We start from the raw sequence: 144,179 nt of genomic DNA on the forward strand, positions 1-144,179 counted from the left end.
GGACGAGAACACCCTCTTGATGGAGGACTGAGTCTTATTGAGCGGCGTGAACGTGTTCATGAATTTGCCGAGCTCCTTAATGAAATGCTCTCCAAACAAATCTCCTTGGGCCACCGCCCCCGCCTCGGAGTCAGCCAGATCCCCCAGCTTTGCGTCTACCTTGATGAGGGCAATTAGTGTTTCCCATTGCACCCACCCTGAAAGGGCCTCTGGGGATATCAGGGCTCCTGAAACTTTGGCATCTTCGCCATATCCAGGATCATGGTGAGCGGGCTGAGGGCATCCAGAAGCTTGTCCTGGCATGCCCTCCAGGATCTGTCTATGCCCTTCTTGGGGGTCCTTGATGAATTTGGCCAAAAAGGTAGCCATTCTAGGGTCTAATGCTAGGGTCTGCTCAACTTTTCCATCATGGGAGGGCCACGGGCACTCCATCGGAGTCCGAATACGACTAACCATGTAGCCTGCCACCTTCAAGGAGGGAGTCCATTCTGAGGACCGGGGGTGAATAATCAATTCGGGGTCCAACATATCTGAATTACCCCCTGCCCCCTGGGGCTCAGTAGGTTCAGGGGTCGTTGACAGGACCCATGGTCTGGATGGCCCAGGCTCTTCATCTGTGTCCCCTTGGGTATCTTCCCCAACCCCTTGCGGCGGACTGATAAGGGGAGGCAGAATGGGGGGGAGGGATTGTCTGAGGGACCTGCCAAGGACTGGATCTGCACCAGGAACGACTCCCGCAAACACTCAAAAACATCTAGGTCCACTCCGTTCACTTTGGGACATTTGGCTGGAACCGGTTCTCCCTTTTGTCCTCCTTGTGTGTTGCCAGGGGTGGGTGAATCAGGTGGGGCCCACCTAATACACACACGCTTGATTTTCTTCGCTAAGCACTCTTCCATGGGCGCCATTACTTATTCCACAGCCCTGCAAATCGACGCTCGCCTGCGTCATAAAAATCATCATCCCAAGGGAGCTGGTTTAAGGGATCCTCCTCCCACTGCATGTCCGCCTGTTCTGACATGCTCCCATAAAGCACGAAAAAGTGTACCCTGCCAACTGTACCTATTTACAGGTGTACCAGATGGCTACCTCCGCAGGCTTGATGACTGCCTCATAAAATGCTGGGGACCAGCTGAAAGTTTGGAAGGCCTCTGGGAGCGTGTCCCGCAGGCCAGCCTTAGAGCCTGTCACTAGTTTTAGTGAAACTTGACCAATGTTACACCCCATGGGCATCAGTAAACTCACACACACCTACCCAGAGGTAAAAACTCTGAGCGTCATAAAGAATGCAGGCTTTCACCTGTACAGACCCTCCTACACGAGGGCGTAACTCTCCAGGGGTGACGGAGGCTCAGGCAATGGCAGATGGAATTGATTGATTGAAACTGACAGGAATTTCAATTCCGCGGGCCGTTATCAGCGAGATATGCGCTCACAACAGCACCACCTAGCCGCCGGACTTACAGACCACACTCCGTCGCAGGGAAGACAAGGCAACCGTCACGTAGGGCCGAGAAGCAGACCAGCGACTCCTCAAGGGAAACACACAGCAAACCTCACACACCAAGGCAAAATCGCGTCGGACTGAAACAAGGTCCTGCGGTAAACAGCAACAAGATAACTGGCCTTAATTTCCAACTTTAGCAATATGAGAAATATGAGAAAGGCTTGTCATATTAACGTGCAATATTAACGCGCAGTCGCGGTACCGCAAAATGGTTCCGCGACTGCGAACACTGAAAACACTCTACAGTGAACCATAAAACTAATATAAGCAGGGAGAAAAAACACTCATCTGAAAGCTGCAAGCAGCAAAGAAAGAGGATGGGCAAGAGCCCGATGAGGAACTATAAGGTGGATCCAGGACTGTGATTGGACATTGGACATTGATCTTGGGGATATGTTGTCCCTTGTTTGTTTTTCTCACCAATTTCCCGGACTTCTGGGAAATGTGGTCTTGTTAAGATTGTTTAAAATGGCTGCTGTCACATGAAGTAACGATAGAATAAGCATAATCCGAAGCCTCCGGTCCTGACATAGAATTACAATTAGTATATGTTGCCGCAGTTCCCAGGGGTTGGATTATCCCAAGATGTCAAGATGTGTCTGTGTGGGCTCCCGCACAGTACATGCCGGAGATACCCATTAACTTTATCAGTTCCTTCAGGGAAGTGGTTGAGAGGGAGGGTCTAGAGGCCTGGGAGACAGCAGGGGAGGACACCCTTGGTGCATTGTTTCAAAACACTGCGCTTATTCACTTTGCACAACTCCAGTCCAACCACAATTTACCTATGGTCCACTTCCTGGCATGAATTGCAGTGTCTCTGGCAGATTACAGATATTGAGCCAGGAACACATCCCTTGGTACATTTACTCCACACCATCTTGCCCCTGCTGTGGTGCCCAAGATCCATATATGTTCTGGAATTGCCCGATGGTGGCGGTGGTGTGGTGGGAAGTCACAGAAGCACTGACAGCTCTTTTGGGGCAGGCGGAGTTATGCAATATGGAGTGTAGCACGCAGGGACTCTTTAAACGCAAAAAGTCGGCAGCGCCACCAACTTCTTTTTAGACTTAACATTGCTACTAGTGCGTGGGTCAATTTTGGTGAATTGGAAGGCCAACAACATAGCGGGGTTGCTGTATTGCCACACAGCCACTCTAAAACTGTGAAGAGCTGAATTGGTGGCCCTCCAGTGGGAGGAAGCCTATGGCCTTAGCAGAACCCCCATAGCATTGGAATGGGACACTACAATGCATTGGCTCCAAGTACTCACAGAAGAGTCTCAGTTTGACTAACCCCTTCATCGCGCCACTAGCTTGCTGTCTTCAAATGATATACCATATCTATCCACATGCAGTAGCCCTCATGCTTTAATCCCCACCACTTTAATACCATGTCTTTGTGTGTACCTGTTATTTATTTTTGCCATGCTTGGTATGTCTCTAGATAGCTAGTCGCACTAGGGGCTAGGCGACCGTTTTTCATATTAGCCAAAGTATACTAACTGCGCCTGTTATGACCTATCATTTCAGATTGTCCTGCCGTTGTATAGCTTGCAATGCTTGAACTAATGTCCCCTGTGATGTACATCCTGTTGTCATACTATGCATAGGACCTTGCTGGGAACAGCATCAATTTCCCATTGTCATTATGTTATGGCTGTAAATGTTGCATCTATGTACAGCTGTGATGTAATGACATACCCCACAGACTCTATATGGAAAGTGTCCCTTGACAGGAGGTAGGGTCCACAGTGTCTCCTGGACCTGGGGCCATTAAGACAAAGTCCTAGTGTGTACTAATTTATCCTTAAATTCTGGCCTTGTTTAAATTCTAACAGTGGTTGCTGTAGTGACAGTTTTCCTATATTCAAGATATGCTACTTTTTTGCACCACCTGTATGATAGCAGTAGACAGGCTGCAGAAAGTACTGACACAAACAAGTCTGTTCGGAGTGGACCTGGGTCTTGTTTCTAGAAGAACAGTACAAATATTATTTCTTGCTCGTTTGGCTTCCTTTCTCACCAGATCCCTGGAGTAATCTCTCCGGACCCACTGTGTATTTAAGTGATGTGCATGTTCCTTGATTCCAGATACTTTGGAACAGTTAAGGCTAATCCGAGAAATTGGCCTATGTGGAGGTTATCTCTTAAAGCTTTTGGATGATAACTCCTATAAGACAGTAGTGAGTTTCGATCCATGGGCTTTTTGTAAAGTTCTGTTCCTAGTGCTCCATCCAAAGGATATCTAAGAAGGACAAGGAAGGGCAATCTCTCTTTACTATCTTCACAGCTGAATCTCGAAAATGGATTCCTTAGAGTTGAGCCAAGTACTAAACTCAAGGATAGTATCAACGCATCCCTCCAGATCACCAATATATCATTGATACATCATTTCCTTAATTTCAGATGGAACCTTAATGGATTTGCATCTAAATACACGTGGGTAATTTCAAAGCTGTGCATGTAGAGACTCACGAAACTTGGTGCAAGGTACTGTCCATGGATGTCCCGGATGCTTGTAGGTATTGTCTTTCCTCAAACTGGAAAATGTTCTCTTTCATGGTCAGCTTTGCACACTCCATGATGAAAGAGATTGGAGTGATGTAATCATGGGGGCTGTTGAGCAGTAAGGTACATACAGTTTCTAAAGTTGCATCTTGCGGAATACAGGTATAAAGAGACTCTACATCAAACAATACCAAAACGTATGTAGTGATGTCAAAACATACCTCTTCCAAGTTATTCAGGGTGTCTTTAGTATGTTGGAGGTAAGGGGGCATATCACTTACTAGGGGTCTCTCTCAAGAAGACATCCACAAATTGTTATAGTGGTTCCAACAGAGATCCCAGGCTAGAAATAATAGGTCTGCCCTGGGGGTGGGTTTTGCGGCTTGTGGGTTCTTGGTAGTATGTAAAAATATGGAGTGATGGGTTTATCTGTTATTAAAAATCAGCCTCTCCCCGAGTATTCCACCCAGCTTCATTAGTTCTTCCACAAGTTGTGTTATCACTGCCCGGAGCCAGATTGTGGGATCTCATTTTAAGAGACAATAATGGGGTGGGTCACTCTCTCACATGGCCTATAGGGACATTGTCATCTTCACTACGTTAGCATGAGCACAACGTAGCCTGCCTACTGATTTGCGCACGTTACTACATGTCTTATTTTTGCAATACTTTTTATGGTTGCTTTCACATGAGAACTCATTGTTATGTTTTCTCTCTGCATGTTCCTGGGATTTTGACTGAACATTATGTGCAAGGTCGAACAACAATGCCCCTTGTCATTTTAGTCTGGTCAGACCTTAGACCTTAAACAAAACATACTGCTGCAGCTGTTGTTTGGACAACGTACTTTGGTTTTTAGTGGGGTACACAAATTAGGTGAGACACACTTGGGGAGGGACCTTTTCAGAGAGAAGAGTGAGACAGCACTTGTGATGTAGATTTACCATCAATAGGCTAAGGTATGGGGTCTGCTGACAAACCCCAGAGATCTTCAAATATATAGGTTAGGCTCCATTGTCTTTTTATAATGACATCTCTCTTCATGATTTATGGACTAGCTGCTATGCTGACTGTATTTATACTATGCATTTTCCTGCTTGTTGTGGCACTTATACTGCATGTTAGAGCACGTTAGTTAAAATAAATATTTTAAACTATTTTGTGTCTTTGTCAGACCTTATTGTGGACAAGTACAAGAGTGCGAGTGCAAGAGTGTGTCTTGTTACCGCGATTCCTGAGAGATCTGGGAGTGTTGTGTTCTGGGGTGTCAAATCATCTGTGAGTGAATAGGAGAGCAAGTGAGACACTATAGATAATCGGTCCTAGGCTCGAGGGTACTAAGGCGGTAGGAAGACACAAACCCAGTCCCTATACACCAAGGTCCCATAATACTGTGTTTGTGCAGAATCCCTGCAACAACTCAACTTTCTGAGACATTCTTGTTTGTATGTTGCCATAACCAAAATGATTGTTGCTCTACTTTTGACTGCAGGCATGATGATGATTGAGGGGTCAGTACCCAGGTGTCTCACAATATCCATCTCTGTTGAGGACTTGTGAAAGAAAGGTTCTGGAGCACAGAATTTCCATATGTTGAAATCCCTCAGTACTGCTTTCTCAAAGGTCAGAACCTCTGGGGATAAAATATGTGCCAGTGGATTAAAAGAAGACTTCTTCTTCAGACCTGTGTTCTCCTCTTCACATTCTCCCATAAATGTTCCAGGCTCACTGATGAAATATTAAGGGCAAATTTTGTAAAAAACATAGGCCAGGGCAGAGTTCATGGAGTATTACTCCACTGAATTTTGCAAAGTGCCACAAAAACTCCACCACGCTCCGTGGAGCTCCACCAGCGGCTAAGTTAAATTGCACTGCTCGCACTGAATTTTAGTGCTGGGAGTTCCTCCCGTGCTGTAAAATCAGAGCAAATGTCACCACCCTTCGCTCCAGTTGGTGCCGCTGCTTTCAGTCACTTGCATCAACATTCTACTTGAGCAGCAGCTTCGTCAACGAGAGCAGCAAATTTCTCAATGCCAGCAGTCGTGATCTGCTGCGACAGCCCATGTTGAGAAATCTCACCGGGAGGACGTCTAGTACACGATTTTTACCTGCGAGCGCTCGCCAACATTAATTAATGTTGGCGAGCCGCTTGAGATAAAAGACTTATCTCAGCATCAGTTCATGATGTTTTTAGGAACACCACGCTCAGCACAGAGCCTGGAGTGGGCAAAACTCTGAGAACTCCACAGGCGAAGTGGAATTCTTTGCCCACCCCTAAAAAGAAACACACCATTTCTTTATGGATTTCAAAATCATCTCCCTTAAATGTAGGGACAAACCCTTAACCCTTATTTAGCAGTTGTTCGGCTTCTTGGGTGAGATTCTGACTGCTCAGATTCAGTAATAGCTCACCTAGTTGCTGGTACTCGGGGATTGGTCTGGTCTCGTCATGCTTCTTTTTTGATGCAACAAGGTGGGAGGACTCCACTGGACATGTGTAGTGTTTTTTCTTCAACCTCTGACCTGCTTCTGCCTTGCCCTAAAATAGGCTGGCTATGGGTTGGAAAATTCAGAGGTGGTTGAAATTAGGATATTTGGTAACCCCATGGATGTGAATGCCACCAAGACTTTGGTGGACCTTAAAAGTGTACTGGTGTTCTAAATGATCTGGACTTTTATGTATAAAGGTGGTTGGTGCTACTGGCTCCCGAATCATCACTAATGGTACTCTAATGTTCAGGATCAGATGTCCAGTCTTGAGTATCTTTCTTTCAACCCTTTCAGCCTTTTTTGGACTGAGTCTGGGGTTGAGTCTGGTTTTTAGCACTTGTATATGGATACAACTTATCATGTGAGAAACGAGCCAGATCCTTCTCGAATTTAGTTATCTTGTTATGTGTCAAAAAATCTTTGTAGTCCTTAACTGTTTGGGTGGTGTCATCTACTCTTTTCTTGTGTATGGTAGCCAAGATAATAGTCTTTAACTGTGTCTCTCAACCAAGATAAAGTGTCTAGCGAGTTAGCAATGCCAGAACCCTCTTGGCTCCTAATGGACTCCCTAGAGCTGTGATGTACGTGTTACAGCGGAATGCAATGAAGGCTGGTTTAGAATTTTGAGTTCGCAGTTACACACCGAAGAATGAATATGTGTAATTTTAAGCTCAGTGTGTGGTGTAGTCATTGGTGGGTACCCAGGTTGGGCAAGACGCTACAGCTGGCGATGAGATAGGGGATTAGTAACCCAAGGATAGATAGTGCTCTCCACGAGAGTTTGCCATGGTCGAAGCAAACTGCTTGTGCATGCCACTTATGCCGTCGTTGAAGTACGGAATCAACGATTGATGCATATGGAGTCAAAGAGCAGCTCCAGCCACTGTGAAGCACTTAAAGATAATGAAAACATTACAGACAATCTACATGTCGGCTGAGAACCAGCTAGTCAGGCCATTCATAAATATACTGAGTTGCCACAGAAGATAAAGCTATACGGAGTGTTAATGATGGAGGCGGATACAACCAGGGTTTTATAGAGCAGCCAGGTAATCAAAAGTTCTCTGAAGATGCGTGCCACTGAAGCTGTTGTGTGTGGTTCAGAAACAACGCTGTAAGCCATAGAAGAGTGAGAGTCCTACAAGATGTTCAAAATAGTGAAAGGTTATTTTTCCAGAATGGGCAAGAAGAAAGTCACTTTTCCAGTTATCAATAAAGATGAGCCAGAGGCCAGCACATCGCAAGGTAACACAGATGGTTTGCATAAACCAATTCACAGCGATCCACAAGCAGTGCCATTAAGTTCCACACTGGTCTACAAGGCTGCTGTATTGCTGAAACCACCACGCCTTTTCAATACCACCAAAAAGCAAAATATTGACGAAAGGTGGATTGTTTGGACAGAGACATTTGAAGATTTCATTGATGCAATTGAAGAGAATAATAACAAAAAGATCATCAAATACCCAAAGATTCTTGCATGTGATAGTGTAAAGGAAGTCATAAAGAACATGCTGAGAACTGACCAAGAAGTCACATACCGTCAGATTAAAGATGTTTTGACTATCAAGTTTAATCTGATACCCACTGCTGATTAATAAAGATACATTTTCAGTCAAGAACAACAGAAAGTTGGTGAAACCATTGATGAATTTTTGGAGAGTCTCAATACATCAAACACTGTAAGTTCAATGAATTTAATGATGAAGAAACTATACATCTTAGAGTTATTGATGGATGCTTGTCAGATTCAATAAGACAACGAATGCTGAGAGAAGCTCTTAGTATGGAGCGAGTATTAATGTCCCGCGATTGGACAAATATGTAAAGGGTGTGGGAAGGAGAACCATTTTGTGACGTTTGTAAAGTGAAGGAAAAATTAAGAGCGTCATAGAGAAAATGGCTGCCAGAACATTTCAGAAGCAACATTTGACGTGCACCCACCAGGCCAAGCGTCAACATCAGTTAAGACAAATCGGCACTGAACGAAGTCGATTGTCATCGAAATCATCGCCAAACAGCTCATCGGTATCAGTATCAAGTGAAATTGAAGAAGATGGTTGTGCCATGTCGATGTTTGGCTTAGAAAAGCATAAACATGTTGGATCGGCCGCATATGAAGAAAAATGTCAGTCAAAGAAAAGTCGACATGCCAAAGCACTAAAGTCATTCAAACATTGTCCAAAGATTACACTGAAAATAAATGGTTTTTCAAATATCTTTCATTATTGACAGTGGTGCATCAACAAACATTATGCCTGAGAAGTAATATAATTAATTGTCTCCATTACCGCCTCTTACACCATCAAAAACCAAAGCGTATACATGGGCTGCATCAATGCCTTTAAAAAGTCATGGTTTATTTGGAGCAACCATGAAACACAAAAAAACAAAGGTGCAAGCACCCATCCATGTGCTTCAAGGAACAGTGGCAAGTGCCTGTCCACTCAGTTTCAGTACAGATGCAGATATGAGACTGATTTCCGTAAACTACAACATAAATGCTTACCACGAAATAGTAAGTCAATCCCTTCATTGTTTCATGGTTTAAGAAAGCTTAAGACTAAGAAAGTAAAGTTGCATATTAATGAGGATGTCCTTCCTGTTGCTCAAAGACAAAGATGAATTGCTATTCATTTACAAGAAGCTGTTGAAAAAGAACTTGTATTGTTACTTAAGCATAATATCATTGAGTGGTCTACTGGTCCAATGTCATGGGTTTCTCCCATAGTTGCAGTGCCCAAAAAGGACAGTGAAGGAGCTGCACGCATATGTTTTGACATGCATCAGGCAAACAAGGCAATTGAACAAGAACAACATCCAAGTCCTCACATTGCTGACATGATAATGCAATTAAATGTTGCAAAAATCTTCTCTCGCCTTGATTTGAATAAAGGTTATCATCAGTTAGAGCTCAAAGCAAAGTGCAGATGGATTACAACCATTTCTACACATGCTGGCCTATTACAATACAAAAGACTAAGGGCCTGATTTAGATATAGGCAGACAGGTTACTCCGTCACAACGGTGATGGATATCCCGCCCGCCGAAATATAAAACCCATAGGATAGAATGGAATTTATATTTCGGGGCTAGGATATCTGTCATAGTTGTGACTGAGTAACCTGTCTGCCAACATCTAAATCAGTCACTAAGTGTTGGTGTGTCATCGGCTGCAGAACTTTTTCAAAACATCATTCGACGTATCATATGGCCTGTCATGAATGCGTTCAATTATAGCAATGACATATTGGTTTACGGAGATACACAAAAAGAGCAGGATAAAGCTCTCACACCAGTATGTCATTACTTGCTGATGAAGGTTTAACTTTGAATGTAGACAAGTGGGAGTTCCATAAGACAAAGCAAAACTTATTTGGCCATATCTTTTCCGATGGGGGGGAATGACCCCCAATCCTTCTAAAGCACAAGTGCAGTCAAATGCTGATCTCCCACAAGAGTTTCTACGGTGATATCATTTCTTGGCATGGTCAGTTACTGTTTCAGATATATACAAGAATTTGCCATTGTAAGTGCTCCATTGCGAGACTTGACAAGAAGAACCTATCCTTTCAGTGGTTACATGAATGTGACAAAAGTTGTAAGAAAACCAAACACCTCATTGAGAATACTACTTAAATGACATACTTTAATCTGAAGCGACATACAGAGGTTGTTGTTGATGCTGGTCCAGTCGTGTTAGACGCTATCCTTGCGCAGCACAATGGACACCCGAATGCTTGAAGGCATATTGTGGCATATATATGCAAGTAGACGTTTGTCACAAACAGAATGTGCTTATTCACAACCTGAAAAAGAAAGATTAGCCGTGGTATGGGCTTGTGAATATTTCCATATATTCCTGTACGGAAAGCCTTTTACGCTGGTAACTGATCATCAAGCTTTACTAACTATATTTGGCAATCCAAAGGCCAAGATGCCTTCTCGCATTGAATGATGAGGATTACGATTACAAGAGTACAATTATACCATTGTACATTGTCCAGGGAAGGATCAGAACCCTTCTGACTACTTTTCCAGAGCACCTATCCAAGGCCAAAATAAAATCCTGGAGCCTATATCAATTTCATTATAAAATCAAACACACCAGCTGCCATTTTGTTAGCCCACATTATCACTGCCATGAGCTATGATAGTGACATTCCAAAGTTGAAAGATATAAGTACACATCAGTCATGAAATCAACACACTCAACCTCTCACCAGTGATAGTGAATATCAAAAATATAAAAATGTCAAAGATGAACTGGCCATTACTCAGGAAGGAATCATACTGTGAGGATCGAGAATCCTGATTCCATAGAGTCTGTGGCAGAAAATAATTGAAGTTGTCCACGAAGGGCATTGTGGAATCGTTGTCACAAAAGGAGCTCTCCGAGGACAGGTCTGGTTTCCTTATCTTGATGAGAGGGCTGAAAATGAATTAAATGCCTGCCATCTATGCAACTGCCCTTCTACAAAATTTACTCAACACACCTTAAAAATGTCAGAACTCCTAAAGCATGCATGGGCAAGAGTAGTTATTGACTTGTTCGGTCCCCTTGACAATGGACAACACCTGATGGTAATTGTGGACGAATAGTAATGATTTCCATTATTTGAAAATCTGTCATCTACAACTCAAGACCGAGTCATTGAGAGACTAGCTGGCATATTTGCGGCATGGAGTGTTCCAGCCAGAGTATAATTGGACAATGGCCCGCCTTTCAACAGTCAAGAGTTCCGAGATTTCTTAGAGCATCCAAATATAAACCATCCAAAGAGCACTCCTCTGTGGCCGTAGACCAGTGGACTTGTTGAGCGCTTTATGATCACACTAAAGAAAGCAGTGGAGCGTGCTACTCTTGAGAAGCTCAATTTAAAAATCCTGTTAAACTCTACTCTAAGAGCGTATCATACAACACCTCACTCAACCACAGGTGAAAACAGTGCTTGATTTGAGTCTTTGGTTTCTGGTGCTCGACACTGACACTTAATTATCAACAAAGGCACTTCATTATCAACACTGGCTCTTATGAGAGCAGCCACATGGTGGCCCTTTTTGTGTAATTCAGAGATAGCCACAAAAACAGTTGTTTATTAATTAAATATACATTGAAAACAAGTAATACCTGCTCCTAAGTCATTCTTACAGCTTTGGGGGCCTCCAACAGTCTGAACTGTTGCACCAGTAGCACTGTGATTGTTAGTAGTTGCATTGGTACAGTGATTTGCATTGCTACCAGGGGCAATGGGTGGTGCAAGCTGGGGTGGGCTCTTGTTGAAAACCCTCACACTTATTTTATGACAAATTAAGCACTGTTGAAAGTCCTGCAACATTGATGTCAGGAGAGCAATGACAACTAAGTTGCCTCAATGGACCAATCAGAGAGAGAAAAATGAGAATGGAACTCTTGAGATGGACTTGGTTCATAAACAAAAGATGAAAGCGTATGCTGACAAAAGAAGTCGTGAAAAACATTGTCTTTAAGAAAGGAGATCGAGTGCTCGCACGTCAAGTGTGGAAAAGAAAATCTGATACTCCATTTGATGTAGAACCTTTTCAAGTGGTTAATACCAAGGTACACATGGTAACTACCTAATGCCCTGGGAAGTCTATTACCAGAGACTTTTCTCATTTTTGCCATTAACTCATCATTCATCAGATCTACATCTTGAAAGAGAGACTGGTTCTGAAGCATCAGGGATTGCTGTTGCCTCTACACCATCACCGCAGGTTGATGTACCTTGATGTTGACAGCGCCAAAGCGGCAAAAAGATTGATGGAAGAGATTTTATTGTGTGTATATGTATATACTACCTACTGGCAGTTGTCAGTAGGTAGTTATAGTTAGGACCTTGTTTCTATAGGAATTTTTTTTTCTTTTGCCAATATCTATGGCTTTGTTTGACAAATGTTTGGGAAATGTTCAAAACTAATGGGGCGGTCAGCAGTAGCGGCCGTAGAGGGAGTGCCGTGGGGCGGGACCGGAGTAATGTAAAGAAATAAATAAATAAAACAAATTTCATTGGTCGCGCTGAAACGCATTTGGAGGTTCAGCGCGTGCAATGAAATTTGTTTTATTTATTTACATTACTCCGGTCGGCCGTGAGCCAGAGTTTACTACCCACCACCCTGCCCCTCCCCCACACCACCGCACGCGGCAATCCCTCTAGGGGCCGCTACTGGCGGTCTGGTCAGTTGCTGTGTTGAACGTTTTGTGGTGATTAGCCAAGCGGGGTCCGAGAAAAAGGGGGTCCCAAAACAAGTTTTCTCCATGTTCATTTCCATAGGAAACTGTTGACGCAGCTACAGCACAAACTGCTGAACGAAATGACACTAAATTTGGCAAAAGGATAGCCCTTGGTCCAGAGTGCACTCTTTTTGTTAAATCGTGTAATTCCATTCAGTAGTTCCTGAGAAATGTAAAGATTTCTCATATATAAAACTGTGGCCAGGGTGGATCCACAAACCCTCCCGATCTCGCGCCTGAGATCTGATTGGCTGTCAACACTTCAAACCAAGAAGTGTTGGCATTGGCATTGACATTGGTTGTTTACTCTGATCTATAGTGGGCACCCGCCATATGTGCGAGATACTTGGGACTGTGAGGAAGATTTTGACCATGTTTGAAAAAAGTACCTGTGAGGTATTTATGAAAATGATCAGTGCTGTTTGTGGATTACAATCATGATTCTACTAAAAATGTTATTTAGATTTCTAGCGCAGGTAGGTTCTAATTTCACTGAAAATAGTGTATTTGTCCAAACTGGAAAGCTTGTGCTGTGGAACACCTGTATATGTTTCAGGAAATATCAGGCTGGATAAAATCATTGCATTTCAATAATACTTTGAAAACTGTGGCTTGATAATTCATGCAAAACTGCAGAGACTTTTGCTGTTTATTTCATAAATCATGTGGAGGTGATGCAGCGCGGAAACCTGGGTAACGGGAATCAGGACAAAACCCCGTACCTAATATCTTCCCTTCGTCACAGACCAAATATCACATTAACTCATTCACTCCTACAATCATTTGGTGGGGCCCATAACACCAACATTCACACTTCACTTCTCACTGGTCTGCACTTACACGAGAGATGAGTGTTCCAAGCGCTGACATGAAAGGAATACCTTGAACCTATAGAGAGAAAACTTATTTACACGTCTATACACTAATACCTTTATTACTACACATCATAAACCTAAACATCAAGATACTCCTCCCACGTAATCAACGGATCAAATTAGTAGTTTTGAGTTTGATGATCTAGTCCAGCTAAAGCATACTCAAAAACTCCTAATCTACTCCCTTTCAATAAACGACCAAACACATTTTCTTGTTAATCAATATTTTTGTTTATCTAAATAATGCAAGAATTTTAGTTCCATCTAGTAGATTTATTAATCATTACGCAAATCACAGAACACCATATTTACCTATTCTGGCTATCGGTCGTCCTCTAAGTCATCAAATTTAGTCGTCAGCACGCTACAGTCCCAAGATCAGGTCAAGGACCAGAGACGTGCAAATATCGATCAGTGCCCATAGATTTTCAGAAGTCCGTAGTTCATCAAGAAATTGGGCAGCAATTCAGTCTGTCAAAGATTCAGGAACGCAGCCGTCACGTAGCGTCACCGTCGTCTCCGTCAGCAAAAGGAAGTACGAAAAAATAGAACCAGAACAGCAACCCTCTCTATTCTAACATCATTTATATAATGAATATAAGAACTAAAAGTTACAAATGAGAGAATTTGGGCTTATCCCATTGGTCGGTTGGAATCGTCCGGTGAAGTTTCACACAGTTTATGATGTCATATTGTCAGGCATGATCCATCCAGTTCCTTGCATAAGTCCTTTGTTTGAACATTTGGCAATCGTCCCATCGTGACCTTGCTACGGCACATCGTGTCTGGGGTCATGTTGAGGCTACTGGTACGGGTGTTTGGCGCAAGCGCACATGGTCTGAAACCTCGTGGAATGATGGCCATCGCGTTGAGTGTGTCAGTCGGCCATCTTGTTTTTAGGCCCAAAGGATAACTTAAGAGAAACAAACACAAAAAGTAATTAAAACATAGAAATAACGAATAAAATGTTAAACCCTCACTAATTCCCCTATGTGCTTGTAATTATCTAGCATATGACGACATTTAAAGCGTTCATATTCACCCAGTGATGTCATCTGGTGCAACTTACGATAACGTCACAAAAGCAACATATATCATGCGATATTCTATTTTTCTAGTATTAGTATACGTACATAGGTTAATTAAAAATTATTTTAGCCATGCAAAATGCAAATCCCACGTATATTTTCGTACATTAGTAATGTTGGTTAAATTTCACACAAACACATTAATAGTATTATAATTAATAGATTATTCTAACTAGTATGAACGTGAAGAAATGGGGGGGTATACAAAATGTTGTACTACCCGCTCCATCAATCCCCCCTTTGGTGATTATATCACCACACCATTAAAATCTTGTATTTCTTTTTATGGAATCGAAGTGAGTTCTTGCTTTTATTTATAACTCAGTTTCCCCAGTCTCTTCTCTTTTTGCTGCCTTATACATATTCTCCTTGACTTCTTCTAATTCTATTTCTTCAAATTCCCTCTCTTGTTTCTTATCTTTTCTCCTTAAATTTTCTCTTTTTAACTCTTTCTGAATTTTATTCTTTTTACGACAAATACACCCTAATGTTATTATTAATACTATGAAAATCACACATGTTAATGGAAATAAGATTTTACCTCAAAAGGTAATACCTAGGTTGACTAAGAAATTCTTCATAGCAGATATTTTCTTTCCAATCTTTTCCCAAACACCTTCAACCTTCAGTGGTGCAATTTCGTCATGCAGTTCAGTTATATTTTTTATATAAATTTTCAAATCTTTACTTTCGTCTGGAATGTAAGTACAACGATGATGAACTTTCAGCATTCCACAGACTCCACCCTCTTTTGCCAATAATATATCAAGGGCAACTCGATTTTGCATTACCATGGCACGCATGGCAATCATTTCAGTGTTTACCAACAAAAATCCTCCAGCGATCCACTACTGTTGAAAGCCTTCTAATTTTGTTTGCATTCAGAGATATTCCCACTGCTGGTATCAATGCTCCAAAGATATCACCCACAATTTCTGACCATGATTCTCTCTTCCTACATGCTAAATAACTACCTAAGTTATGTACACCATCTTCACCTCTTCCCATATGAAAAATCTTCGGAAAAACTAGGCCTACATAACATGTGCCATACCAATGGTGTGGCAAACGATAATACACCCTGTTCCTGCAAATAAAGTATAACCCACGAAAAACTGGATCGTTTCCACCTTTAAATCCCCATCCACCCATGATTCGGTATGTATCATGGCACTCACTATTACCTACAAAGTAATTATCATATGCAGTCTGATTCCTTCTAATACACAATTTCCTTTTCTGAGGCCAATCTAAAGCCATAGTCGGACTAGCTTCTCCTTTCAAGTGTTTTTCCATTTCTACATCACAGACTGTCTTCTCCACTTTTCCTTCAGATGCCTTCCTTTGCATTTTCAAACTCCTTTCTTCAACCATATCCAAAAATGTCTTTTCTTCTTTCTTCAGACTACAAGTCAAATTGTTTTTAAATATATATTCTAATGTTAGTTCGTTAGTCTCTAAGAAAAATTCACCTAATACCTTTGCAGGTTTTACCTTGTTTAGCTTGTTAGTTGATGGTACTTGTGAAAATGTGTTATCTACGTCTGAAAAATAATACTCTAACTTCCCTGTTTGGTAAAATAAACTAGCTATTACACTACATGTTATTCCATAAGTTACTGGAAGGTGGTGATAAGTCACTCCCTCCGTTATAGATGCAGATAACTGCATACAAACGTAGCAGTCCCTTACGTCCATTGTCTTTACATATTCATACAATAATTTCGAAAACACATTATTAGAAAAATCAGTTATAGACCTGTCTTTATGTAAATAGCTTTTATCTATTCTAGTCGGAACTACCTTTTGAATCTTTTCTATATTAGTTTTGTTTTCACTATGTCCTTCTATTGTATCTATAGTAACCTTAAATGAGATCATGAGAGCAAGTATACTCCACAGAAGCATTAGTAATCCTGTACAACAACAACACGTTTTACACCATCTTTTCAAAAATACACATCTACCTTTTCTACTATCTGTGTCTGCCATTTTTGTTAAAATGGACAGTGTATTTTGACTTAGCCTCTTCTACTTCACAACTAGTTTTTCTAACCCAAGGTTCTAAGCACCTACTTGGTTCTACCAGTTTTTGTCTTTTTCCCATATTTTATTGTCTTTCCATTAGCAGCTTCCTTGTCTCATTCAGTTTGGCATCTTTCTCTTTTCCTTTGTGATCTGAATACAGAATTTTCTGAACATCCGCTTCTTCTCCAATATCGGACAAGATAACTCTCAGGATTTCCGATTCTTCATCCTCCTCAACCACTTCTGGTACAGTCACCTCTGGATTTCCTTGGCTATCCGCTTCTTCTTTTACTTCAGGCAGGGCCAGATATGTCCATTCTAGCGACTTATACTTCTGGTTAGGTTTCCTCATTCTTTTGCTTTCTTTAATTACAATTATTTCTTCGTCTTTTGATTTCTCCTGACTCGTCACTTCATTCACTTGTTCAGCTCCTGGTGAATTTACTCGTGTCAGTCGATATCTCAATCTTTTTATTTTATTCGGCCAAACGTCGTCTTTTGCTGCTCTTTTCAATTTACTTCCTTTATCATTCTTTTCAGTTCTCCAAGCTCTCTTTCTTAGAACTCGACCTTCAGGTACCTCATCTTCGCTTTCCTCTGACTCTGTTTCAACTTGCTTTTTACTTTCAACAGCTTCTGTTTCCACCACTTCTTTTGTTTTCCCTTCTTCTGTCCCTCCTCGAATCTCCGGCACACAACCTTCCTGCTGACTACTTGTCCCTACTTCTAACTGGATGTTGGAGTTCCCTACACCTCCTCGGGGGTCTTCCGCAGAAATCTTTCCCTCTCTCTCTGTATCTGGCACCTGTCCATCTAAATGAGTTATTTCAGGTGGAATTTCTCTCAATTTTTTATCCGGAACTTTTCTTTCAGTAATTTCTTTAATTCTCTCTTCACTGTCTTTTTCTTTGTCTTTTCCTTGTCTTTTTCTAGAACATTGAGTTCCTTGTTCAGTCTCTGAGTCTGAGCTGGTATCAGAAATCTGTAACCTTCTTCTCAGGGAAATACTTCTGGGGACGAAAGTTAGATTTGGCTCTGATTCCCCCCTTTCAGGGGTTTCTTTTGTTTTTGTCTCTTCGTCATCTGATTCAGTACTAGATTCTGATTCGTCAAAATACTCCTTCTCTGTGCTAGAAACTGGATTTGGAATTCTCAATGTGTGACTTGCATGAATCCAGTTTTTCAGTCCAACACACTTCACAGCTGTTGTTGTGGTCAAGATAACTTGTTGTGGTTTTCCCCACCTTGGAACCAAACAGTTTCTTCTTCTGTGTACTTTAATTCTCACCCAGTCCCCTGAGCTCAGATCATGGGCTTGCTTCTTTTCAAGGGTGGTGGCATCCGCTCCAACCTGATGAAACACAGAATGAACTGTGTCAGCCAGGCTGTTACAGTAATCCAACACCATGTCATCAGTTATAGGCAACAGCTTGTTGACTGGTATGAACACATGCCGCATCGCTCTACCCATGATGATTTCATGGGGGCTCAACCCTGTGGTTCTGTCTGGAATTGATCTAATAGTCATGAGTACCAGAGGCAAGACATCAGGCCATTTCATACCAGTGGCTAAACACATTTTACCTATTCTGTTTTTGATAGTACCATTCATCTGTTCCACCACACCAGAAGCCTCTGGGAATAGGCACAATGTAGTTTTTGCTGTACATTCAATGCTTCAAAAATCAATTTTATGATCTCATTATGGAAATGTCTTCCTCGGTCTGATTCAATTGTTACTGGGAATCCGAATCTAGGGATAAATTCCCTCAAAAGTAATTTTGCCACTGTTATTCCATCATTTCTTCTTGTTGGGAATGCTTCCACCCATCTAGAAAACAAACAGACCATAACTAGAACATACCTCAACCTGTTACAGGGAGGCATCTCAATGAAATCCACTTGCATTCTGGTAAAAGGCCCTCCTTCTCGACCTATTGTTCCTAGGCTCACTACTGTCTTTCTTCCAGGGTTGTATTGCTGACATATAAGGCAACTTTGACAAAGACTTTCTGCTACTAGTGTAAATTTTGCATTGTACCAGGTCTGCTTGAACGACCTGATCATAGCATCTCTCCCTATGTGTCCCTGGCCATGATACATCTGTGCCATGGCAGAAATCATGCTATCAGGCATAGCTGGTCTTCCATCCCGGTAGACCAACACATGATCCTTCTCTCTTGGTGCACATCCTGCTTTTACCCACTGCTTCATTTCCTCATCTCCTGCTTCTTCGTTTAACTGTCTCACTTCCTCCCAGGTACCTACAGTGTTAGTAAACATCAAGGTGCAAGAAATCACCTCTTTCTCCTTTGCCCTGTTTATCGAATTCTGATTACGTGCACAATATTGAGCCATATCATTGGCGTCCTTGTTTCCAATGGCGATGTAATCCCCAGTCTGACTGTGAGCAGCACACTTCACAACAGCCAATTGCCTAGGCAGCTGTATCGCCTCAAGCAATTTTCCAACCACCTCAGCATTCTTAATGGGAGTTCCACTCGACGTAAAAAATCCTCTCTGCAGCCATATTTGGCCAAAATCATGTACCACACGAAGCCGTACTGGCTGTCAGTTATCACATTCACTCTCACACTCTTCCCACTCTTGCATGCTCTAGTCAAAGCGACAAGTTCAGCTACTTTGGCTGATTTTATTCCTTTCAGGTAGGATGCTTCCATTACTGCTGCAACTGTGCATACTGCATATGCTGCACTCAACATTCCATCATCTGTTCTCAAACAAGACCCATCTACAAACATCACAAAATCACTTTCTGGTAATGGCACATCTTTTATGTCAGGTCGTGGTTTGGTACAGAAATCAAGTACATCCAGACAATCGTGATCTGCTTCATCTCTGATTTCCACATTCACAGCATCAGGCAGCAATGTTGAAGGATTCACATTCAAGTATCTTACAAGACTAACATTCGTTGCACCTAATATGACTTTCTCATATTAAGTCAGCCGACTATGTGTCATGTACTGAGTGCGACTCCTTGTTAAAAGGATTGCCACATCATGAGGTACAAACACTTTCACAGGATATCCCATCACAATTCCTTCACTCTGCTCCAAACTCCGACCGGTAGCAGCCACTGCTTTCAAGCACCCAGGTAAGGCTACAGCTACTGGGTCCAGCATTGATGAGAAGTATGTAATTGGTCTCCTCAGTTTTCCATGCTTCTGTATTAGCACCGAGAGTGCACATCCATTTCTCTCACTGCAGTGCAACTCAAATTTTTTTTCATAATCAGGCATACCTAATGCAGGTGCTTCACACAACCCATCTCTCAATCGCTTAAAAGCTGCCAATTCCTCTTTGTTCAAATCAATGGGATCTATTACATCACTTCTTGTCAAACGCACCAAAGGCTTTGCAATCAAAGAGAAGTTGCTAATCCACTGACGACAATATCCAACCATTCCAAGAAACATTCTCACCTCTCTTTGGGTCACGGGGGCTCTCATTCCTTTTATGATCCTGATTCTGTCTATTGTTATCTTTCTCAGTCCTTTTTCAATATTATGAGGGGCTTTCTGTATACCCCTGTGGAATTCGGCACCAAGCCAAAATACATTCGCCGAAACAAAATGCAAAAATCTGCTGACTGTCATGGTGCAATGGAATGGAAAAGAAAGCATGGCATAGATTAATCACTGTATACCATTCTGCATCATGGGGAATCTGATACAAAATCACAGATGGATTTAGCACAATGTCACAGCAAGATACAACAATTTTGTTTATCTTTCTCAAATCTTGCACTATCCTGAACTTTCCATTAGGCTTTTTCAGTCCCATAATCGGGGAATTACATGGACTACTCATTATTTCTCTTAGAATGCCTTGTTTTATCATCTTTTCAATCACAGGAGTAACTCCTTCAATTACTTCAGGTGTCAATTTATATTGAGGGACTTTTAGATAGCTTACTCCTTCCTTTATTGTTATTTTTACTGGATCTACATTTCTCATTAGTCCCACATCTTCTCCTGTAAAATCCCAAACTTCTGCTTTTACGGACTGTTTCAATTCTTTGGGTAATTCATCAGGGTTAAATACAGCATAAGCTTCAGTAACCTCATTCTCTCTGTTTGCCATGGACATTTTATACAACACGTCTTCATCAGGAGTTTCAAATGCTATCCCATCAGGGGTACAGAATATAGTGCAATTCATTTTACACAGCAAATCCCTACCTAACAAATTCACAGGACTTGTATTGCGCACGACAAAGCGGTGCATTTCTGAAAATTTCCCTATGCTACCTTTCACTGGTTCTGTAAGTTAAGTTTCAATCTGTCTGTTGGATACACCAACTACTTGGATCGTTTCATCCGAGATAGGAGGGTTCTTAACATCAGCTGACCTGACAGTTGATCGAGCAGCACCAGTATCGACTAGGAAAGTAATACTTTCATTATTTGTCTTCCCATCCACAAATGGGTCTGTCTGGTCTACTTCTAGAATTGCGCCAACTACGCACTCTTCTTCCTCCCTTCGGCACCGCCAATAACCCTCTTCTGAATCGCTCTCATCGCGTTGTAGCCAATACTGCGAAACAGCGCTAGCGCGCGGCAGCTTAGTTACTTGTTCTTCGTTGTAGAATCCTGTCTCATTACTGTATTTCTGTGAGTTTTTGCTTTGTGGAAAAGGCGGTTTTGGCACCTGATTCTGTTGGGTAACAACCTGCTGCTGTCGCTGCGGTTGACCACTCACCTCATTCTGCACCTGTGGATTCAATGATGCATTTTCATTGTTAGTACTTGGGGGAAATTTACACTCGGATTTCCAATGCTCTACACTACCGCAGTTATGACACAGAAATTTCTTTTTAGCTTCTTCTATATTAAAATTTCCCTTACCTTTCCCAGGAATTAATTTTTGTCTAGGGCCTGTATTATTTGCTTGTTCCGCTAACTGAGCTCCCTGCCTCTCTGCTACTTTTACTTGTGCCCACATAGCCTTCTCTTTTAATTTTCGCTGTTTTGCTTCAATCTCACCACTGAAATATTTTGCATGTCTCAATACTTCATCTATTTTCTTATTTTGCCGATCTACAGTATGTTGTTTGATCATCTCACTAATCTCTGGATGTAGACCATATACAAATCTGTATACAAAATGACTTAAAATCTTTTCACTCAAATTTTCATCACCGCTGAACTGTTTAAAGGTCAAAATCAGCCTTTTCTAATATGCATGTACCGACTCCTTGCTTTCCTGATGAGTTCTGCCAATTTTCACCCAATCTGTTTCTTTAGGTGGTACTTTATTTTTCAGAAAGGCAATAACCTGTTCATATTTCTTCATAACCTCTGGATCAGGAGCCCCTGTCTTTGGATCCCTAGGGTATTCCAGTGTTGGCCAATTTATCATGAGGGTGCACTCTGTCCATGAATCTGCTGGAACTATTATATCAAATAGGCTATTCAGATCAATCCACAATACTTTAGATAACTTCACAAATCTGTCCACTTGTCTATATCATTTGACAGGCTTTTCGCGTAGTCAAGGGAAATCATTCGTAAATGACAACATATCTTGTCTAGTCCATGGAACATGTACATATCCTCCTCCTGGATTTTCTCTCATGGGGCATTCTGTTACTACCTTTTCCTTTTCTCTCACCAGGAATGCTGCAAATGTTTTATCTGAGGCATCATCTCGTTTTCGGTACCACCTGCTTCTCCATTTATCTACATCTCCCCATTTTCTCAACAAAATAATTATTTCCTTAATCTGACTTATCCGTCCTGTTGTGTTCAAATTTTCAATATCTTTTTCAGTAAAATCTATTCGATATGGTTTTGTAAAGCCTTCACCTTTTCAATATCCATACCCATTTCATTTGCTACTTCTTCTAATCTTTCATGTAAATTTTTCGCTCTCCATGGCACACTTTTACATAAAAATAGTAACTCCTCATCCTGATAAGTTTTTTATTTCTCTGTGGGGATAGTTCCTACTATTAACTCTTCCAGAACCATTCGTAATTTGGCCACATCTATTGATTGGGATTCTTTGTCTTTTCTCTGAAAGCTTCTCAAAGTTTACTTAATTCTTCTGAAGATGGACCTACTGGTTTCTCTACATTACTTTGTTCTAAATCCTTTTGTGTCTTTAATATTGACTCCATTGTCATTGTATGTCTTTCTGCTATATTTGGGCCTATAAATGGTTTACTCGTAACATTTGGTTCGATCATTCTCATTGTCTGCCTCCATGGATTTTCATTTAGGTTCTGTTTTGGCTTCTCAATCTGTTTATTGCTATTATAAGGAGCTGTTAAACAATGTTCACTATCTTTCTGTTTATCAAAAATAGGCATCACAGGGCATATACTCACTGGAACAGTTACAGCTTCTAAATTTTTAGTTAATTCTCTTATCTTTTCAGTTAATTCTAAAGTTGTTTTTGCTAATTCTGCCGAATTTTCACCACTTACCTTATTATCTGACTTTCTCTCTACCTCTCTAATGGAATCATTTTTCTCTAATTCTTGGGACACTGGTTCTGACTTAATGATTCGTAAAGTTTCTCTCATTGGTGCACTTGGTGTCAACATTTCAGATTCTGGTTGATAAGGAGGTGAATTTTTATAAAAACATGTCATCAAGAACATCATCCTCCGATTCATTCACTCCATACCCTCTTGACTCTACATTATGTCTCTTTTCCGTACATTTTCTACCTCCAACTTCTTCAGCAGTTCTCACAGGAAACAGACCTTCAGTCATACTTGCATTCCGCCACCTTCTCATTCTCTCATCATGAGTGTCATGCCCATATCTACCAAACATGTACTTATATCTTCCGCCACTCCTCTGTCTCTCTCTGTCATGCATTTCATCTTCCCATTCGGTCAATGCTTCAAACTGTGTCGGCCTAGGTCTTGGTTCTAGATTCATCATTTTCTCTCTCAAATTTCTCAAAACCGCTAAATTAAACGAACCATGCTCTGGAAATGCTAAGACTCCATCGTCTCTAGTGTATTTTACCCAATTGTCTAACCAAATACAAGTATGATATCCGTATTTCGCAACCATAAAGGATGCAGGGGTTTTCGGTGGAGGAAGTAACTGTCCTTCTCTAGTCACAATCAGTTTGTCCTTTTTAAACCACTTCTTAATTTTCCCAAACCAAGACTTTTTCTCCTTTTCTGGTGGATCGTAATACATCTTTTCTGTTTTCCGTGTATCGCTAGCCTTTCCCTACGACTGTACTGTCGTTCTTGACCAATCGTAGCGCGACTCACACTAACGCACCAATCTGGAGCGTCTACGACACTTCTGCAATTCTCAAATCTCAGCGCGACTCACACTAACGCACCAATCCGGAGCGTCTACGTCACCCTGTAATTCTACACTCCTAGCGCAGCACACACTAACGCACCAATCAGGAGCGTCTACATCTCTAGCTGACTGGCCATTCCCAGCGCGGTCTTTCTGACGTCAGCAGCCGCTGCTGCAGCACCTGCTCCTGTTGACCCCTCGTTTACAAAATTCTCTCTGTAAGCTTTTTAAGTTTTTCCAATTCACAAATCTGTTAGTAACGACATAAAAAAGCCACCATTGTCCGCGTCGCTAACCAAAGAACAGTCAATGACCTTTCTCACAAGAATTCCGTCTTTCCCGAGAGCAGCGCTTACCTCTGCTCTACTACAGAATCGTTACTTCTGTTGATAAAGTAGCACATTCCTCTACTTCACCCTTCTAACAAGCATCAGCTAACCGTTTCTCCAAATTAAGACACCTAATTGGAGACCCAATGCTCCTGAGAAATAAAACCAGAGTTTCACAATTAGCCTGAATGCCTTTTCATTCACGCACTTTCACACGGAAAAATGTAGTACATTCACACAGAATTCTGTCTTTCCCGAGAACAGCGAACAGTCTGTCCTACTACAGAATTATAACATTTGTAAACAAAGTAGCACTTCCCTCTACTTTACCCTTCTATCAAGCTAAGGGAAACACCTATTACCTTTCGAGTGATAAGCGTTATCAGAGTACCTTCTGGACTCCTGGTACCTAAGACCAAAATTTCACAGGTGACCTTCGCTACCACACACTTCTTTCATACAGGAGATATTTCTAATGGCAACACACGGCGATGTCACCAAGTTGAACCCAGACAATGCGTCGTGCAACTTCACTCGTTACACGTTTCCCCTGTGTACCTACAGGGCAACAACAATTCCGTCTTTCCCGAGAGCAGCGCTTACCTCTGCTCTACTACGGAACCGTTACAAACTTCCGACTTCCTACATCCCAGAAGCCGTGCAAACAACATAGAACCTGACGCGACTTAACATAGTAACATAGAGTGTTAATACATAAACCAATACCAATCAATAATCAATAAGCTATTTACAAGCAATAATCACCAAACCAAAACAATAAAAACCATAACTCTGCTACCAGAAAAACTGATGCAGCGCGGAAACCTGGGTAACGGGAATCAGAACAAAACCCCGTACCTAATATCCTCCCTTGGTCACAGACCAAATATTACATTAACTCATTCACTCCTACAATCATTTGGCGGGGCCCATAACACCAACATTCACACTTCACTTCTCACTGGTCTGCACTTACAGGAGAGATGAGTGTTCCAAGCGCTGACATGAAAGGAATACCTTAAACCTATAGAGAGAAAACGTATTTACACTTCTATACACTAATACCTTTATTACTGCACATCATAAACCTAAACATCAAGATACTCCTCCCACGTAATCGACGGATCAAATGAGTTGTTTTGAGTTTGATCATCTAGTCCAGCTAAAGCATACTCAAAAACTCCTAATCTACTCCCTTTCAATAAACAACCAAACACATTTTCTTGTTAATCAATATTTTTGTTTATCTAAATAATGGAAGAATTTTAGTTCCATCTAGTAGATTTATTAATCATTACGCAAATCACAGAACACCATATTTACCTATTCTGGCTATCGGTCGTCCTCTAAGTCATCAAATTTAGTCGTCAGCACGCTACAGTCCCAAGATCAGGTCAAGGACCAGAGACGTGGAAATATCGATCAGTGCCCATAGATTTTCAGAAGTCCGTAGTTCATCAAGAAATTGGCCAGCAATTCAGTCTGTCAAAGATTCAGGAATGCAGCCGTCACGTAGCGTCGCCGTCTTCTCCGTCAGCAAAAGGAAGTACGAAAAAGTAGAACCAGAACAGCAAGCCTCTCTATTCTAACATCATTTATATAATGAAAATAAGGACTAAAAGTTACAAATTAGAGAATTTGGGCTTATCCCATTGGTCGGTTGGAATCGTCCGGTGAAGTTTCACACAGATTATGATGTCATATTGTCAGGCATGATCCATCCGGTTCTTTGCATAAGTCCTTTGTTTGAACATTTGGCAAGCATCCCATCGTGACCTTGCTACGGCACATCGTGTCTGGGGTCATGTTGAGGCTACTGGTACGGGTGTTTGGCGCAAGCGCACTTGGTCTGAAACTTCGTGGAATGGTGGCCATCGCATCGAGTGTGTCAGTCGGCCATCTTGTTTTTAGGCCCAAAGGATAACTTAAGCGAAACAAACTCAAAAAGTAATTAAAACATAGAAATAACTAATAAAATGTTAAACCCTCACTAATTCCCCTATGTGCTTGTAATTATCTAGCATATGACGACATTTAAAGCGTTCATATTCACCCAGTGATGTCATCTGGTGCAACTTACGATAACGTCACAAAAGCAACATATATCATGCGATATTCTATTTTACTAGTATTAGTATGCGTACATAGGTTAATTACAAATTATTTTAACCATGCAAAATGCAAATCCTACGTATGTTTTCGTACATTAGTAATGTTGGTTAAATTTCATACAAACACATTAATAGTATTATAATTAATAGATTATTCTAATTGGAATGAACGTGCAGAAATGGGGGGTATACAAAATTTTGTACTACCCACTCCATCAGAGGCATTTCCTCATCTGTTTAGATAAAGCCAGGCATTATGAAGCGTACTGCTGTCTGAGGTCAGACTCTGCTCAGCTGGTGTAACCTTACAACAATCCCTGCTATCTGAACCTGGGAAGAAGTGTCAGGCTGAAGCCAGATGCTATATGCAAAGGCGGTACAGTAGGCGTTTTCAAACTGCACACAGAGATTACTTGGATTACCTGTAAAAGATTCTGCAGCTTTTAACTAAATATTATGGAAAATAAAATTAAAAATGATCTGTTGTATAGGGAAATAGGAAATAAAGTCTAAATATCCCAGGAGAGGACCTGACGTGTCTGGCAGATTTTCAGAGCATTAGAATATCTCATGATTTCATGAGCGTCTTTTCTGAGCTTTCTGTAAAACATATGGAGTTTTAAAAAAATGTATTAAAAAATAGAGTGGTCAAATGTACAATTGGCCCCATTTTAACATTTAGGGGTTGGGCTATGTCAAAGATCAGCCACATTGGGCAGACTCTTGGGTGGTAGCGATTAATCACTTGAACCCTCCGGTAGCACTATCAGTTAGATCCTCTTACCATGCAGCCGAAATCTGTACAGCAGGGTCAAGTCTGGCTCGCTGCAAATTCTTAATTCCCTCAATTCTCTCCCAGTAAATACAACCTCAATTGTACTACTGAATATCAAGCATATGACTATTGTGATACAAGAAGATCATGGAGAAAAAATAGAAGACGGAAATATCGAAAGCTAAGTGCATATAGCTTTACTATTCCTTACTCCAAATCTACATGCCCACCAGGGAGGAGTTCTGTAGAGCTCAGAAACAGTGCCAACTCTGCAGGGCTTGAGACGACAAGCAAAAGCCAAAGATTCTGGAGATCACCTGATCTATTAGAAGAATGACCTCCTCTATTCTGTGCCTAAGGTTCCTCAGCCTGGAGAAGCGCAGGTGTTGGTGGTTACCCAATGTTACAGAACCTTCTTACTGGGTCTGGCTCATGATGTACTCCTGGAAGGACATCTGGGGCAGGCTTGATAGCCACTTTTATTGTCCCCTGATAAAGACAGCCTCAAATGCATTCTGTAGGTCATGTTCCACCTGACAGGCCAGTGAGAAGTCTGGGAAACAATGGTTAAAGGCTCCCCTGGTTCCCTTGCCTGTAGTTGGTACCCCTTTGAAAGGGTGGGCATCCACATTGTTGGGCTACTGGACCCCAAAAAAGCCTTAAGCAACAGGTTTATTCTGGTTTTGAAAGACCATGCCACTAGATACCCAGAGGATATACCTCTGAGATCTGTGACCACACCTGTAGTGGCTAGAGCCTTGATAGGAATTTGTACCTAGGTGAGATTCCCAAAAAAGTGGTTCCTAACAGGTACACCAACTTCATGTCTGCATATATGAAGTCTGTTTGGGATGAGTGATGGGTAACCGATAAGTTCTCCACACCCTATAACCCTCAATCAACTGGGTTTATTGAAATGTTCTACTATACTCTGAAAGGCATGATTATGGCCTGCCTGAGGCCATGGGGTGAAAGTGGGATGTCCTCTTACCATGCCTGCATTTTGCCTGCAGGGAGGTGCCACAGAAGGGAGTTGGGTTTAGCCCAATTGAACTTCTCTGGCAACCCTGTTAGGCAAGCTTTCAGTTTGGTAAAGATGTGGGAGGGAGAAGCCCACCAGGATGTAGTCAGCTATATGTTGGCCCTGAGAAATTCAGAAGCAGCACTTCTGGAAGAAGGCCTCTGTAAATTTGGAAGCCAGTCAGTTGGTAATGAAACTCCGGCATGACCAGAAGGCAGACCTGACTATCAAAGCTAGCAAGTGCCAGACAGGGCAGGGTTCTGTGGTGTACCTGGGACACTTAGTGGGCGGGGTTAAGGAGAAGCTCCTCAAGCCAAGATAGAGACTATCCTGACATGGGAACCCCCCCAAAACTCAGATAGAGTTGAGGGCGTTCCTAGCCCTTACTGGATATTTTAGGTTTGTCGATGGGTATGACACCATTGTACACCCCTAACTGAGCAGACTTTGAAGAAGCTGCCCATGAAGGTGATCTGGACAGATTCCTGCCAGAGCGCATTTGATACGCTCAGGGAGGCCATATGTACAGCACCTGTACTGAAGGCCCCTGACTTCTCTAAGCAGTACATAGTTCAAACTGATGCCTCAGAGCATGGCATAGGGGCTGTTCTCTCACAGTTGAATGAGGTGGGCTTAGACCAACCTGTAGCCCCCATCAGTAGGAGATTACGTCCCAGGGAACAGAGTCCTGCTGAGAGAGAAGCCTTTGCTGCGGTCTGGGCACTGAAGAAGCTAAACTAAAACTATATCTGTTTGGGACTCACTTCCGAGTTCAGACAGACGACAGGTCCCTTAGATGGCTCATGCAAATGAGGGAGAGAATCCCAAACTGTTGAGGTGGTCCATCTCCCTATATGGAATAGACTTTATAGAATACCACCACCCTGGGTCAGATCACTCTAATGCTGATGATCTATCTAAGTTCTTCCTCCTTTGTGATGAGAATTCCCATAAGGGTGGCTAGTTCTCCCACTTTCAGCTTGGGGGGACACATCTTTGATCTGTCAGCCATAGGGTAGTCTTCCCTCAAACATTTTGCTTTCTTTTCTCCTGTTTACTGAAGTTAGGCTTTATTGGTCTTAAGACTCTGTGCACTTTACCACTGCTAACCAGTGCTAAAGTGCATCCACACGCTCCTTACAAAAGGGTCAAATTGGCTACACCTGATTGGCACATTTAATTGACCTATAGGTTCCTAGTAAAGTGGTACATCATGTACCTTGGGCCTTTGAATTAAATGCTACTAGGGGGCCTGCAGCACTTGTTGTGCCACCAACTTTAGTAGCCTTTTTTAAACATGTCCTAAGACTTCCATTGCAGCCTGTGAGCAGTTTCAAACTAACTGCTTTGCCAGGCCTGAGCCTTTACAGAGCATAAATTGAACCCGTTGTGGCAGGTGGGGCCCACCTGCATTCATTTTTGGGGACCAGCGATTCCTTTTCTTCATCATACTTTTGCCCCAGAACAAGAGAAAATAAGAACATAAAGGGAAGAAAGAAGGAAAATACAGAAAAGGAGTGACAAAAGACGTAAACAGATAAGAAACAGAACCTACAAGAATGATATAAGGAGACAGGAAGTGTAGGGAGGTGGAATAAAGACTATGCAGCCTCTGCATTCAGCTGTCCTGGCATTCAGTGGATCTAGCTGCAGGCTTTTGAGAAAAAGTTTGGGCACCTGCACTTATTGTTTTACAATTTAAGCACTGCTTTTGAATACATATAACTCAGCAACTTAGGTAGGCCTAGACAGTCTTTAGGGCATGGTGTAATATATTTAAAAAGTTGGACATGTACTTTTAGGCTTTACACACAACTGCAAGGCCACCTCTCCTGTTGGATAACATTGGGTTACCTTATTACATTTAACAAGTGATAACCTTTGGTTGGGACCAGGTCAGAATGTCATGTTTGGGCTCAAAAGAATTGCATTTTAAAACCCTCTTTATTGGTAAAGTTGGTTTTTAAGTCACAATTCTGAAAATGGCACTTTTAGAAATTTGGCATTTTCTTGTCATAACCATTTGGTGCCTGCAGTCCTTGTCCAGAGTCACAGAATTGTGATTAGCTTGGCAGGTGAAATGTGTTTATTCCTCTCAGACAGTGAGACAAAGGATGGGCCATCCTACCAGAGTAAGTGGGGATCATGTTCCCTGGCCCACCGACATTTCAAAGGAACTGGCTAAGGTATTTCACAATCCCGGCTTATCCTTGCAACAGGACAACTTAGATGATGAGTCTCTTCCAACCCACACCCATTCCATCCTAGGGAATCTTGTGAACACAATAGTAAGCAAAGCAAAAAGATGTCTCTCAACCCACACTCAACCCAGCCTAGGTCATCTTGTGACCAAACAAAAGCAAAGAAAAGGGTATCTCAGGCTCAACCCAAACCACACATCACAACACTAGGCAAACAACGATCATGCATACAAAATTGCTCACTACAGCAGTAGGCAATCTCTCATCCTCACTCATCCTAACAGAATACTATATAAACTTGAACTCTGCAGGCAGAGGGAATCTCTCACCCTGCTCATCCTAACAGGATACTACATGAACTTGACCTAAGTAAGGAACTCTACCTCTCCCACAAACTTTGCAGGACCAAGGACATTATAAACTCAATGCTACTCTTACAAACAGCATTTTCGCCACAACACAATTTCTGGAATTCCAAACATGGCTTCAATATAACATTGCTCCCTTTGCATAACTTTGCACCATACTCCACACACATATATAACATATAATTACCATATAACTACTATCCTGCATTATATCTCATGCAGACCCTATAAACATTACTGACAACTTTACCCAAACCAAACATAATAAACAAAACATTGCAGGTAACACAATGCTCAGTACGCCGGTGAGCGATCTCTCACCCGAAACACTCTAAGTGCACCAAGAACGCACTTCTCATAAGAAATTGACCCCAAAGTCCATCTGAAAACACAATAAATCAAAATAAATAAAGTGGTCACTGTGGTCTGGTTTACTAATTTCCTGCTCCTAACACGACAAAGCTTAATACAGAACACTTCCAGGCTGTTCTCCGATTCATAGCCAAGCATGAATCCAGAAAGGCGCTGCAGTGTTGCCTGTGGACAGCATGGCTATCTCCTGAAATCTATTAATGTTGCTGCAGTTATCGCCGCAGTTATTTGGTGCAATGTTACACAATGAAAGGCCCGCTGTGCTCGGTGTCCGATACTTGCACGGTGCATCATGACCTAAGACCCACTGAAATGAGCGTTTCAGCTTTCATCCGCCCATCCCAAAATGGCCTCCAGCACCACCAATGGCAGCACGTCAGTCCGCTACCTGGTGACCTCAAGTCACCCATCCGCAGCGTGCCACAAAGAATTCCACAGAAGCTGACGCAAGCATGGGGACAGGCTGACGGGTGCTCGGGATGTTGATGATCGCATGTGGAATAGGTGTGTGGCAAATTCAAATGCTGCAACACATGGCAGTCTCACATTACAATGGTAAACAGTAAAATATGAACACTCACATTAAAATGACAGCGCGTCACAAGGGCTCTTAACCAAAATAATGCTGCGGTTCACCAGACATTATGAAATTAAAAGAGACTCACTGCTCGATGCACCTGTTCTCCGCAGTTCACGTAGCACAGAAAAACCTCCTAGTTCACTTAAATGCAGCCAGTTGCTCACCACCTGTTTAATTTATAAGTAATTCCAATAAAACTGCATATCAGCCCACAAAACAGCTGAACACACTCACAGCCACTATGCTTACTTCCCTTGCTGTGTACTTCATTACTTTCATTACCAGCGCTGCCAGCTAGTAGTATTCCTTTTCTTTTATCTGATCATCAACGCCTCATCATGTTTTCCATCAATTTATTTTTTCTATTAATTTGTTAGGTGCACGAATCATCCCTGGGGGATCTCTAAGTGCCTTTGCAGCAGGGGGGTCACACTGTAGAACGAAAGCTTACCAAGGGAATAACCATGTTTTCAAATGTTTTTTAAAAGTGGCAAAGACAGAGCGTGCTCGCATAGATAGGGGTAGCTGATTCCACTGGTGGGGGACTAGGAATGAGAAGGAGCAGCTCCCGAACCTGGTTGTTCAAATGCATTTAGGGCGTAGAAGTAGTAGGCCATTGGATCTAAGCTGACGGGCCGGGATATATGGTTGCAGCTTGTGCGTAAGGTAGAGTGGACCACTTCCATGAAGGGTCTTACACACCAGACAGAGAGGTTTAAAAAGGGCACGCTTTTTGATCGGGAGTCAGTGAAGGGAGCGGAGAGAGGGCTCAGACGGGGAGATGGGAGGGAGATTCAGGACCAGGCGAGCAGCATAGTTCTGCAGCATCTAAATCCTGGCTAGGAGGCTTTCATTGATTCCCACCAGAAGGGCATTGCCATCATCCATGGGACTCATTATCAAGGCCTGAACCAGAGTTTTCCAGGCCTGTTGAGGGGTCCACTGAAAGGCCTTTTTGAGCATTCACATGAGGCCGAAACAGGTTCCAGAGACGTTTTTGACATGCTCACTCATAGTGAGAGTGTCATCAAAAGGCACTCCTAGGTTCTTTGCATATTCATCAGGGGTAGGTGGAGGGCCCAGCTCCGATGGCCACTAGTCGGCTGACCAGGGCTGTGTGTGCTTTCCTGAACAGGAGGATCTTTGTGTTGGACATGTTCAGCTGTAGACAGTTGTTGGTCATCCATGTAGAAACTGTCAATAAGCATTTCTTGAATTTCGCTTTGGTCAGTGTCGGGTCATGGTCCATGGTAATGATCAGTTGTGTGTCTTCGACATAGGAGATGGTTTCAAATCCATATGACCTCTTAAGTCTTGCCACGGTGGCCACATACACATTAAAAAGAGTGGACTCTTTATCAAGGACTGTGGATGCCGATGTTAGTTCGCCCAACTGGATCGAGTTTGTACTTTCCGACTTGAAATCCTTCAGCCATTTGAGACCTTTACCCCTGATACAAACCTCCCCGAGTCTTTGTTCTAAGATATGATGGGAGATGGTATCAAAAGCAGCTGAAAGATCCAAACGTACCAACATGGTTAGTGCCAGTTTGATGGTGTCCGTTACTTATACTAGAGCAGCTTCAGTACTATGAGACACCCAAAACCCTGACTGTGAGGGGTCCAGCAAGTGATTAGATTCGAGGTATGATTGTTGGGCATTTACTGAGGATTTTGGAATCAAAAGGAAGCAGAGAGATGTGTCTATAGTTAGCCAGATTCTGTGGATCTGCTGTGGCTTTTTTAAGAACAGGTTTGATACAGGCTGTCTTCCATTTGTGAGAAATAGTGGCCGATTGTAGGGAAAGATTGCACAAATCTGTGATGGGGTGAGCAGAATGGGCAACAAAGTGGTGATCACATGGGGGGGAAGGGTCTGGCGGGGACCCAGATTTTATGCTGTTTATTCCGGCTTAGGTTTGATCTTCTGTCACTAGAGTGAAGGATTCCAGGGTGCAAGACTGCGGGACCTTTGTGATTCCTGAATCATAGAGGCCATATTGTTTATAAACAAGCTGTAAATGTTGTTAATTTTTTGTTCAAAGTAAGCCGCAAGGTTATCGCAATGGGATTGCGACACCGGTATAGTATGATTGACGCTACTAGGCTTCATAAATTCAATAAACAGTTTGAAGGGCTCCCTGGATGAGTTTTTTGCAGAGTAAATTCTCTTCGTTGTATGAGTTCATCTGGCCGAGTTGCAGTACTTTAAGTATGTTCTCAGGGCAGCTTTATAGGCGAGTTTACCCTCAATAGTTTTAGATTTCCTCCATTTCCATTCTAATCTACTTACTGTGGCTCTCTATCTTCTTCAGAGATTTGGAATACCAGGGAGCGGGGGTTTTCTCCTCTTGGTTTGGGTCTTTTAGTGAAGCAATGGGTCTAAAGCCTTTATGAACGAATCTTCGAGGCAATTAGGGCCAGATAAATATCTTTGTGGTCGATGATGGTGGGAGGGATAAAGACAGGGAGAAAGGCAAAGGGCACTACCTTCCTCCAATGTCTTGTGAGTTTGGCTCTCTGACTGTGAGTTTCCTTATTGGCCTGAATCTCTAAGTGGAGGTTGATGGAGAAATGGTAGGTCCATGTCTGCTCGGCAGGAGTGTCTACTACTAGGTTACTGGCATCGGTAAAAATTAAATCTAAAATATGCCAATCTGTGTGGGTGGGATATGATACCAATTGATGGAGATCGAGTGGCTCCATATCAGCTATTAGGGGCATGGTACCAACGTCAGTTTGATTATCTATGTGATAATTAAAATTTCCTAAGAGCAATGCGTTGTCTGATGTTAAAATATGAGGTGCTAATCGTTCCATCAGCTTTAAGCTAAAGTCTTTTTTCCCTTCTGGAGGGTGATAAAGAAGGGCTCCCTTCCAGGTTAAATTGGTTAAGGCTTTCAGTTGAAAGATTATCATTTCCACTGTAGTTGTGGAACATGAGTCAAAGAAGTCTAGTCTTAGAGGGTTTTTTGTCGCGATGGCAACTCCCCTACCTTTTTTGTGCTGTCTATTGCACTTGAATATGCTCTAGCCTTGTGGAAATGCTATAGCTATGGAAGGGGAGGAGGACTGATTTAGCCATGTTTCTGTGATGAAGCAGATATCTGGCTTTGTGGAGTTTAGGAGGTTCCATAATTCTGAGGCGTGCTTAGGAATCGAGCACGCGTTAAGATAGGTGCAATATATCTGAGATGGGGTACAAGAGACCGGTTCCCAAATAATGTTGTTGCTGATAGCAGGTAGGTTACTTTTAAGAGGGGCATCTGTTGGGGCCCAAGGTCATTATGCCTGCATGGAGGAGACCTATTGGTCCACACAAATTTACAAGTGTCTCATTGCTACCCAGCAAGATTATCCGCATGGTGCAGTTTCTGTCTGCAGAGAGCAGGTATGCTTCCCTAAGGTGATAAGTTCCCCACTTGAGTAGGCGTTAGGAGCCATGTGCAATTAAGATATTCTAAAGATGGGGGAATAGATGTAGGGAGAAAAAGGTGCAGCCTTCCTGGCGGTTGGCGGCATCCAGGCACGGATGGGCACAGATGGGCTTGCCTGTGGCGCACGAGCGGCGCGTCCGCATCTGGCTCCGGAATAAGTAGAGACCGGAAGCCCGAGATTAAGGAAGCGAGCAAAAGACTAGGATGTCAACTGCCAAAAAATGGTGGCCGTTGACATCCAGAATCACCTTCCAGGCAGCTCTCTCTGCTCAAATGGCCCCAAAAGCCATGCCAGACCAGAGAGCATCCCAGGCAGTCAGAGGAAGACAGGAAAGGGCAAGCAAAGTGAGCAAAATGTAATTAAAAACAGTAGAAGTAATTTAAAAAAGCGGTAAGGCGCTTAGAGTAGATAAGATCAAATTTGCTTGTTCAATTAGTGTGCTAAAAGAGGGGGGTACCTGCGGTACTTCCCCACACTGCAAGCATGTCTGCGTCGAGCTCCGAAATAAGTAGAGACCAGAAGCCCGAGATGAAGGAGGCGCGCAAAAGACTAGGATGTCCAATGCCCAAAAATGGTGGCCGTTGACATCCGTAATCGCCTTCCGGCCAGCTCTTTCTGCTCAAACAGCCCCAAAGCCGCGGCAGACAGGAGAGCGACCCAGGCAGTCTGTAGTGGCTTGACCTGCCTCGCGCTGCTTGAGCGCGAGGCGTACATTCAGCGTCTCGCGCTGCCTGCGATGACGTAGTGGTTATGACGGTTGGTGATAACGGTGTATGTTGTGGTTAGCCACAGGCAAGCATTCGTGCCCGTGGGAGTTCGTAAATAAAGACTTGCTGTTCAACGCTTCTGACTCCGTCTAATCACTACATGAGGAAGTGGCGACGAGTACGACTCCCACAGAACCCACAAAAGACTACGGTCAAAGGTACCTGAGGAACAGGACGCTCTCCGCATTCCTCACGTGATGGTTGGTGTCGATCCACTGCCACAGCCTTACGCGAGCGTCTGTTTCCTGATGTCTCCTGGTGAACGATCCGGATAGTCTGAGGTGAGGAAACTTGTGACGACAGGCGTTAGGCGCGTTGTCTTCGCTGTTTGTCCCTCCCTCTCTGCCTGCTGACACACGATCTTCCCCGCCCAGCTCTTAAAGAGGCAGCTTCGTTTTTGTCACCTTCAGTGCATATAGTCTGCTGCGCAAGGTTTATCGTCGAATATTGCTGGGGCTTAGAAAATCGGACTGGAGTGTTCTAGGCAGAATCTACATGTGTGAAGAAAAACGCATTTAGACAACAAGGGTTACTAACTCTGCACTTGGCAAATAGGACATAACGTGGGCACGATCTTGAGAAAAAAAAATATAAAACACATAATTCTTCTCGCAGTCTCTCTGGTTGGAGTAATAGAGGCTGTTTCAAACGTTGTGGCTCAAAAAGAATACTGGCTTTGATGTAATTTCGTACACTCTTGGGATTGCCACCGTTAACCACTTATAAGTAGGAACAATAAATATACTTATATTTCCTCATTCGTACTTTTGAGGAAAACTTTACATGATGCAGTCTATTCTTCCTCCACCTCCTTTCCTGGACACACCTGGCGAACCTCCTGTGCCTTGGAGAAAGTGGTTCGATGCGTTCGAAAATTACCTGGGTGCAATAGGAGCACATAGGTTCAGGCCAGAAAGGAAAAAGTTTTTACTACTTCATTCTCTGGGGTTTGAAGGGAGAGAAACCCTTAAACATTTACCTGATGTAGTGGGTGAAGAAGATGAAGATACTGATGAATACAAAGACACGGTGAAGAAATTAAAAGTCAGATTTGATAAGCAACCCAGTGTGGTGGTGTCTAGGCATAAATTCTTTAAAAGAGTGCAGAAAACCGAGGAAGATGTAGACACATACATTACTGCTTTGAGGAAGTTGGTGGCAGAATGTGACTTTGAAAATTTCAGTGAACAATTGATTCGTGACCAGTTCATAGGAAAATGTCTGGACAAAACCATAAGACAAAAGCTCTTATCTTTGGAAAATCCCTCCCTGGATGAATCTATTCGCATAGCGAAAAGTATTGAAACGTCACAATCTTCAATAAAGGAACTGGAAAGTAAAAGTGTGGAAGTTGTTACCCCTGTCCGTTTTAAAAAGTATGAGAGGAAAAAAGATTATCAGCCAAATAATTTTTTCAAAAGAACTGATATCTGTTACAGATGTGGATATCCCTCCCATGTGAAAAGTGGTAGACCGTGTCCTGCGAGAAATGCAACCTGTCGCAAATGTGGGAAATTGGGACATTTTGACAAAGTATGCCAAAGCCAAAAAAATAAGAAAGAACAGGTAGCATGTGCCATGGATGCAAGTGGTAGTGACAGCGACGACACTCTTTGTGAACTCAAGGACATGGTGGTAGTCGTCAGCGAAGGGAACATAAGGAGTGGTAACCCTGATGACTGTGAAGAAAGTTTGAGACTGCTTGTAGACTCTGGTGCAAGGATCACAATGATCAGTGAATCTTTGTTCAGGAAAAAATGGGGTAACAGACCTCTGCAACCGCCTGACCGTGAACCTGTATCCTATGAAGGGAGAAGTATAGAACTGATGGGGTACTTTGAGGACATCTTGATTTTCAAGAACAGACACATTTATGGAAAAGTTTACGTCGCTGTCAATGGATTAGACATATTGGGATGGTTCCACCAAGGTTTATTCAGTATGATGCTGTGCCCTGGAGCAAAGGAACAGATTCTGGTTATTCGGGACCAAACACATGTGGAGGAACTACTCAATAAATATCCTAGAGTGTTTTCAGGCGAATTGGGGAAAATCAAAGGATTCAAACACAAGATCAAGATAAAGAGTGATGCGGAACCGGTAAAACACAAAATAAGGAGTATCCCTTTCAGCATCAGAGAAGACTTGGAAAAAGAACTTTTGTCCATGCAAAAAAGAGGGGTTATTGAACCCATAGAATCGTCTGATTGGTCTTCAGCATTGGTCGTGGCAAGGAAGAAGAATAATGATCTCAGAATCTGCATTGATTTGCGCAATCTAAACAAGGTCATCTGGGTGGATTCGCATCCTCTACCGAATATATCAGAAATGCTGGGTGTAGTCGAAGGTGCCAAGGTCTTCACCAAATTAGATCTGGCCTCGGCATATCACCAAATTGAACTGGACAAGGATTCACGCCATTTCACTGCGTTCAACTCTCCTGCAGGTTTGTTCCAATTTTGTCGAATGCCTTTTGGGTTGGCCTCAGCTGCCTCTGTCTTTCAGAGAGTTATGGTCAATTTACTGAAGGGGATAAAAAACATGGCCATATTCCAAGATGACATTCTGCTGTTCGCAAAAGACCAACAGGAACACGACATAGTGCTGAACAAGATCTTGTCTATATTCCAGGAACATGGGGTGGTCCTAAAAAGGGACAAGAGTGAATTCTCTAAAGACAAGATGGATTATCTGGGTCACACGATATCAAGTGAAGGAGTCACGCCCAAACCGAGTTTGGTTCAAGCCATTGTTGATGCCTCCGCTCCCAAAGACAAAGCAGGAGTCAAATCACTGTTAGGTCTCACAGAATTTTATGCCCGCTTTATCCAAGACTATGCTACAAAGATTCGTCCCATTTCCAAGCTGCTCCAAGACAGAAGTGAATTTGTGTGGGATGATGAATGCAAGACCGCCTTCGATTGGATCAAGGAGCAACTTAGCACTGTCAAGGCCTTGAAGCCATTTGTACAAGGGGTCCAGTGTACCTTGACTGTTGATGCTAGCAGTTATGGACTGGGCGCTGTTTTGACACAGATTGTTGACCAAAAGGAACACACTGTAGGGTTTGCATCCAGAGTATTAAGAGAAGCAGAGACTCACTATTCAGTCATTGAGAAGGAGCTTCTAGCGTGTTGGTGGGGCATTGAAAAATTTAAAAATTATTTGTGGGGACAAAAATTTATTCTTCAAACGGACCACAAACCTTTAGTTGCGATTTTAGGGTGTACCAACAGCCGCGGGGCCACTCCCCGCATCGCACGCCTAGCTTCCAAACTCTTACAATTCAACTTTGACATTGTACATATTGCTGGGGGGAAAAATGTAAGAGCGGATGCACTGTCACGTTTACCTGCTAACACCAGTCAGAACATACAAGGGATTGATGAATGTTGTTCTGATGATAAGGAGGATTATATCATAGCAAGTGTTGAACTTAATAATGTTTGTACTATTGATCAGCAAAAATGGAGAGAGGCGTTGGCTGGTGATGAAGTTTCAAAAAAACTTATGAAATATATTTCCCAAGGGTGGCCCAGGGAAAGGAATGTAGATGTTAACTTGCAACCCTATGTCAAGGTGTGTGATGAACTTTCGATTGAGGATGGTCTAGTTTTCAGGTTAGAAAAACTTGTTCCACCGGTGGACATCAGATCCACTCTTCTGACCAAAGCACATGATGGGCACCTAGGGGCCACATTAACCAAGCGTAGAGTAAGAGAGTACTTTTGGTGGCCTAAAATGGATAGAGATATTGAAGAAATGGTGCAAGACTGCACTGTTTGTTCCTCTAGTGACAAAAGTCTTCACACTAGTTGCTCCCCTCTCCAACCTATTCCCCTCCCGGGTGGACCGTGGGAAAAACTTGGCATAGATGTCCTAGGACCCTTTCACAGTTTGCCCCAACAATGCAGATTTGCCATTGTCATGGTGGACTATTACACAAAGTGGCCCGAGGCCAAGTTTGTCTCTAAGGTTGATTCCCAAGAAATCATCGACTTCTTAAGGGAAACATTTATGAGAGAAGGGTTTCCCCAAACTTTAATATCAGACAACGGAGTACAATTTGTATCATCTGAAGTACAAGAGTTTCTTAGAGAATCTGCCATTACTCATCACCGAAGTTCTCTCTATCATCCTCAAACTAACGGCTTGGTAGAGAGACTTAATAGAGTCATAGGTGATTGTGTCAAGTGGGCTCTTGCCCACCACAAAGCTGTTCCCCAAAGTGTCAGGACAATGTTGTGGTTTTATAGAACCACTCCTCATTCTTCCACTGGTGTGTCCCCCTTTGAACTACTGAGAGGTAGGAAACCATGTACCGAGTTTAGACCGGCTTGGATGTCTAAATGGAATAAATCCAATTCTACTCCCCAAGAAATGGATGAGAAAGTGAGGTCCAAGTCTGCTGAGGTCCAGGTCAAACAAAAAGAGTACTTTGATGAAAGGAAGCGTGTTAAGATCAGAGAATTTGCGGTGGGAGACAGGATCAGAATTAAGAAACAAAGGTTTTGTAAGAAAAGGAGAAGCTAAGTATGGGGAAATTGTGGTGGTGGATAAAGTGTGTGGTAATGCAGTTCGAGTCAATGGAAAAGACTGGTGGAATAGTAACAAGGTGGCGAAAGTTAAAAATGTGCTCAATGACGTCAAGTGTCCCATGTTGAAAAGTGAGGTCTCTCATAGGATCTCTCAAGGTAAACTTGATGTCCAGAGCTCGTCTCCCAGCCACGCCGCTGTCAGGAGGAGTACCAGAACAGTTAATATTCCTGTTAGGTACCGCCAATGATTTTCTGTGTTTCTTCTAGCCACTGTTGTGTTTCTCCTGCACTTGCTTTCTTTTTCTTTTTCTTTCTTTCTTTCTTTCTTTCTTTCTTTCTTTCTTTCTTTCTTTCTTTCTTTCTTTCTTTCTTTCTTTCTTTCTTTCTTTCTTTCTCTTTCTCTCTCTCTCTCTCTCTCTCTTTCTCTCTCTCTTTCTCTTGCTCTCCTCTTCGCTGCTTTCTCTATTTCTCTGTTCTCTAAGAAAAGGAGATATGTAGTGGCTTGACCTGCCTCGCGCTGCTTGAGCGCGAGGCGTACATTCAGCGTCTCGCGCTGCCTGCGATGACGTAGTGGTTATGACGGTTGGTGATAACGGTGTATGTTGTGGTTAGCCACAGGCAAGCATTCGTGCCCGTGGGAGTTCGTAAATAAAGACTTGCTGTTCAACGCTTCACTCCGTCTAATCACTACACAGTCAGAGAAAGACGGGTAAGGGTGAGCAAAGCGAGCAAAAGGTAATTAAAAACTGTAAAAGTAATTTTAAAAAACGTTAATAAGCTCAGAGTAGATAAGATCAAATTTGCTTGTTCAATTAGTGTGCTAAAAGAGGGGGGTACCTGCAGTAGTTCCCCACACTGCAATCGTGTCCACGTGGGGCTTCGAAATAAGTAGAGACCGGAAGCCCGAGCTGAAGGAGGCACTCAAAAGACTAAGATTTCCACTGCCCAAAAATGGTGGCCATTGACATCAGGAATCGCCTTCTGGGCAGGTCTCGCTACTTAAACTGCCCCAAAAGCCGTGGCGGACCCAGGCAGTCAGAGGAGGATGGGAAACGCGGCAAAAGGTAATTAAAAACAGTAAGAGTAATTAAAACAAGCATTTGCAATGCAATAGGTCTCGCATTTCTTACATTTAGAGTTATTGGTGTTGTAATGGTGTTGTTTTTTTCATTTATGTGTTTGTTGTGTACTGGTGTGGTTGTATGTTGTGTAGTGAAATGTGTAGTGAAATTATATTAGTTGTAATAGAATGGTTTTTGTTTTAGTGGTGATAAATTATGTGTTGTGTAGTTTATTTGTGTAGTAGAATTATGTGGAATGGTGAATAAATAGTGGCAACAGTTGTAAAGAAGAGATAGATGGGACAGTTGGTACAGTGCATCACATACATGCGGTAGTCCATGCAAGCCCAGTCTTGGTGTTAAACCTGTTGACAAGCCATCCTTGACTTCATGTCACAACCCTGCACTTTACTCTATGCCAGGTACTGAAAGTCGAGAAATCTCAAACCAGAACCTATTGCTCCATTACACAATCACAATCACCTGGTCTGTAGCCTGTTGTTATATAATGTCCTAAATGTGTCATACATTGTAGTTCTGGTGGTCACAAGATCTCTATGTATACAATATAGTATGAATGCAAAGAGGTGTTAATGTAGCCATGAGATGCCGTTTGCACTTCTGTAAATGCGACCCCACTTTCCAGGCTGCAGTTTTACAATTTGGGGTACACAAAACAAAAGAAGCAGGAGTTTGGGGTCACTTCGTTTGCCAGGAGAAGGCTTTGCATGGCAGGGATGGGATGAAACGTGATATGCAGTTGTCTGGATTTGGCTTTACAATTGACGTGCGTGTAGCTTTGACATGCCTATGTACATGCTGAACTTCAAGTCCCATAATGCAAAAGAGAAACGGACTGGACAGCCTGCTCCTCTAAGATGGCATAAAGACATGGGTCTGTAGCTACAAGCAACATGTGCAAGAGGCAGAACACCATAAAACAATTTCCAGACTGGACAATGCACTAGTTGAGACACTAATGGTGTGAACCAAGCACTACAAGCGGTTTAGTTTATAATATTTCAAGTCCTTTCGGCTGTTATTGCAGGGTCTTGTTGCGGCGTCACTCTGTCACGGCCATGCAGGAGATGTAAAAGTTGTAAAACTTGCCCAAGCAGATGTCCGCCAACACTCATGCGTCCCATGAGGTAATAGAGCGGATCCTAAGGCAGAGAGAACTGCGGTCATGGTCTGCAAGGGTGAAGGAAGAGGGACAAGAACAGGCAGTAGAGGGTCCACAAACGTGTTTGAGCCATTCTATGTGTTGACAACAAAAACAATGCAGGTGCCAGTACTGATAGTCCTTAACCCCTTGGCTGCGGCAGGAATTCCGCCGCAGCGCTGGGGGGGGTTTGGGGGCAGCGCGGTGGCGCTGTGCTCATGACGGAGCCACTCCGTCATGAGCCATGGTTGACCTGTGCTCATGAGGGAGTGGTTCCGTCATGACTCCGCCCACTGCGCTAATCGCCCGCACAGGCGGGGAATCAGCGCAGCGTGGGAGGAGCGGCGGCCTACGGGCGCAGCATGACGGAACCACTCCGTCATGAGCACACGGCACCCGTGGCTCATGACGGAGTGGTTCCGTCATGAGCGCTGAAGGGGTTAATAAACAAGTTAAACCACGGCGCAAGACCACTCATCAATGACAGCCGGATCTATTGAATTGTTTTTATTTTAGATAGTTTTTCTTATTTAGTATTATCTTTTTTAAGAATCACATTTCAACAATTATATACAATATTACCAAAACACGACCACGCTTTTTATGAAAACGTACAAAAGAACATAAATTACACAATCTGGAATAATCTCTCCAATCTCATTCACACCAATTCACGCACCCACAAGCTTCCTACCATACTGATATCATGCCACACTCACTCAACTCATACAACCTCCCTTGGTCTCTTGCCAACTCAATCACTTTAATAGACCAAGGTGCCAAACCAGACAACATACAATTTTGGCTACTAGTCTTTGTGCACGAACCAAATTATAAACCTTCCAATTTAAACACTACAGACTTCACAAAAATGCACAACAACCGAACATTTTACAAAATGCTTGTTTGACAATCAAGAACGCCAGGTCGACGCGTTTCAAACCCTCTTCAATTTAGGGTTCTCCTCAGGACCAAACAATATTTTTTTTTGCACCTCGAGATCTTCAAGACACAACTGAAAATCTGATGCGGGATTTTTGTCAATAATGGCTGGGTCGTCTCAAAGTTTATAAAATGCTGCGTGGCTGATAGATGGCAACGTTTCTAAATCCAAATTGCAGGTAAGTGAGGTATTTCAACTCAAGTTCTCACATTGGCTTGGAGAGAACTCATGTTTTCGCTATCATATCCAACTCATCTCAGGATGGAATCGGTGGATTCATAGTCACTCCTTCGATTTTTGTCCGATTTTTCTTCTATTTGGATCTGGCTTACTATCGTGTCGCATCCATGCCAATTCGCCCGTGTTTCTAGCCTCAACCAGTCATATGATGAGTGGTCTTGCGCCGTGGTTTAACTTGTTTATTAAGGACTATCAGTACTGGCACCTGCATTGTTTTTGTTGTTGAATGGGCTCAGCCTTACTGATTGGAGCCAAACCCATTGGTGTTCTTTGATTCTATGTGTTGAAGAACATGTTGCTCCAGGAAATAGTCATGTTGCCAAAGTACAGGCAACAACAATATCCTTACTGTTTGCTAAAACTCCCTAATGTCAGTAGTGCATGTAGTGCAGTAAGCTGCGTCCTTGCTGTATGTTTAAGGGGAGAAGACTTTCAGCGTATAGGAGCGCATGTTGCCCTGCAAAATATAGGTGAAAGCAATATCCCTAGTGGTTGCGAGACCTCCCTTAAGTCAGGAACATGTGTAGCCAAGGGGACAATCATCGTAGTCAATTATAGACTTAACTATAGTAGCGTTTGAGGTGACAAGACGCTCTGTATTAAAAGCCTTAGAAGCAAGGGTTTTATATAGAGGCTAAATACTCTAGCAAGAGTGGGCATGATGTGCCCTGTTACCAGTAGCGGCTCGTGGAGGGAGTGCTGCAGGGCGGTGGGGCAGGGCGGGGGAAGAGCAGGGTGGGGGGTAGTAAACTACGGAAAACAGGACGAACAGACGTAAGTAAACAAATAAATAAAACTAATTGCATTGCGCGTGCTGGATCGTCAAACGCGATGCAGCCCTCAACGAAATTTGTTTTATTTATTTATTTGTTTACTTACCTCCGTTTGGCCGTATGCCGTAGTTTACTACCCACACCCTTTCGGTTGTGCATTGCATTACGTCATTACATTTTATGAAGGCGAGGAGAATAAACCATCACCCAACGAACAGTCAAAGTACAGATAGCTACAATGTGATTTAAACATTTTTAACCCCTTCCCTGCTCATGACGGAACCACTCCGTCATGAGCCACGGGCGCCGTGTGCTCATGACGGAGTGGTTCCGTCATGCTGCGGCCGTAGGCGGCAGCTCTGCCCACGCGGCGCTAATTCCCCGCCTGTGCGGGCGATTAGCGCAGTGGGCGGAGTCGTGACGGAACCACTCCGTCATGAGCACAGCGCGCCCGTGACTCATGACGGAGTGGTTCCGTCACGAGCATGGGGGCGCCGCGCTGCCCCCAAACCCACCCAGCGCCGCGGCAAAATTCATGCCGCGGCGAAGGGGTTAATAGCAACTTTTAAAAGGAAGAGAAAATAAATCACCGTCTAACTGTGAAGCTAAATTGAATGCAAAATAAATTGCAATTTTTCAAGAAAATATATAAAATTAAAATTTTGAAAAGCGCACATTGTAGAGCTCTGCAAATGGAGACAAATGTTTAAGCATATTTCTAAATGGATATAAACAACGCGCAGAAGCTTTGGGCAGTCCCTCGAAGGCAAGGGGGTCATTGGGTAAAGAGGGTGGCCTGTTGTCACCTCAGGCCATATGTTGTGGTGAGCGGACCAAAATGTGAATGACAATTCAACAGTGACTAAACGCCCTTCTATGTATATATATTGCTCAAAAGGCTAGACCTTAAAAAAGGAGCCACAGATTGGTTGATCATGTTGTTTCTGTGGGCAGACAACCGTCCTCTATTTATGGAAACAAACACATAATAGTGTAGGGCCGCACACACTGTAGGTGAGAAAAACATTGATCCGCAATAACGGGGTTTTTTATGACTGCACACAGAAGGCCTCACTTCTGGTGTGCAGCGAACTAGTAGAGCTACTACAGACCATGGTGTTGCATGGGCTCCTGAGGGGGATACCGGCTAGGCTGAGGGAGGGTCCGGACATAAGCTGGTAGAAATGGTTTTGGCTTTTATTTCTATCAGTCTGGCCTTTCATCTCTATGAGGGAGGGAAGCTGCACACCCAGTTTCTGGTTTGCATGAAAGCATACCATTGTCCTTAAAATGAAAACCATGTGTTTTTGCATAATGCATGTTTGCTGGAAAATGTTTTAAAACCGGACTTGTCCTGCTATGGCGTTGACCAGCAGTTTCTCTTGATAACATCAGCTAATAAGGAAAGCATAGCCAATGAAATACTAGAACCCTCAACCAATGTATAGGTATGTGTGTGTGGTACACTGTGAGACACTATGGGGGATATTCTCAAGAACGTGTGTTAATTATCGCAAAATTAGCTTAACGCAACTTTGCACATCGCAGTCTATCACAAGAAAATAACACTGTGTTAACGTTGTATTCTCAACACGGCGGCACCATGCAATAGTTCCCAGATAACACGCCAAATGACCGTGTTAAAATCAACGCGATGCCGAACAAATGCGAAACACCAACGCAAAAAAAAGTGGCGATGTCTCAAATCGCGATAGAAAAATCAGCGATAACCAGCGACAGGCCTGCAATTACCATGCATCCTGTGGGGAAAATGCACCATAAAAGCCGCAAAAAATATAGAAAAAATAAATAAATTGCGTAGCATCGTTGGTTGTACCCGGACCGAGTGCAGAGGACAACGCGAACCCCGCAAGCCCCACAGACGACCAGTAAGGAACATCGGGGTCGGGGAAGGCCAGGAGGAAGAGGAAGACGCGGTTCAGTCTGCAGGAAAACAGGATCATCGTTACGGAGGTGACAGAACACTACCAACAACTGTTCGTCACCTCCAACGTTTCAATGGCAACAAAGACGCAAATATGGCATACCATCTTGGACCCTGTGAATGCAGATGCAGCGTTGAGGAGGACAAATGAAGAGGTCAAGAGGTGCCGGAAGGATGTGAAGGGCAAAACCAAAAAGAAACTCAATGCCAACATGAAAGCAGCAACGCAGATCGGAGGTGGGGATCCAGCGGCACACCAGGAGCTGGATGATATGGAGAAAATGGTGGCCACAGTCATCAGTCGGGATATGGTGCCAGGAGTTGGGGATCCGGACACTGCTCAACACAACCTGACACAACATCAACAGGGTGAGTACCGACCAGGGTCTGGGAGGACGGGGGGAGATGGGCACAATGGCACACATGCACAATTAAGCAGCGCACACTCACAATGACTCTGGATCATGTCCCTGACCCCCGTGGCACACTGCAGCACACATACAAACACCAAGTAGACCCCCGTTCACCATGTGCTCAAAGGGGTCCCACCTCACACATCACCAACATCACAAACAACACATGCCCACATGCGAAACCCAGCAAAGATTCATTTTGTGAGCCATACTGACAATGCATGTGACACCACACGATGATTAGCATGGCTGCAATCAAATCCTCATGAAATTGTGCACGCCACGACACTGAGGTGGCTGAGTGTGGACCACATCCAGAAAGGAGCAGGCCACACTCTGACACATCCACGTGCACAAACCAGCCCCGACGTCAACAACACATCTGCGGACAAACCATGCCCAAGAGTCACAACTTGACCAAGAGCCTAATATACCCAAGTCTGAAACATCCCAGCACTGTCAAAGCACAGAAGTCAAAGGCACACCGCCTGAAAGGGATAAGGGGCAGCCAAATCAGAGCAGCAGGGGTGACTCACCCACAATGCAGCACACACACATAGCAATAACAGCACATCAACATTGATGACAATGTGGTACAAAGGGTAACACCTTTCACTATAGAAGAGAGGACAAAACTGGTTCCGCTTGTGCTTGGAAACTGGCCAATCACATCTGGCATAGCAGGAAACTGTGAGATGAAAATGTACGTGTACAACCTCACATCTGTCATGTAGTTCAAATCTCCACTGTCACTCATCAAACAGTCAGCTCCTCCCAAACAGTGACAATGTACATTGTCATGCAGTCCTGATGTAAACAGGAACAATGCATCAACATACATGTCAACACAATGTTAAAATGTATCTCCACATAGCAAAGGGACAATCAACACCTCCTGCAGAGCAGAGCAGACAACTCATCAGTGATGGTGAAGAGGACCTCCACACCTTCGACACCGACGCCCTACAACAGCTCATGGACATCTTAGACAACCCACCTCCAGGAGCAGGACAGCCCAGCTGCATCCAGGAGACCCCACCCCCTGCACAGACCACACAGCAGGAAGCACCCACCACCACGGCTGGCTCCCAGCACTTCACCAAAGCACACATCGCATTCCACGGCCAGGTGTTAGACTTCTAGAAGGAGGTGGCTGAACAGGTGCGGGTGGGGTTCAAAATCATGCCAGCCGAACTCGATTACATACATGGTTGTCTAATTCCCATCAGGCACCACTTACACTCACCAACAGACACACACACACTGACATAAACACACACAGTTGCACATTTCCAGTACTGAACCACGCCCAGAGCACCGGGACAATCATTCACACACCTACGCTGGACTTGCGTACGCCGGCCCAGTCCACTCCCCTTACATATGAAGGGGGGGGGACGATAGAGCTACATGTCCAAGGTCTTACACACTGCCTGGGGTGACATGTTTGCACCGCTGCACACCGTACCATGTGATGTGGTAGGGCCCGGGGCCATCATGCATACGTAATGAACACATGGACACACTTTGATAGTCAGTTGAACTGGCTACGGGCACGTGCGCCCGGCCACTCTTTATTACCAGGGTCACCCTCTGGGGGTGGTTGGTGCTGGCAACAACTTGAACAGTGATCACTATTAAAGCAGAAAATCCCAACATAACACAAACAACTGCGAAACATCATGTTGGAAGCCGGAGCACGTACAGAGGTCACCCAATATTCAATCTGAAGGGTCCGCGAGTCGCAGTGCACTGAGGTAGGGGCACCAGAGCTGATCGTGCTGATGTAAAGAAATTGTCCAAGATTGTGACCCTTGGGGATATTCCTGCTGCAGCTGCAGTAGGGTGTGTTACACCTGCCTCCTATTCCACATAATCATCCCAGCTCTTCCCCACTGCCTGAAGTGACATTGTTGCGTGAGCTGTCCACAGCAAAATAATTTATTGGAATGGGTCCCTGAGTTGATGGCACCTGAAGAGCTGAGCAGGGTACCTAGCGTGAAGTTGGCATCCAAGACATGTGTGATAAACTCTGATAGTCTGGCTGTAAGACTCTTTCGACTCTGGCAGTTGTTGGCTGGAGGTGGTCCTGGCGGTGGTGGCATGTGCATCCTGCGGTGATGCGTCGTCTGGGCAGGTCAGGACTTGATTTCATGTGTGAGCCCTGGTGGTCCGCAGTTGAGGCCGGAGGCAGCGGTCGGCGCAGGGCCACAGACACATGGCGTTGATGACCCCCAGGCAATCGACTCAGAGGCCATACAATATTCATTTAGAAAGGGTCCATGACTTGAGCTGCACAGAGTCAGTGGCCCCGGATGCACTGCGGCCGGCACAGGCACACTGCCACGGAACGGTGCCACAGGACGGTGACAGAGATAGTCCAAGGTGAATGTCGCGGAGTGTTTCGGGGGACAGTGGAAGGTGTTCTTCCAGGGTCTGATGCAGAGGGCAGAACCAGGCAGACACAGGCAATATGGAGGAGATGGATGCTACAGACTCATTTCTAACACCATCTCAGTATTAGCTACATGATGATGAAGGCAACACCCAGGCCATAGACTCAGAGGCCACCAAAGTTCAACCAGAGATTGTCCATGATTTTCGGGGCACAAAGTTAGTGGCACCAGAGCTGAAAGGGGATGCAGTCTGCAATGAGGCCTGTACAATGGTATAAAATCTGCCATTTATAAATCAAGACTTAGTTCAAAATGTGTGACCTACTTGACAGCAGTGTAGGCCAGAGGCAGCGGTCAGCAGGGGCCCACAGACAGGTGTCGGTGGAATGCTATGCACAGAGTTGGTGGCACCACATCAAAGGGAGTATAGTGACATTAAATCAGCAATAAATATATGTACTCTGCCATTGAATAATCAAGACTCAGTTCCAAATGTTTGACCTACTTGACTGCAGTGTAGGCCGGATGCAGTGGTCAGCGCGGCACAACCGCTGTTCCTGAAACTCTAACACACGACGTTGGAATGGCACGTGGCGATGATTTGTGGTTGACGGAGGTAGGAGCACCAGAGCTGAGCGTGTGTGCAGCCTGTGACGATGCCGTGTCCTGCCTGGTCTGGACTGGTTTGGATTAGTGTGAGGCCTGCTGGACTGCAGTGTAGGCTGGAGGCAGCGGTGGAGTACGTCAATGAGAAAGGAGTAATGGAGGTCTGTGTCACAGAGGACAGCGATGGTCTGAGGAGGCTGTCAAGGTCGCGGGCCTTAGGCGTGGAGCTTGCCCTAGCACGTGGTGGGCCCTCTTTGACACATGCCAGTTTTGGCAGGTGAGCTATGAGGCCTGGGTGCGCAGTGGCGGGCAAGACGGGTCTGGGGACCAGCGGCCTGGGGTGCAGCAGGCGCACAGGATTGCAGGCCCCAGGGCTCACAGAGTTGGCCTCGTGGCGGGATGGGAGGCGCCGCCCTGGCAGACACGTTGGCAATTTCGGAAGAGAACCACGCCCTGAGCAACGGGCTTTTCATTCACACCCCTATGCTGCCCTGGCATACTCCGGGCCAGCCCAGTACGCTCACGCTTACAGGGGGGGACGTAACACGCTACTCTTCTGCGATCTTCCCCACTGGCTGAGGTGACATGGTTGTGTCCACTGTCCAGTTCACTTTGAACACCAGCAGTGTATGTCGCCATGGGAATGTCTGTGGGCTGCAAACTCAAGTCTGTCCTGCACATCCACACCAAACTTGGCATTGTGTACATTCACATTCATGGGTCACTTGCCTCCTTCGCACATGCCTGGTTCCCACCTCTCCCCATATTCTGCCATTGTGTGGCTGAGGTGCCATGCCGTTGATGGCTTGTGCGCATGGCTGGCCCAGATTGCCACGGTAAGTTGTGTTGTCGTGTCTGGTATGTGGGCATATTGGTTGTCATGTTGTATGTGATTTTGCAACGTGTGCATTCCCAGAGTTGTGAGTTGTATGTTGGTGGAGTTGAGGTGTGTGGTGTGTTAAGTTACCGGCGAGCACCGCATTCACATAGGTGCCACCCTGAAAGCGCTAGTTGATGATGGACTGTCGGAAGATGAAGGGATCATGCACACTACCTGGGTAGATTGCAACGACATTGGTGAAGAGTCCCCTGTGGTCCACTATTGCCTGCACATTGATGGAATGGGTGTGCTTCCTGTTGCGGTAATTGTGTGCAGTGGCAGCAGGGGGCACAAGGGGTACATGTGTGCAGTCGATTGCCCCAACACGTGCGGGAAAACAGCTATGGCGTAGAAGCCTTGCTTGGTCTCCAGCTGTTCCTGCACAGTGTGTGGGGAGTGAAGATGCTGTGATACCAAGCTGATGGTGGCATCCAAGACAGGTGTGAGGAACTTGGATCGGGCTGGCTGTGAGACTCCTCTGACTCTGGCTCTTGTTGGCTGGAAGGTCCCAGAGCCCAACAGGTGCAGCACAGCCAGCAGCTTTGTCTGCGGAGGGATGTTGGTTGTCCGCTGTGTTGGTACCGTCACCCTGTGGGCAATGATGGTCAGGATGCGGAGGATGGTTGTCCTTTTGAGCCTGTAGTGGGCAATGACATCCTCTGGTGTTAGGTCTGTGAGGCTGGTGCCTTTCTGAAGGTCTGCTGTCTTTGTCTGTGCTGCCTCTGTGGTGGTCCGGAAGTGGCGGGGGTCCTGTGGGGGGTGGCAGGCCTGGGGGTGGTGGCAGTGGGTGTTGTGGCCCACTTGGGTGTCCGAGCTGCATGATCAGTAGCTCCATGGCATCTGTTGTTCTTCTGGTGTGGCTGTGGGCTGGGCCCTCGTTTCTGGTGCAGGTTTTCTTACGACTTTACACCAGGGCGGAGCAGGTGTTAAATCCCTGCGGCTAGCGTGCCTTTATTGCATGTTTTGAGATCTTATCGCCGATCTGGTTGGTCGTTGTGAATACTGCGAAGTGGTATTTTCGCTGCTTTTTACACGGGAACACCTACTCTGCATATAATTATCGTTAGTTGCTGGTATCATATTTGGCGATATTTTTCACGGCAGTTATCTCAGGAAAACTAGTGTTATAGGCTGTTAGCACCAGCTTGAGAATGGTGCGATACATTTATCACCACTTTGGCCATGATAAAGTGCCGCTAACTTGGCGATAGGTCCTTGAGAATATTCCCCCAAATGTTTCAAGTGAACGAGGATAGAGCAGACTGTGTCGCTGAAAGTCGCTCCATTGAATTGTGAGACCACAGACAAGATTTAATAGCTTGAATAAACCAAGACATTTCGATAATTTCAATCAACGTTTTATTTATTTGGAATGATGAAAGGATGAGTCTGGGGTGCCAGGAGTCGAATATTAGAATTTGGACATGCTATAAAGGTTTCCAAGAAGAGCTCTGGACAGAGCAGACACAGAACTCCCATTGAACTATTTAATAAATGAATTATAGTCTTTATGTTGTACACATTCTATGTTGAAAAGGTCTCCTGCTGACTAGAATGCATGATCATACAAAAGGTGGATTACCTCCTTTGTGTTGGTGTTTTGTTTCTTGAACGGTACACATCTGCCATTTATCAGCAAATAATGATATAAATTGACATCAAATATGTAACATTTTCAAAGAAAACAATTTGTGCGAAGGCTCTTTAAACAAGTGAAGAATCGGCGGCCGGTGGGAGGGAGCAAATTAATTGAAATGACAGGGTGTGACATGTGGCTTAACGGCCAGAGCTGCCGACGTTAGAGCTGGTTCGAGTCACTGCGTCAGCTCAACATCCCGTGATTCTGGGCATATCACTTAATGTCATTGTGCCTACCAAAAATGAATGTGTGCTTTTTTAATGTAACTGGCATTCATGTAAAGCGCTCCAATACACTCGGCTCCAGTTCTCACTGTATAGAAATGCCCACGAAAATAAATAAATAAAAAGACAGCACGAGAAGGATTGAAGGGAGAATGGTGTTAACACCAACTAAGTGATATAGGGAGAGAGCAAACCACAGTAGGGAAACTAGTAGGAGGGGGTTTGAGGAGTATATGGAGTGTGGGCAAGAACCAAATAGATGTGTACGGTTGTTTTTTCCTGGGTCTGAGATGTTAGTCCAGTGTTGGAAGCTCTGGTTGTCCCGAGTGCAGAGCGAGGTCTCTCCCGCCTTCGGACTCATGCCAGTCCTGCTTGGAGAGCAGGGCTGCAGCCAGCTATTAGTTTTCTAATATCGAAGGTGGGAACTTTAAGAAGGTATCCACTGGCCAGAGGTACAACACTGAACAGAGAGTATATTGCAGCGGGTGGGCCACGCATGAAGTTGGGGGCTACAGCGTCTTCCTGCCCAAAGGGGGATGACGTTTGGGGGCTGTTGTGAGGGGGGTCAGAAGGTCAGTGGATCCCAGGAGCGGGCAGAGGAAGGGTGCAATTAATAGAAAGGACAGTGCAAGGAGGGGGGAGGGTTTAACACCAACTAAATGTGGCAATAGAAAGCAAACCACTCCTCACTCCTTGCAGCCTCACCCTTAATTGCCAAGCACAGCCAAAACAAATCAGTCTCGACCTCTTGCTCTGAGAGCCGTCATCTATGCGGTCAAACTCACCATGGTGAGAGTGTCTCCACTACCGCCATGACTCCACAGCAGGCTCTGCCTCTGACGCCAGCAAGGAGAGGGGGGGATACGTGTTGACTTCTGGTTATTGTTCAAACCGCTATCATGTCGGGAAGCAGAAGGGACAAGTAAAAGAAGCGCAGCCCAGACAACGCCACCCAGACCCCCGTGCAGTGGCGCATGAGCACTGTAGTAACCTGGGACAGGGCACTAGGACCCTGCAGTGGACAATGTGGACTCGAGGGTAACTGGACACCACATCCGGTCAAGGGTGTGGGGAGGGGACAGTAGAGGGGACGAGGGAGCGTTGGCAGACGTGGGCACAAGCAGCTCTGCGTAGAAACCAAATAAAGAAGAGAGATACCCTTACCTGTGTCCTTCGTCTTTGGTGGGGATACGACAACTGGCGATCCAAGGTGGGATGCACAAAAAACAGAAGGAAACCGAATCGTCGTCCTCCCTGACCTGAAACAGGCGTGACGAACCAGGAGCCCACCCTGCTCCGCTGGACGACTGGAGAAGAATTGCGCCGATCAGCAATCATCACGCCGATTCCCCGATCCAAAAAGCCAGGAGCCCACCCTGGTCTGAGGGAAGCGGTGAAGCGTGAAGCGACGCGGGCGCCCACCCCAGCCGCGGAAAAGTGAAGCGGTAAGAGCGCTGAGGACTTCAGAATAAATTAAATAATTTAAGCACCCCGTACGTGGAGCGAAGCGCCAGCACCGAAGCGTACACAAACAGAACTAAATGAGAAAGCACGCGTGATTCAAAGGAACTCTTGCGAGAGCGGCGGCCATCTTTAAGTCAGGCAAAACGGGCCAATAGGAACAAAGAACAGCGCGGCGGCCATTTTGAAGTCAGGCAACCATTGGAATCAATAGGAAAACAAAAAAAGAGAGGAAAAGGGCGTAAAAGAAGGGAAAAACAGCTAAAATAACCAGGATACAGTGGCAACAAAGGATATATAAAGACAATAAATAAGGAAATAGATAAATACAAATTAATAAATAAAAGAACAGGGGAGAAGGACCAGAGAAGGAAAATGAGCGACAATGATGAGAAGATTAGCACCCAAGCCATATTCCGCAGGCCTCTACCGTTCAGTCTATCAGAGCCACAAGCGGGCATCCGGTGGGAAAGATGGATCAGGAAATTTGAGCGCTACATGAGCGCCACTGATGTCCCGGACAGCAAGCAACTGCACCTGCTTCGGAATCTTGCAGCGGATGAAATAGAGGATTTACTGTTAACATTCCCCACCGATCAAACGGCGGATTACAAAGGAGTTATAAAGTGTCTCACTCAGAAATTTGACCCCCAACGAAATGTTGATTTCGAGAGATACACATTCAACGCCGCATGCCAACAAGGAGAAGAGAGTCTAGATGATTTTGCAACGAGACTAAGAAAATTGGTCACGTATTGCGAGTTTGACAAATTTGACAATGAGCAAGCCATAAGACTGCGCATCGTCGAAGGTTGTCAATCGGTGGAGTTCAGAGCACGCATTTTGAAGGAACCAACGACGCTGGAAAAAATATTGACGATGGCTCGCACGGAAGCAAGGGCCACAGAGCACGCCAAGCAGATGGAGCTAGGAAAAGAGAAGAAAGTAGCGGTAGCACATCACGTCACTGGGAACTTCAAAAAGAAGGAATTCCAGGCGCAGACTGTAACAAAGAAGGGCGAACAAACATGCTACCGGTGCAGCCTCGAATTCCCACATGTCGGTGCCTGCCCTGCTATGGGTCAAAAGTGCAGGAAGTGCAACAGAGACAACCATTTTTCAAGCACGTGCATGACTAGACAATTCAGAAGTGAAAGAGGCAGAACGATGAGACCAAGGATGACGAGTAACAGATACGCTCAACACATGGAAACAGCAAATCGCAGCTCCTCCGTCGAAGCAGAAGAAACGGCAGCTCCTGTGTCGGAAGCAAGACTATATCTCATGTCAGATGCACCAAGAGAAGGAAAAGAGACAGAACACATTCATCTTGTGGAAAAACATCAAATAAAGAAGACAGCCACGGTGGACATTGGTGTAGGGAGCCACCAAGCTAAGTTTGTACTTGACAGTGGAGCAACATGCAACATCATGTGCATGTCAGAATACCAGAAAATGAGAGTGAAACCACAACTATCACCGTCAACAGTGGATGTGTTCACTTGGGGTTCCAAAAGGCCAGTAGAAAACATGGGAAAATTCACGGAGATTTCGACGTACAAAGACAGATTTTACCAAGAGGAAATACAAGTGCTCAAAGGAGACATCCCAGCACCATGCCTGCTCAGCAATGTGACGGCACAGGTGATGGGGCTACTAGCAATGACATACCACATGTCGGAAACGAAAAACATCCTACAAGAATACCCTGCCATACTAAAAGGTCTTGGTAAGCTGAAAGGGAAACAAATAACATTGCACGTCAATGAAGCGATCAAGCCGGTAGCTCAGCATCATAGGCGAGTACCAATACATCTCCAACCACAAGTCGAAGATGAAATAACAAGCTTACTGGCGCAAGACATTATTGAACCAGCTGAAGGACCAACGCCGTGGGTGTCTCCGATCGTGGCAGTTCCCAAGAAAAATACCTCAAAGATCCGCATCTACGTGGACATGAGGAAACCAAATACAGCAATCGCAAGGCAACGTCACCCGGGGCCACACCTAAATGACATGATAAGCTGCCTCACTGGAGCGTGCCGGTTCTCGAAGCTGGACTTGTGCAAAGGATACCATCAGCTAGAACTAGATCACCAGTCCAGGTACATCACAACATTCTCCACGCATCTGGGCCTGCTCAGATATAAGCGGCTAAGCTTCGGAATCTCATCGGCAGCGGAGATTTTCCAGGAAACAATACGGCAAGTGATAAGGCCAGTGCGGAACAGCCTCAACTACAGTGATGACATTTTGGTATTTGGTAAAACAGACAAAGAGCATGACGCACAATTGCGCCAAGTGTGCACACAACTGGAGCAAGCAGGCCTTACAATAAATGGAGAGAAATGCGAGCTGGGGAGAGGGGAACTAGTGTTCTTCGGGCAAATTTTCTCCAAACAAGGGATGAGGCCAGATACCAGCAAGGTTGAAACACTGAAGAACGCAACTCCTCCGACACATGTTGTGGAAGTAAGATCATTCCTGGGCCTCGCTAGCTACTGTGCGTGGTACATACAGGATTTCGCCACAGTGAGCACACCACTAAGAGAACTGACCAAACAAGGGCAGAAGTTCATCTGGTCCCAGGAATGTCACAAGGCATTCGAAGAAATAAGAAAAGCAGTGATGACGGTGGAACACCTGGCCTACTTCGACCCGCTGCTATGCACTGAACTGACGGTCGATGCAAGCCCAGTAGAACTAGGAGCAATTCTAGTGCAGCACTTGCCAGGGAGAGACTCACAGAGGAAAATTGTTGCGTATGCAAGCAAAAGCTTAACGGACGTTGAAAAAGCATACTTGCAACCAGAGAAGGAGAGCTTAGCAGTGGTATGGGCATGTGAACACTACCACTCGTTTATTTATGGAATATCATTTACAATAATAACTGATCATCAGGCGCTAGTGACGATCTACGGCAGCCCATCAGCGAAAATGCCACCCCGGATTGAACGCTGGGGCATAAGACTGATGGACTATGATTTCAAGATTGTGCACAAGCCAGAGAAAGAACACAATCCGGCAGACTACATGTCGAGACACCCCTTGCCACAGGTCCACGAGGCGACATCAATGGCGGAAGAATACCTCAACTTCATACTGAAACAAAACACCCCAGCGCCGATAACACTACTAGAGCTAGCAAAGGAGAGCAAGGGTGATGCCACGCTGCAAACAGCAATGGACATAACAAGAAAGCAGAGATGGAAGAACGTCAACAACAACTGCACCTGGGGAACAGGAGTATGCAAAGAAGAAGTGCTGGCTCTCAAGAAGATCCATGGGGAACTGTCCGAAATAGACACAGGGATCATGATGAGAGGGACAAGAATCGTGATACCAAACTCACTCCGGAGGCAACTGGTCAATCTGGCTCATGAGTCACACCGAGGCGTGGTAGCCACCAAGAAACTACTAAGAGAGAAAGAATGGTTCCCCAGCCTGGATCGCATTGTAGAAGAGACTATAGCGACATGCCACCTCTGTCAAGTGATAGGACCATCGGCTAAGCATGAGCCACTACAAATGTCAGATCTTCCAAGAGCGGAATGGACAACATTAGCAGCTGATTTCTTTGGGCCCCTAGACACAGGCAACTACCTGCCTGTGGTCATCGACGAATACTCACGGTTCCCGATAGTACGCCAGGTCTCATCAACATCAGCCACAGCAACACTACCGATATTACATGACATCTTTGCAGCATGGGGCTCACCAGAAACACTAAAAACAGACAATGGCCCTCCATTCTCAGGAGAAGAGTTCCACCGATTTATGGTCTATCCAGGGGTAAACCACAGGAAAATAACACCGCTATGGCCTCAAGCGAATGGAATGGTGGAGAGGTTCATGGGGAACATCAAAAAGGCAGTTCAAAGGGCAAAGCTAGCACAGATATCACTTAGTCAAGCGCTGTGCCAAGTACTACGTGATTACAGAAACACACCCCACAACTCCACAGGAAGGTGCCCAGCAGAGCTAGTACTGGGAAGAACGGGTCAGACGAGGCTACCACAGTTAGAAGCAACAGTGCCACCCGATCACAGCAGCATTGCAGATAGGGATAGAGAGGCGAAAGGAAAAATTAAAAGATATGCCGACGCAAAGCGACACGCCATCCCGTCGAACATAAAGGAAGGAGACACGGTAGTTGTGCGTCCACGGCAACAAAGAAAATCAGACAGCATGTTCTCCAAAGACCCGCTAACAGTAACAAGAGTGAAGGGCCCAATGATCACAGCAGAGTCAGAGCATCAGAGGATAACAAGAAATAGCTCCCACTTAAAAGGATTACAGGAAGATGACATGGAGACAGCAGAACAAGGAAAACAGGAGCACGACAAGGAGGAAGCAAGAAATGGAGAGGGACTGGAGGAAGAGCAACGGACGGAGGCCAGCCTGCGAAGAACATGCCGGCGCCCAAAGAGACTAATAGAAGAAATGTAGTGATGGGGAGCATACTGAACTATGCCATGACAGACCTGCATCTATCACCTACCTACACATCTGTGTATTGTCACTTTCTCATCATTCTTTGTGACACAAGGGGGAGATGTAGTGACCTGGGACAGGGCACTAGGACCCTGCAGTGGACAAATTGGACTTGAGGGTAACTGAACACCACATCCGGTCAAGGGTGTGAGGAGGGGACAGTAGAGGGGACGAGGGAGCATGGGCAGACGTGGGCATAAGCAGCACTGCTTAGAAACTAAATAAAGAAGAGAGATACCCTTACCTGTGTCCTTCGTCTTTGGTGGGGACACGACAAGCACCAAGGTCGCGCTCTGATGTGCCTGCAAGAACCATCACCGCCCACGCACGAACCACTTTAAATATTCCGACCTGCCATGCTAAGGCGACTGCATACAATTGAAAGGCCAAAAACACCCCTCACAATTAAGTAGACCACAGGCTGTCAGCTGGAGATGACATTGGTGAGGCTTAAGGGTTTTTTTCTTTCTTGCAAACATCAATCTCTTTCTTATTTTTCTAGTAGAATTCTTTTTATCTTAATCTCCTTTTTCTTAGTTTCTTGTAGACTGTATCTTTCCATCCCATACCCTTTCACTTGTTTCAGGTAAACTTGATCTTCCTCTTCAAACTTGTTCATGCGTTGGTTAGTTTCCACTTGTTACCATTGTTACATTCAAAGAATGATCCTCTGAAGGCAGGTGATGTTGATTTTATGATTAGATTTATTAGGAGATGATAATAGTCTCTGTTACAGGTAACACATGTAATGCAGAAGAAACATCAATGCCCCACCAGGAGCAGTCTCCTGTTGCTCAGCCTGCTCTCTCCAACTAATCTCTCAAGCATACATAATCATTCTAACTCTGGCTAAGCAGCAGGTAGCAGAGAACTAAAGAGAGAATGTGTCATACCTAATTCAACATATAACAACTCCACACAAGCCTTTTGTCACTCCAGACCTCTGGGAGTCTTGGCCGTGAGGAAGGAAATCTCAGATTTGCCTGTGGGGGAAAATTCTAGATGTTTCTTCATTTGTTTTAGGTGCGGAAACTTACCTCACCTTAAATCTGGCAGACCTTGCCCAGCACGTAATGTTACTTGCAGAATTTGCAACAAAGTAGGTCATTTCGCCATGGTTTGCCAGAGTCATGGAAAACAAGTCAGTAAAAACAGCCCTGTGGCCAACCTGGGAGAAGATATAGTAGAGGACCAGTTAGACAAGTTACAAGAGGATCTACAGCACATGATAATGGTTGTCACCGACAACAATTTAGAAACAGGCGATCCTTCCAACTGTGTTGATCTTTATGTAAACATCTCCATTGGGGATTTAGTCGTTAAACTATTGGTTGATTCTAGAGTAAGAATAACAATGATCACTAAAGAGTTGTTTGATGATTTATGGCCTGGAAGACAACATGAACCGCCAGATCGAGCTCCGGTGTCCTACGAGGGACGTCGCACTGAGCTTTCAGGGTTTTTTGAAGATGTTCTTGTTTTCAGGGGGAGGAAGATTTTTGGCAAAGTTTATGTTGCTATCAAAGGGCTATGTATTTTGGGTTAGTTTCACCAGTGGTTGTTCAAAATGATTTTGAGACTGGGTACTTCTGACCAATTCTCTGTGATAGAAGTGTCACGAGCAAATTCTATATCTGACCTTTCTGTAGAGAAAATCTGCATGTCTTTCCCAAGAGTGTTTTCTGAAAAATTGGGAACTATAAAGGATTTCCAACATAAGATTAAGGTTAAGGATGGGTTTATTCCTTTCAAGCACAAACGTAGAAATGTACCCGCTTCGCGATATGGGTGTCATCGAGCCCATTGAATCATCCTTATGGTTGTCACCTATGGTGGTGGCTTGTAAAGAAGAATAGGGACTTCGAATTTGTGTTGATCTATGCAATTTGAATAAGGCAATATGGGTTGACTCCCATCCTCCTCCAAAGATAACCGATTTTTTGGTTTCTGTGTCAGGTGCGAAATGGGTCAGTAAACTTGATCTTGCTTCAGCTTACCATCAGGTTGTTTTAGAGCCTGAGTCCTGACATTAGACAGCATTTGTTTCACCAGTTGGTACTTTCTCAAAATCGCAGGATGCCGTTTGGGCTTGCCTCGGCGGCATCAGTTTTTCAAAGAATCATGTTTCATCTTCTCAAACGTATTGAAGGTGTGGTTGCATTCCAGGACGATGTGCTCTTATTTGCTAAAACTAAAGAAGAACATGATGTTGTTCTTAATCGTGTCCTTTTTGTTCTCCTAGATAATGGGGTGGTTCTCAAAGCATCAAAATGTGATTTTCGTAAAGAAAGGATCAAGTATTTGGGCCATGTCGTATCAGGTGATGTCATCGAACTCAGACCTGGTCTGGTTAGTGCCATCATGGAAGTAAAAACTCCCAAAGATAAGACAGCTCTTAAATCTTTCATGGGGATGTGTGAGTTCTATTCTAGGTTTATTCCTGATTACGCTGCTCACATATTACCATTAACCAAACTTCTAAAGAAGGATTCCATGTTTGTCTGGGACAGTGTTTGCCAACGCTCTTTTGAATGGTTAAAGAAACAATTGTCGAGTTCAAAAATGTTGAAACCTTTTGATCCGAGCATGCACTGTTGTATCACTGTGGATGCGTCCAATTATGGTTTGGGTGCTATTTTAACTCAGAGCGATGGGGGTGAATGAATATACCATCAGTTATGCATCCAAGGTATTGCGAGACACAGACGTTTATTATTATAAAAAAGGAACCTTTAGCTTGTTGTTGGGCAATACAGAAATTCAAACTGCATGTGTGGGGGACAAAGTTTACTGTCAAGGGAAAAGGTTAAAGAACAGACATCCAGGATTTCTAGGTTGTCATCCAAATTATTACAATTTCATTTTGACATCGAACACATCAAAGGTGGGAACAATGTTTGAGCAGATTTTGTGTCTCGTTTTGCCATTCAAGGACTCAAAGATGAGGATGATGATACTGCAGATGGAAGTTGTTTCATTGCTTCTCTTGATCTCCATGAGTCATGTGCCATTAGTGAGCGAGAATGGAGAGATGAGATAGGCTTGGATGAAGTTTTGAAGGTTGTGTTGCAGTATGTTGTTACTGAGTGGCCAAGTGAGAAAACCTTGCTTTTTGGCGTGTCAACCCTTTTGGAAGGTATCTGAAGAGCTTTCTGTTCATGATGGAATACTCCTTAGGCGGGATAAATGAGTTCCACCTGCAGGTTTGATCCCCAGACTCATGAAGGACATTTGGGTTGTAACTTCACTAAGAAAAGACTTAGGCAAACGTTGTGGTGGCCCCCCTTGGATCAAGAGGTTGATTCTGTTGCTTCTGGGTGTGTGTTGTGCTTATCCTCAGAGAAGGGATTGTGTACCAGGAAACCTCCTCTTCAAGCCATTGAGTATCCTGCAAGAGCTTGGGAGAAAAATGGCATTGATTTAGTTGGTCCTTTCAATAGTTGCCCTAAGCATTATCGCTTTGCTTTAGTTGTGGTGGATTTGTACTCCAAGTGGCCTGAAGTCAAATTTGTGTCTGAACCTACCACCTGTGCTGTTATTGGGTTTCTGAGAGATTTCTTTCTCAGGGAGCGATATCCTGGTTTCGTGATTTCGGACAATGGTGTCCAGTTTGCTAATGATGAAGTTGGGAAATTCCTTTTTGCAGGGGTGTTAATCATTTGAAGACGGCTCTTTATCATGCTCACTACGCCACTGGAGTCAAGCTATCCTGGCTGATGACGGCTGATAGCCAGAAACCGGTCCTAGGATGCTTGATTCCGGTCCAGGGAAGACATGGCTTGGCAGTTCGGGCTGGACTGTTCCCATGAGGCACAGGGTCAAGACTGATTTGCATATGGCCATGTCTAAACTGGGGTGGCGTAGTGGGCAAAAGAACGATGGATTTAACCCAGATCTCTTGACTGGGGGAGAATGTCTGCATTGTCAGCATTCCGTCCATCATTTGTTTGTTGTAACGCTTTTCGCCCTAAGTGGGATGGGTATTCCCAGACGTGGGACCCGTGCTCACTACGCCACTGGAGTCAAGCTATCCTGGCTGATGACGGCTGATAGCCAGAAACCGGTCCTAGGATGCTTGATTCCGGTCCAGGGAAGACATGGCTTGGCAGTTCGGGCTCGACTGTTCCCATGAGGCACAGGGTCAAGACTGATTTGCATATGGCCATGTCTAAACTGGGGTGGCGTAGTGGGCAAAAGAACGATGGATTTAACCCAGATCTCTTGACTGGGGGAGAATGTCTGCATTGTCAGCATTCCGTCCATCATTTGTTTGTTGTAACGCTTTTCGCCCTAAGTGGGATGGGTATTCCCAGACGTGGGACCCGTGCTCACTACGCCACTGGAGTCAAGCTATCCTGGCTGATGACGGCTGATAGCCAGAAACCGGTCCTAGGATGCTTGATTCCGGTCCAGGGAAGACATGGCTTGGCAGTTCGGGCTGGACTGTTCCCATGAGGCACAGGGTCAAGACTGATTTGCATATGGCCATGTCTAAACTGGGGTGGCGTAGTGGGCAAAAGAACGATGGATTTAACCCAGATCTCTTGACTGGGGGAGAATGTCTGCATTGTCAGCATTCCGTCCATCATTTGTTTGTTGTAACGCTTTTCGCCCTAAGTGGGATGGGTATTCCCAGACGTGGGACCCGTGCTCACTACGCCACTGGAGTCAAGCTATCCTGGCTGATGACGGCTGATAGCCAGAAACCGGTCCTAGGATGCTTGATTCCGGTCCAGGGAAGACATGGCTTGGCAGTTCGGGCTGGACTGTTCCCATGAGGCACAGGGTCAAGACTGATTTGCATATGGCCATGTCTAAACTGGGGTGGCGTAGTGGGCAAAAGAACGATGGATTTAACCCAGATCTCTTGACTGGTGGAGAATGTCTGCATTGTCAGCATTCCGTCCATCATTTGTTTGTTGTAACGCTTTTTGCCCTAAGTGGGATGGGTATTCCCAGACGTGGGACCCGTGCTCACTACGCCACTGGAGTCAAGCTATCCTGGCTGATGACGGCTGATAGCCAGAAACCGGTCCTAGGATGCTTGATTCCGGTCCAGGGAAGACATGGCTTGGCAGTTCGGGCTGGACTGTTCCCATGAGGCACAGGGTCAAGACTGATTTGCATATGGCCATGTCTAAACTGGGGTGGCGTAGTGGGCAAAAGAACGATGGATTTAACCCAGATCTCTTGACTGGGGGAGAATGTCTGCATTGTCAGCATTCCGTCCATCATTTGTTTGTTGTAACGCTTTTCGCCCTAAGTGGGATGGGTATTCCCAGACGTGGGACCCGTGCTCACTACGCCACTGGAGTCAAGCTATCCTGGCTGATGACGGCTGATAGCCAGAAACCGGTCCTAGGATGCTTGATTCCGGTCCAGGGAAGACATGGCTTGGCAGTTCGGGCTGGACTGTTCCCATGAGGCACAGGGTCAAGACTGATTTGCATATGGCCATGTCTAAACTGGGGTGGCGTAGTGGGCAAAAGAACGATGGATTTAACCCAGATCTCTTGACTGGGGGAGAATGTCTGCATTGTCAGCATTCCGTCCACCATTTGTTTGTTGTAACGCTTTTCGCCCTAAGTGGGATGGGTATTCCCAGACGTGGGACCCGTGCTCACTACGCCACTGGAGTCAAGCTATCCTGGCTGATGACGGCTGATAGCCAGAAACCGGTCCTAGGATGCTTGATTCCGGTCCAGGGAAGACATGGCTTGGCAGTTCGGGCTGGACTGTTCCCATGAGGCACAGGGTCAAGACTGATTTGCATATGGCCATGTCTAAACTGGGGTGGCGTAGTGGGCAAAAGAACGATGGATTTAACCCAGATCTCTTGACTGGGGGAGAATGTCTGCATTGTCAGCATTCCGTCCATCATTTGTTTGTTGTAACGCTTTTCGCCCTAAGTGGGATGGGTATTCCCAGACGTGGGACCCGTGCTCACTACGCCACTGGAGTCAAGCTATCCTGGCTGATGACGGCTGATAGCCAGAAACCGGTCCTAGGATGCTTGATTCCGGTCCAGGGAAGACATGGCTTGGCAGTTCGGGCTGGACTGTTCCCATGAGGCACAGGGTCAAGACTGATTTGCATATGGCCATGTCTAAACTGGGGTGGCGTAGTGGGCAAAAGAACGATGGATTTAACCCAGATCTCTTGACTGGGGGAGAATGTCTGCATTGTCAGCATTCCGTCCATCATTTGTTTGTTGTAACGCTTTTCGCCCTAAGTGGGATGGGTATTCCCAGACGTGGGACCCGTGCTCACTACGCCACTGGAGTCAAGCTATCCTGGCTGATGACGGCTGATAGCCAGAAACCGGTCCTAGGATGCTTGATTCCGGTCCAGGGAAGACATGGCTTGGCAGTTCGGGCTGGACTGTTCCCATGAGGCACAGGGTCAAGACTGATTTGCATATGGCCATGTCTAAACTGGGGTGGCGTAGTGGGCAAAAGAACGATGGATTTAACCCAGATCTCTTGACGGGGGGAGAATGTCTGCATTGTCAGCATTCCGTCCATCATTTGTTTGTTGTAACGCTTTTCGCCCTAAGTGGGATGGGTATTCCCAGACGTGGGACCCGTGCTCACTACGCCACTGGAGTCAAGCTATCCTGGCTGATGACGGCTGATAGCCAGAAACCGGTCCTAGGATGCTTGATTCCGGTCCAGGGAAGACATGGCTTGGCAGTTCGGGCTGGACTGTTCCCATGAGGCACAGGGTCAAGACTGATTTGCATATGGCCATGTCTAAACTGGGGTGGCGTAGTGGGCAAAAGAACGATGGATTTAACCCAGATCTCTTGACTGGGGGAGAATGTCTGCATTGTCAGCATTCCGTCCATCATTTGTTTGTTGTAACGCTTTTCGCCCTAAGTGGGATGGGTATTCCCAGACGTGGGACCCGTGCTCACTACGCCACTGGAGTCAAGCTATCCTGGCTGATGACGGCTGATAGCCAGAAACCGGTCCTAGGATGCTTGATTCCGGTCCAGGGAAGACATGGCTTGGCAGTTCGGGCTGGACTGTTCCCATGAGGCACAGGGTCAAGACTGATTTGCATATGGCCATGTCTAAACTGGGGTGGCGTAGTGGGCAAAAGAACGATGGATTTAACCCAGATCTCTTGACTGGGGGAGAATGTCTGCATTGTCAGCATTCTGTCCATCATTTGTTTGTTGTAACGCTTTTCGCCCTAAGTGGGATGGGTATTCCCAGACGTGGGACCCGTGCTCACTACGCCACTGGAGTCAAGCTATCCTGGCTGATGACGGCTGATAGCCAGAAACCGGTCCTAGGATGCTTGATTCCGGTCCAGGGAAGACATGGCTTGGCAGTTCGGGCTGGACTGTTCCCATGAGGCACAGGGTCAAGACTGATTTGCATATGGCCATGTCTAAACTGGGGTGGCGTAGTGGGCAAAAGAACGATGGATTTAACCCAGATCTCTTGACTGGGGGAGAATGTCTGCATTGTCAGCATTCCGTCCATCATTTGTTTGTTGTAACGCTTTTCGCCCTAAGTGGGATGGGTATTCCCAGACGTGGGACCCGTGCTCACTACGCCACTGGAGTCAAGCTATCCTGGCTGATGACGGCTGATAGCCAGAAACCGGTCCTAGGATGCTTGATTCCGGTCCAGGGAAGACATGGCTTGGCAGTTCGGGCTGGACTGTTCCCATGAGGCACAGGGTCAAGACTGATTTGCATATGGCCATGTCTAAACTGGGGTGGCGTAGTGGGCAAAAGAACGATGGATTTAACCCAGATCTCTTGACTGGGGGAGAATGTCTGCATTGTCAGCATTCCGTCCATCATTTGTTTGTTGTAACGCTTTTCGCCCTAAGTGGGATGGGTATTCCCAGACGTGGGACCCGTGCTCACTACGCCACTGGAGTCAAGCTATCCTGGCTGATGACGGCTGATAGCCAGAAACCGGTCCTAGGATGCTTGATTCCGGTCCAGGGAAGACATGGCTTGGCAGTTCGGGCTGGACTGTTCCCATGAGGCACAGGGTCAAGACTGATTTGCATATGGCCATGTCTAAACTGGGGTGGCGTAGTGGGCAAAAGAACGATGGATTTAACCCAGATCTCTTGACTGGGGGAGAATGTCTGCATTGTCAGCATTCCGTCCATCATTTGTTTGTTGTAACGCTTTTCGCCCTAAGTGGGATGGGTATTCCCAGACGTGGGACCCGTGCTCACTACGCCACTGGAGTCAAGCTATCCTGGCTGATGACGGCTGATAGCCAGAAACCGGTCCTAGGATGCTTGATTCCGGTCCAGGGAAGACATGGCTTGGCAGTTCGGGCTGGACTGTTCCCATGAGGCACAGGGTCAAGACTGATTTGCATATGGCCATGTCTAAACTGGGGTGGCGTAGTGGGCAAAAGAACGATGGATTTAACCCAGATCTCTTGACTGGGGGAGAATGTCTGCATTGTCAGCATTCCGTCCATCATTTGTTTGTTGTAACGCTTTTCGCCCTAAGTGGGATGGGTATTCCCAGACGTGGGACCCGTGCTCACTACGCCACTGGAGTCAAGCTATCCTGGCTGATGACGGCTGATAGCCAGAAACCGGTCCTAGGATGCTTGATTCCGGTCCAGGGAAGACATGGCTTGGCAGTTCGGGCTGGACTGTTCCCATGAGGCACAGGGTCAAGACTGATTTGCATATGGCCATGTCTAAACTGGGGTGGCGTAGTGGGCAAAAGAACGATGGATTTAACCCAGATCTCTTGACTGGGGGAGAATGTCTGCATTGTCAGCATTCCGTCCATCATTTGTTTGTTGTAACGCTTTTCGCCCTAAGTGGGATGGGTATTCCCAGACGTGGGACCCGTGCTCACTACGCCACTGGAGTCAAGCTATCCTGGCTGATGACGGCTGATAGCCAGAAACCGGTCCTAGGATGCTTGATTCCGGTCCAGGGAAGACATGGCTTGGCAGTTCGGGCTGGACTGTTCCCATGAGGCACAGGGTCAAGACTGATTTGCATATGGCCATGTCTAAACTGGGGTGGCGTAGTGGGCAAAAGAACGATGGATTTAACCCAGATCTCTTGACTGGGGGAGAATGTCTGCATTGTCAGCATTCCGTCCATCATTTGTTTGTTGTAACGCTTTTCGCCCTAAGTGGGATGGGTATTCCCAGACGTGGGACCCGTGCTCACTACGCCACTGGAGTCAAGCTATCCTGGCTGATGACGGCTGATAGCCAGAAACCGGTCCTAGGATGCTTGATTCCGGTCCAGGGAAGACATGGCTTGGCAGTTCGGGCTGGACTGTTCCCATGAGGCACAGGGTCAAGACTGATTTGCATATGGCCATGTCTAAACTGGGGTGGCGTAGTGGGCAAAAGAACGATGGATTTAACCCAGATCTCTTGACTGGGGGAGAATGTCTGCATTGTCAGCATTCCGTCCATCATTTGTTTGTTGTAACGCTTTTCGCCCTAAGTGGGATGGGTATTCCCAGACGTGGGACCCATGCTCACTACGCCACTGGAGTCAAGCTATCCTGGCTGATGACGGCTGATAGCCAGAAACCGGTCCTAGAATGCTTGATTCCGGTCCAGGGAAGACATGGCTTGGCAGTTCGGGCTGGACTGTTCCCATGAGGCACAGGGTCAAGACTGATTTGCATATGGCCATGTCTAAACTGGGGTGGCGTAGTGGGCAAAAGAACGATGGATTTAACCCAGATCTCTTGACTGGGGGAGAATGTCTGCATTGTCAGCATTCCGTCCATCATTTGTTTGTTGTAACGCTTTTCGCCCTAAGTGGGATGGGTATTCCCAGACGTGGGACCCGTGCTCACTACGCCACTGGAGTCAAGCTATCCTGGCTGATGACGGCTGATAGCCAGAAACCGGTCCTAGGATGCTTGATTCCGGTCCAGGGAAGACATGGCTTGGCAGTTCGGGCTGGACTGTTCCCATGAGGCACAGGGTCAAGACTGATTTGCATATGGCCATGTCTAAACTGGGGTGGCGTAGTGGGCAAAAGAACGATGGATTTAACCCAGATCTCTTGACTGGGGGAGAATGTCTGCATTGTCAGCATTCCGTCCATCATTTGTTTGTTGTAACGCTTTTCGCCCTAAGTGGGATGGGTATTCCCAGATGTGGGACCCGTGCTCACTACGCCACTGGAGTCAAGCTATCCTGGCTGATGACGGCTGATAGCCAGAAACCGGTCCTAGGATGCTTGATTCCGGTCCAGGGAAGACATGTCTTGGCAGTTCGGGCTGGACTGTTCCCATGAGGCACAGGGTCAAGACTGATTTGCATATGGCCATGTCTAAACTGGGGTGGCGTAGTGGGCAAAAGAACGATGGATTTAACCCAGATCTCTTGACTGGGGGAGAATGTCTGCATTGTCAGCATTCCGTCCATCATTTGTTTGTTGTAACTCTTTATCATCCCCAGCCTAATGGTCAAGTTGGGTGCATGAAGCGTGTTTTGGTGTGTTGTTTTCAGTGGGCAATTGACAATAGCTGCGTTATTTATGCTGTCAGATCCATGTTATGGTTCTACCGTACCTCACCTGACTCCACCACCCAGATATCCCCATTTGAAATGTTGAGAGGAAGGAAGCCTGCCACTAAGTTGTGCACGGCCTGGATGTCTAATGGGTTAAATTTGGTGTTGATTTGAGTCTTTGGAACGAGAGAGCAAGATTGAATGTGAGTAAAGCTCAGTCCAATCAAAAAAGGTTTAGACAGCATAAATAGAGTCAAAGCATGCCATATTCAAGTGGGAGAAAAGGTGTTTATCAAGAAAGGTTCTTTCGTTAAAAAATTTGAGAAGAAATATAGTGGTCCTTTTGTGGTTCATAAAGTGTGTGGGAGTGCGATTAGAGTTTCTGGGAAAAATTGGTGGAACGTTGCAAAGGTGGTTAAAACTCCCCAAGGTACCACTCAGGAGGATCGGAGAGAGGGAAGTTCCTCTTACGCCATACCCCAGGAACTCAAAGTCGCCAAGTCTGTTCCAGGGCATGTGGTGCGTAGAAGTTGCTGCCCCAAACTGATCCCTTTGAGATTCAGACAATAAATACCTTAAACTGAATGGCAGAAAGGAACTTAGAATGTTGAGGGTTGGTTCATGGGTGGTGGTCGGCAGTTGGTCTGAGAGAGAGAGTGGATCACTGCTGCGGAGGCTGCGTCCTCCTAACAGGCACCTCTGTTTATGAATAATTTGAATAAACCTTTGTTACCTGTATTTCCTGTGTGAAGCCATTCCTGCCAACACTACACACTTCAAAGCTGGAAACTGGTGTGAAAATAGGAACCTCAAACCCACTCTGCAGCTCACCTCTGGACCTGCAGATGACCCCCAGAAGGGCTGCTTTATACTTCAGAGGACTGCCCTGCTGCTTGAGGCCTGCCTTGATGCTTGATCCCACAGTAACTCCAAGAGCTGGCCTTCTGTTCTGAGCTACAGGGACATAAAAAGCTACAAGAACCTTGAACCCACACTTAGACCCTGCCTGAAGTGAGTCCTGCCGTCCAAGTGGTACCCCCACACTCCTTCTGCATGGAAGTGGTACTTATGGTGCCAAACCAGAAAAAACTAAAACTTGGGACTTAAATACTTTTGAGGCAAAAAGTTCTCTGAGAACAAACAGGAGAATGGGAACTACCTTCTTGCCTATCCCCCCAAGGTGCATCGCCGGTAGGCCCGGCTGCGCAATAGTTCCCGCTACATTCTTCTCAGCAGCAGCAAATACTGTTGAGCTGCTCCTCTTCAAAAGGTTGTCAGGTGTTCTGAGCCCCTCATTGACTACAGCCTGCAGCTTTGTCTCACTGGAGATTTTGACTTCCTTACAAGAGGCTGAGGACCACATTCATATACTGGTGGGAGGACCGTTTCTCTGCCAGGTTGATGGAGTAAATTACTCTTGTCACCCGGATGGAGATGCTGGCCCCCAGATTTAGAAATTACTGCCAAACTGGTTCCTGTCAATGCTTTTTGCAGTTTGTTCAATCAACTGTTTTCAAAACATTTTTACATCAAAAATATAATGCCTCCATGTAGCCAAGGGTGTCATCTCCCAATGCGAGGGGGAATTTTTAGTTTTTCACTTTATTTATAGACAGTAAAAATAACTATATGTCCGCCCATCCTAAATGGGTAGAGGGACAGATAGCAAATTCTCTGACAGTCCTTACTCCATCGAGAAGTAGTCACTGTCGTAGCCAAACCTATGGTCCGCCCATATTTAAATCTGGCACTCAGACCACTGTGTTAGTGGGGAGGGAACTCTGTTGCTGTTGCTACGGAGTTCACTCCACCAACATTCAAATTGAGCCCTAAATCCAAATGTAGAAATCGTCATCACGGCTTCATCCAGCGGGTCCCCAATGAAGACACCTCCTCATTGGACACCACTGGTTGTCTTGCCCTGCTGAAGCTTACCTTCTCAGGCATTTTTCTTCAAATTTCTTTCAAGTCTGAAGGTAAGCCAGGTCCCGCTCCAACCCATCTTGTGTATCCAAACCGCTCTTCATCATGGTTGGCCATAACTATCGAGTTTGTCCCATGACTAGATGTACACATTTGGCACTTTGATCTATTTTTCACTAAAAACTGTACAAATTAATAACTTGGATTTTTGTCATACTGGTGTCAAATTATTTGCTCATTTTTTCTTCATTTTTAGGTCAAGCTTCATTCGACCTGTTATATCTCTTCTGTGGGGTTTGGTAAACCCACCGATTGCCATTGGTTACTATCTGTGGCATTCAGAAATGCTGGCTTGTTATTGGTGCATTTGTGTAAATGCCTCTCCTTTGCTGCTTCATTCCGTCCCTGGCAATTTCACTCAGAGAATGTTTTATTTGCCCATCACATTCTACAGCATGTGATTGCCCTTCATCGTTTTCTGTTTTCATTTCTCGTTAGTTTTCTTTTAACCAGCACGAAAGGCCTTACGGCTGTGCATCTTTCTTTATGTATGGTTCCCCATATTGCCTTTTTTTAAGTGTGGGTTCTTGCGCTCTACCTTTAAATATTCTTTTTTTCCAATTGATGCACTCGTGCACTAGGTCTCTCAGGGGCTCTGGACTGAGCTCGGAAGCCGCGCCGTCCTTACACACCATGGCGTTGCCGGACCCGCTCTGCTCCACCCCCCCTTGAGTCGGCTCCTCTCTCCTCACACCTCTCTCTTCCTCGGCTCAGCAAGGCTCGGTGCTTGGTGCACTGTCCTGCATCCGTCTACCCCAAACTATATTTGCTCAGACCCCAAACCTTCTTAACGGACGGTGGGTACACGTTTAAGCACTTTTTAATAGCCACAGGTATGCATACGTACTTTAGTCGTCAACTTGGGGTGGCCACCCTTCCAACACTGGGGCCTTGATAGACACCCAACTTCTGACTCACGTGCTATATTGGTTGACAGTTAGTAAAAGTCTTTGTAGTTACCAAGGAGTTGCAGGGCAGCTCGCTGGCTCCAGGCGTACTCTAGACTTTGCACCCGCGTGGCTCCAGACGATGAGTAATTTAAGAAGGAATGCTCCTCGCTGTTTACAGTGCAATTTTACACCCTTGAGGGCCCTTGTGAAAGTTTACTTCACACCAGTAGAACTCCAGGGCGCGAAGCAGCTCCTAGATGTGCCTGAGGGCGTCCACAGAGATATAGCAGTTGCACACATAGTCGTAGTGCGCACATTCACCATTTGATCGCAGTGACGGTGCCTGCTTTCAAGGGCATTTTTGCTGTCTTGTAAACATACAGACACACAAGGACACATCCACAAACGTTCAGAAATCCATGGACACAGACCAACAATCAAAACTATCCTTTTCATGCAGGTGTACCATATCTACTGTTGATGGGATCCCAGGTAGGTGTGCACATAGGTACCACTGGCGACCTGCTCATCAGGGATGCATGGTAAAGTAAAACATAAAATGTAGATTGATGTGTAGTGGGTGGGCACATGGTGGTGCAAGTGAGGTTTAAAGTGCCAGGTGTGAGTAGCTAATCCAGTCAAGGACTTTTTTTAGACTAAATGCACCAAAGTGAGAGGAAAAAAGGCCACGTGAGAAGATAACCTACGTGCACCCGACAGACTGTTTGTGGTTAACTTCTTATTGCTGTACTGAGAGACAACTAGTGGTGTTCACTTTACAGCACGATGGGTGTGTGCTAGCTTTGGTTTTTATACAGAAAGGGTGTTTCTAGTTTGATGGCATTGCAAGTTCAGATCAGGCTGTATCACAGTTTGCTTTATGCCATATCTACTGCTGCCTGCAGGCCAAAGGACACTGGTGAGGTTGGGATAAATGCATATATCCTACAGTCTGGGTGAGTGTCTCCTGACAGCAGGGTACTTTTCTTTTTTAATTTAACGTTGCCACTGAATGATACAATAAAGCAGTAGTTCCCAAACTGTGTGCAGTGGCTCCATGGGGAGCCGTCAAAACTAGCCAGGGGAGCCACACACCAAGAACTTTAATGCATTTAATGTTGACGTTTTTTTGGCTTCAGTTAAACTAATTAGACTGATATGCATGATGTCGATGATTTGTAAGTGGCAAGCCTAAAGCTGGAAACATAGTGCTTAATTGTTGGCATGCGAAGGGAGATGACCTCCATATTTAACTGTATCCTATGCCCTGTTCCACAAATCTAAGATGTTCAATTGTGTGTCTCTGTGACATGGTGCAGGTGTAGTGATGTTGTCCCACTTTGTCATCCACACAGGTATCCCCCTACCACAAGGGGAAGATCTGGAAGGACGCCGTCAAGGCCGTGCAATCGGCGGAGGGTCGCAGTCGGCGCCTGCCACAAGTGAGGAAGAGATGGTAGGACATCCGGTGCTGGACCCGGAGGATCGCCCGGGTCATGCTGAAGGACTCACCTCCTCGCAAGCATGGCGGGCGCCGGCGCCTGACCCACCAGATGCGGCGTGTCCTGGCGGTGGTCTTCCCTGACCTGGATAGGCGGATACAGGAGTTACAGCAGCAGGAAGGGGGTAGGTACATGTGTGTTTGTTGTGTGTCGCCAGCTTTTGGAGCTGCTCAGTCGCCTGGATACACTGCCAGGCTATATATGTGCAGTGCATATCCTGTACCCCAAAGTCAACCTGTGCTGTTCTTCCTCCCTTCCCCTCCTTGACATGTGTTACCTGGTCTGTGTGTTATCACTATTGCACATGGTCATCTAGGCTGCCAGTTTATCAAGGTGCACACTGCTTTCAGCATCATGTGTGGGGGTGGTCTGCCTGTGCCCTGTCCTGTTCAGTCATTTGGGGGTGAATAATTGTTGGCACTGATGCTGAGTCCCAACATAGGAGTGTGAGGGTTCAAATGAACAGACTTGCTGCATGCATTACCAATGATGTGGCCTCAGACATGATGTGCATGAGTGGGATATATGCATAGTGCCGGGACGGTTGCTCCTGTAACAGTCAGCTCATTCCAGGACCATGGAGCAGTGTGCACACTACAGTCCCCTGACACAGCCTACCCTCCTACTCATGTGTGTCATCCAACACTGTGCACATTCACTGTGGGTTCATCATGGCTCTGCCTCTGTGGCATTGTTCCCTGGCTTAGGTAGTAGTTTTCACATGTGTGATACATTTGCCCACTGGACAGGGATACATCAGTTTGCTTGTGCATACTCACACTAGGCAGTGCCTGTGTGGCAATTCACAACAATCTGTTGATGTTTGTTTGTGACCAATATGTTTTGGCAGCCCTACAAGGTGATGTCGTGTTAATGAAGCTAGTTTTCAAGCACAGTTATTGTAACCCTGAATAAGAGGTTTCACTTCTTGATCGGTATCAGTCACATTGACTCAGTTATGGGTGGGTGTGTGCGGGAGGGGCGTAGATGTGCAACCCTGATGTTTCATTGCCAGTTCTGACTTGTGTGTGATGATTCGCAGTACAGAAAGTCATCGTGCAGTGCCCCCGTGATGTTGGCCAGTGCTTAATGTTCGTGCTTCAGTGCCTGTGTCAGTTTTTGACAATCATGTATCCTGCTTGTACATTTTTGGCACCTGTGTGTGGTTCAGATGCTACATAGTTGTGACTTTGTGTGCTGACATCTGTGGGTACATTCTGGCTCGCCATGAGGGGTACCCACAGTACAGCTAGGCTTTTTTGCTAAACGATTGCAGGCCCATTAGCTTATGCATTGTCCTGGGTGTGGACATGTGTGCCACTCCAGATGACAGTCAGTAGGTCATATGTGTAGCCAACTGTGTGATCAGGTGACGGATAGCCATCTGACAAATGACATTATTCAAGTTGTTACTCAGAGAAAATGTCCCTTGGCACTCACTACACCTGTCAACATGTCTCAATGTTTCATATGCTTGACCTTGTTGTTTGGTTGTGAAGGACAATGATGTGCCTGCATGACAGATGTCTCCCAAGGAAGTGCACAAGACACCACCTTTACACTTTCCAGGGACACGCTGGCACATTTTAAAGTGAACAAAACTTGGTTGGAGTTCATACATATACATGTTCCCACAGTGTGCTAGCATTTGGGTTAGTCCTTGGTTGTTGCTGATACCAACTTACGAGTGTCAAGTCATCCAGACCCCCGTGGTGCCATGTATATGTACTTACTGATACGCCATTTCTGCCTAACAGTGGCTGATTTGAATGAGTCTGGCAGCTCAGACAATGACTGTGTACATGTAGTTTGGTGTGCACCTCCTTGTGTGACTTCTGCTATACGACACATGTGTGTTGTTTTCACAGAGTGCCACATTCACACATGCTAGACATGTCCATTGTGTAAAGGGTTGTGATTCTCCAGGAGTCACAATGTATTTCTTTGGGGTGTCAAAAGTACTCACAGGTCTCTGAGTGTGGGGACACCTTCTGCATTGGCATGTGGTATTTGGCCTTGGGTGCGACAATACTGTTTGTTTCACAGTGAACAAGAGGTGGCATGCCTTCATAGTCTTGCTGTGCTCAACTGATCCCAGACACTAGCTTCTCATGATCTTGTGATTTCAAGTTATTTGCTGTTGTGTCCTAATTTTCCTTGTTTCCAAGTGGCATGGTGGGTCAACCAACTGGGGAGTGCAGGGCTTACATATGTGGGGAGTATCCTAGATGTTACTCATGATGCCTTTCCTGATATGCACTGTTGCCTATTTTGTTTGGACTCATATGTCAGATGTATACAGGTGACTGATTTTATCCTGTCTCTTCACCTTGCCCACTGCATCATCGGAGGACACCTAGAGAGACACCGGCACGGACGAGGAGGAGGGATCGAGCAGTGGTACCACCACTGCTGAGGAGTCGGTGGAATCTAGTGGCACGGAGGGCGAGGGGAGTGAGGCGGAGGACCTGCCCAGTACCAACACTGACTACGAGGCAGACAGGTCCGAGGCTGAGCGCCCAGAGGGGGCGGAGGCTGCTCCCACAGCTGAAAGCAGCAGTACATCTCTCGCCGCCCCCTCCATTCCCATCACCGCCCTTCTGTCCGTGCTAGGCCACACCGTGTCTCCTTCGTGCCAGGCACCGCACCCCCTGCCCCTGTCCCCCCTGCTGCCCTCACTGCCGAGTCTGTGGACATTCAGCGGCAGTTGCAAGTTGGGCAGACATCGATCCTGACTGTCCTCCATGGCCACACCAGACTGCTGACCCAGATGGTGTCGTACATGGAGGGCATTTCGTCAGCGATGTCTGACCAACGGATGTTGCTGAGGTCCCTGGACTCGTCACTGACGGCAGTAGCGAGTCACCTGCAGTGCTGCGTCCCCCCCTACCCCTGCCCCATCCACAAGTCCCACACCCATGCCAGTCCCAAGCACACCAAGACATCCACACACACGCACCCCACAAGACAGAAGCAGCACACCACCACGTAAGGGCAAGCGCACACCTCCTGACACGCACACTCAGGGGGAAGCAGGCACACCCACTGGGTCTGGGGCACACAGGCAGGCACGCAGCCACAGTCCTCGTCCACATGACTCACTCCCCAGTCCCTCCGATGTCACTCCCCTTGCCTCCCCTGCCCCAGATTCGGAGAAGGAGGCCTACTTTGCTGGGCTGGGCCTCAGCCCCACTAGTTCACCTGGACGCAAACGGTCAAGGCACTCCACGGGTAGGGGAGTTAAGTCCCCCAGCCCGTCCACCACCTCCCCCAGTAGCGCTGCAACCCATCCCTCCGACCCCCCCCCTCCTTGGGGCCTGTTGTTTCTCCGGGTGCAGGGGAGATGCTTGAAGAACTGGCAGAAGTGTACAGCGCCGAGCTCGCCTCCACCTTTGGCGCTGCCCCACCCCCTATGATGGAGTCGTCCGTCCCTGAACCCACCACACCTACCCTTCCCCCTCCTGTCCCTGCGGTGCCTGGTCCTTCCCCACATGATGCCCCCCCCCCCCCCAGTCGACGACACAGTCTTGTGATGTGCAGGCAAGCTAGGGGAGATGCATGGCCATGTGTCACCCCCCCAAGGACTGATGATATGGACTGGCCATTGGCCTTTGTGAATAGTCTTGTTTACACATTATTATTTTCATGCTGAATAAAGCATTTTCTTTTTCATTTGAAAAGTCTTGCATTTCAGGTATTGATGTTGATGCTGATGCTACAGGAGTTGGGGTTGTGGGCATGTGTTATGTTTCAGGGAAATGTTGTAGTCTGCTGCTCATGGGGTGGAACCTGGTATCTGCGTGCCATCACAAGGTCTCTGCAAAGATTCTTTGTCGTGTATGCTCTTTGTGTTTGGAGACATTGTCCCAAGGAGTGTTCCTTCCTCTGTAGCACCTGACATCTCCCCTGCAGAGAGTTGCACAATTGTTGTGTTGCCCTGTGTCTACATGTCGTTTGTTGGTGATGGATCCCTTCAACTCTGGCCATGCCTGCTCAGCAATTTGTCCGGCTGCATCGTCTGTGCCATCCTTGGTACTCACTGTACTTGTGTATAGAGTATTTTGCCATGCCTTCATGGATAAATTGTCCCTTTTCCGCACAATGCATGTGTGTAATCCCAGCCTAGTACACATATGGTACTTGTTCTGCTGGGTATTTGAACACCTGACTCACAATTGTGGCCATGTTATCTGTGGGAACTCCACCCTATTCCTTCCATGACAGACAACATCTTGGTGGCTAGCCCAGCACCTGAACATTCCTATCAGTCCTGGGATGTGCGTGACAGTGTGTGTTCTCTTTGGCTCTCTTAGTTTATTAGGCAGTGACATGACTATACAGTGTTGTGGCATGATCTCAGTGTGTGTATTGTGCTGCATCTGCCAGGGGTGGGTATGCATGTGTTATTTGTCCTCACACCCCCATGTGGTGTGTCAAGCAGTGGGGGAAAGACATCCATCCTCCTGGGAGTGGGGCACTGCTGTCAGTGGTGTGTTGTTATGGCACTATCATCATTGTCCTAAGTTGGGGATACATACATTCACCCATGGAGCTGTGGTCATCTGATAATGATGTACACCCCCCCCATGTCTCTGTCCACTGCTGGGAGTCCTCTGCACCCACCCCCATGTCTCTGTCCACTGCTGGGAGTCCTCTGCACCCACCCCCATGTCTCTGTCCACTGCTGGGAGTGATGGGCACCCACCCTCACATGTCCCTGTCCACTGGTGGTATTCCTCTGCACCCACCCCCATGTCTCTGTCCACTGCTGGGAGTCCTCTGCACCCACCCCCATGTCTCTGTCCACTGCTGGGAGTGATGGGCACCCACCCCTCACATGTCCCTGTCCACTGCTGGGAGTCCTCTGCACCCACCCCCATGTCTCTGTCCACTGCTGGGAGTCCTCCGCACCCACCCCCATGTCTCTGTCCACTGCTGGGAGTCCTCTGCACCCACCCCATGTCTCTGTCCACTGCTGGGAGTCCTCTGCACCCACCCCCATGTCTCTGTCCACTGCTGGGAGCGATGGGCACCCACCCCTCATATGTCTGGGCACTGCTGGGAGTGATAGGTACCCACCCCTCATATGTCTGGGCACTGCTGGGAGTCATAGGAACCCACCCCTCATATGTCTGGGTACTTCTGGGAGCGATGTGCACCCACCCCTCATATGTCTGGGCACTGCTGGGAGTGATAGGCACCCACCCCTCATATGTCTGGGCACTGCTGGGAGCGATGGGCACCCACCCCTCATATGTCTGGGCACTGCTGGGAGTCATAGGCACCCACCCCTCATATGTCTGGGCACTGCTGGGAGCGATGGGCACCCACCCCTCATATGTCTGGGCACTGCTGGGAGTGATAGGCACCCACCCCTCATATGTCTGGGCACTGCTGGGAGCGATAAGCACACACCCCTCATATGTCTGGCCACTGCTGGGAGTGATAGGTACCCACCCCTCATATGTCTGGGCACTGCTGCGAGTGATAGGTACCCACCCCTCATATGTCTGGGCACTGCTGGGAGCGATAAGCACACACCCCTCATATGTCTCTGTCCACTGCTGGTATTCCTCTGCACCCACCCCCATGTCTCTGTTCACTGCTGGGAGTGATATGCACCCACCCCTCACATGTCCCTGTCCACTGCTGGTATTCCTCTGCACCCACCCACCCACCCACTTGCACCCTTGCTGTCCTGGGCATACACCACCCCCAATTTACAGCTGATGTGCTGCACCAAGCCGTATACCTACATCCGTGGCGTGTGTACGCCTTGTATCCATCATGTCATGAGGCTGTAGGGGTACGCGTGGTACGGCCCGTACCCACGCTCTGGGGGGCGTGGGTACGGTCCGTACCACCATTGTAGTGGTGATGTAGGGGTACGCGTGTACGGACCATACCCACGCTCTGGGGGTGTGTGTACGGTCCGTACACACGTACCCCTACATCACCACTACAATGGTGGTACGGCCCGTACCCACGCTCTGGGGGACATGGGTATGGTCCATACCACCATTGTAGTGGTGATGTAGGGGTACGCGTGTACGGACCGTACCCACGCTCTGGGGGTGTGGGTACGGGCCGTACACGCGTACCCCTACATCACCACTACAATGGTGGTACGGCCCATACCCACGCTCTGGGGGGCGTGGGTACGGTCCGTACCACCATTGTAGTGGTGATGTAGAGGTACGCGTGTACGGACCGTAACCACGCTCTGGGGGCGTGGGTACGGGCCGTACACGCGTACCCCTACATCACCACTACAATGGTGGTACAGACCGTACCCATGCTCTGAGGGGCATGGGTACGTCCCGTACCACCATTGTGGTGGTGACGGGTACGCGTCCACGTCCACTTCCGTTGTGGCAGGACGTGGGATTGGTGGACACGCCCCCCGTAGTGACCAGACCATGGAGGTAATTAATGTGCAGGATGTATTAGTATTTTGTGGGTTGTGGGTTATGTTTCCTGCCCCTTGCACCCCCCCCCCTTTGCCCCTGGGGGTTGTTCTGACCTTCTGCGGCGTCTGCGTCGGTTTCTGAACACGAGGTTGTAGGCTATGAGGGCCGGGATGACGCGTAGGTTGGGGTCCATCGCTGTCCGTCGCGTATCGGTGCTCCTTGTTCGAGTCGTCCTCAATTTCCTGGCAGTTTTTGGCTCCCGTAAAAAATGCTACGTGCGGAGAGACGTCAGCACGAATCGTACTTGCTGGTCCGTAAAACGCTGCCTGACTCCGTCCGGACGTCGCGTATGCGCCGTCCAGAAACAGATTTGTATGTATTTTTTTGCCGGTCGGTGTTTTTTACGACTCGTACGGAAATGGTATTTCTGTGCGAATCGTACTTGCGAGTTTGTAAGGTGTTTTTCCCGGGTACGAGTCGGACGCAGAAAACGCTCCGTACGACCATTTGTACCCGGGTTTTACAGGATCGGAATCGGCACCTAAGTGTTATTAAGTATTGACATGTGTACTTGAACCATAGGTACTTCCAGTACATACATTTCCAGACAGGCCTGCTCTCTCCATGAGCACAGGGGAGTAAAACATCATATACTGCATAATGCCAACATATGGAAGCAAGAAAGAAAGACATTAAAAAAAAAGAAATCTGAGGAATTTATTTGGCTTGCATTGAATTCGAGGCAATTTTAGGGACGAGAAAGCTAAAATAAAGCAGTATGTGCTTTAAAAATTGTAAGTCACCTTGCTAAGACAGGTGTGTTGGCATGTATGACATGGGTAGAAATGGAAGTGCATGCAAATATTCTTCAAGTGCAGAAACACTTTGGCAATGGGGCCTACATGCATATGGGTGCTATCTAGTTCTATAATTGGGATACAAAAGTTTGAGAGGGTTTTCTAAAATAGGCATGAATAAAGAAGTGTAACTAGGAATATTTTATTGTGTGGCCTTAGTAAAACGAAACACCCGGCATATGATTCTAATACCTTCATCAGCTTCATCCTAATTATTTTCAGGGAGAAAAATGCAACTACTCCAGAGGCCGGGCTTAAATCCCCCCACCCGCCCAAAAAAATGAACAGTAGGGAGCCGCAGCCAATGGGTCAAGGGAGCAGAGAGTTGAAAAAGTTTGGGAATCACTACAATAAAGCATAACTGCTGCCTAGAGGCAGGGCTATACAGGCCCTTTATTCCACTGGGCATTTCCCCAGTGGGTTGGATCCCTTGGACGCTAGTTTTGAAAACCTATGGCTGCTGCTAGTACCTCTGTCACCTTCTTTTGAGACTAATTCCTGAAGACACAGGGAGGCTCTGAGACAGATAGATGTGGGAGGTAAAGAGAAAGCAATCAGAGGAGGGGAAGAGCGAGGAGAGAAAGAGGTTTTATGGATAGAAAGAGTGCGTGAGGAGACAAATGAAGAGTGGCTGGTTTGAGATTTTCTGCCAGGGCTGCTTTTGGTTCCCCAGTCAGACTTTGCCTAGACAAGTGGGGGAGCCACTGAAGGCTTGAGGTAGGCTGGAACCCACCCTCTTTCTTCACCTAGCCTATCTCTCTCTCATATAAATACACCCCACATAAAACCAATCTATACCACATAGCAACCATCTATATAAACACACTCCACACAATGCCACATAATTCCAATCGCCAGAATTTCACTCAGTGCCACATAGTTCCACAAAATCAAATCAGCCAAGGGCGTAACAAAACCTGTTGGGGCCCCCCTGCAAAGTACATGGAGGGGCCCCCCCACTCAGTGCTGACAGAGCCATGAAGTGCCATGAAAGAGGCATGTGAAAACTGAATGCACAGGCTTTGAAATGCACTGTTTTTTGGTAAATCCTTCCCTACTCGCTAAACGTAGTCTAGAAATTCTCATTAGTAGAGACTTCAACAACTACTGTGTTATATTTTTAATCCTGAGTGTTAACGCCTGATTTTGTTTTTCTCTAGACCAAGGACTCTTAACATATGATATCTATTAGTATCGATGACAAACAAGTGACTCTGACTCCTACATCTTTTAGACCTCATTGTCTTATGTAGCATTTCCTTTATGTTGATTGTACACACTTGTATGATTTATTGTCTTTGTATAATATGTGTGTGATGTAAAGTGCTCTGTCACCCTACATGATAAGAGGTGCTTGTTGGCCTTAATGAAATCACAGGTAGTGACATCATATGACCTTTGACTCTGAATTGTTTTAGATGAGATCATGTCACATGACCTTAACTCTGGTGATATCACAATAAGTGACATTATTGAAGTTCCATAATTGCTGTCTGATTATATCACAGCGTAACACGTACACATCTATTTTAGATACCACATATATTAGGGTGGTGCATGATCTTTGAAAGTTGTGGGGCATAATATTAGCCCTGAATTGTAGTGACTGAGTGAAGCATGCGAGCCAGACATCTTCTAATAGGGTTCGGGGGGCTGCCCCTGAGAACATTTTGAAGAAATTGGGGTCAAATAGTGCATTTTAAAGGAAACTTTCACATATCTTTGCTACAAAGCAATAGTCTCTGAAAGGATACGTTAAATATCCAAGTCCTCAAATAGTGTGCCTAGCCAATGGAACCAGGCACTCCACTGGAGTTGACACAATTGTTTCAAAATGTGCTATGGGTGCCCCCATATATAAAAATTACCTAAATTGTGCCAGGACCAGCATTTTGTCATGGGTTCACTCTTAGGCCAAACATTACAAACAAAATACCAGAGCCAGAATTTTTGCTATTATTGCCATCCCTATACCATGAGTGACACTTACGTCAACAATTACCTTGGTAAGTCAGGGCCAGCATTTTATAGTGGTTCCCCCTTTCATGCACCACTGTTGCCGTCACTTATGACAATAATTACCTCCAATGTGACAGTGCAAGCATTTTGACACAGATGCTCCCATGCCAAACGTTTCCTTAAGTAAGCCAGCTACAGAATTTTTCCCTCCGTGCCCTATATGCCACCAATTACCTCTCATATGCCAGTACCAGTATTTTATCATTAAGTCAAGAACTACTTTCAGAAATAATTACCTCCAGCATGTAAATACCACTATTATACTGTTATGCCAACAACTTCCTCCAGTATGCCACTACTTTCTCACAGATGCCTGTCATGCTAAGAATTGCCTCCAGTATGCCAGTGCCAGCGTTTTGCCGTGGGTGGCCCCATCAACAATTACCTTCAGTATGCCATGGCAAACAGCAGACTCACAAGCATATTATCACAATCTCAATCATGCTCATTTACGTCCACTTACTCACTTATTCTCGCTCACACTCACTTATTCATTTTGACCAAATTGCACTCACTCATTCATTGTCACTCACTATCTTGCACACACTCTTACTCTTACTTCCTAACTCTCACTCACTTTCACTTTTCACTCGCTATGACTCACACATTCACAGTCACTCAAATTTCACTTTCTCTGTATGACTGAGTCATACTTTCACTCAGGCATTCTAAATAGTTTTTTTCACACCCACTCACTCATTGTCTCTCTCCCTCATTCTCACTCACATTGATTCTCACACTCTCTAGCACTCCCTCACTCATTCTCTCACTTGCAGTCACTCTTACTCAGTCTTGCTCAGTCTGACTCACTTATACACACTGACAATCACACATTGTCACACACTACCTGTCATTAACTCTCACATTAATGATTACACACACAGGCACACACAGACACTCTCCCTCACACAAATATACTCTCACCCACAAGCAGTCACACAGCATACATGTATAAACATTTTTACCTACCTTAGCTGCCAAGAAGGTCCCATCCCAGCTAATTGTACTCCATTTTGTATTACACTAATAGTGAATTACATACTTTATTGACTATTAGTGTAACAAATAAATAGTAGAAAACCAGGTGAGTAAAGCCCCAACTGACGCCATAAGAACAAGCAGCTCCTGAGTTCCTGGCACTGATTTTGACATGTCTGAGACCAGAGATCACAAAGAGCAAGTCAGAGCCAGGGGTCACTGCTGCAACTCCTGGTGAACCTTAAACGATGTGCATGTGATAGATAGATAGATAGATAGATAGATAGATAGATAGATAGATAGATAGATAGATAGATAGATAGATAGATAGATAGATAGATAGATAGATAGATAGATAGATAGATAGATAGATAGATAGATAGATAGATAGATAGATAGATAGATAGATAGATAGATTGGAGTGAAGACTAGAGTAGAAGGAGACAATGGTTCAACAGTACTCAGACTTGCAGAGGGTTGGGCTGTTGTTCGTGCCATGTGAGTGATTTCACATGCAGTTACACTGTGCATGACTATGAATGGCCCACCCCACCCTGAACTTAAGGAGACGCCAAGGCCAAGCATTGAGGGCAGGCCCAGATGAACCTTAAAGTTTATTGTCTGTGACATTGTGCTGCCTATGTTTAGATATCAATATAACTTATGGAATTGCTGCATTCTTTTTGAATTTTGGCATGAATTATGTAATTTGGTGAGGTACTGTGAGCCATCCCCCCTGAAAAACAAACACCTTAACCCTAGCTGAGGACAGAAGGATACACCTTACACCCATGCTGAGTATAAACGGCAGTGCAATGTAGTCACCTGGCAATATGTTTTACACATTTAAAAGAGATAAACTGAATGAACGAATCAATCACCGGGGCGATTTCAATATTGCGAATCAAATAGGCTCACGTGGCTTTTTACTCAAAGGATAGTGAAAAAATGTAAGCCTGTATTTAGTTATAACCCCGTCTGCACATTGCATGGATCTTAGAGGGAAATTTACTATCCGAAAACTTGAAAATATAAACCTAATAGTTTGCTGTCAATTGGTCTTCAACACATGGCATTAAGAAAACATTTTTAGCCTCATGGGGGGGGACCAAACAGGAACATTCATTGACCTTAACTTTCAGCAAATAACATTCGCCAGAATGTATACAATGCCCTCCTGACCCCTACCCATGTGCTATAGTCTAAAATTATGTTGAAGCATTGACAAATATGGCACACTTCACTTAAAAGAACTATAGTCACCACCAAAGCTTCAGCAAATATACTTTGAGACACAGAAATGAGAAATGCAAGTACACAGGCAGCATGTCTTGAAGTAAAATTCAATTGGCTTGGAAAAGACCAAGGAAGTAATTTAATTCTGTAACATTCTCTTCTCACCTACATGGCCTCAGCAAGACCCTTCCTAGGAATGCAGCCTCTTGAATACTACAGCACTACACGAAGAAATCCTCTTTTTGCATTTTGAGGACCGCTGGATGGAAACTACACAAATATTATCAAACCGAGCAGTCCTTGAAATGCAAAAAAAGTATTTCTTTCTTTAAACATGGCACGTGGAAATACTTCAGTTTGGGACATAAATCGAAGCGATACCACATGGCATGCTTAAAGAAAGAAATTCCCTTTTTGCATTTTGACCGATGACCAGGCCCTAAGTGGCAGTTGGCAAAATGCAAAAAAGGGCATTACTTATTTCTTCAAACATGACACGTTTAACACGCTTCACCTCATGTACTAAGGTGAAGCGATTCTTAAAAAAAGAAAATACCCTGGGCCTCTGGTGTATTTTGACTACTACCCAGGGGGGGCCCCCATGTGACTAGGAGCTCGGGGCCCGCCCGCACCGCGGGGCTGCGGGGCCTTACGTTACGCCCCTGAAATCAGCACGATTCCATTCCACACCACATAATTCAACAAGAAACCACATATTACAAGTCAACAACACAATTACATAACGACACATACATGCAATCCACACCACATAACTCTGCATTACACCACAAAATTCAACAGCACGCATCATAATTAAACTCCACTACATAACACTCCACAACACAAAATGCCATACCACATAATTACTCACCATGACACACAATCCCACTCCTCACAACTCCAATACACTAAATACCATATAATTACTATCCACATAATTCCACTGCATACCACATACATCCACGCCACAACACATAAGTAAAACATATTTACATTTACAACGCCAGTAGCTCTAACTTTCGCTTTCGAAAAAAGCACTCCATTGCAGACAAAAAAACATAAATAAAAAACATTGTCATTTACAGGGCCAATTGCTCTAACTTTCCCAAATGTGAGACCAATTTCATTGCAAATGCTTGTTCTAAATTGGTGTGGAATTTTTCTTGTGTTGTGATTTCACTTTCTTACTGTTTGAGTGATGCGTAAATACCACATTGCCTCTAAGTTAACCCTGACTGCTTTTGTGCCAGGCTACCAGAGGGCTAAGCACAGGTTAATTTAGACTGTTATGGTTCATCCTAACAGGGATTTTGGTAGTTGCTTGAGAAGGGTTAACATCCTCCTTAAAAAAAAAGCAATTTCTCACAGGTGGAACCTAGAAATTTAGCCACAAGGTCATTAATTAAAGAGCCAGCATTGCAAACTATTAGAATGTTTGAGGAGTGCTGGCTGATCCAATTCCTATTCAAAACTCAATATCACTATGAGGGCAAATTAAGATATGTGTCCCAATATCACAGCCTATAACCTGAGGAAATGTGCCGCACGAAAAAAAATCGAAATTTGCTTGCTGCACTTCTTGTTGTAAGCTGGGAAAAAATGATATCTATGAATGTTTAGCAACAGCATCTAAAAGAAATGCGAAAGAGCATTTTGGGAATTCCTCCCGCTGTGGCAACAACCCCTTGCGAGCTTCCTGAGGCTAAATGGCGTAGGCAGCAAAGTACTTTAATGTGGGTTGGTATAGCAACACTCCTGTGTGTGTCTCTCTCAACACAGGGTCTAACTCTGCTATTACAACTCAAATGACAGTGCAGCTGAACCTATACTTACTATATATCTCCATTGTAGAGAAAAGCAACGTTTCCACCCCTTTCATATCTTGCACCTTATTATCGCCTGCTCTCACTTGATGCTAATTTGCAAGTGCAAAAACCTGTTGTCGTGACAGTTTGAAATTAGCTAATCAATAGTACATTCCAAAATAAGAAGCAGAAAATTGGTACTCGCTAATATAGCACATTCCAGTCACACAAATAGTGAGTTGGTAGGATTCGGTTCACATCGCTATTTATGCGACTGCAGAAGAAAACTACTTTGATATATTCCAAACTTACCTTTTATCTGTCACTAGTTTATTTCTGATTGATAACCAAATGGCAAGTCGTTCGCATATCCGGCCCATTGGCTTTTTCTTCTGTCCTCAAAACAGATACTGTGCATCAGAAATGACTAAAAGATAAATGAACAATTGCAGCACATTTACATTGCAAAGGAGAACAAACTAGTGCATTTGCTCCTCGGTGTGCCTACTTACCTTTCAGCCTGTTCCCATCAAAGATGTATGCATCATCTTCTTACAAGAAAGCTTATGTTTCCATTCATGTCTTTGTGCTAAGATGAAGCATGATTCTGGAATGGCAACAAGCAGAAACTATTGTTTAAAAACAATTGGGGCCATATGTAGGAAGCCTAATACCGGTCGGTAGCGGCCGATTTTCGGTAAATATCCCGTTACCGACCGGTATTTAGACTTTTGGTATGTAGGGGGCACATTTCAGGATTCGGTAATTTACCGAATCGGTAAAATTACCGAATCGGTAATTTTACCGATTCGGTAAATACCGAATCCTGAAATGAGATGTAGGGGGAGTGTGTCGTTGGTGTGGGGATTCGTTATTTACCACCAACTAAAAATTGATGGTAAATGACGAATAGCTGGAAAAAGCATTTTTGTGCACTTTGAAGTGTGCAATGTGGCAGACATACATGCCCTTAGGGCATGTATGTGCGCCACATGTGCACACATGGACGAATCAGGGGTACAACAGGGTGTCAATGTGACACCCTGCCACCCATGATGATGCCTCCCCCATTACCGATTCGGTATTTACTGATTCGGTAATGGCAACTGGCTTCCCATTCATTCCTATGGGCCTCCAGGCCCATAGGAATGAATGGGAAGCCAGTTGCCATTACCGAATCGGTAAATACCGATTCTAAAATACCGACATTTACCGATTCGGTAATATTTTACCTACATTACATTTACCGATTCATAAATACCGAATCGGTAAAATTCGGTATTTAAGAATCGGTAAATGTAATTTACCTACATATGGCCCTTGATCTTTTTTCAATTCTGGTGGTCCAAAAAATGACGATTCTCGAGCTACTCCTTGCCACAAGACGAACAAACTCATGATCACTTGGAGGATTTACTTTTCATGGAGGTATTCTTCCACCAAGGGCTATTTCTATATCTCTAAAATGTATTTTAGGTCTTGTTACAGTAAATGGCAAATATTATGGTGATAATTCTTTGGGATTCAAGCAGCAGGGGTCAACTCTTTCCTAATGAAATGTCATGAATGTGATTGTGTACTTGACACGACAAACACTATTAGCACAGCAGAGGTATTTTCCATCAAAGGAACCCCCTTCTTCAAACTTCTCTTGAGATACCAATAGAGTACCAGTAGAGGATACTGTAGGGGAAAAGCAAGGAGAGATGCAGCAACACCACATGGTGAGCTCTGTGAATTGTACCAGATTTTCAATCCATCATTAGCACAGAGGGTTGAGTTGCAAGGATTCACAGAAATCCTGCTTCATCAATATTCACGAGAAAGGATTCTTTCAGAGAATCTTTGCAACCAGATTTAAGTGCAGATACGGAGGCCTATAAAGGTCTAGAAGTCCTGCTTCGCTGCATTGACATTTGCAAAGTGTCCTGATTGCAACTTCTGCATTTTCAAAGGGGTTGCAACAAAAAAGTGTCACTTTGCAAAAGGACACCAGAAGAAAGCATAATTATTTTTCATTGTGTACTAACCATACATCAATTTGTATGGTAAAACCTAATAAATGAAAATGAGATACGAAGGAAACCTATGATAGGCATTTTTAAAGATGTTTTTATTGGCATTTTGAAATTGCAAATATCACAGTATCACACAGTCAGCTAAATAGCAGTGAGAAGATAGTGTATGTAGTGCAGTACCCTTCGAGTCAAGCTCCCCTTCCCCTTTTCCCAATCTCCGATTGGCCCAACTTGAAAGGCAGGAAGTGCTTCTTCATGGAATGTCAAAGTGAGCTCTTGAAGTCCTTCAATGGCCATTTTTTGTCTCCCATGCTGCCAAAACTTTATTCCATTCGCTGGGGGACCCTTGCCCTCATATTGCGTATGCACCAATCAATGTCATTGCTCTAATCCTCCATTGTAAGGACCCTTCCACTCCCAATTTGTGGGCAATGGTTTGTTTACCTACCACCTGGACAAAGTGCAATCCAGATTCTTTGGTATATTGTGATTGCTTATCACCCACAATGTTGAGTAGAGTTTGTGTGAGTCCCCAACATTTGTGACATGCAACCCATTAATTGATTACCAGTATGTTCGCATTGCTAGCCATTCCCAAAATATATGATTGAAGGATCCCACCATTTTGCAGCCTCATAGGCACTTATCAGTGGATGCTCTCCCATTTTAAGCAGTTTGCTATGCATTTTTAAATGTACCCAAGATAATAAGCTTAGGAATTTGTGGACTTATGTGGATCCCACTACATTTTCTAACCTACAATGACATGTAAACACCAAATTGTGATTAAACTCAAGAATTTCTTCATATTTCTGTGAGGGAACATTTGGGGCTCTGCAAGGGTCCACATAATTACTACCACTTAGAATTCCATTCCCCCAGTGCTTCCAGATAAAAAGGATACCCTCACTCATGTGGTTCAGCTTATCTCTTGCAATAGGATAAGCCCAAAAATGCAACAAGGAAACATCAAGATTTCACCTTGCAAATTGACCCATTCTAGTGATGTGGATAGCTTTGGTATTTGGGCTTAGACATGCTTCACCATCACCCAGAGATACCTACAAAATCCCAGATATGTCTACAAACTAGACACACAGGAAGGCCAGGGTGGTGTAACTTGCATGGATCCCATCAGTTTTTCTTACCAAGAATGCCCTACAAACATCTCACTTTGGCCAAAATTAGAGATTTTCCTTATATTTCTGTGAGGGAAAGTTATGGAATATGCTGAGATCCACAACATTCCTACCATCCAGTGTTCCCAACTTTTCCTAATAAAAATGGTACATCACACTGTGTGGCTGACTTAATTGCCTGTGACAGTAAAAGCCACAAAACACAGCAAGAAAAAATCAATATTTCGCCTTGCAGATTGCAGATTGTTGTGTTTCGATTTAGAGACCTGTATATAGGTTTCCCTGAATCATGTCCTTATATAGGCACAATTCACATTACCCTTGTTAAGGCATAGAATCCCAGTCCTTATTTAGGCGTTAGTCATGCTAACCAAATACAGGAATGGTCACCTACATCCGTCCATCCCACGTCACAACGAGTTCTTAGAAACCTGACCCTTAAGCCGAACGGGACTTTCCCTAGCTAGGATTATTGATTCCTCCAAGAACTCATATATTATGCATGAACTACTATTCCTTAGGGGTTCATCCATGACGTCTTCCTCTGCCCGACTTTACGTCAATGCTAGCATTCCTAAGCACCTTCCAGGTATAAATATGCTTTCCCTTACCATGGCAAACCACGGCATGACTCAGCATGACTTGACTGCATGGTTCGCCACGGCAAGTTCGGAAGAGACCATATCCCGGCCTGACGCACTGACCAGACGCTGTCATCCCTGCTCGCAGAGAATTCAGCTTCCAGTGTTCTGACTCCCTTTGCGGGGTGTTAGAGTTTGAAACCCAGATAGAGATTCCCACCTCGCTCATTCTAAAGGTATGGAGCCGACTAGAACCTAGAGGGACTCTTGGCATACTAAACTTAGTATACACCATACTATAGAAAACAGCACCTACTTCTTACCTACTACTACACTTAGGTTAGGTACACTGGGGTAGGACTATTTTAGAAGCATCAGACGAGTATTTACTTTTTAACCTGTGTTATTTATGTATGTATATATGAATATATGTCATAGCTAAAAGTCAATGTTATTGCAGTATTATTTCTTCTTTCTGCTTACACTGTGCGTATTATATCTCGCATACTGTCTAACGATTGTAACAGCTCATATCTCTTACACGAGAAACAAGACTGTTCAATAAACCCTTTTATTGAAACGCCCGTCTATCTATTTCTGTGTAACTCTGAAGAAACTAAGCATGCACGATTGACTGACTGAAACTGTTATTTATTGTTTCCACGATTCTGAGACGTGGTCCGATTCTAAGGGAAACAAAGTTGTCATGTTTATGCGGTTGTCAGAAACCACCCCCTTCTTGTTCATTCGAGAAGTTTCTAGTGACCTCTGAGGTAGCTGGCACACACAACTAATTAAGTTTAATGTACTCGATAGAAGCATACTGACCTTAGTCCTCTGCAAAAATTATAGTGTATATTATTCCAATGTGCAGAGCCTATAAGGGAAATAGGAACTACACTACATGACGCCCAACGGTTTGGTAAGGTACTAGTTTAACGCTAGATACTGAAGTAACTCAGTCGTCCTTTTCTCAGGGACCCCTACTCATAAAACTCCATAAGACGTCTGGAGTAGGTAGGGATAAGTATCCGCCATAACTGAGTAGGATGAAAATCCTATGTATTAGCTGTTTGGTTTATTCAACGTTGAAGGATACAGTGTTCCAAAATATTGTGCACCTTATCTTTGTTTCCTTGAAACTTTTTCTTCATTTTTCATGAAAGAAAATGTCTGATACAGAGGCTTCGGCTGATACATTCGTAACAGGTTTAAATACTACAGGTTTAAATGAAACCGATGAGGGTGTTATAAATATCCATCCAAATTTAAGGAGAGCCATCACTCTAAAACCTATAAAACATGGCCTAACACCAAGAGGTGGTAGAGCGGTTTTTGTGATAGAGGCACATGAATCCTTTCAGACAGAGGTATTCTATTCATGAATTACATTCCTAGAATCAAATCCAGTAACAAAAATATTTCACTTCTTCTAAGAAGATGAACCACCTGAGGAATACATTCCCTTTGAGGATGTTGAAATTCCACTCACATTCCAGGAGCACCAGCTCTGGTTTAAAGGCGCCCTAAAACATTACAATCACATTACCAGGCTCTGTCCACTAGGTAAACCAGGAGCAACATGGCCGATTTTAGTCGGCTACATACCTCATCCTGACATTGAGGCAATGTCGGATAAGGAATTACTTAATCAAATACAAGAATTAATAGAATTACACAGTTAAACCACAACTGTCTGAGGGTCCTGAAAAAGGCTCAATTAAACACAATACTATGGGCCATATGTAGGTAGGCTGTGTTTTGCGATTCTCTAATTGCAATTTTTAGGGAATCGCAATTAGAGAATAGCAAAACGCTATGTAGGTAGGATTAGCAATTTTGTTTGCGAATCCCACCTATTCCTTATTTGCGATTCTCTAATTGAGAATCGCAAATAAGGAATACCTTGCCATTCATTCCTATGGGCTAAAAGGCCCATAGGAATGAATAGGAAGACATTCTCAATTTGCGATTCTCAATTAGAGAATCGCAAATTGAGAATGCAATTTCAGGGGTGCAAGGGTGTCAACATGACACCCTTTTGTACCCCTGTAATGAGCATGGGTGCACATGTGGTGCACATATATGCCCTAAGGGCATGTATGTGTGCCACATGGCACTTTGAATAATGCAAAAAACTGCATTATTGAAAGAAATCGCAAATTACCATCAACCTGAAGTTGGTGGTAATTTGCGATTCCTTAAGCCAAAATAGCACAACTTGGGTGCTTTCTACATTGCATTTAAGGAATCGCTATTTGGGATTCCTTAAATGCATTTGCATGCAGATTTGCCTTCCAACATCCCACTTTGCAAAATTGCGATCGCAAACGCCGAAATTCGGCGAATTTCGGCGTTTGCGATCGCAATTTTGCTTTCTACATATGGCCCTATATCTTCTAAAAAGAAGTGGGAAAACAAAAAACAACATTCAAAAGAGAAACGTTCTCAACCCCAAGGTAGGTCTCCTCAAAAGGAGAACTCTGAAAGAAGGTATAACCTCAGGAATAGGGATAATTTGAAAAAACCTGACAGGTATCAAGATACTGACACAAGTTCCTCTCGTACCTTTCAGACATCTTCATAGGCATCCGAAAGAAGAGGACAGTCAGATCACAAAGAAGAACGCGTGAAGTCCAGAGACGACCAACACGTTCAGAAAAACAAACCAAAAGCTCAATTCAACAAGAAAAAGGTAGCAGGTCTGAAGATCAGACATGCCGACAATCCTGAGGACACAACACAAGAACGGAGAATGGGCTCAGACAATGCTGGACAGTGCAGCAGAAGTAACAATAGCTCGACAGAACCTGAAGGAATTACTGGAGACAGTGGACTTGAATGAGTACATAACAGTTGAAACTGTAGACACCAGGGTTAGTTCTCCACAAAAGTTATATGAGATAACACTCCGGATGGAGGGAGACATACCAAGAAAAGTGAAAGCACTCTTTTGGGAAAAGATTTCAAGGGGTTATGATATACTTCTAGCAGGTAAAAAGACTGGCCACCAGAATTTGTCAGGGAGTGTCCACATGGCGAAGACATCATTATGCCAGCCTTCTCCAACAATGTTCCTATATATTTAAAATATACTTATGCCAGGAAATGGGCAGAAGCACAGGTCCCAGCATTATACAAAAATCATGTAGGATGGGATGAAGACTCACCTCACTACAAGATCCAATTAAAATGTCAACCTACTGCACAAAGGCAGTACCCAATTAAGCAAGAAGCTAAAAAACAGGTCAGGGAGATATTAGATCAACTTGAGTACCAAGGGGTGATTGAAACATGCACCTCATGAATGAACAATCTGTTGTTTCCTGTTTCCAAACCAGACAACACATATCGTCTAGTTTTGGATTACAGACACCTGAACACTTGTTCTAAAACATTTGCTGTGCAAAACACACACAGTACAGCATTAATGAATAACATTGTGCGTAAAAAATATAAAACCACATTGGATATTTCAAATGGTTTCTTTTGTCAAAACAGAGCACCTGAAAGTAGGTACTTGACAGCTTTCTCACTTCTGTCGACTCCCACAAGGGTTCAAGAACAGCCCGGGGTTATTCTCAGCAAGAGTAATAGAGTTACTACAAATTTATGATGACGAGGCATTGTCATATGTCGATGATATCTATCTGACAGACGATGACCTGAATAGGCACTTGAACAGGGTGAACACCATTATACATGGCTTCGCCTCTGAGGGCAATAAATTCAACTTTAAAAAATCTAGAATTGCCCATCTCAATGTCCTTTTCCTAGGATATGAACTTTCAAGTGAAGGCAAAAGCCTGGCAGCGAACTTTTTAGAAAAGTGTGCGCTGTTCCAACCTCCAAAAACGCTGAAAAACTTACAGTCGATTCTAGGTTTCCTGAATTTTGGAAGAACCTACATTCTAAATTACGCAGAAAGGGTTAAACCTCTCTACAAACTAATCAAACCTGATTTCAAAATCCATGATTGGACACAGGAACACACAGAAATCCTGCGTTCACTACAAGCTGACTTGTTAGCAACAAATCACTTACAAACACGCGTAAATACACGTAATTTGATGATCCGAATAATTTTGGGTCAATACGGATTCACCTACTTAACTTTTAATGAAGGTGAAAAAGTACCAATTGCATACAATTCACACTTGTATACACAAACGGAAATGCGCTTCACTTCAACAGAAAAAATTCTGACAGCAGTTCAAACCGCTGTAGCAAAAAAAAGAGCTCTAGCTCAGGGGAAACGCATTATTGTCGTGACTCCAGTACCAGCCTTACAGGCGGTTACAAGAGCGAGCATTGTGAATGCAAAAGCTTTACATCCAAGATGGATACAATGGGTTAATTCTCTTGCTGCAACAGATGTTGAATATGTTTTTGATCCTTATTTAAAAACACAAGCATTCCTGCAATACGAACACGAATGTCCTCTGCCTATTGAGATTCTCCCTCTTGACCAGTATGAATTCATAATTTATACTGACGGAGCAGCAGAGCCCGCTACGGAAAGTAAGCAAGCTTACAGTGCAGCCTGCGCGATCGTTGAAGGTCGTATGCGCAATGGTAAATTCCGACCGATGGTCACTAAAATACAATCTCTAGGAGATTGTACAGCTCAGCGAGCTGAACTACAAGCATTCAAATTGGCACTTGAAAATACAGATCGTGAATTCCCCACACTTATAGTGTGCGATTCTTTTTACTGTGTAAAATCATACAATTAATATTTACAGAATTGGCTTCAAAATGGTTTCAAAGATGCAAAAGGTGGCACAATCAAGCATAAAACGATTTGGGAACAAGTAGTTCAGTTGCGAAACGGACTACAAAACACTCATGTGATACACACACTGAGTCATCAACGTGATGACGTTCACGTTGCAGGGAATTCATTGACTGACAAAGCCGCAAAGGGGGCTGTGCAAACGGCTTCCGTAGCTGCAATCACTCATTCAAAAACGGAAATAGACAGTGAGATATTGTTGGCTGTCAATGCTTCAAGCGAAGGCAGTGGTGCAGCGTTACCTAAAAAATTTCCACTCAAATACTCGTATATAATTGATGCGAACAACGTTCCATTTGCTTGAATCCCTGGAGTGGGGGATAGGGTAATTCCAAACATGGAATGTAGATTAGGACTAATCCTAGCAGCACATGAAGAGATAGCCTCCGCCCATTCAGGTGTTTCCGCCACAGTATCATTATTAAAACAGAGATATTGGTGGCCTGGCATTAGGAAACAGACCAAGAACTATGTTTTGGAATGTGAAATATGCCAAAAGATGAAAGTTTCTACAGTGAAACGTCCTGGGCAGACGCCCCTGTTAATTTCAGATAAACCATAGGATGTGTTTATCTGGATCACTGTGGTCCCTTGCAAAGGGATGGTAACTATAAATATATCATGGTTGCAGTGGTTTCCTGCTCAAGGTTCCTATTGATGTGGCCTCAGCGCTCGGCTGACGCTCGAACTGTTATAAAAGATTTGAGAGTCTTCCTTGGTACATACGCAATTGGCACACTACATTCTGACCAGGGCCCTGCGTTTAGCTCTCAGGCTTACAAAGAAACCATGGCCAGTTTGGGCATTGCATTGCGGTACTCCTCTCCATTCCATCCTGAGGGAAATTCAGTTGAGGAAAGGAAAAACCGTGACATAAAGCGGTCTATAACAGCTAAGGTATTAGGTTCGGGTGATGGGTGGGTTAAACATCTTTATGGGGTCCAACGCTCATTAAACAATTTGCCAAGAAGTTTTCTAGGGGGGGTCACTCCATATGAGGTCCTATTTGGGACAAGAATGTGGGTTCCTGATCTCGAATGTAAAGGCACAGTGGTGGAAAATAAACCATTTGATATCAAAGATTGTTTGGCTGTTTTACAGGACTTAAATGAACTAAGATCGAAACAAAGCAACGTTTTCCTGAAGCCAACCACCACTGGGGATAATCCAGCCATCCCAGCAAGGCCTGTCTGGATCCCAAAGCTTGGTGATCTAGTCAGAGAAAAGATCGCGGACAAGAAGGAATTTGGGCCTTCTGACAGACAACCAGAACCTGTCCTAGCAATCCACAGATCAAGAACAGTACTTCTGCCGCCCCTTGTAGGAAAAAAGGAGAAAAGATTTGTGTCCATCGACCTCATCAAACCACACTATGTGGCCGATACTAAACAGTAGGCCATGTGGACTCCGACCAAGTAGCAAACGCACTCCTCTAGCTCCTATTCAATAGGTTCAAACTGAAAGACTCATCACCATTGAGAATCCCACAGTAAGAACTGAAGGACTAAGCAACAATGCTATGGAACTCATCCCTCTTGAAACCCAAATAACAGTTCTTCCTGATACACCTGTTTACACCAACGTAACAAGTGATCCACTGGTTCCAGCGATTTCAATGAATCCTGATGCAATTTCAACCATTGACAGAACTGCTTCTGGCTATTTAATTAACTTTGATACGTTTTCGGAGGATCCCAGCGAGCCTGAAACGACGCCAGCAAAAAGAACTTTCAAAGAACAAGCACAAGACTTTTTTCAACACGTGAAAAAGACTTATCTGGTTTCACCATGGATTGAACTATGGATTATTTCTGGAATATTTTTCTCTGCTTTGGCTAGCTTTAGTAATAACTCTGAGCATGTTGACAGATGGAAGATATATTCATTTGGACACAGGAAGTAAAAATGTGAACTTACTTTTGAAACCACGCAAATCATCCCATCGTGAAGCATGAGACTTGTCAGCAGTGAACATCACAGCCGTTCCTATACAAGATGGTAAAGTTTGGGACAAAACGGATTATGATATATTCGGTCCGTCTGAACTTTTGAAGATTCCACACTTATTTAAAATATCATTAAGTGACTTTATTACCTCCAGTACCTGTTCTGCTGATTGGGACTTTGAGACCGTTAATAACATGCTGTCTGATCTAGAAAGAGCTGCTGCATTCTCTAACCATGAATACTTAGATGGTTCAACAGACTATGAACAGCTTTTTTGTTACAACCACTATGGTCATCATTTCTTGCATAAATCTGCAACACCTAGAAATGTATTTATGTATAACCAATGGGAACATTGCCCTACACCACCAAGGGGTAGCTCAAAACGTTTGAAATTAAGTTTCCATATTTTTCAGGGTACAATAAATCCAATCCAGAAACGTTTTACTTTAAAAATGCGAACAAAACAGGAACGAAGAATATGTTAACCAATACGAAACAGATTTATTCTGCAGCCTTTATTGCACAACTGTCTAGACAGGGTTTCGACTTTTGGAAAAAGACAATTGACACGAAATCTGTCTGGGGTACAAAAGATTGGCAAGTGCAGGGGATAGAAGCTTTGTTTAGAGCCTGCATCATCCCACAGCAGATAATGTTTTTGAATGACACTGTCCAACAAACGTCTTGCCTTGGGTTAGCCAAGATCAAAGACATGAACAAACCGTCTATACCTACACCTGCAAGTAATAGCACTACACAGGGGGTGGTCAACGTACCTACTATCTTACAATACAACAGATCAGATTCCAAATGTAAAAAATGGTTGCTCTGGCCCACAGACACAAACATCTGTCAAGAAAGATTCCTGAACAAAACACAAGGTTTAGCACTCAATAGGCCAGACCCACGCTATGTTCAAAGACAGCATCCAAGGGTAGTAACAACATACAGTGTAGGAAAACTATGCCGTGATTGGCTGCATACATCTACACTAGAGGATGTGAAACAACACTTATCTTTACTTAAAGAAGACGCAAACCTTAGGGAATTCTTGCTAGCTCCAAGAAAACTGTGTCAAAAACGCTTCATATATGCCGGCATCTATGCTGCTTATAATGAAATATGGAAGGTTACCCAAGCAGACGCTGCAGGAAGAATACGAGAAATTGATCGTATTAATTTAGAGAAATCTCTCGCTGTGGTCGACAATGGGTTAACGACTCTGTCATCCAGGATATATTCATTGGGCAACATTGCATCCTCTGCTATAGAAATTGTGGAACAAGATTTGATCTTGCTGTGCCAAGGCCAGTCTCAATTACGTTCTATTCTGTCATTAGGCTGGACGGTACAAAACTTCCGTGCAGGCTATGTGCCTTGGCGTTTCATCAACATGTCTTATTTGCTTTCTGATTACAATCTCACTGAAAAACAGATCGAGTTGGCACAAAGGGGAGCAAAGTATACAGTGCTGAGCATTGTAAAACTGGAAAAATTGCCATTTACGGTAGCAGAAAAAACAGCTATAGAATGGATCATTCATGACAAAATAACTCTGCCTGTTACAACTTTCCATTTTCAGTATTGCCTTAAACACATGCCAGTAGGCAAATATGAAAGGTTGGGTAAAGAATACATCAGGACATCCTGGGATTTACCTTACACACACAGATGTTGGAGTGGGGGGAGTGAAGAGTTTATTAGCGATACACACTGTGAAAATGCTCTGAGCGGTACACTCATATGTCGGGATATTAGCTTACACGAGGCCTGTAGCGGTTCCACTGCAAACTTATCCTGCAAGGTTCACCAGCCGCTGTGATTAATCCAATGTTTGGACAACTTTCAAATGGGAGTTACCTCATGTTGAATGATCAGAGCTGTTGTGGCATGTTGCCAGGTATGCCAGAAGTTATTCAAACAAAAGTTTGAAAAAAGGCGCACTGTCCACCTGCCCTGTAAGGTGCAACTGGTTGATGTGTGGAAGTAAACAAGTGTATATCGTGCATCAATTGCGAAACATGAGTAAACAAAGAGCACATATGGTGCCTGTTTAGGTTAAAGTTATGAACAGCGTCATGGGTGAAAAATAAAGTAAACAATAGGTATATTCCAAGACACTTCTTAGTTGTCAAATGATACACTCTGACCATTGAAATTGAAAAAGTGATAATGGTAATAATAGTAATAATAGTGACTGCTAGTCAAAACGGTAGTTCGTGAATCTTCATAAATTCTGAGATTCTTCTTTATTTTCTTGATATATTCGGAAAAACGTCAAGTGTCCCAATGCATTTCGGTGCAACAAACACCTTCTTCAGGGGCATACTGCAACAATATATACATGTGCGTATATAAGTTAGTTCAAATGAAAACAATACAAATGTAAAATCAAACTTATACATATATCCATATATAACATTATTTGACATTGTACAACCCTTAGCATCCAATGCTATCCAGCCAATATTCTGCATGCAAATGCAGTGAGAAGAGAAAATTTATAAATAAAGTTTATTGAAGATTGTCGAGGAAGAGTAAAGATGAGAGTAAGAGTAAGGAATACCTGGTGACACCAGTGAGTGCAAGAACTATTACGAAGCGCCTGAGTATCATGAAAAGTGCCCATCAAAGTGAAACAGAGTAAAAAAACGCGCTTAAAAGTGAATTTTAGAGAATGCAAGTGCAAAAAAATCAAGTGCTCGAGTGAACCAAATGCCTAAAAACCACCGTGACCAAACCATGATTGCCTACGGAGGACTCACCTCCCAACGTTCAAGTGCGAATTAGCACAGGACAAAGTTCATGTCGTCACTCACACGACCTGTGTATCAAAAATTGAAAAGAGCGATCTAGTGTTACCAAAGATGATCGAATGGTGACGGAAAAAGAGTATCCAGCATAAGGTGCAACTTACTTCGCCTAATCCATGATGCGTGTGCATCCAAATCCATACGATATAAACACAGTGGTGAACCGCATCCAAAAACGTCTAAGGGTAAAGAAATGGTGCCATCAGCTTAATGCATACCGCGACCTGTTTAAAGTTTTTAAAGTTTTTTGTAAAAACCATTACGTCTTCACCAGTACACATACCTTTCTATGCAACGTACCACGCAACCTCAAAGGGATCCAATCTTCAAATGGCAAAGACTCAATATGGCCAAGGCGTTCGGGTGCATATTTAGAAAAAACCGTGGGGATCATGTGACCAGTAAGGAGACTCGTGAACAACGAAAGTGGACTACTCTGGGCGCCATGTCAGAACGGGTGAATGGTCATAACCAGAATCCCAATGGAAGACAGAAAAGACATAGAAGTTAAGCGTTAAGAATGGCAAGACTGCCTGTGAAATAAATGTGCGAGAATCGACGTACCAAATACATAAGTGAAATCGCATTGAAAATGCATAAAACAATACAAACTCCAATAATTAGCAGTGAAACAACTGTAAAATTGAGATACTGTTATCATGCAACCATACTTTATCACAGGAAATGTATCAGTTCTATTTTGTCATTCAAACCCCCAGGGCTCATGGTCTGTAAAAAACGTATCCAAAATGTTTCTCTTTGAGCCAAGTGCCTGTTGGGATCAACATGTGTGAAATCGGATATCTGCTCAAGAACAGTGAATCGAAGTTGGGGTATGGTGTGCTTATGTGTATTCCAATGTAATGCTAAACACGATTTCTGACTAGAAGTGCGAATAGCACTTTTGTGTTCAGTTACCCGTATTTTTACTTTACGGGTTGTTCTCCCCACATAAACATGGCCACAGGGGCATTTAATGGCATATACTACCATAGCTGTGTTGCAATCTGAAGAGTGTTTGAGCTTGATAGATTTGCCCGTATGTGGATGTGTAAAGGTGTCACCCACCATGACATTCCCACAGTGACCACAATTGTAACATTTGCGCATCCCTGAGTGTTTAAGCATATTTGAATTGGGAATTTTTCTGGCCAGAATCTCTCTGATGTTCTTAGATCTGGAAAAAGCGAAAATGGGTTTGGCGTGAAAAACGTTGATAAAATCATTTTCTTGCTCTATAATTTCCCATCTCCTGAGAATGCTCTGTTTAATCGCCATAGCTGCTGTGGAGTATTTGAGAACACAAACTTCACGTTTGGACACAGGTTTTTCGTTTTTTTTCAGTAATTGCGTTCTGTCCATACTGTACGCCTTAAGCTTCGCCGTATCCAGAACTGGTGAAGGGTAACCTCTGTCTAGGTATTGCTGATACATGATTTCGGTGTCAATTTTGCCTTGGTCATCATCTGAGCTGATTCTGCGCACCCGGATGAACTGAGATAAAGGTAAATGGTTTTTCAGGGAGTGTGAGTGAAAACTCCGGAAATGTAATGCATTATTCCTATCGGTTGGTTTCTTGAAGATCCTGGTTGTTAATGTGGAGTTGCGTTTTTCAATCTGAATGTCTAGATAGTTAATGGTAGTGTCATTGATAGAATATGTGAATTTTATGTGGGGATGACAATCGTTCAAACTTGAAATCACATTCTCCAAAGCTTCTTTCGTGCCCCTCCATAGAACCAAAATATCATCAATGTATCTGAGATACAGTAGTAGATGTTCTGTCCATAAACTGTTGTTCAAAATGTGCTCATCCTCGAATTTGGCCATGAAAATGTTGGCATACGTAGGTGCCCCAGTAAAACCCATTGACGTGCCAGTCTTTTGCAGATAGAACTGTTGCTTCCAAGAAAAATAGCTGTGGTATAAGCTGAATTGAAGTAACTCAAGCAGAAAGATATTCATGGTTTCAGCATAATCATGTCGAAGCAACATCCATTCGACAGCCTCAATCCCTTCACCATGGGGGATTGAGGTGTAGAGGGCTGTGACATCTATGGTGGCTAGGAGCACCTCTTCTGTGTTGGGTAGCGTGACACTTTGTAGTTTATTAAGGCAATCCGTGGTGTCCTGTACGTATGTCACCCATTTCTGAACCAATGGTTGCAGAAAATGGTCAATAAATTTTCCTAATGGTTCATGCAGCGACCCACAGCCCGCCACAATGGGGCGAAAAAGGGGGTCTACCGGATTCTTGTGCATCTTGGGAAGCATGTATATGTGTGGTCTTTTTGGGTAGTTGTTACTTAAGAATTTGTAGGTGTTGTCATTGATCCAATTTAAATCTTTGGCTTTTGACAGTATTGAAGACAAAGTTTTCTGGAAAGTATCAGTAGGGTCTGTGTCTAGAACCAAATATGTGTCAGTATCCGAAACATGCTGATCCACTTTGGCCTCATAAAAAGTGGTGTCCATGACTACTAGGGCGCCGCCCTTGTCGGCCGGTTGAAAAGTTAGGCTTCTATTGGAGGCTAAGTTGGTGAGTGTGGCCCATTCTTTTTGACTTAAATTGCTCTTAATGGTTGTTGCTTGATGAGAATGTGAAAGGTCTTTTTTCACAAGAGTTTCAAATAGATCAATGGCCTTGTGACTAATGGGTGCCATGAATGTACTTTTAGGCCTGAATTTTTTTGATGCTATGTCCTCTACAACGGTAATAGATGATTCTTGCGTGATATGGTGGAAGAACCACCGTAATCTGAGTTTTCGCATGAATTTAAATAGTGCAATTTCGGTTTCAAGTGCATTAGTGCGATAAGTTGGCACAAAAGACATGCCCTTGTTAAGTAAAGTTTTTTCAATGGGTTTTAAATGGACACTGGAAATATTCATGATTAGTTCCTCCGAGGATTCCGTCGGCCTCCATTTGTTGTTGTTTTTTTTGGGACCTTTTCCCCTCCTGATTCGCCGGTAGCGCCTCCCGTTGTTGTAGTGCCCTCCGGGGGATGGTTGGAGGTTCGACCCAAATCTAAAAAAGGTGTTTGTTTACTCGTCCCACTAGTGGAAGGAATGCTCTCAGTCGTAGTTGTGACCAAAGGTGTGCGAGTGGAGAGTGTGTCTTGTTCTGTCGCAATGCTCTCTTCAGAGGTCGAGGCCTCAGGTTTTCGGAAGGTTCGTCTTTGGGCGTACACCTCTGCCCAGGTGTACACCTCATCGAGCTTGTAATCGATGGTGTCCCTTCGAAATTTCCGCAGTTTGCGGTCGTGCACTTCTTTTGCGTGTTCATCCAATTTATCATTCATGTCTTTTAAAGTTTGTTGTAATTCCTCAGATGATAGTCTCTGTGATAGATCATCTTTCAAATCCTTAATCTCTGTTTCTAGTTCTTTTAGAATGGCCGATAGTTCCTCGACTATCAATAAGATGAGATCTAAGGAGCATTTATTCAGAATGGCAAACCATTTGTTCATAAATGGTTTATTAAATTTAAATAGCATAGGTCTCAGTGCTATGCGTAACCCTCTTGGGATCCGCTTGGCCTTGTGATACTGGATAAGTGTGGTTGCATGAAGTCTTTGATTGATTTCCCGCCTTAATGTGTAATGTAGTTGTTTGAGTAATTGGCTGGTAGATCCGGATGGAGCCTGAAAGGCCCGTGTCTCATCTATGAGGGAATATATGTTTGCTGCTTCTTCAGCTGAATAACCTTTGGTTTCTGCTTGATTGGTGGTTAAGTGAGAAATGTCATCAAAATCCATGCTGGGTGCTAGTTGTCAAAAGTGAGGCTGATAGGTAAATGACTACAGTAGCGGATTAGACAAACTGCACACAGATCATGTGACCTTACTGGTCACATGATCCCCACGGTTTTTTCTAAATATGCACCCGAACGCCTTGGCCATATTGAGTCTTTGCCATTTGAAGATAGGATCCCTTTGAGGTTGCGTGGTACGTTGCATAGAAAGGTATGTGTACTGGTGAAGACGTAATGGTTTTTACAAAAAACTTTAAAAACTTTAAACAGGTCGCGGTATGCATTAAGCTGATGGCACCATTTCTTTACCCTTAGACGTTTTTGGATGCGGTTCACCACTGTGTTTATATCGTATGGATTTGGATGCACATGCATCATGGATTAGGCGAAGTAAGTTGCACCTTATGCTGGATACTCTTTTTCCGTCACCATTCGATCATCTTTGGTAACACTAGATCGCTCTTTTCAATTTTTGATACACAGGTCGTGTGAGTGACGACATGAACTTTGTCCTGTGCTAATTCGCACTTGAACGTTGGGAGGTGAGTCCTCCGTAGGCAATCATGGTTTGGTCACGGTGGTTTTTAGGCATTTGGTTCACTCGAGCACTTGATTTTTTTGCACTTGCATTCTCTAAAATTCACTTTTAAGCGCGTTTTTTTACTCTGTTTCACTTTGATGGGCACTTTTCATGATACTCAGGCGCTTCGTAATAGTTCTTGCACTCACTGGTGTCACCAGGTATTCCTTACTCTTACTCTCATCTTTACTCTTCCTCGACAATCTTCAATAAACTTTATTTATAAATTTTCTCTTCTCACTGCATTTGCATGCAGAATATTGGCTGGATAGCATTGGATGCTAAGGGTTGTACAATGTCAAATAATGTTATATATGGATATATGTATAAGTTTGATTTTACATTTGTATTGTTTTCATTTGAACTAACTTATATACGCACATGTATATATTGTTGCAGTATTCCCCTGAAGAAGGTGTTTGTTGCACCGAAATGCATTGGGACACTTGACGTTTTTCCGAATATATCAAGAAAATAAAGAAGAATCTCAGAATTTATGAAGATTCACGAACTACCGTTTTGACTAGCAGTCACTATTATTACTATTATTACCATTATCACTTTTTCAATTTCAATGGTCAGATTGTATCATTTGACAACTAAGAAGTGTCTTGGAATATACCTATTGTTTACTTTATTTTTCACCCATGACGCTGTTCATAACTTTAACCTAAACAGGCACCATATGTGCTCTTTGTTTACTCATGTTTCGCAATTGATGCACGATATACACTTGTTTACTTCCACACATCAACCAGTTGCACCTTACAGGGCAGGTGGACAGTGCGCCTTTTTTCAAACTTTTGTTTGAATAACTTCTGGCATTTTTCAGGGCCTGTGTAGGGGTTGCACAGGCGTCAAAAAGGCAGCACCTTTGATTACCTTTAGATTACTATCAGAACTTTTCATAAACCTGAAAATATTGGTGTGCAGTTTGTCTAATCCGCTAATGTTGCCAGGTATGCCATCTCTAGTAACGGTTACTTCCAAGGTCACTTGCTGTATGCAAGTCCTGTTCCCCCAAATAGACACAGTCAGGGAGTCGCCTTTATGGCCTTCACTGAACATCTCTTCTATACGAATTGATACTTTAAGCAGAATAAAAGGCATTCTTTTACAACAAACTGTACCTTTGACCTCGGCCAAAGGAACCTATGATCTACAGGTCGCAAGGACTTCGGCTGAGAAACAAGCTCTGTTAAGGACAAATTGCCCTACTCATTTCACAGAAATGTTGGGACGTATCTTAAACATGTCTGATACGAGCGGTATTGTGCAAGTATTTAAGGCCGTATGTTCGGGACTGTTAACACCTTTTCAAGCAGTCCTCGGAATCATTCCAAACTTCATGCACTCGGTGTTTGGTGGTCTGCCGCTAATTCTAGCACTCGTTGCAGGAATCCTATTTTTATTCCTACTGCTACGCTATGGCAAGCCAATCCACCAGTGCCACTCCCAGCACCTTGTAGAATACTCTCCTGGAAAGGAAGTGTCATGAGCGCATAGTACAGCTATTGGGTTTAACTCATCTACGAGAACTAAATACCACTTGGTTTCTGTCGTTCAGACCAATCTGGAAAGATTGCATCTTACCTGTTCTACGCTGCCTGCTTTGCGGTGAAGAATGTGTGCTAGACATCTGTCTAACAGTCCCATCAGTCATGCCAACGGATATCGATACTCTGCTGGACCCGATAATGGCCCATGCTCTCTGTTGTCCCTAGAGGCTACCGATCCTGATAACGGCATTCATTGAGATCTCACAGACGCAACATGCTACTGCTGAGGTACGAGATGGCTCAACAGGCTCACAGGTATCAACGAACACTGCTACTGACGATGCATCATATCTATGTGCAGTAAGTCTTCTAAACGAGGTAATCGACCTATCACAATAGACGACTTTTTGTCTAAAGGATTAGAGGATTTCATGTTTTCCCCAGCATCTTCAAATAACTTTTGATTTGTCTCACAGTGTACCAAATAATCTATGAATTTGGCCTTCATTTTTTCAAAACAAAATGACTAAATTTGAAACATTCCTAAGTTTGCACTTTTTTGAATATGGACTTTTTTTATGGCTCAAAGCTCTGCTTACAGTAAATCTATTCATTAAGAACAGACTTCTTTGAAAAACTTCCAGGGACACATTGTCACCTTTTTCCACATTTTTGGAATCATGACATGAAATGGCTCTGAACTTTTTTCCTTTCTGTAAAACTGGACCATTTCATTACATATGTGTATATATATTTCTGTTCATTCTCTTAGCATTCACTGTAAATATATGCGTAGAATGCAACATCGCTTTGATATGTACAGCACCTGTATTTCATGTGTAGCAAACTTTTAACGAAGACTTTTAGTATGCTTTTACAAATGTTTTTAGTGAACATGTGATACTCAATTTTATGTGTTTAACATTTAGTAATATCGATCATTCGTCAATGGAGTGGGTGTTTCGATTTAGATACCCGTATATAGGTTTTCCTGAATCATGTCCTTATATAGGCAGAATTCACATTGCCCTTATTTAGGCATAGAATCCCAGTCCTTGTTTAGGCATTAGCCATGCTAACCAAATACAGGCATGGTCACCTACAGCCGTCAATCCCACGTCACAATGAGTTCTTAGAAACCAGACCCTTAAGCCGAACGGGACTTTCCCTAGCTAGGATTATTGATTTCTCCACAAACTCATATATTATGCATGAACTAATATTCCTTAGGGGTTCATCCATGAATTCTTCCTCTGCCCGACTTTACGTCAATGCTAGCACTCCTAAGCACCTTCCAGGTATAAATATGCCTTCCCTTACATGGCAAACCACGGCACGACTCAGCACGACTTGACTGCACGGTTCATCACAGCAAGTTCGGAAGAGACCATATCCCGGCCTGACACACTGACCAGATGCTTTCATCTCTGCTCGCAGAGAATCCAGCTTCCAGTGTTCTGACTCCCTTCGTGAGGTGTTAGAGTTTGAGACCCGGATAGAAATTCCCACCTTGCTCATTCTAAAGGTATGGAGCTGACTAGAACCTAGAGGGACTCTTGGCATACTAAACTTAGTATATACCATACTATAGAAAACAGCACCTACTTCTTACCTCCTACTACACTTAGGTTAGTTACACTGGGGTAGGACTATTTTAAGAGCATCAGACGAATTTTCACTTTTTAGCCTGTGTTATTTATGTATGTATATATGAATATATTCTGTTCTGATTAACCACTTTCTGCCCAGCCCTCTGTGCCATATCTCATTCTCAGACTATTTAAGATCAGGTGCCTCCATTCAATTGGCAGTCTGTATGAAAGCCACAGACTGCCCTCTTTTTCATTGGCAGCCCATTGCAATCCCTTCACTGTGCCCCCTTCCATTGGCAGTCTGTGCTAAAACCCCACAGTGCCCCATTTTTTTCAACATTGATCTCTGTGCATTCTGAATACAGAAGCCCCTCTCCTAATGTCTTTACTTATGGAACAGCCAGGCCTGGAAGGAAGTGTTCTTCTCTTGGCAGCAGGGTTCACAGTGGAGAGTTTCATTTGCCAGGTAGCGATACCCTTCGCCCAGTGACACTGACACCTACTGCATAGCTGCCAAGGTTTCAGATTCCTATGAGTGCCATTTTCATAATTTCAGTTATTTCATTGTAATTATGAATGACATTTCAACGACTATGATGAAATCTTTCTGGAGAGCAAAATCAAGCAATGAATATGAGAGAAAAACATAAATATCAGACATTGCACCCATTTGTGCATTGAGTTTGTCTGACTCGTACGTTTTGAGCTGAATCATCACCCAGTATCAAAGCATCTGCTACATTATGATCCCAAACAGGGCGTTGCACGTCCATGATTGTTCAACACCTTTGAGCGATGCTTGTAATTTTTAGGACAAGGTTATGCTTAAAATGTACTCTATTTTGCTCCGGAGCAAAAATATTCTCTAGTGTGACTTGCAACAAAACCTGAGTCCAAAATATCTATAATACTTCCTAATCCCTAAATTCATTACATTGAAGTTTCTTTTTTAAATGTGTATGTTTGGAACCTCCTATCAAAACCTTACTATGAGGAAGGCACACTTGCTGAAATTCAGATTTGGTATTACATCTGACTTTTAGCAGTGCCAGTTGAGGATGTGGGTGGAGTCAATAGAGTAAGCTGGTGGAGCCAGTGGAGGAAGTGGGTGGAGCTGGGAAAAAGTAGGTGTGGCCTCCGACAAACTTTTGAGCACCTGCACTTCATATTTTACAAATTAAGCACTGGTCTCTGGGTTTCAGAAACGTCCAGTGTTGGTGGGGTTCCCCTGTTGTTGGGTGAGACAAAATTGTGATTCTCTCCCAAGCGGCAGAAATAGTCCTGGTGCCCGGGTGATAGGGACCAAAGCAAAGATGATGCAGCACCCTCCCTCATTTCTTTTTTCTCTTTTTCCGAGGTAGTCTGGTGAGTTTTCAGCCCCTCCACCCTTGGGTTGGCTGGTTAGAAAAAATCATGTTGGATAAAAGTGAGAGTGGAGCAGGTAGATGGTAAATTACCCGACGTCTCCCCAAGGTGGGGGGTTTAGGGGTGGGGGCGTAACCGGATGCCAGGCCGGCCAGCCGTTGAACCTTGTAAAACAAAATCTATTCCTGGCATCCAGTTGGTTTCCTACCTCCCTGGGGGACATTGGGGTGCATCTGCCCCCATAGAGGGCAGAAAGACTGTTGTTGGGGTAAAGGTAATGCCTGGGTGGGCTGACCTCCACCCCCTTTATTTTTAATACATAGGAAATGCTTGGGGTCTAGAGGGATTTCAGATTTCGGGGTAAACACCCAAAATTGCCTCCAAGGGGAAAACCTCATGAAAATAAGTGTTCTGTAGTGCCAGAGAATGTAGGGCAGTTTTCCATTTCTCCTTATATAGGTCCTTTACATTTCTTTCGGTATTCTTGGTTTTTTTTCAGCTCTCTAGATTTTGCTGCCGAATCACTTGCTAGGCACTTCAGCTGTTGTGCATTGCACCCCCTGTGCACACTTCTTCTAAACAGGTCATCCATCTTGCAATGTATTGTCAACATTCTCTCATTGTTTAACCCTTACAAGATGGCTGCCATGTTGGCTCTGTACAACAATGCTATACTATGCATATTACTATTCAAAATGGCCACTCAGTGTGATGTTTACTGAATGGTGATGATGGAGTGGGTTTTATCAATGTTTCATTGTTTCATTGTTGTTCTGCTTCAAGGCAGTCAATACATTGCTTTTAATCTTGGTATCTGTGTTGGAACCTTAGTACAACAATACACTATGAAAAATGTCATTGCAAGATGGCTGCTTGCTGCTATATTTAATTGCATTTGTATTGCAAGCATGTGCCTACCATGTTAGGTTGTGGCATGTTTTCTTCTCACTACTTCTATTCTTTCAATTTATCTTGCATATGCTTTTTGATTTTATGTGTGTGTTTTATTTAGGTTGGTTAAGTGGGTTGATGCAAGAATGAACAGTGGGTGGATGTTGTTATTACCATTTCTGTTCAATGCATGTTTAGTCTTACGGAAAGTAGTTGTATTCAATGTTAGCTACAGTTACATGTAGGGGTTAAGTGTATTTTGAGAGCAATAATATTGGAATGTTGGTGTGCATACATGCAACAACTCCACATGTTCACTAGTGATGACAAACCACTGAAAGACAGGTAACTTCAGTATACAGAGCAGTGCACATATTCTCTCTGCTGAATGCATTGTCCTGTTTCTATGTCCTGCAACAGCTTACACCCACAGTAAACCAATACAGAGCAGGACCCATGCTGTGCACTGTGTACCAGTATGCCTATTGTCAGGCATCCATCCAACCATGACTGTGCACAGCAAAACAAATGAGACACTGCCTGGCATAGGGAAACAAGACTGAAAGGGGTTACTGGGGTTGGTATAGCCTCCATTACATCATGGTTGATACCTAGGTTTCTTCATCCAAGTGGCATGGAAAAGGTTACAAAATATTTCTTTATTTTTTGACTTCTTACATTTTTTATGGGTCCCCTTTTTAGGTCGAGGACCGGAAGTCGGAGATTTAATGTTTCTTAGAGTGGCTATTTAGCCCGCCTCTCTTTTTGCTTCTCCTCCATTGGCTGGCTTCCTAAACGGAGGCCAGCCATTGGAGGAGAGAGCCGTCCCTCCAAATAGGCTCCGTCTTTTTCAGATTCGGGGGCGTGTTCCGTGCTCTTCTTTCCACTTTTTAGCCACGCCCCCGAATCTGAAACCACCGCTGCGTTTCTCCGAGGCATTGCTTCGCCTCGGAGAAAGGCAGTGGTGTGCTTGTTAGTAGATGCCCCCCTGTGTAAATTGTTAAAAATCCTTAAATTTCCAATGTTCTCCATGCCATTATGTCTGGACTTATTCATATTCTGTTACACCGCAGTAACCTTCTAGAATCTTCTCCGATTAAAACCCCTTCAGTTTATAATGTTCTCCACGCCATTGGTTCTAGACTTATCCAGAGTCAGTTACACCGCAGCAACATTATAGAATCCTCTGCGAGGATTTAACAGTTGACCCCTACCAGAGCGGCCACGAGTAATGCGTCACGAGATGTAAGTGCGCTGCCACTTGTACAAGGGCTCTTAGCGCCGTTCATGTGCTATTGTGCAGCTATTGTGTGGCACTTGGCCGTCTTTCAGGGCAAGCCTCGCCTCTGCGTTCTCAGTAAGGGACAAACAAGCCTGGCCGACTCTTCCACGCCCGGGAATGTACAATCGCGGCTCAGGATCCCCGACGCCATGCGAGGCTCACTTCAGGAATAGAGAGGGCGCAGGGGTCTTTGGCGGGGGCACACAAATGAGGGTGAAAAACATGCCTTGAGGTTCCTGTGAGAGGGAGCCGGCGATGTACGCCTTTAATAGGCTTTGTCCCTACAAGTGAGAAATGTGCCGGCGGTGCCACCAGACCACAATCGGACCTGTCAGACGCGACGTCTCGTCTATTAAAATACGCCAAACCCTCTTTTGTAGCAAAATGAACTCCTGAAACTTTTCACAAATGTCCCTTTTTTCCCAGAGACTGTGATGAAAAGTACTTTATGCCCTCGCACCGTGTGGACCACCGTGAGAGTGTCCAGGCTCGCCTCGGCTTCAGTGCCAGCTTTCTTCAACTAGAGAAAGAAAGCACGAAAGGACGCAAACACGAAATAAATGGCATTATATAGAGGATAATGTATGGATTCTTGTGCAGCGCAACCCAGCATTTTGCTCCACGGGGTTCAGCTCTATAGACTGGGAGTCCAAAAAATGTGCCTGCGGTTTGATAATGGCAGAAAAGGCACATAATGTCTGTTTTATCACACGACATTAATTAAAGATTCATACGATGCACACACAGTCTACATTTCAAGATGCAACACAAGGTGCATGGCGTCTTTAGCAGACATAGCTGTGTTGACAGCGCTTTGCTTAAGCCCTTGGCTCCGAAGGATACAGCCCTGTAACTAAAAATAAAACAAGCATTGGGAACGCCAATAGCTTTTCCAGTGTGTTTTAGCCATGTTGCACAGCAGCGTGGCTTCTGTTCAGTATGGCTAAAAGCTTGTGCTGCAGAGGATAGTGGCATCGAGCGCAGTGGTGTAGAGTGGAATGTAGGACATAGAGAGGAGAGTTTTATGGAGTGGCATAGAGTGAAGTGTTGAAGAGTGCTGTAGAGTGGCATTGAGTGGTGTAGAGTGGAGTGTCGTAGAGCGAAGTGCCGTAGAGTGGAGTGGAGTGCCATGGATTAGGGTAGAGGGTTATGGATTAGAGAGGAATGTCGTAGAGTAGAGTGGAGTGGTGTCGTGTATAATGCAGTGATGCAGAGGGGCATAGAGTGGAGGGGTGTGGCGTAGAGGGTCATAGAGTGTTGTGGCATAGAGTGAAGTAGAGTGTTGTGGAAGGGTGTAGAGTGACATATCGTGACACAGAGTGTCGTAGATTGGAGTGGCATAGAGTGGCATAGAGTGTCGTAGAGAGTTGTGGAGTGTCTTAGAATCTATATCACTACCTCACTATCTCACTACTTCTCTCTCTAAAAAGATCACTACCTCACTCTCTCACTACCTCACTCTCTATATCACAACTTCACTCTCTCTAACTCACTACATCGCTCACTCTCTATCTCTCTACCTCACTCTTTCTATCTCACTAACTCACTTTCACTGTCTCTTTCACTACCTCTCTCTATCTCACTACATCACAATACCACTCTGCTTACATCTCACTACCTCACAACATCCCTCTCCCTCACTACATCACTGTTTCACTACCTCACTCTCTCTACATAACTCTCTCTACCTCACTACTCCACTCTATCTCACTACCTCACTATCTCACAACTTCTCTCTCAAAACATCACTACCTCACTCTCTAGCTCACAACCTCACAACTTCACTCTCTCTCACTCACTACCTCAATCACTCTCTATCTCACTACCTCACTCTTTCTATCTCACTAACTCACTTTCACTCTCTCTTTCACTACCTCTCTCTCTATCTCACTACATCACATCACTCTATGCTTATATATCACTACCTCACAACATCCCTCTCCCTCACTACCTCACTCTTTCACTACCTCACTCTCTCTATCTCACTACCTCACTCTCTCACTACCTCACTCTCTCTATCTCACTACCTCACTCTCTATCTACCTCACTCTCTATCTCACTACCTCACTCTCTATCTACCTCACTCTCTCTCACTACCTCACTCTCTATTTCAATACCTCACTCTCTCTCTCTCTATCTCACTACCTCACTCTCTCTCTGCTAATGCAATAGGTATCACATATGCAAAAAAAAAAGCTAATGCCAATAGAAATGACAATGCCATTTATTTAGGGATTCAATAATGATAAAAACATAATGAGAAATAACAATAGCTCTCCATATAATATTGCCGAGACCATTGCATTGTAAATGCTTGTTTAAAAGAGTCGTGTAAATCTGTTGAATAAGCATAGCTTGAGAAGTTGTTCTAAATCTAACTGAAGCTTATTAGCGAAAAATAATGTGGTTTGGATAGATAGCCCATAGAAGCCAACTTGGTAAATAAAACACGACCAATCACGTTACTTCGTTTTGCTTATGTTCTTCAACACTTTATTAGACTAATGTGCAAGGCACACGCGGAGTCTTTTCGCCGCTACAAGTGTCATGGAAAGGTCCTCCGACAGCACCCAGCCAGGCACTGGGGGCAGGTAGCGGTCCAAGGCCGAGCAGCGGTGTCTACCGTGCGTACAAGAAACAAATCACTTCCGACCGCTCGTTTACTAAATGACTTGTTTGTAGACTCGCTTGCTGCGGCGAGACTGCTGTTATTCCAACTTGTCCGTCTCCCTACCTTTTTAATTTTTTAAAAGCTCTTCATTCTACCTTCATCAAATATTCATCCCAGCCTTTCGGTAGCTCGCGCTAAGAGTGCCCAAGGACGTGGTGGTGCGCGCGTTGGTATAGCTGTGTGTGTTCTGCATTGTGTTTGAATTTAGAAACAGACGCTGTGTGTCTGTGAATATGCGTGTGTTTGAGCCGCCTGCAGCTCCAGGGGGCAGTTCGTATGCGTAAGCAACTGCATGTTAGCCAAATGTAGCATTTGTGGCTGGCTGTGCGGGAGTGTACAGGAGTAAAGACACTCACTGCAAGATCTGTGCCTCTTGAAGGGGACACAAGGTTCTGTGGGGTCTTCAAAGGACAAAAGACACTGCAGTTAGGTTAGGTTAGTATGCTTGTTTACTAATGCTTTTCAACTAGGAAAGCATATTATTTTCGAAAAGCTATATTTGATTATTTAGCAATTAAAATTAAAGTCAAATGAAAGGGAGGGAGGTGAAACACTGGAATATGGGACCAAGACCAGGAAATTAGCAAAGGTAATAAACAGTCTGTGCTGCTGTCCGATCTGTATCGGTCTGCAGGTCAGTATCAGCCTTGATCTGCTGTCCTGTTGCATCTCTGTGGTATGGTATATATAATTCTGCAATTCAGCCCAGGGGTAGTTATTCTTTGGGATGTCATGGGACCCTCATATCCCGCTTGTGACTTCATTTTCAGGACTTTCTGTATATTGCACTGTTGACTTTATTTCCATAAGATTATGTTAACTGAGTCCCTCATCATGAGTGGCCCGAGGAAGGTGCGATAAACTGGACGTTACTGGATTTGCCACAATAATGGGAAAATACCTTGCAAATGTTGGTGGTCAGTCCCCAAAATCGGCATGCCCTGCTAATTTCCGGGGGTTTTCCACTTGTTGAACTTTGGCAGAGTTGACCTTCCGAAATTTAACAGGGAATGTGTACTTTATCGCCCTCAGTATTTGCCGGGTGTGATAAACACCCTAATAAGTTAATAATTCCGACCCATGTGCGAAGAGGCTTTGCACAGAGGTAGTAATTTTGCTATCCACCTGTATTGCTGTTGATGGCCTATGTAGTAAAAATAGTACTGCTTTGTCGTCTGATGCTAGAACTGGGTTGAGTCTACACTTTCTTCCTGTGCAAGCGTAGTGCAGGGAAGGAAGAGGGCTGGATCGTGTCATCTGCTCTACAGCAGGAGCAATGGAAAGACCTGGCTTTGCGCCAGGTGCACCTTATATGGCCTATGTCTATTAAACTTATTTCAGCTTCATGAGAAGTTGTTGCACCTCCCAGGGGAGACAACTATGTATGCCCAAGTCTGCTGAACTATAGCACCACATCAGGTAAATGTGGTACAAATACCAAATTGTGCAGTATGCGTTAATTGTCTTAATCACTAATTTAAACCATATGCTAAATTATGTTTGCTGATGGATTATTTTTCAGCCTCTCCAGTTTTTCGTCCAGCCTCTTTGCATCCTAAGCTTCTCTTTTAATACTGCTCCTGAGGCTAATTTTATGCTGCATAAAAGGATTAGAGGAAATTTTCCAAGCACTTTCCATGCATTTTTGGGCTGCATTGATCTATGCTGGATCTGCCGCCTGCACTCTTCCTTAATTTATAACAGAGTGCTGTAGAATTGTGAGGTGGGCGTCCGTGTATCACATGAGCTACGGGAGAGCAAGACATTCCCTCAGGGAGATGTTGACTTGTGATGAAGTACAAACATAATAAATACAATATTGCCCATTGTGAGTCTAAATTCATTCCTGCAGTTGTGGGCTGAAATGGACATTTGGCCGCTCTAGCTATTTCTCAGTGGGGTGCAGGTTTCACAGCAGGATGGGTGGCCATCTCCCAACCAAGGCCCCATGAACCTGTTATACTCACAGCCTAAGATGACCACCCGACTCCAAGTCATTCCCGACACTGTTTCCAGTGCTGGACTTGTGTGATAACCTAATGCATTCTGGGCGTTGTAGTGTTGTCAAACCTGAAATCAACCACTTGTAGGTGAAGGGTTGAGTACTGCAGACAATGTCCTTGATGACCTGGTGAGTAGCCCCTATCCCAGCCTCTTGCACTGTGGGGCTTGAACATTACTTAGAGCCAAGAAAACAAGCTACAGATAATCAACCGCAGAAATAGGAACAAGGAATTTTACTATAATACGCTAATGAAGCAACTTGTGTCACAAAACACATGTTGGATGTGTATTCCAAAGAACTGGAAACAGATTTTATATTAAACAGAAAACATATTTCTGGTGTAACAGTTATCCTTAACAAGGGTGTACTGGTGTCTCACAAAACACAAAGAAACTGCAATTAATTGTGCATGCAAATGCGTAATAATTCAATGTGTATGACTGAGTGAGTGACTTATGCATGTGTAGGATATCCATAACTCTTCCATCTTTCCCTGATTTGTTTTAGTTTTTGGCTTAGGACATCTTATATTTAGACGTCTGGATAGGCATTAGCTCCCAGCTGCTCTTGCAGTTCCCGATAAATGAGAAACAATTTAATTGGTAAATTTCATATTTCATACTTTGGTAGGCAAGCTGTAGCTCAAGACCTGGCTCTTCGATCAGTAGCAGTCCCCGCACCCCCCAGCGCCTTGGGATCCTCACGGGTATGTAGCGCGCTTTACAAATGCTGTGATTGATTGATTGATAGCTGTAAAGTGCCAAAAAATAGTAGCACAAGCTGCACAAAGGTGAAATATCAGATATAAGTGTGGAGAGGATCTCCCCATTTACATCTCATACATGCCAACATTTTAGAACAGGTAAGCGGGAGATAAAAAACATTAGAGGAATGTATTTTCCCCGTTGACTTATATTGAGGCAGAGGTAATTTTGGGCGGGAGACGTAAAATAAAGCCATTCAAGAGTCTCCTGCCTGAATTGGGTCTGTTGGCATGTATGACATCTGAAGGCAAAATACCATGAGTTTAAAACACAAGCCGTGCACTGCGAAGACTAGCGGTGTGGGTGGGGAGGGACAGCAGGAGGAACCAAGGGAGCCAGGTGCAGGGGAGCACTTGTTACAAAATGATAGGGGACAGAGGAGATAGGATGAGCCATCTGCTAGCAGCTGGGAAATCTCCGCTAATGGAGTCAAAGTGTAGTAAAGTACTTGGAAAGACTATGCAGTGACGAGTAGGCCTTGCACTATGGCGCTTGGACGGCCAGACCCGCCTACTGCGGTGGAGCCGCCAGGGGTGATGGTCTTTGTTGGCGAATCCCAATGACCTCCTTCTCCACAGGCATCCTCACTACTATGCTCAAACATAAGACGATGAGGGCTTAAAGGTGTAGGAGTCACATGGCATCCATACTGGTAGGCAGTATATTTTAAGAGTGCTTGGTCTGGAGAAGCACAAACTCAGGATTTAAAAATAAGAATGTATTCTACCCAAACTAACCCTTTTTAGCGACGTTAGTATTACAAAGACTGGGGAAAAAACATAAGGTTTTAAACCTATGCTGTGCAGTTTCCATGCAGCACTTTGAGGCCATTTCACAGCTCACTGTGCTATATTAGAAGGATTTTAACTTAAGAACTGTAAGTAACAATAGGATCTCTGTGCTGTCTGTGCTCAATGAGCTATCTGGATAAACTATAATTATGTGATCTCCATGTTACACGTGCTTTGCAGCAGGCACATTAACCCTCTGCACTACTTTGGCAGGAGTCAAAACTGCTATTAAACAAAGTTCAGATCTCTCTAGCATGCACATTAATCACTGGAGTTATTTTGACAATTGTATTAAAGTGTGAAAATTGCTGGGTGCACAAAGACATCTGCAGCAGTTGCTTTGCACCCATAAGGCATTTCAGAACGCAGCACCCCCTGAGTTCGACGCCCTGTGTGACGGCACCGGTTGCACCGCCCTAAAGTCAGCACTGTAGACAGCTAATACTTATTTGCCGTAGACTTGGAAGCAGTGATGAAAGAATACGGTGAGGTTGTGTGGTTCTTCCAATCCTCATCTCCTCTTCTCAAAACACCCTTAATGCACCACTAAAGCACCACAGGCATCAGTGGATGCCAAAACCCAAGAGACAGCAGGTACCAATATTGAGCAAGGCTAAGGGAGCTGTAAGCCACTGGGATTCTCGACAAACATTACTTGAACTCTCGAAGCCACAACCTCAACCACATTACACCACCACATCCTGCAGCCTCTCTAGCCAAGATCCAATCAATTTTTTTTCAGTGAACATTACATGTGTTTTACTGCAAAGCAAAGAATTGCAACCTGTGAAATGTTACGTGTTTTTAGGATTTTTCGTTTTACAAATAATTCCCTACATGAAAACACCTTCATACGTTTTAGTTATTTTTCAAATACACAATTATTGAGGGAACTTTTGTGCATTTAAATCAAATGTGCATTAATATTAGTCTGTAGAGTAATTACTTCACAATTGAACTCACATGTGTATATTGTGTGTATTCCTGGCATAGGTTAACTAGGCTTGAGTTTGGCCTCAACACCATCTTATCTAAGATGGATTCTGTTTTAGGATGTTCATCCTCTTTTTATATGTCTTGCCTGACAGTACCTGCAGCAGGATGCTCACTGTTTATTTTGTATGACAATATTTTTCTCGAAGAATTTGATAACTCACTGGAAGGGGCCTTTTGTAACAATCTTCAAGGTTCTTCCTCCTAGCACACTGTAGTGCATTCACTTACAAATGTTTCTGTTGCTTATACAACTAGTTTGTTCTGAGCTCCCCAGATGTTTTTAGGTCAGAGGGTAAGGGGGTCAATGTTCATATAGTCGGTTAGTGCTAAGGTGATAGGGCTTGTGATGCTTAAAAACCTGAAGTTGTGATTTGTTGGCACAATGATCATACCATGATGACTTTGCAGATTTTTCCTATGCAAGAAAACTGTATATAATCCCTTGAATTTGGGGGTGAGTCATCAAGGCTTTTCCAAGCACCTGGGGATTCTGCCTGATTTTTCACTGATTTTGCTGCACTTTGAGACTTAGGGCCTGATTTAGATCTTGGTGGATGGATCACTTTGTCACAATGGTGACAGATTTGCCGTCCGCTGAAATGTAAATCCCATTATTTCCCATGGGATTTATATTTTGGCGGACGGGATAGCCAACACAATTGTGACAGAGTAACCCATCCACAAAGATCTAAATCAGGCCTGTGGTCTATTTTCTCAGTTTATCAACTATTCTGCATTGGTATTATACAGTGATCCTTCATGGCAAATGATTTTATGCATTTTAACTGAGTTTATTACTACTCTGCATTTACTGACCGTCGGTATTGCACTTTATTAATAAACCTTAATGATTTTTCTACAATTTCTGATCTCAATATCACTTTTGAGTCAGTCCTTTCTTTATTGACTTTATTTGATTTTCCTCTCGTGGGACACATTGCCTCATGATTTGAGGATAACACTGTCCACAGTCCACCCAACATCTGGGCACGCCTTCGAGATGCAGGTTTTCTAAAGGTGTTGGATGCCCACAACCTTAAATTAAAAAGCTAGAATAACTTATTGTTTTTTCCAACAAAAAATGTCATCTCTTTAGAAAGTTCAGATTAATATTTTTCAGCCATAACAAATAATCCCACTATTGTGTTTTTTTACTGTTATGATTGTAGCAGGTGGCGCACGGTGCCACATTTCTGATTTCCACCAAGGTGGACTTTCTGCATTTCTGAAAAAGGAACTTTAAATTGTTGTATTTTGTCCTAGTTTAGTGAATTCTAATTTGCAGAATAACAATTGTCAGTTTTGTTGTTAAGTGAGGGCAACTGTTGGGTGCTGCATACAAATCGTCCTATAGCAAGTTTTCTCCTATGCATTATATTGCATTTCAAGCAATTCTGCTTGGGTATTCATACAGTTCTTTAGCATATACGTTTGTGGAGTGTAAATAAATATGCACTTAATAATTTCCAAACAATAATTGCTGAACTTGATGAATAATTGAACAAAACACAACTGTGCACAATTTGTATTTTAAGTAGTACGTCATGCCACACTTCTCCAGTTTCTAAGCGCTCTACTGAACAGGAGTTAAAATAATTAAGTTTAATGGTACGTTTACCCACCTCAGAGGGATGGAAGGCTGAGTCAGCCCTGCTGACATTAGAGCATATAACTGGCGGATCACTGCATTTTTCGGCTCATTAAGCCATCCTGCTGGTTGGTATAAACAGTTGTGTTGCTGAGCTGTATTGTTTTCAGCCTCCTAGGATTATCTCACCTGCACAGATTGTTTTGCTGTTCTGTATTGTATTGCAGCATTTATCTGCTACTTATTACCCCTATGTGGGGAGCTGAAGCGCGTGCCTAAATGAATAGCATGCTACACCATGTAAGGTGTGTGATTGGAAAGATATTGTTTTTGTTTTCATCCTAGCTGGGAAGTGTTTCAATGTCCTGAGTAATGACCACTGAATTGAGGTTATCGTGCAATGGGACGCAGTACATAGCAGTGTGTTGAATGATGAAGTGTAAGAAACAGATGTGCAGTTATATGGTGTTCAGTATGCTGTTAGCTTGTGAGCTTTAAACTGCTCTGCGTGTCCCTTTATGGTATTTCATATGATATAGTCTACTTAGCTGCTTACTGCACTGGATTGTTCAATTTGAGATATTGTGTATAGTTGTGGTCCTGAGCTAGCATAGTTAGAGGGAGAGGGAAGTGGAGAGACCTGCAGAGAAGAGCATTTTTATTATCATCCTATATCTGAGTGTCGATGTGAGGTGTAAAGAATTGGTCTGTATAGATATTTTTGACCTGCAGCAAATGGACTATATTAATGTCCTCCAAAGTTGCCCAGTAATGTGTGACAGATCTCTTAAGTTATTCCTTGCCTGTCCATTTGGTGGGGTTTGTTTCTTTGTCTGTACAGTGCTAGTGATGGACAACACGCATAGTAGATATGCATTATGTGAATTTAATAGGTATGAGTTACAATTGGTTGCTGACCACTGCTTAATGTGATTTTAGTATTATTTATTATTTTTAACTATCTATATGTTCTTTATTTTTCTGTTGCACCTCTTCTCTAGGGGCTGTGGTTTTAATGCCAAGACACCCATGGGTATTACTGTGCTTTATACATTATTTCATTAATTCAATATATGGAAGTACATATCTTTATAATGCCACTGCAAACTATAGGTCAGCTCTTTTTGCTTAGCTGCATAATGAAAGCAATTTGCTCTTTGAGTTGTTTGTAGTTCGTGCGTTGTAAGCTAAGGTTTGCTCATGAGGGTGTGACTGTTTTCTGGGCTCTGTTGTCTGGATGCAGGAGGCGCAGTCATCTGGGAAATAGCCAGGTGTTCCACTGTTTTCGAAGTGTATATGTTCCCGGGTGCTTCTGATGCGGGCTGGTAGTGAGTTCCAGAGCTTGCCAGCTGGTACTGAGAAAGAAGAGCCTCCTATAGTTTTGTTACGGTAAGGTGGTATGAGGATGAGTGGTTCAAGCATGGAGCGCAGTGTTCTGATTCGTTTGGATTAATTGAATTTAACTTGTAGGGAGAGCTGCACTATTCCTAGGGAGGATATATGGACAAAGCAGAGGCCCTTGAATATTGCCCTTCTAGCTACAGGTAACCAGTGGATAAATTATTCAGATTTACAATGATGGCAACATAGATTAAATGATAGAATAAATATTCTTGATTTTTACTGGATCCTGTGAAGATGAACATGCGAACAGTGCAGATGATAACATGATACAATTATAACAGGACAAACTACATTAAGTGGGGGCAGATTATATCAATAAACTCAAAAAGATAATGGACGGAATGCTGAACATTGTCAAACATTTATCCCCAGTTACAGATCTGAGTTAAATTCATAGTTTATTTGCTCACCATGGCACCCCAATTTGGACCCAGCCATATGCAAATCAGTCTTGACCCTGCTACCCATGGGAACAGTCCAGCCTGAACTGCCAAGCCAGATCCTCCCTGGAACGGAAAATAAGAATCCTGGGACTGGTTTCTGGGTATCACTCCTCATCAGCCAGGCTAGCTTGAATCCAGTGTCATAGCGAGCAAGAGACCAACATCTGGGCATACCTTCCCAATTAGGGCAGCTATATCAAAACATAAAGATGACGGACGGAAAGCTGAACATTGTCAAACATCCACCCCAAGTCACGGAGCTGAGTTAAATCCATTGTTTTTTTGCTCACCATGTAACCTCAGTTTGGACCCAATAAACTCTGAATCTGTCAAAAAATTAACCTCTTTTTTTATTAAAGCTTTATTTATAAATATAATCACAGGCAGATGACACAATAAAAAGAAAGCAAGAGCAATAAATAACATTTTGATGTGATAATTTGATCATTATGTTAAAAACCTATTATCCCAAATACCTTTGATTTTGCAAAGCTATAGATCTAGAAACGTAAAAAGAGAGCAAAGTCCTAAAAATGAGCAAAAAATAGCCCCGCCTTAAGTTCTTTACTATAGCTCTCCGTCTCACTTTATTGCCCACATAAAAAATTGATATGGTATTTCTTCCAATCCACTACTCTCCTTGGATGTTCCTTATTCTTCCCCAAAAGTTTTAGCAAACTTGTGGGCCGCTCCAACCCTTAGGGAGTACAGTTTTTTTCATTTTTGACTTGACTCATCTTTGATTCCCAATGGCTAAATCTAGGTGGTTCTAGCATTTTCCAATTTAGCAGAATAAGGGATTTCACCACAAGAGAAGCAATAAAAACAAACTGCTTTTGCTGAGTTGTTGAACTTGTGTTAACAATTCCAAATAGGGCTGCTAGTGGATCTGGGACTATACTTATCAACAGTTTCCTGTTAACCCATTAAAAAATCTGATTCCAATAGACTGTCGAAATTGGAAAAGTAAAACAGACATGAGACCAGTCTCCTACTAGATGATTACATCTAAAGCCTTGTCCTGATACTATTGGGAACATTTTTGTAGCTTCACTTGGGTGAAATATAGTTGCCATTTACAGAAGAAGGCCATATGTTGGCCCCTTGCATGGCCTTATAGGACAATTCATTGTATGCTTTCCATAATGCAGCTTCTATCCGACACCCCGTGAACTCCTGTATTTTTTGCAGGGTGCTAGCAACTATCTGATTGTAAAGTTTTCGCTGAAGGGTTTGATACCAATTCCCTATACCCAACATTTCACTCACATAAAATGCATGACTAATTGCCATTGGTAGTGGACCGTCTGGAAGTTGTTATTTTCTTACTAAACTACGTAGCTCTATAAAGGAGAAGCATAGTGATGGGGTCGGTTTACTCTACCCCTTTTAAACTGGTTCCAGGTTTTCAGAGTACCCTCAATCAATAAATCTTTTATTTGATAAACTACTATCCTTACCCAGCACCTTATGGTCTGGAACCCCAGCTGGAGTCCTAAAACCTTGCAAATGTGTATCCTAATATCCAGATTTATTAAGGTGGATTGATATTCTTTTGTCATTTGCGTGGATCTATGAAAAATGATATGCGGAATCTTGTATCTATTACATGTGGGTAGTTAGGGGATCTTATTAAACGGTACTAGTTGGATGTTATTCTTTAATAGCATTTGCTGGAGATAAAAAAATTACCTCATTTTGAAAAACCACTGTCGCTACTAACTGAAATTCTTAATATTTTGAGGGAAAAAGCAAATATGTGGTTTTTTAAAAATTCTCCTGACTTTCCATTTCTCCTGTCGCCCTACCGTGGTTAATTTTTGCCTAGTCAGCTTGAGCACCTTGCTTTCAGTCCTTACCTTTTGTTTGACAAGTCACATTGTGAAAATTATAGTCACAGGTGGCATCTGAAGAACCAAGTAGATTGGTGACCAGGACAAAAAAGTTGGAGTATGTTGGCTTTCCTAAAGATCCTGGGAAAATCACTGGTTACTGGGCAATATCCACTGTGGGAAATTTTTACCCAAAGACCACCTGGTGCCCAAGACCAATCTAAGTTTCTCCTTTTGGCCACTTGACTCTCTCTGTAGAGAAAGCAAGTAGGCCAAGTTTACTATCAGTGATGGTAGTAGATCCATAGCAGAACCTTCTCAGACAACTATAAACATGCAGAGGTCACAACTCTCCTGAAGAAACCCCTGGATGACACGGAAGAGGTCAGCAACTACAGACCCATCTCACTCCTGCCTTTCCCATCCAAAGTCATGGAGAAAACAATCAACAGGCAACTCTTAATGCATCTAGAACAGCACTATGTCCTGGACATCACTCAGTCAGGTATCCGCAGCAACCACAGCACAGAAACTGCACTCATCACAGCAACTGATGACATTAAGACCTTCATGGACAAAGGGGGAATATGCAGTTCTCATCCTGTGCGACCTCCCTGCAGCCTTTAACACCTTCTCCCACGATACCCTCATCTCAAGACTCCACAATTCCGGAATACAAGGACCTGCCCTGATATGGCTTCCCTCCTTCCTCTCTGACAAAACCGATGAGACAGACTCCCACCGTCTACCTCCAAACCTATGAACCTCATCTTCGGAGTCCATTGCTGAGCCCTATTCTCTTCAACGTCTACATGTCACCACTTGCCCATGTCATAAGATCCTACGGAATCAATATTGTCTCTCTTGCAGCTGACATTTAGCTCAATCTCTCCCTCACAGACAACAGTCACACCACTGGATCAACTACACAACCTGCATGTCAAGAGTGAAAAACTGGAAGAAACAGAACTGAACTAAAACTCAACACTGATAAAACACAAGTCCTGGGTTTCGGGAACAAGAGCTCTCTGTGGGACTCCTCCTGGTGCCCAACCGGACTGAGACCCACCCCACCCCCACAAACCACACCAGAAACCTCAAAATCATCTTGGACAACAAACTCACAATGACCAAACAGGTGAATTTCGTAACCTCTTTCTGCTTCCCCATCCCCATCCGACGTATGCTCTTTAAGATATTCAAATGGCTGCCAACAAACACCCGAAACACAGTCACCCAGGCCCTCACCACCAGCAGACTGGACTATAGCAACACACTCTACGGCCGAACCAACTCATACAAAGATTCCAGGCTACATAGAAATCCAGCCCCAAACACATCCCAGAAATCTTACGTAGCACACACACCACGCCCCACCTCTCAGAGCTACACTAGTTACCCATCCAGAAACACTGCCTATTCAAACTGCTCATCCACTCCTACAAAGATCTCCACAACTCCGGACCTGCATAACTCAATCACCACCTTAATTTCCACTATCCAATTAGGCAACTGCGCTTAGCCACACTCTGCCTCAGACAGATAACACGTAGCCGCAGATGCGAAACTGGAGGACGCTCTTTTTTCTACATTGCCACCAAAACCTGGAACAACCTTCACCATCAGGACCTCCCCATCTCTACTCAAGTATCGCAAGAAACTGGAGACCTGGCTGGTCAACTAGGAGCTCTAGGCCCTGCCTACACATTTGCTCTAGCAAACCCCCTTTGGTGATAAGTGCGCTATGCAGATCAACATAACACAACATAACATAACATAGAGCTTAGAAACTCAAACACAGTGCTCAGCTACTGCCATAATTGAAAAACATTGCACGTTTGCTAACAGGGCATTTAAAATATGACACAAAAACCCAAAGTGCTATCACCTTCTGGAGGCTGAGATACAAACCTAAGGCTCTAAAAACAACTGCCCAGAGCAATATCCTGGGAGGGGAAATGAGGTGAAGGGGGTTGGATCTTAGTAGGTGCTAAATATCAGCGTGCCTATGTTGTACACAAGCTTACGGGGCTACCTTGAATATACAGGTTTGGTGTTTTTCCTGTGTGGTGAATAGGCTCCCAGGTCTGTCTTGAATATATATTTGTTTTTCTCAGCTGTATTGGTACCCAGTATTCCATGACTGTGTTAAATACAGAATAATAATTTGTTTTTATAAAGCAATAATATTGTACTTCTGTTGTTTCTAAGCGCTGTTCATAACAGGTGGTTTATTACCTAATTTATGGTATTCACACACCTGGGAAAGATTAAACTTGTAACTCTTGAACTGCAGATGAGAACATATTTTAGCAGCACGCCTTGAGTTCATTGTACCATCTTGCCATTTGGTATACATAGTTTTTGTTGTTGGACTGTATTGTGCACAGATTTTAGGACTAACTAATATGCAGAGGTTTGTTGCTGGCTTGTGTTGCGCAGAGGATCCTGGGACTCTCTTGAATACACAGGACTGATGCTGTCATTTATTGGTACCCAGGATACAAGGAATGTTTTGACTACACAGCTTTGTTATTATTTCCATTGGTGCACATGATCCTTCACCTACTTGAACATAGAATGGTATTTCTTAACTGTGTTAATGCCAAGGATCCAAAGACTGTCTTAAAAGCAGTTCCTTTCTGAGCTGTTTTACTGTGCATGGTTCTGAGACTTTATTGAATGAACTGTTTTTATGCTGTCCTGCATTGGTGGGTATTATCCCAGGTGTGCCTTGAATGTACAGATCAGTATCTGTACTTAATTGGTGTGCAGGATGTCAGTCCTTGTTTTGTTGCTGAGGTGGTGTAAACATCAGGAATGACCAATCTACTTCCAGTCTGCCCAGTACATGCAATAGATCAAATATGTCCAATATCTCAGTTGGTGTGGGTTTGTGGTTGGCATGAAACTTGTAATCTTGTCTCTATCCCTGGGAAGGGGCAGTGTTTAATTTGCAATTGAGAAGATGATGGTAATTGTTCAAAGATTTTCTTAAGAGCCCACCATAGGCACTGTGAAATGCTAGGATTGATGTATCCCAGAGCTGCCTGATCTTGATTCCACCTCATGCCTCTTTCTTCCCATCCTACCTTTCCTGTAGGTTCTTTTCCATCCCTGTATTCCTTCCTTTGTCACTGTTTTCCCTCACCCTTCCTTCTCTCATTTCAGGCTTTTTCTCTCTTACTTTAGCCAAAATCTTATAATGCAAAATAAGTCCTGGTCCCCAAAAATGAGTCCTGGTGTCCACCGCCTACAACAAATATGCTTGTAATAGTTCTAGTTTACATATGTTGCTACTTGCAACACCGCACATCAATGGAGTGGGCAATTGAACATTTTTGCTTCACACTTTATAAATATGTGGCTTGGTTATAATTACACAATTTTAGCAAAATGGCAAAGCTAGGATTAGAACCAAGGTTTCCATTTCTCCAAAGTCATCAATGTATCACTTATACCACTTATTACATACCACCTCGTCTCCCTGACAGTACATAACAAGCATTTGCAATGCAATTGGTCTTACCTTTCGGGCCTTATGTGTATTTAGCTATGCAGCACATTAGCCTGGGTGCTGAAACATCTACTGTTCTTTAACATGGAGGGAAAGTAAGCACCAAACTGCGTGACACGCCAGGTATGGGAACACATGGAGAGAAATATTGCCTTTCAGCGGGAAATGGTATAGTCCAAAGCTATATTTTTAATATAAAATCAGGACCTTGGGTGATCATATCACTGAAAATACAAGATTTGAAAAAAATATTAGTGTGTACGGGTGCTCGTGGAAGACAATTTCTATGGACTGGAATCTAGAGAATGCTAAAGTGATTCTGGTATTCTACTGACCTTTGCTGGTCGTTTTCTATCAATAAGTTAAATAGAGGCAGCTGCCAGAAAAAGAAACAAAAAGAAAGTCTCTCAGTAGAAAGCAATTCTGGTATATCACCGACCTCTGCTGGTCGTTTTCTATCAAGACAGTTAAATAGAGGCAGTGGAACAGAAAAAAAGTCCCTAAGCGGAAGCAGACAAGTCCTAGGGCTGATCTCCAGAGCCCACAAAGTACATGCACATATAAGTACATAAGTATATACTAAAGTATATACAAGAGGTCTCGAAAGCTCGACCTAAAAAGTAAGGCAATTCATTCTACACACTGAGTTGACGTCATTTTCAGATGTGACTTTGCAGAGCTTAGCACTGTCAATAACCCCGAGAGATTCCATTTTAAAACCAGTGCCTCATAAAGTGCTCTTAGCCTGCGTCACCTCGTCTCATTTTGCATACAGGACTGCTAAGATGCCTCTGGGATATATGAGTTTGAAAATAGTGCCAAGAGTGCCAGCACTGCAGTAGCGGTTCTATAGGGTGCAAAAGCAAGTGAGGAAAACACCTCCATCGTAAATGTACCAAGGAGTGCTGTAAAGTAGAGTTTAATCACCACAGAATCAGATAAACTCTGCCTTCACCTTGAGATTTTCCTGGGAAGGTGTGCGAAATTCACATAATTTGCTATTGACTAACTACGCAAAATGACGCAAAGTAAAAATCTGTTATTTCACGTTCTATTTTAGTGCCAATTTTTGGCAGGAGTACGCATTGAAACAAAAACACCGCAAATAACAGCTGCATGTGTTCTGTTGTTCCCATGCATTCGCGTGTTTGGGGTGAATTTTTCCTGCAAATAGCGCATAATTACATGAAGTGGCGCAATGGCATACTTTTGTGAACTGTGCAATACAAGCATAACACTAAATTCCCAAATGTTGTGAATTACGCCGCCATCATTTAAATTTCACCCAGGCCTAGGCTTTGCACAGAGAGGGTAATCTGAGAACTTAGGCAGAGACAGTGTTTTTCTGCTGATATTAGTTTATGGCACAAAAGTACAGTCCATTTGAAAGTCCATTTGCACTCCGAGGATACAATGACAAAGTGGATGCTGCTCCACCATGATCCAAGGAGAAAACTAGAGATCATAAGCAGAAGTCATCCTCATGATTAAGAATCGAGCAGAATGAGAAATTCTCACTACCATGCACACAAGCCGCCAGGTCACAGACTTCACAGACTGCTGCTCTCGGTCCAGAAAAGAGAGTGGCAGTCCCAACAAATCTGCCAGATCAAGGAAATGCTAAATGAAAACCTTTTACGATGGAGTTGGCATGCTGGCCCACAGAAGGTAGATTCCCCTCCCTAAGCCTTAGTAGGAAGCAGATCACAAGCCTGCTTCTAGCCGGTGGGAGCATTTCTAAAGCTCCTGCCAGCTGGGAGCAGACTTTGTGTTTGCTTCCGTTTGGCGGGAGATGTGAAAATGCTCCTGCCAGGCCGGTGCGTGCAGGGAAACTACTGTCTCATGGTGGTGGGCTCCCCAGAACAGATGAGTTTTTCAGCTACGTTTTGCATCACCTATAAACAAGTGAAAAGATAGTCAGCCACCCCTATATTTATGGCATTTCCATAGTAAAATCCACAGGCAGTTAGGGCTTGGATCAGGGTTCTGTGCCAGTTGACTGGATCCCCAAGGGCGCCAGTATCATCTGCGCCACAAAGACTGACTTTTGAAACTGCAGAAGTAACATCCTGAAACTTCATGCCAAGCTGAATATTGTAACTGCATGAAACGACTGATTACCTGACTGCTGGAGATCGACCAGGTGCTGGCGCTGTGTTTCTTGCGCTGCCAGACCTGACCTGTGACCCCCTGTGCAGATCTGCTGTCGAGCGCGGAGCTGGCCGAGCTCCCGCTTAATTTGTGACCCCCCCGGGTGCCAGGATCCGCAACGCGATCACCGCCGCGGCCCGTAGGCCCCAGGAAAGTGTCAGTGCCAAGTCAGAGCCCGCGGAGAAGCCCGGGGCCCCGCCGCTGCCGTCGCAACGTCCGAAGGAAGAGCGAGTGTCTGGGAGTGTCCCGCGCCGTTGCGCGCATCGGAAGGAGGACCCGGAGCGGAACCGAGCGACGAGACCAAGGTAACCCCCCGGGGGCTGGGAGGTAGCGCGGCCGTGTGGCGGCCTGAGACTCGCCCCCCCCTGCTCCCTGGGAGTCGTGCGAAGGCCCGGTGCGCCCCCTGCCAGGTGGGGACGACACCGCATGCAGGAACTGTGACTTTCCCCCCTCCGTGGGATTTCCCGCCGTAATTGTGAGTCTCCCCTCCGTGGGATTATCCTCTCCTGGGGACTGCCGTTCGCAGGACTCAACAGTGCTCAATGCGTTCTATGTCCCCGTAGCGCTGATCGCTCAATTGTATTCAACAGTGCTCAATGCGTTCTATGTCCCCGTAGCGCTGATCGTTCAATTGTATTCAACAGTGCTCAATGCGTTCTATGTCCCAGTAGCGCTGATCATTCCATTGTATTTAACAGTGCTCAATGCGTTCTATGTGGGAGTAGCGCTGATCGTCCAATTGTATTTACCAGTGCTCAATGCGTTCTATGTTAGAGTAGCGCTGATCGTTCAAGTGTATTTACCAGTGCTCAATGCGTTCTATGTTAGAGTAGCGCTGATCGTTCAATTGTATTCAACTGTGCTCAATGCGTTCTATGTCTCAGTAGCGCTAATCATTCCTGTGTATTCACCACTCCTCAATGCGTTCTAAGTCTAAGGAGCGCTGACCCCATGTGTTGCATCCCCAAGCGCTCCTTTCGCCAGTGAAGGTCCCAAGTGCAGGGCGCTTACTGTACCCACCACGCTTATGCTCAGGGTGCTAGGCAGGCATTATACGACCGCAAGTTATGCTCATGTGCCTTTGTTTCTTCGTAGACACCAGTAGCGCCACGTGTGCAGGCCCCGGCCCGCAGCACTAGGGAAGTTCATACTGCAGGGATTGCTGAGGTAACAGTAATGAGGAACTGTAATGCACATGTTAAAGTGTACAGGTAATGAGAAACTGTAATGCAAATGTGAATGTGTATAAGCTAAGATACATTGCCCTCCAAGATCACCGTGTGTGATCCTTTGATTAGATAAAACCTGATTAATTTGCATTCACCTTATTGTGTGGCGTCCATTATTGTGTGCGTTTACTGCTTCAGAGGATGCGTGTGTTGTATGGTCGCTTAACACACAGGCCTTTGGGTGCCCAGCCGCTCGTGTCACGTTACCCCCTCAGGGCCTGGAGATCCCAGGTCTTACAGGCATGGTACCCAGAGTTGCATGCCACCATGATGCACAACAAATAATATTGGCCCCACTGAATAATAGAATCTCCGTTTTTTTCAGAGTTTAGTTTTAAGCAATGAGCAACTGGCAACTGGCAGCCTCTGAGAGACGGACAGAACTTTTTACTGGTCTCTTCGTGCTTCTACCCTATAGAGACGACTAGTTGGGTATCATCTGCATAGGAGCATATCTCAAATGCCCACATTCTGACCATCATGGCAAGGGATGCAACATACACGTTAAAAAGTGTTGCGCTCATGAAGTTTTTAAATTATTTAGCTGTGTGAGAAAGTATCAAATACAGCAGAAAGTTCAACTAGAATCAGGGCAACAACCTTGCCCTGATCTACTTCTAATCTAATGCTGTCCAGAACAGCAAGGAGTGTACATTCTGTGCTGTTCTTGGCTCCGAATACTGCCTGGGAAGGGTCTCGTATATTGTTGTCCACCAGGAAAAGCTGTCAGTTGGTTATGACAAGTCTTTCAAGGACTTTGGACATGTACAGAAGCAAGGAAATAAGACAATAGTTAGACAGGATGGATACATCAAGTCCTACTTTTTGGGCCAAGGGGAGAATTAATGCTTGCTTCCAGAAGTCTGGGGACACAGCATTCATCAATGTAGAATTAAACATTAGTGTCAAATGGTGGTTCACGATGGGTGCTAGACAGGAGAAAATGAAATGGGGACAGTGGTCGGGTGGGGAGCTCGACTTAACTTCTAACATCATTTTCTCCACCTGTTCCCTAGATATACCAGCAACACGTTCTTAGTGGGTTCTTGCTTTCAGGTATGGCTCTGTTTGGGTCCAAGAGAACTATGTTAGAGAAGGTTGGGTATCAAACATAGAACATATTTTATTCTTCTCTGTGAAGTAATTGGCTATTGCTTTGCAGTGGGGCACTGAAGTGGGGATGACTTGTCATATAGGAAGTGGGAGAATGGAGATAACCACTTGGAGAGTCGGGTTAGTGATGATGGTAGAAGGGAGATAGACTACGACCTCCTAGCACAGAGAAGAGTTGTAAAGTGCAGATCAAAGAGAGTCAGATAGTCAACATTTTATTGAATCATCACCTTCCCATTGTTGTAGATGGAGATAGCCTGCTATTGAAGTCAGTGATGAGGAAATAGTTATTTTGCGGCCCAATGGAATTATTGTTACATCAGAGAAGTTCAGTTACTTCATGCAGATTCCAGCCCATAGAGCAGTGTGGTAAGTGGGAAAGATAACATCGGTGCTGGGCTCCCTTTGCAACCACAGTGGTATTGGTCAGAAATAAGGGGCCCATTACGATGTCGGTCAGATGAGCAACATCGTAGCGAACACAGGAATGCTCGACAAGGAGTCGACGGTCCAGCTTCCATTATTACGATGCGGCCGCCTTCACAGCGGTCGCCAAGTGTATTTTTTCTATTGGGGCTTGGCTGCGGGCTACAGTACAAGCTGCAATAGACAAAAAATACACTGTTAAAACATCCATGCACCGTATGGCAGGGCTCTACAGTGTGCGGGAGTAGTGTAAAGTCTCTACGTGTGGCATGTGGTGCCTGCCACACTATGCGTGGATGTTTTGGGCACCGTAGGTGCCCCCCAGACCTCCTAGCGAAGGCCATGGGAACACGGGGCCCTACTTGGGCCCCCAAAGTCACTTTCCGACAGGCTTTCCATGTCGGAAAGGCTGACATGGAAAGGCTGTAGAAACGGGAATCATAATCCCGGCGATGGTGCCTGAGCAGGCTGACTGAATCGTAATGCTGAGGTCGGACTGCTGAGTCCGATTGAATGACGGACACCACCGACGGCCTATCGGTGGCGATCCGCCCGACATCGTACTATCGCAATAGCCTGATTTAGAGAGCTTAGGTGAAGATAAAATTTTAAAGGTGTATGTACCAGCTTTACAAAGTTGTGATAATAAAGTAGATAGAGGGAAAGTCATGGTTGTGACAAAAAGGATTTGAGAGGTAGGAGTTAGATCATTTGAGGGATCATTGGAAAAGAGCAAATGGAAAAACACATGGGTAACAGCCTAATTTCATTAATGAAACGTTTGTATGGATGGATGTGCCAGCATAAATGAATGACCAAGTGACTTAAGTAACAATTGTTTCATAGTCAATGACAAGGAATCAATGACGATCGTATATTTGGTGACGCCAATCCAAAACTTAGGGCTCAAAGTTCTTAGTCAGTTTTTGAAGAGCTCCTATGGAACAGATAGGCCACTTGCAGCTATGTGTCACAGTGGAGAGGATTGATGACCAGACCATGTTCTTTGGTGAAGGCCCAGCAAAGCGTTTTAGGTCCATGCAGCTGACAGTGCTGATATTGTTTCTAATATGCAGCCGCATTATCTGCTGTATAGCATTGGATCCTTGTGTCCTACTTGCAGCTGCCCAAAGGGGTATTCTGACAAAATATCGGGTTAAAAATATTGAGTTGCAGAAATATCAAATTTTGTATATTGTGATAAAGAAATATCATGTGCAAAAATATCATTGACAAAAATATTGATTTTTTAAGGTAAGAAATGTCATTTTTTAAATTTCTTTATGAGTTTGAATTATATTTTAATTGTTTATGTTTTACATTGTTTGTGTATTTGTTGTTAATGGTTTTAAATATAGTTTGTAATTTTAAGTTATTTATATTGTTAACTTAATTGTAAAATAGTAACTTATAGTGTCCTAGCAGGTTGTGAGGTTTGTAGGGGTACAGGGTAGGAAGTTAATTAAGTATAGCTAATTTATATATATTACGTAAATTGTGCAAATATTATACTTTTTTAATTTATAGTTTAGGTGCGGGTGGTTGGGTTTTTAGGGGTTTAAGGTAGGAAGTTAATTAAATGATAAGTGATTAATCATTAATTATTGATACATTATTAATTAATTGCTAATTAATAATGTAAAGTGTGTAATTATTATAACTTTTACATTTACATTTTAGGTGTGGGTTGTTGGGTTTGTAGGGGTATAAGGTGGGAAGTTAATTAAACAATAATTGATTAAATATAAATTCTTTATTTATTATGAATTAAATCATTGTTAATTATTTCAAATGTGTAATTATTATAATATTTTAATTTAGATATCTGTTAAATATGTGTTGCTAGGTATCTGGGACTATAGTGTGGGAATATAATGAAATAATTATTTTTTTTTAAAAAATCTTACATTAATCATTTTAAAAATGTATCATTATTGTAATAAATGTTTTTTAATAATAATTTTAATTTAATAGTTTTATATATTTTTTTTTATTAATACTGCAATTAAAATAAAGTATTTGTTTGAAGTGAAGTACTTTCCCTACTGTTGCACAGAATGGAGTGATAATAGTAAATTTTACCTCTTCTGACTCCAACGCTTTTCCTACTGTTGCGCTGACTGGAGTGGGAATAGCAAATGTTACCCCTCCTGAGTCCAACACTCTCCCTATTGATGCACAGACTGGAGTGGGAAAAGTAAATGTTACCCCTCCTGAATCCAACGCTTTCCCTATTGATGAACAGACTGGAGTGGGAAAAGTAAATGTTACCTCTCCTGAGTCCAACGTTTTCTCTACTGTTGCACCAACAGGAGTGGGAATAGTAATCTTTACCCCTTCTGAGTGCAACGCTTTCTCTAATGTTGCACAGACTAGAGTGGGACTAGTACATTTTAACCCTCCTAAGTCTAACGCTTTTCCTACTAATGCACAGACTGGAGTGGGAATAGCAAATGTTACCCATCCTGAGTCCAACGCTTTCCCTACTGATGCACAGACTGGAGTGGGAAAAGTAAATGTTACCTCTCCTGAGTCCAACGCTTTCCCTACTGATGCACAGACTGGAGTGGGAAAAGTAAATGTTACCTCTCCTGAGTCCAACGCTTTCTCTACTGTTGCACAGACTGTAGTGGGACTATATGTGTGTCTGTGTTTGTTTAAATATGTATATATGTATACATATTTTTAATATTGTTTAAATATATTTAATTTCCATTATATTACTGTAATATGTTAAAATATTTAGGGCCTCATAAGGATGTCAGATGGACTGCCACCGACAGGCCGTCAGTGGCGGTCCACCCAGCATCCAGAAAAATGGTCCAATCGCTGGATTAGGATACCAGCGGTCGGAGCGCAGTGGGCGAGGGGAAAGGCCGCGTCCTCCAACAGGCTCACGGCGCCCATCAGAGCAATGGTCAGACCGACATCCCTACTATGAAGGGGGTGCCTGTGCAGGCACTGCCGTAGGAATTACGATGTCCATTTCCTTCAACCTTTTCATGGCTGTCCTTTGGGACTTTGGGGGACCCTTCCGTGAGCCTCTGCTATGTGGCCAGTGTGGCACATGTGTTGCCCTCCAAAAGATCCATGCACCATGTGCCAGGCACCACATGGTGCCTGGCAGAGGATGCATGGATGTTTAAAAACACGCCTTTTACTACTGCGGCTTGTGCTGTGGTTCTCTTCTGGGTCACAACACAAGCTGCAATAGTAAAAGGCGTGTTTCCAACCACCCACACATCGGTCACATCATAATATCGCAGGTGAAGCCGCCGACTACTTGTCCGCATGTCTCCATCCTGCTTTGATGGCGGCCGGACTCTCATCTGACTGCCATCGTAATGAGGCCCTTAATGTTTACTATGTTTAACAATATATATCTTAAAAAACGATATTTTTGTACATATTTTTCCATGACAGTGCAAAACTATACTTTTTCCCGTATTTTTGTCATTTACATTATAAGTTTAGGAAAACAATATTTTTGTGCTCAATATTTTTGACGCAATATTTTTAACCACAATATTTTGGGCTTCGATATTTAGTTAGAGAACCCTCAAAGGTGTACCTGCAGCATCCCTAGGATGCCTTCAATCTTCACACTCGCAGAGAGGTCCCTCCCAGCTCCAAATATATGCTGAACTCGAGCATTCCAAGGACTGCAGTGACCAGTTCAATGGAGGCTGCAGGTGCTCAGAGGGCGACAGCAACCACCCACCTCCCCAAGAGCTCACAGCACAATGTGCTACTTGGAAGTATAACACAGGCTCCACTGGTAGGGTTAACAATATCCAACGAGAGTACGAGAGCTTGTGCCCAACACTGGGTGGTGCAAAGGGTAAGTGTGTGTGTGCGGTTTCAGATAGCCAGGAGCCTACATTCACCTGAGAATCCCTAACTGCAGAGATTAGTTAACAGAGGCCTTGTGCTGTGCTCTAGGGCTGAGAAGCACTGTAGCTACAAGGGTAAGGGCTGACTCCAGGGGTGCAGCTACAGCCCCACTATCATGCAACTAGACAAAGACGTGCCACAGAGCTTCTCATTGAGCCCCATTTTCTTTAGTATATATGTTGCTCCACTAGCTCAAGTGGTAAAATCTTGCAGTCCGGATGTGTCACAAGTACAGTGCAGGCTCATTGTTGTTTTCCCTATGTTAGCATGAGCACATTTCAGACTGTCCTCTGCCTTGCCCACGCTACTCTACAGATATATTTTGATTTCTACCACAATGTACTTTCACACAGTACATTCTGTTGTTTTTGCGTTCTGTGCTTTCCTGGGATTTAGTCTGAACATGTAGACAAGGTCAAATAACAATGTCCCTTGTTATTCTGTACTGGTCAGGGCCTAGCACCTAGACAAAACACACAAATGCTGCTGTGTTTGGGAACATGTACTTCTTGTCATATATGTATGCACAGATAGGTAACACACACTTGGGGACGGACCTTTCCAGAAAAAAAGATTGGGACAGCACCTGAGATGTAGTACTTTTATCTGTGTATACTGAGGTACGGGGTCTGCTGCTAACACCTAGAGATCTTCTGATAAATAATCATTTTGCTTGTGTAGAATTGGAGGGAGGTTAGGCTACACTGTCACATATAATGACAGCTCCATTTATGATTTACGGACTACTTGCTATGCTAACCGTATTTGTGTTAGGCATTTTCTTACTTGTTGTGACACGCATACTGCATACTAGAGCACAGTAGTTAAAATAAACATTTTAAACATTTATTGTGTCTCTATCAGAACCTTTGGTGGACTAGTACCAGTGTGAGAGAGAAAGGGTGTTGCCTGCAACCTTGATTCCTGATAGAGTATGGAGTGTTGTGTTCTGGGATGTCTAATCGATTGCTCCTCTGTGAGTTAGTAGGAGGGCAAGTGAGACACTATAGCTAGTCGGTACCGGGCTCATGTGTATTCCGGTGGTAGGATGACACAGTTCCTGCCTACTAATGTTCCATAATCCCATGCATAGTTCTGTGTTTCTGCAGAATCCCTGCAACAGATCATAAGCAGATGACATGCAATTGATCATCTCCATGGGTCCAAATCCCAAATCTACGAAACTCAAATTCAGAGAATGTATGAGGAAAATAATCTTGGTTGCTACAGAACTGCTTGCAGCTGGACAGCGACAAAACAGAGATTCTGCTGTTCGCCAAAACCCACGCGTACTGGTCGGACGACTGGTGACTGCCCAAACTGAGCATCACACCACGACCCAAAAAGGTGGTAAAAAATATTTCCATTTTAATTGACGATAACAGCCTGGTAGGCTCCACTTGTGGCACCTGCTTTGGAATCATGTGCATGCTTAGAAAAACTTTTCAGTGATTACCTCTTCACATTACAAGAACTCTCATTCAGACTCTTGTGGTCAGTCACCAGGACTATGGAATGCTCTATTGGTTGCAGCAAAGGAATCACTTCTATCAAAGCTTCAAGTTGTTCAGAACACTGCTGCATGCCTAGTCTGCAAACTGCCCCCGATCTCCCTCAGAGGACTCCCTGAAATCTCTTTCAGGAAAATCTCCATCTTCCAGCTCTTATGCTTGGTGCACAAATCCCTATCTAGTAAGGGCCCTGTGTATTATCAATACATACTTCACCCGTATCTACCTACTAGAAACAAAACACCAGCTACTGCTCTGTGCCCGCAATATTTGCGTAGCCAAATATGGTAGCCGATCTTTTTCCTATTTTGGTCCACATCATTGGAATAGCCTACCTCTACATATCCATGCTTGCCACGACTTTGCCCACTTTAAAAAGCTTCTCAAAACCAAGCTCTTTTAATTTTTCCATCTTTCATTCCCTCTCCTTACTTGGATTGCGCTTCAGCCGCAAAATACCCCTTCGGTGGTGATTTGTTGAGCTATATTAAGTGTACATAACATAACATACGATAACATAACTGTATTTATTCTGAACTTCAATGGCAGGACCAAGGCTGTGAGTCACTCACAGGGGTTGAGTGTGAGAGTGCACAACACCACTTAATGCTCACTCTGGTGTGAATGCAAATGGGGGTCATTAAGGGAGGCAGAAGAGGGGAGGCATACAGGCATAGGGTTTTTATTACTGTGCGAACTTCTGAGTGTCTTAGGCAATGGGATTGTGATGACGCTCCTTTTCCTCATCAAATTGAGGACACAGAAGTGATTTTTTTCTGGCAGGTCAAGCACAAAGGAACTTTTTCAGTCGAGTTTCAGTTTCCCGAAGTCAGACAGGGTAGAATTTCTCCTGACATAGAGAGATCCATGAGAGGTGTTTTTGTTTTGCTGTTCCATAATTGACTTTCTTCTTTCCTACTGAGGGTGAATGGGGCACAACAATCTACCTCTCAAAGGATGATCACTAACCTTGGGCGGGTAACTCTGCTCTGCCAGCGGAGTTTGCAGAGATTTGCCTACTCTGCGCTCCGTGGCGAACGCGGAGTAGGCAAAAACTCCGCCCCCGTGGCGGAGTGGAGTTAGCCGCTCCCTCCCCCGTCCTTCTGTAATTAAAAAAACACTATGCTGTACATCTGACACACGTGGAAATACGGTTAGAGGCACTATGCCTGCTACACCCAGGGTTAATGATCACCTGCATTACAACAGAGATCTCCCCATGCTGGTCCTTCTCTGCAAAATGGACTACTGTATGATCCTCTCCAGCACTGCACTACACAGCGACTGCTCTGGCACCACCTGGGACCTCAGATTGTGAGTGCACCCCTTCCCGCTGCACCATGAGGCTGTTGTCAGTCAGCGCACGTGGATGGGGTCAAGTAGCTCGCTGGCACGGGAACAAGCCTAAAATGTTGTCGGGATCTGTGGATCGCTCCCTCAGCTTTTTGAGTGGGGATAAGGCAACAGAAAGCCCCTAGGAATTGTGCTGTTGGTGTAGGGGAGGCTAAGCCTCGTTGCATCGGCTGGCATGTCCTGGTGGTCTTTCCAGTGTGGCATTGGCAGGTCTGTACTCCTCACAGCCTCCGGTCATCTTGGGAAGGGCTGTCAATTGACCCAAAGGTTACTCAAGCCAAATGGTAATGCTGCAGGGTGTCTCAATCCAAGGTTAGAGAGTGGGGCTGCAGTTTCTCCACTTTTCAAGTGAGATGGACCATTCCTTCAAATATAGGTAGTCAATATTCAGTTGCAACAGATTGTCTGTGTAACTTCATCAGGGAACTACCTGTATTTCTCTTTATTGTGATCCTTTGCCATGGGGCCACAGCAGTAAAGCTGGCTCAGCAACCATCTTCACTTGCAACCTGTTCTGGCCCAGCAGCCTTTGGACCATGTGCTGCTCCATCACTTTGGGAACTTGGACCACTCACTGCTATTACCCCTTTCCTGTTCATAGTGCCAATCTTTTTAGGTTTTGTGTATAAAAAAGGTATTCACTAAACACCAGTAACACAGAACACAGGTACTGCATGGGCAACACCGGGGCTAACTTCACTTTATGAGTAGAATACCATCTGCTATGGCAACCTATCTGCCACCTTTTCTGCATTTTACTCAGTCTTGAGAACATATTTCAATACACAAAGGGAAAAAGGGTAGGTATTGCCAATGCTTGTTTGCAGCATTTTTCTTGTATCTACTCCCTCAAACACTTGTACTTATGACAGACTTTAAGTTTTTACTGCTAGAAGTACATTTTTACCAAGAAGTGAAATGAAATAGTGTGTCCCATGGAAAGCAAAATTGCCACCTGTGGTAATACCTAACACTTATTGTATTCAATTGAAAGAAAGGCAGGCACGGCCGGACTGGCCACAGTGGGCACCCGGGATTTTCCCGGTGGGCCGGAAGGTTGGGAGGTGATTTTGGACTGGTGGTGGCCGTTTTTTAGGTCGAGCCTAGTGCAGCGCGCATGCCCTGCTCTAGGAGATGACCTTTAGAAATTGGTCAGCTCTTTTCAAGCACTCGTGCTTGTGTTGGCATCCACCTTGCGGGAGCGAGCAGCAGCGTGCAGGGGCCATCTGTTTTCAATTAGCGTGGCTGCGCGTGCTTGCTCCTCCACTGCCTGTCGCACCCTCGCTCTCCCTTGTCAACTTGTATGGAAATGTTTACTCTCAGAGCGTTTTGCTCTCGGGAGCCAGCAGCAGTAAGCAGGTTGCCATCTGTTTTGGGTCAGGTCACAAATGCTTTCACTTTCACGGCCACGCGGCCGCGCTTGTTCTCTTTGTGAAGCATGCCCTCTCGTGCCTCAAAGATGAATTAACAAACCGCAAGTTCTTTCAGCGTGCACCTCTTCATGTGCGATACACCTAAATGTGATGTTCTACACTATTTTACCAGGCACACTCCCGTGGCCTAATTTTGGAAGATACTTGTTCATCCAGTGCTGCGTGGTGGTCATTAAATAGTAAAACGGGACTACCAGAGGTTTAATCCGCGTAGCAAAGTACGAGCTCGCTGCACAGCCATGTCGGTGGGCACAGTAAAATAGGTTCTGCCTACGTCTATTATTATTGTTTATATGCTGGTAAACTAAACTCCAGTGTCTGATCGTTCACGTAGCGCTCCGAGGCACCAAGAAGTCTGGTTCGCGTTATACAAACAACATCAACAAACCAGTAAATAAACTCGGAACATAAAGTAGCTCTGAAACTTTCATTTTCAATATTTGCATTTCTCCGTTTTAGATTCTCGGCGCATAACGGCCTAACTTTGCACATTTAGTAAGTATTTTGTTCTGAGAAACAAAGAGACAAACCCATCAACCTTTCATTAGTTACCAAGAAACTGTGCAAGCGCCCCATGCATTGGTCCGTAGCCCAGGAAGGAATGCCAGCTATGCGGAGGAATCCTGGAGGGTACGGGGTTACACGGGAGGGAAGAGGAGTGTTGGCACGGATAAAACAAGACACAGTTTGGCAATGGAGAAACAAGGCACAGAATACTCAGCAAAATGACTGCGCCATCTTCAGGGCACGACATGTATTGTAATTGCAGTACAGACAAGAGGCCTGCCTATTAAGGGACATCACATATGGTGCCACACGAGGGGCATTTTTCCCACCAAATTCATCTTAATTCATTAGGTTTAGTGTGCTGTAATGAAGTAAATTTCAGGCCGTCTGCTGGTTAAAAGTCGCTCTGCGGCGGCTATGCTAAACCATGCTTTCTTTATTGACAGTGCCGGGTTTTGTGTCGACAGCACGCTTCATTGCTGTCGTAAAACAAGCATTTACAATGCAATACGTCTCGCATTTATGCGCGTTTGAGCTATTGACATTACAAATAACAATGCTTTTTATTTTTGTTTTCGTTATTAAAACATAAATAAAAGGCATTGTCATTTACAATGCCAATAGCTTAAACTCACATAAATGCGAGACCTATTGCATTGCAAATGCTTGTGTTACTGGATGCTACGTTTGTAGCAGCGCTGCAATATCGCCCTTGTATCAAAAGCAGCAGCAGTGTTAGCAGCATTCGTAGCAGCAGTGTTTACACCAGGACCCGCCCTCACGCTCCCCCAGGCCGGTCTTAGTTAATTGTCGGGGTGGAGGGCTGAAGTTTGAAAAATGCTGTAGATTATTGTGATCTTGCTGTGGAAGTAATGTTAGAGGGAGTCACGGAGTTCTTGGGAGGGGTGGATGGTGTTCTCTGTGGCTGTTGGGCTGGAGAATTTTTTGACTATTTTGGAGAGTTCCTTTGTGTGGTTGGCCGCGGAGTGAATGCGGGTGGTAATGGCTGCTTTCTTGGCTTCATTGACGTGACATTGATAGTTTCTGAGGGCTGTTTTGTGAGCTGCTCTGTCGGCAGGGTTCTTAGTGGTGCGCTGTTAGAATTGAGGGTCTCTAGTTGGCAGAGGTAGGTACCTTTGACCAAATAGGGTCCCTTGTTTCTAAGTCAGGGAGAGGGGATTACACTACTGGATAACCCCTGCTCACCCCCTTGGTTGCTTGGCACAAGCAGACAGGCTTATCTCAGAGGCAGTGTGTTAAGCATTTGTGAACACATACAGTAATACAGTGAAAAAACTACAGATGGACACCACACAGGTTTTATAAAAATATGTATTCTTTATATAGACTTAACATAAGACCATAAATGACAAAGATCCACAATACTGTACTTAAAATAGACTTAAAGATGGTAGAAGTCACTTAGTTCAAGTTGATGATAAATGCGACAAAGTTCTCACAAAAGTACCTGGATGCGTAACGCAAAACAAACAAAAGGTTTGCAGAGATGGAGATGCGTCGGTTCCTTACTTCGGGGGAGACGATACTTGCGCAGAGTAGGGGATGTGTTTTGGTCCTTACCAGAGGGGAGGTGATGCGTTGATTCTCACACTGCGTTCCGGTTATGATGCGACAAGATGGCGCCTTGTTGCGATGCGACAATCTGGTGCGATGCGATAAGATGGCACCCTTGATGCGACTAAGTGAAGTCGATGTGTGCACGCCCGAACTCTGTAACTTTGGAGCCGCAACAGGCCCTGTGCCATGCTTCTCCGGTGATGCGATGCCAAACTGTGCGGAGGCAACACGCTTCTCCAGTGACACGTCGGGTAACAGCTTTCACGAAGGCACGCCTCTCTGGTAATGCTGCGGCAACCTCTGCAGCGGCGACACGCTTCTCCGGCGATGCAACGGCAACAGCTGCGCCACGCTTCTTCTCCTTGAGTCGCGCTCCCAGCGACACGCAGGCTTCTGCAGACAGAATTCCCAGCAAGGAAATTCAGAGGGGAGCTGGTGGTGAAGTCTTTTGTCCCTGAGACTTCAGCAGGAGGCAAGCACAAGTTCAAGCCCTTGGAGTAATATTCTGCAAGATGATTAAAGTTCTTTGAAAGTTCCTTCTCCTCTCCTTGGCACTGAAGACACCACTGTAGGCCAACCCAGCAACACAGCACACTAGCAGGGGGGGGGGCAGTCTAACTCCTACAGCTTCCTGGGTTCTTCTCCTTGGCAGAGGTTTGTCTTGTTGTTCCAGAAGTGATCTAAAGTCTTGGGGTCTGGGTCCCCATATTTATACTACTAAGGGCCAGATGTAGGTGGCCAAATAGCGATCGGTAACGCTGAAATGAACAGAATTCCAGCGTTACCGATCGCTATTTGGCTGCGAGGAATGTAGGTGAGTTTAAACCTACTAGCAAAATAAGGAATCGCAAAATTGCGATTCCCTATTTTGCTCTTGCATTTAAGGAATCGGGAATTGCGATTCCTTAAATGCAATGTAAGTAGCACAAAAGTAAGTGCACTTTAGCCTTAAGGAATCGCTAATTACCACCAACTTCAAGTTGGTGGTAATTAGCGATTTCCTTTAAAAAAGCACTTTTCTGCTTTTTTTAAAGTGCCTTGTGGCACACATTCATGCCCTTAGGGCATGTATGTGCACCACATGTGCACACATGCACATTTCAGGGGTGCAACAGGGTGTCCTTTTGACACCCTGGCACCCTTGAAATAGCGCCCGCTATTTGCCATTCTTTAATACCAAATCACTAATAGTGAATATCTTCTCATTCATTCCCATGGGCCTCCTAGCCCACAGGAATGAATGGGTAGGTATTCCTTATTAGCTAATCTCAATTTAGGATTCGTTATTAAGGAATGTTAAGGAATCGCTAAAATTTTAGCGATTCCTACCTACATTCAATTTTGCGAGTCCTTAATAGCGAATGGGTAAAATTCGTTATTAAGGACTCGGTATTTCGGTTTTACCTACATCGGGCCCTAAATCCTTTGTCCTCTGAATGCAGAGGGGCCTGTCCCTAGTCCAAACCAGTTCTGTGCAGTCCTGGAGCACTTTGTTTACATGACTCCTTCTTTCCTTTGGCAGGGTGGGCCAAGGACATCAGACGCACCACAGGAGGTGGAGCCAGCATTGTGGAAGGCAGGCACAGCCCGGTCCAGACCCAGGTGCTGACTCCTCCCATCACTCTACATGCAGATGGGTCTATTCAGCCCTTTGCTGACTAACCCTGTCTCCTGGAATCCCCCAGCCCCTGTCACTCACAAAACCAGACACACAATACACAAGCTAGCAGAGGCAGGCTGGATGGTTAGGTAAGAAAATAC

Source organism: Triturus cristatus, chromosome 3_2, assembly GCF_964204655.1.
Source record: "Triturus cristatus chromosome 3_2, aTriCri1.1, whole genome shotgun sequence".
Classification (NCBI taxonomy): Eukaryota; Metazoa; Chordata; class Amphibia; order Caudata; family Salamandridae; genus Triturus; species Triturus cristatus.